Raw genomic sequence first — 144179 nt, 5'->3', positions numbered from 1 at the left:
CACAGAATCAGTGATCTCAGTCACAGGCACCAACTTTCCCCGGCGCCGGTGGGTGCTCACGCCCCCACTCCCGGCCCTACCCCGACTCCACCCTTTCCCCACCCCTGCCCCACTCCCATTCCAATCCCTTCCCCAAAGTCCCCAACTCCGCCCCCTCCCTGCCCCTATTGGACCCCTTCCCCAAATCCCCACCCCAACCCTGCCTCTTTCCCCGAGCGTGCCGCCTTCTTCCTTCTCCCCCCTCCCTCCCAGCCATGCAAAACAGCAGTTTCGTGGCGCGAGTGCTGGGAGGGAGGGGGGGAAAGTGCGCTCAGGGGAGGAGGCGGAGGCAGAGGTGAGCTGGGCAGGGGGGCAGGAAGCTGCCGGTGGGTGCTGAGCACCCACCAATTTTTCTCCTGGAGCACCCACGGAGTCAGCGCCTATGATCTCAGCAGTTGTTAAAGATTTAGTTAACTCTATATAACACTTCCATTTGTCTAAATATCTCCTAATTTATATTCTGGCCTTCAGTTATTTTGTCTTCACCAACATCCAGTTAGGAGGAGTGGGTCAAGAATTCAAATGGATGATAATAAAAATGATCAATGAATACTTACTATGTCTAGCACATGTGGGACAGATGTCTGGATTGTGACTATGTTTGAAATTGTAAGGAAGGGTCAGGTGGAGATTCTGTAATTTTGCTTAAGACATAAAAAAATCATATGTCAGCTGTGTTTAATTGTAAAATGGAGGGGTGCATCAGCTGGTTAAGCAACAACAAAAAACAGTGTTTTGGTCTTCAAGTTTTCTCCTCAAGGGTTTAATCCTTGATTTTATTAGATTACAATGATTGCAGCAAGCTAAACGATTACATGGAATCAGAAACCCTCCTGCCTTGTTTATTCCTCTGCCCTATAACAAATGAGTGTAACATGATCCTGCCTTCTCAGAGTTCACACACTCCCCTACCACAAGGAATTGTGCGGTTTTAATAGTTTCCAGAGTTCCTTGGGAGAGCCTGATGGCTTCTTCAGTCCCCAGCTCTCCCTTGCACCTAATGTACCAGTGTGATGTCTATGGCAATGAGTTCCATAGGGGTGAACCTCTGCGGAACTCATTGCTGGATTTGGGCTTCCTGGGGAAATTAACTCCCTGCTTGCTGGAAGGCTATTAAGATTCAGTATCATGTGTCCAAAACATTTCTTGTTCTGAATGCTATTTTAATGGCTAAATGGAAGGCCTGCAAGAAGTAGTTCCCTACCACTGAGTTTGAGTTGTTTCCAGAAAGCTCTGCATTAAGCTGTTTACAGCAAATTCCAAAGTTAAATCAAACTCAGTGTTCTGTTTGCAGTTGATACAACTTATTATTTGTTACAATTTGTCACGTGTTCCCATTTGGAGTAATTAACATTTTAACATCATTTTAAAGATAACACTAACTTTACTAATATTAATTTTTGAAATTAATATTTTATTATTAATAATGCTTAGCTCTTCATCCTTCAAAGTGTTTTACAACTAAATCTCATAGCACCCAGTGAGGAAATTAGGTATTTGATCTCCAGTTGAGAAATGGGGATCCAAGGCAGAGAAGTTAAGTGACTTGTCCAAGATCACACAGAGAATAAGTATCAGAGCCAAAATTACTACTCAAGGATTTCTATCTCCTTGTACTCAGATCATGCCTTCTCTTCTCTCTGTGCAAAAAGGCTAAGGTTTTCCAACATTAGCCTTTCATAGGTTTTTTATTTCCAGCCATAACATTAATTGCACTTATTGTGTTGCTGTTCTCCTGTAAAATGAACTCCTATGCTGGAGTAATTTACTAATGAAAGAACAGCAAGTACATCAGGAGCCATCTCAGTTTTTGACCTTTATTTCTATTAATTCCATAAAAATTATAGATAATATATACCTCTTTAAGTGGAGTAATGATAACTAATTTGACTCCAAAGCACTGCATGGATAGGTTTCAGAGTAGCAACCGTGTTAGTCTGTATCCGCAAAAAGAACAGGAGTACTTGTGGCACCTTAGAGACTAACAAATTTATTTGAGCATAAGCTTTCGTGGGCTCCAGCCCACTTCTTCAGATGCATAGAATGGAACACACAGAAAGAAGATATTTATACATACAGAGAACATGGATAGTTCAATACTACTGCATGGATAGTCATTTGGGACATAAGATATTACAATGGCAAAACCTTATCTTGTGTCATTTTGCTAGACTTTAGCCCTGGCACTAGGTGTCAGCAGAACCCAGCCAATTAAGTCTTGACGCTGATTATTTCAGATTCTAGAAACAACCTTGATACAGACTTCCTAATGTATGTCACAACAAATGTGTTGGACTAATGACAAGTTTGTATAAGAGCAAATCCAACAGTGTAACCAGAGAAAGAGAGAGAGTTTATCTGCTTGCGACCATTGCTGCTCCTTGGGAAAACTCTGGGAAACATCCATGGCTCTGCAGCTGTTTCCACTAGCCCTCACTGGTGTTCTCTCTAATCGTTTATATGGGTGTATTGTTGGTAGGTCAAGTCCTCTAGCTGAGGCTTTCAAAACCTGTACTAAAGTTTGATCCATTGATACCATGTGAAAAATCAAGTTCAGTTCTGCTGGAAATAATTTCCCTATTCCAACTGGCTGGGAGAGAGGGGAAATTTGACTCCCATCACTTTCTTCAACTACTAAACAAATTCAAAATTTCTTGTCCTTGCCTTCAAAAGCTTATATTACACAGCTCTTGCTAATGTTTCTGACTTAGTCTCCTTTCATGTTCCCTCCTATCCTACCACTGATTTGATTTCAGCCTCAGTACCCCCTTTTTTGACCATGCAAAGCAATGACTGAGACTCAACTCAATGACATTTCTGTCCGTCTGTAACATGATAACTTTTGAGTGCCACATCCAATCAATTCCAAAATTTCAGGTAATGTTCCAGGCAACAATAAGAACTCCACTGCTTATAGTGAAAATCAAAAAAAAAAAAAAAAAAGAAAGAAAGAAAGCGGAAAAAGGGGAGATTACAGAGCCCTGGACAGATGATGGGCAATGCTACCAGCTTCAACCATCTCTGTAATGGTCTATATATCAAAGAATTGGTGGATGACAGCCATTAATACCTTCCAGCATAACAACAACCCCATCTCAGCTCTGCCCATCATTCAATAGAGTTTAAAATGCTGACACCCTGAGAGACTCCCTCCCAAACAAAAAAGAAAAGAAAATGGAGGAGGCAGTGAAGTAGGAAGGCACACAGAGCCCCTGGCATATGGCAGAAGGGGAAATGGGGGGCATACAGAGTTCCTGGCATTGGGGGAAGAGGGGAATGGGAGTATGGGGAGGAATGAGGGGTCACACAGAATCATTGATGGGGGAAGAATGGAAAATCATGGTATGAGAGGGAAGAGAGGCTGGGGGCATGGCAGGCACAAAGCCCCTGGCATGTGGCAGACAGGTATAGGGAGGACATACAAAGCCTCTAGTATGAGGGCTGGAAGGGGGTTGCAGGGAGTCCCTGAAATAGAGCGGGATGGGATAGTGGCATACAGGTAGCTCGTGCAGGGGAATGGAGGGAAACGAGCCCCTGATGCATGCAATGCGCTTCTTCTTCTTAGCGTATACGCAACATGCCTCAGGTGGCACATGACCAGGATTCATCACCAAATTTGGTCCGCTAGTTGGATCATTAGCTTCCCCGGCCCAGGCCGGGTACTGATGGGGAGTGCAATGTGAACGCTGATCCATGCCCCCCCTGCAATGCACTTAGCCTACAGAAGCAACAAAGTGCACACCCCTCTAGTGCAGGGGTCGTCACAACACATTTTTTGGTGGTCTCAGAATGCAGCCACCAACTTTTGCTGGTGGCCGCACTGAAACTTTTTCCTAAAATACTTAATTAACTTTAGGAAAAATAAATAAATATGCACATATACCCATCCAAATAATTGTAATTAATTTTTGTAAGGGTTTTTTTTTTTGCGGACTCAATAATAAAAATAATGCTGTGAACAGTAATACACCTCTACCCCGATATAACGCGACCCGATATAACACGAATTCGGATATAACGTGGTAAAGCAGTGCTCTGGGGGGCGGGGCTGCGCACTCCGGTAGATCAAAGCAAGTTCGATATAACGTGGTTTCACCTATAACACGGTAAGATTTTTTGGCTCCCAAGGACAGCGTTATATTGAGGTAGAGATGTATTTGTATGTTTGTTAATAACACTTTTTGCAGCAAATTTAGTAGCTAGCTGGGCGGGTGTGAAAAGTGATAAATTATATTAACAAACATACAAGAATCATTTTTCACAGCCTCCTAGCTAGCTAATAAGTTTGCTGTGAAAAATAATATTTGCATGTTTATTAATATAATTTTTCTCAGCAAGCCTCAGGACAAACTAAGCCCTGGATGCGGGGTGGGTGGGAGGGAGGGAAGGAGCAGGGGCGATGGATGTGGGGCCAGGGGAGGCAGCGGGGACCAGGGATGATGGGGAAGGGGATATGAGCCCCACTGCTGTGCAGCCGGAGCCGGGGGTTGGAGCACACACCCGGGGCTAAGGGTCAGAGCCCGCTGCCACTGTGTGGCCAGGGCTGGGGGTGAGAGCCTACTGCCAGGGCCAGAGGTCTGAGCTCACTGCTGCTGCATGGCCAGGGCTAAGGGTGGGTGTCCAACCACCCCAGGGCTGAAGCCTGAGCCCCACCGTCCCTCCCTCCAAGGTGAGTGGAGAACTCACCTTGCTCCTGCTTGTGCCCCACCTGTCTCCAGAGGCAGTGCAGGGCAGCATATCCAGGAGCAACAGGGAAAGAGTGGGAGGGGTCAATGCTTTGCTCCCTCCCCCCATGTCAGCCCAGGAGGCTGTCATGGCTGCATGAAAAACCCCTGGTAGCTGTATTTGAGAAATGCTGCACTAGTGAATCCTCTTATATCTCCCTTGCCTACTTTCCATGCTTCCCTTACACTTGGAATGCCGTCCCCTTCACCACATTCAACTCCCTCCTTAAATCTCACTTCTGTCATCCTGTGTATGACAAATGAAAGGGTGCACAGTTAACAAAACAAGGAACCATCAAGATATGTATCTCACTATTGTCTTTCTTCACTTCTCTCTCGACTGTTTAGGTCCCTCCCTTGTTGAGTCATGGTAAGTTTTAGTTTCTATGCTCTTTGGGGCAGGACTCGTGTCAGTATTTGCTCTGCGAGGTTCCATGCATACTGTAGGAAACTCAAAAATAAGTAATATTATTGTGCTTACAGACAATGACTTTCTCTTTATATTCATGTACCACTAGCTATCAGCCAGCTATCTAAGGTTTAGAATTAATGTATGTTAACTTAGAGGCCTAGCTACACATGTACTAAATGATAAGATAATTTGATTATATCGCAACCTTAAATAACTATTCTTATCCAAAAAAAGGATCATGTCTCTCAAAATCTATTTATTGCAATACAGTGAAAATTCCCTGGATTTATCCAAACTTATTCAGTGTCTCTCATGATCTTCAGATAATTAAGGCTGCACTATAATTAAACGTTCTTCACAACTTCCAACCTTGTCTAAGACTACATGCTGCACTCACTGTTGTCTGTTGTATGATGAGCAGGAACAAAGATAGAGGCTCGGGTTTCAGAAAGAACCTACTTTGGTGTGACAGACTCCAGTAGGAGCTCAGGATGGAATGCAATCAAACTGTGGCCAGACTTCTATTGAACAAACAATGGCCTTTATGTATGTTGAATAAAGATCTCTTCCATACAACTCTGCCTGCCTGCAACATTGTTTATTGCTAATGAAACACAGTGGTACTTTTGAAAATGAAGGAGAGGTAAACCCACTTCCTGAAATAAAGATTTCAGTCTCTCTTCCCCACCCACTGATAACCAAAACAAGGCAAGTTTCAGGCAGGCACTTTCACTGCAGCTGCTTGAAGGGGAAGAGAGAAGGAAGATATGTCAGTGAAAGAAATCTATGTGCCAGAAGTTAGAATCCCAAATCTAAGTCTAGTTTAAGGAAGGGGGTGGAGTTCAGAGCCCAAACCACAACTTCAAAGTGTTGTCTATACAACGTTTTTTCAGAGCGCTAGCATGAGCCCCACTATCCTGAGTCTGTTGACCTGAGCTGGGAGGCTTGCTTCCGCTTACTCCAAAATGGTGTGTAGACATATCTTGATAGGGACTCAGCTTAGGGTGGCCAGGTGCCCGGTTTTCAACCGGAAAGTCTGGTTGAAAAGGGGATCTGACAGTGTCTGGTCAGATCTATTGACCGGACACCCAATGTCCGGTTACTCTGGGCTGGGGAGGCGCCAGGTGATCACACATGCCAGCCCCTACTCAGCGGGGGCTGCCTCCTACCTGTGAAGGCGGCTGCAGCTCCCAGCCCTGACTCCACAGGCAAGTCCTTCCTGACCGGGGTGGGAGGGGAAAAGCAGTGAGTGAGAGGGGGAGAGGGGAAAGAGGAATGGATTGGGCAGGGCCTTGTGGGGAAGAGGTGGGGCAAGGACTGGGATTTTGGGGGGAATAGGCAGAGCAGGGGTGGGGCCTCAGGGGAAAGAGGCGGGCCAGGAGAGGTTCCGGCACTCCTGCTGGAGTGTCCAGTTTTTAAATATTACCAAGTTGGCAACCCTAACTCAGCCTTCCAAAATTAGCTTTTCAGACTTAGCTTACTCACAAACTCTTCAATAGTTTCACTTTCTTTTTGTACCCTGAGGTAGAAACACCACTCCATACATCTGAAGAAGTCGATCATAGCTCACGAAAGCTTATGCTCTAATAAATTTATTAGTCTTTAAGGTGACACAAGACTCCTCGTTGTTTTTGCTGAAACAGACTAACATGGCTACCACTCTGAAACACCTCTCATATGTTTCATTTGTACCTGGAGTGCAGTACTTCTCAAATTTTTGTAACACAATTGTTTCATATTGGCCTCCTCTGCCTTAATTACCTGCAAACTGTCAAACGTATCAAGTGCATTAGAACCTGCTATTTTCAGAAATAAGGCTACCTTCTAATTGGCTTATTTTTCACTGGCAACAATTGCTAACAGGCACAGAATGAAGCATTGACTAAATCTCCTACAGTTGTCTCCCACATTTCCAGAGAGTTTCTGCTCTGCTGGAGCTTTTAGCTGCTCCATTCAAGTTATTTTCTTTAATTTCAATTTATTCCTGGTAACATGTAGTGTTCAGGAATTACTCTGGGTCCAAGGTGCTTGAAACAGACCTTATTCAATGACCAGCTCCAACTGTCTCTGCATAACAGAACATGGGCTTCTGCACAACCGCTCCTGGCTAGGAAGCTTACCAACTTAGTTCAGTTCCCAATACCACAGCCCTCAGCTGCTCAATATCTGAGGTTTTTTTCTTGCTTTCTTATCTCCTTTTAGAGGGCCTTAGTCCCACTTCCTACAACAAAACCTCCTTCAACCGATTCATTCTAGCTAATGGCCGCTTTTGTGGTTTTATTATAGGAAAAACCTTATTGGGGGAAAGCTAATACCTCACCCTTGCTGCTTCGTAACAGCTAACAGGACATCAGACTGAGTCCTTCTTGCCTCCCCCACTCTCCCCAAAATGGCTGCACAGTTGTATTGACAATGATAGGAAGAAAAAGCCCCTGTGGCACTGGATGAAAAGTACTCCCTAATGGAGATGTTTTCTCATTCTGGGTCCCTGATAAACTAATTCAACTCTTGAGCATTCTCAGAGATATCCACCAACGTGCCAGGTAAATTTAGGTTTTCCTTGCCTGTAGTATCTAGTCTTATTCCCTTCATATAGACATGGGGAGGGGGAGGGGGAGGTTAGGTCAACTAACTACAGCACTCAGGACACAAAACTTCCCTTGACTGAACTACATCGTTCATCTGATTTTTCAAGTGTAGACCAGGCCTCAGTCATCTCTAACTGCTCCCTTCACTTTTCTGACACTCGTCTTGGTGCCTTCTCTTGTGCTAACCCTCTGCTCAGAGCAACTTCCTACATCTTGTGTGCCAAGTGCCCTCTCCCACCTCTTTAAAACCTAATTATTTTGTGAAGTCTCAAAATGTTTATCTCCTCCCCAATGTATTTTCTTAGCTTGTGTGCGTGTGTGTGATTTGTTGTTCTCAGTATGGCTCTTTGAATTAGATAGCATGCTCCTCAAGGTAGGGACTTTGGAGAGAGAGAGTGTATGACGCTGTATGCTGAGATAACAAAAGAGGGAAATTGCAGAGTGTGCTGTAGTACAAATGATCAATAGAAAATATGAACTCCAAACAGCAACATTGCTTTGAGACAAAGTTATCATTCTGCCACCCCCCTGCCAAAAGAACACAAGATAAAGCAAAAATGGCCATCAAAGAACAAAATATAAAGCAATGCCTGGAAAACATAATCTTTCATGGATTTCCCACAGAGGGGGAAATATAGCCTTTCATGGGTCCCCACTGAGACCTACCTGCAGGCCAAATTTTTTCAAACTTGGGAGCTTCGAGCTAGACATCTAAGCAGTGGTCTGGTGTTTTGTTTTGTTTTTTTGAAGGGGGGACGGGGTTGGTTGTTTTTTCCAAAGGTGCTAAATACTTACAGCTCCCACTGAAAACAATAAGAGCAAGTATTCAGCACCCATGATGGGGAGGGGGGAAGTGGCAGAAATAAGTTACTTAGGGCTAGATTGATTCACATAGAAACTTAAGCCTGGCAACATTGAGCACCATCACCCTTAACTTCAGGTGTCTAGAAAATCACTGGGATTCACAAAGCCTGAGTTAGGCACCCTATACAATTAATGGGGACCTCAGAATGAGATTTTTCCAAAGCCAGAATGCTAGGTGGCTCCTTGCCTAAACTAACCAATGGAAGATGCGAGGGCAAGGGTGTTTGCTAAGTCCCGCCCTTCTCAGGGAGTTTGACAGCTGGCTGCAGGGAGGTGCCTCCCTCTGCTTGGGATTCTCAGCTGCAAACCCCCTCTTGGGGTTAGGCACATATGCTGTTTTTTAGAGGATGTAGTCTTCCCTCATAACTTGTAGCCTAGTGGGTAGGGTACTCAAGTGGGAGACCACTGGTTCAAATCCCTCCTGTGCCTGAGGAAGAGAAGGGATTTGAATAGGGATGTGCCACCTCTCAGGTGAGTGCCCTAGTCACTGTGCTATGGGATAGTCTGATGTGGGGAATCCCTCAATCTCTCCTGTTGAAACTGTTTCTTCCCCCTCCTCCCTCTGTGCTATTTTGTGTAAACTTGCCTATAGAGGCCTGATCTGGTAGGTAGGCTCTGAGCATGCTTGCTAGATTGGGCACCACAGGTGAGTTAGGCAGAGAAACACCTGTCTTCCCCTGGTTCGTGCATCAAACTGGGGCGTAGGTGTCCAAATGCCTGATGTGAGGCTGCAGTCCGCAGACACAAGTGAAACACTATGAGCATTCTGAATTATTTATTTGTATTGTGGTAGTGTCCCAGAAGCTCCAATTTAGACTGGAGCCCCACTGTACTAGGTGTAGTACAAACATACAGAACAGGTCCTGTCCTGAAGAGTTTACAATCTAGCTTGAAGACAGGAACTAAACAAGTGATTTTAATAAACAATAGAAAGGAGGAAGAAAAGGGTGACAGTGAACATAAGAGGTAACAAGACCAAAGGTCCATCTAGCCCAGTATCCTATCTTCCGACAGTGGCCAATGCCAGGTGCCCCAGAGGGAATGAACAGAACAGGTAATCATCAAGTGATCCATCCCCTGTTGCCCATTCCCAGCTTCTGGCAAACAGAGGCTAGGGACACCATCCCTGCCCATCCTGGCTAATAGTCATTGATGGAGCTATCCTCAATGAACTTATCTAGTTCTTTTTTGAACCCTGTTATAGTCTTGGCCTTCACAACATCCTCTGGCAAAGAGTTCCACAGACTGACAGCGCATTGTGTGGAAAAAATACTTCCTTTTGTTTGTTTTAAACCTGCTGCCTACTAATTTCATTTGGTGACTCCTAGTTCTTGTGTTATGAGAAGGAGTAAATAACACTTTCTTATTTACTTTCTCCACCCCAGTCACGATTTTATAGACTCAATCATATCCCCTCTTAGTTTTCTCTTTTCCAAGCTGAAAAGTCCCAGTCTTATTAATCTCTCTTCATGTGGAAGCCATTCCACATGTGGTTGCATAGGCTGGCAAGTGAACAACTGATGAGTCACATTCAGTTACATTTTACTTATTTTTAAATATATTGAAAAGAGATAGCCTAGGAGGAGTTCAGATATCAGGAGTTGAAGATACATGGTACTCAAATGGTAATTTCTAATAGATTTGCAAATGGGTCTCAGAATTTACTTATGCCCTTGATGTGTAATCGCTCCATACTGGCCAACATATAAAGGTTTGTCAGAATTGTATTAATTTACAAATAATCTCTCTATAGAAACTTCTTATTCACACTTCTTGGACTGTCTACTATACTAGTATTTATACACAAGCGGTATCTAGACCATTTACCCAGTACAATTAAGATAGCCTGATTTTTCTTTCCTGTTAAAGGATGGTAGTTCTAAAACTTTGTAGGAAGACACGCAAATGTAGTATATCTTATTAAGTGGCTGCAGCTTTCAGAGGATAAAAACCTTAATGTTCTTAAACATGGAAGTACAACAAGACATAGAACATACACTAATTTTAATATGCTTAAAAATGGCACACAACAAGTGGCTTCTCTCATCTTTTGTTTAATAAAAGCCTATTTCTCATCTGCTGCTGGATTGTTTCCCACCCTCAAACTTGTACAAAGCTGCAAATGTTTCATGTCAATACACGTTGTATTTTAATGACTTGATTTTTCTGTTATATATATTTTAAAACCCCAATACCCGAAGAGATTTATGTAGAGAACTAGATGTCAATGTGATCCACTTGTGCCTGCTTGTTTGACCCACGTGCTATGGGGTTGGAGCTCTCCCTGCACACACTCTCTGTTTTAAGTAGGAAGGACTTTTCATTTCAGTTGCGGTTTGCAGTATTCTTGGAACAGTGTTGGTCCCAGGATATTAAAAAGACCAGGTGGGTGAGGGAATGTCCTTTAATGGACCAGCTTCTAGTGAGAGAGAGAGAGAGAGAGAGACAAGCTTTCCGGCTAAGAAGAGATCTGTATGGCTGGAAAGCTTGTCTCTCTCTCAAAAGCTGGCCCAATAAAGGACATTCTCTTACCCAGCTGTCTTTCTAATTTAAAAGCAGCCTGCTCTTAAGAAAGCACCATCAGGACCGACCCCAAGTGAGTTAATCTGATTTTACCAAGGAGGCATAACTCACTGGAGGAGAGGAATGTTCTGCGAACCGCTTTCACTGGCTCTCGGAGGCATAGCAGCCTGCAGTTGCCTCCAGGCCCGCTAGAGGCCGCGGCGCCCCGCTATCTTGCTCGCTCCCTGTGTCACATGAAACTCACATTTATTTCAGCGTCCTCAAATGACCCTCCCCGGCGGGTGCCTGGGCCAAGCTGGTGACTGGCCGGTGGGTGAAGCCGCTTCAGGAGCCGGGGTTGGGTGTGGACTGAGGCAGGGCTCAGTGGTGGCTCAAGTGCCCGCCTTCGGCTCAGGGCGGCTGCGGGGAGACCAGTTCGGATCCCGCGGGCGGGGCCAGTAGCCTGCACCGGTGGGCGGGTGCTGCCTGTGAGCGCTCCCTGGGGCATGTAAGCACTCCGCGGCACGAGCCCCGGGCGGGGCCGGGAGGGCAGCCCTGGCCGGCTGCGCGCGTGTCTGGCCGGCGGGGGCCCCGGGAGGAGCTCAGCTGACACGTCAGGGAAGAAGCATTTAACCCCGGCAGCGGGCTCCAGGAAAAAGGAAGAGAAAGTGCAAAGTGGCGGAGGCTCGCTCAGCCCGGCGCAGGGCTCTGGGGTAGGTGCGGCCGCGGAGGAGCCGGGCTGGGGGTCGGGGCAGCCAGGCGGCTTGTGATCCAGCCGCACGTGGCCGCAGAACTGAAGCTGCTGAGGCTCTGCTCGGTGCGGCGCTAACATGGGGAAACGCGGGCCTTGCACCCTGCTCGTTTGTACTTAGAAATAAGTAGGCTTTAAAAAAATCCTGCCTCCCTCTTCCGCAGGAAGCCCGAGCTGCTCGGGTGCACATACCGCTCGCGTCGGGGGGCTAGGAACTTGCTCAGAGTTCCGGAAGGAAAAAGTGCTGTCTCGATTATTTAATCCTAGAAAGGGAATATTGCGAGGAAGTTGCCCGGTAGAAACGCCCTGTACAGGCGCGTGGTACGTATCCTGGTCTATCACCGGCATCAGAAAGCGTGCGGCGGTCCCTGTGCTCAGCTGCACATTTCTGGCTTTAGAGTAGCAGCCGTGTTAGTCTGTATCCGCAAAAATAACAGGAGTACTTGTGGCATATATGCATCCGAAGAAGTGGGTTGTAGCCCACGAAAGCTTATGCTCTAATAAATTTGTTAGTCTCTAAGGTGCCACAAGTACTCCTGTTATTTCTGGCTTTGAATTCTTTAGAGGAGTTGTAGTGACTGGTCAGATCAGAGGTTCCTCGCGCGTCTGCCCATGTTGATTATAAAAGAAATAACTTGATGGGTGAGAGGAGAGAATAACGAGGAGAAAATCTCAGGGCAAGATAATTTTCCTCCAGAGTGTAAGCATAAGGCTCTACCTTTCCGTTCTTACTCTTCAATGCCATGTTTCTTTGGAACAGTTAATCTGTTTGTGTCTTTTTAAAGGGGCACAGCTTTAGGAAAGGTAGACTTTGTTTTGTTACCTGCACTTCTGTTTATTATTTTGCAGTCTGTGCATGCACTTTTGTAACATTCTCGTGCAGTGTTTGCAATCTAAAGGCTGCAGCACTTTGCATGAGAGAAAGCTGATTAAAAGTGAAAGAGGAATGCAAAAAGTAAACTATACAGTGAAAAGTAAAAGTATGCTTCTAAAAATTCATTGTTTTAATAACTTTTTAGTAAACCTGACAGCCTGATCCTATAGCCAGTGAGTATTCTGCCATTGACTTAAATACAGTATAAGGTGATTGGTTCCCAGATGAAAGTCTGCTATCTGTGATGTGGGGTCTGTTGGACCTTCCTGTACTAGGTTGGAATGAAATATTTCTAAAAGTTTATCAGGCTCAGTTGTACCTAACCCTTGTGTCTTAGAATAGTGAATTGAATTGCAATCCCTAAAACGATTCACATAGTATGCTTAAAAAAGAGACTCATTTTAAAAGGACTGTCAACTTTAACAAAACTCACTAACAGGAAAATAAATCTATTTTCTTTTAAAGTTTGTCCTGAATTGTTAAATCCCTTAACAATCTCTAAATAGTAGGACGGTGGACAAGAAACGTAATGGGAGCAAGGGAGACTGTCAGCTTGCAACAGGGGCAGAGAGGGCCTACTCTCTCTGAAATGTACCTGCTATTTTTACAAAAACCACCTAAAATTACACTAACCAAAAGAAGTTAATGAGCAGAAAAATTCTCTATTTTCCTCTTTGCTTACTGTGTGCATTTGACAGCACTTTGGCCCCAATCTTGTAATCAGATCCATCTAGGCAGTCTTGCACTCACATGGATTCAATGGCAGGATCAAGGTTTGTGTATGGTAGTTTCAGTTCCTCCTTCTCCTCTGTGTGGTCTGTTAGCAAGGGAGAAACTGAAAATATCTTTATAAAAGGATCTGATTACAAGATTGGGGCCCAAGTGCTGTCAAATGCACAGAGTAAACAAGCAGAAAAAATGGAGAATTTTTCTGCTCATTAACTTCTTTCAGTTAGTGTAATTTTAGATGGTTTTTGTAATAATGATAGGTACATTTCAGGAGAGTAAACTTTCCTTCCCTCCCTCCAACCAAGCTGACAGTGTCCCTTGCTCCCTTTAAGTTGCTTGACCTACTATTTGTGTACCTCACTGGATCTTCTCCCATATATCCAATGTTTAGGTTGGCTGGTTGGGAGGTTTTTGGGGTGTGATTTGCAACTGTAGACAACCCCAGTGTTCTGATTCCACTACATGATCCTGAATAAATATTGGTGCCTGGTGAAAGCAACAGACATTTGGGAGGTAGGGCATGACTAAATTCAGGGCAATTGAGAGAGACTGAGTAAAGCTTTCCTCAAAGCTTAAGTGAATAGTGGCCCTTACCTTGCTTTCATTACCTTTCCTCTGAAAGACACTAAGCAAGTTAAAACAATATGGGGCGGTATTAGCTTTTTTTAGGTAACCACAGGGTTAGAGGGAGTAGAATTTGCATCCCTCTGACTCTCTACATCTCCTCCTTCTCCCCCATGGAGACCTCTTCTGCACCAGGTTGGGGAGGAGTGGAGACAAGACAGTATTACAGCGGTGGCTAAGCCTCCCTTCCGCACAGAAGGGGAAATCCACATGCAGGGGGTTCCTTTCTGTGCAGATGTGGTGGGGAACAATGTCCGCCTCTGAGATGAATATTGTTTAGGAGTCAGATGTGGGGAGTGGTGGTACTCTTCCAAGCTCCACCTACAAAACAAGCTTCACTCACTGCTCATAGCAGATATGGCAGCTATTCAAAATACGAGGAGCCCAGAATGCGCACAAGTTTCAGCTCCCCCTCAATGGGGTCCAAATACATTCATGGGCCCTGCTGAGCTTCTCACACTTGGCTTCTCTTTGATGGGCCTTGACTGGACTCTGCGAGACTGCTTGGGTTTGACTCCTTGATTTTGGGGTGTGTGTGTAAAAGTGGGGGGTACTCCCCCAAGCCCATTCACTTGTAGAACCAACATGACCTGTCGCTCAGTAGACTGTGCAGATCCTTGTAGTAAAATTTTCACTCTCCTTTCTTACATGCTTTGATGAGCAGTGGAATAGCTAATCCTTTCAATGTCAACACTGTTATCATTGGGCATCTGAGTTAGCCCCTAATTAGATGAACGGGGCCATTCACCCATTTTCAAATTTTGCGAACAAAGGCGGACATCACTGTATCGATTACGCTTAGTTCGTCTTTGAGGCTGTCTCAGCAACTATAACAGCTAGAGATTTACTTTTTAAAAATGAATCTTAGATTTTGGAGAATAAGAGAGCAACATGAAAGAGATGTACCAATGCATACTGGCTGAATCTGAGCCCTGATTTTTTCCCCTCAGAATATTGAAGAATCCCATCAGTAATCAAAAGAAGTCTATTCCATACCTTAGGTTTTTCCTAAACCATCTGTCATTGTGGTATGTAAATGATGTACAAAAATTAAAGGTAGAAACTAATGTTATCTTAATAGTAACAGTCTTGCTTCCTAACCCTTGTTCTCTGAAGATGCGGTTTTCAAAGGAGCCTAAAGAAGTTAGGTGCCCAAATACTATTGAACTGCTTTAGGTCCTGTGATAATCTGAGTCTTTGTATGTATTTGGGTAAACCAGTTAGACCGCCTACTGGCAAAATCTGCTGCAAGTTATTCACTAGCCTTATATTCTGCTTATACTCGTTTTTAACATAGACCAGGGGTTCTCAAACTGGGGGTTGCAAGGTTATTACATGTGAAGTCATGAGCTGTCAGCCTCCACCCCCTAATTCCACTTTGCTTCCAGAATTTATAATAGTATTACATATTAAAAAAAAAAAGGTGTTTTTAATTTATAAGGGGGGGTCTCACTCATAGGTTTGCAGTGTAAGAGGGATCACCAATACAAAAGTTTGAAAACCACTGACCTAGACCATGATCCTGCAACTGGTGCCCTCCTGCCTCACCACCCTCACCCTGATCTGCTGTCAGTGGATCCTTGGTCCTTAGTATCTCTGAAAATTAGGCACTGGTGTCAGGTAGGCAAACAAAACTAGTGAACGCTTCTGAAAAACTTGGCTATAAACAACCAGGGAGCTTCATAAGTAATGTTTATACCACATGACTTTGTAAAAATATTGCACTGAAATGTGCTTCTGGATTCAGAGGGGTGAACATACTAATGAATAACAGGTATTTAGGCCTAAGACCTCATCCTTTTGATCTCTCATGGCTTGTTTTCATTCTCTTCAAGCACAGGCACGTTGGACATCCATATCTGTCCTAATTCACTCTTAGTCTGCAATAGCCAGACAGAGCTACAGTTGTATTCAGAGACTGTTGTTACTGCTTCAAATGTAGTCTGTTTAGCTTCTTGGTATTACGCATGTAGGGATCTGGGATCATAATCAAGCCCTTAATTATTTTACTCTCTTTAGTAAATTAGGGACTGAACTTCCAGAAAATGAATGCTGTTACATAAACAGCTTCTGAAGCTTCCATTTTATGGTCTGTTTTGTCTTAGATTTTTTTCCTCTCAACATTAGCTGCTTAACATCTATATAACTTCTGTACTGTTTGCAGATGGGATTTAAAATTACATTGCTGTCTCAAGGCAAGATTAAAGCATAAAAGTTTGGATCACTACCAAAACTACTTTACAGGACAAAATGAGAATGGTTTAGAAGAAAAAGCTAAATGACAAAAAATATACCAGGGCAGCTGACTGCCTGAAGACCAGTAATTCAAACATGTAAGGGGCTTGTTTTTCTGCCACCTTGGTTGTAAACTAGGAAAGAACTGAAGTTAAAGGAAGGGGTAGCTAAAGAAAGAGAGGTAGTTGAGATAAATATTTATATATGAGGTGTTCAAATGGAAAAAACGTGAGTTTGTCTCTAAAGGTGAGTTTTCTATAATAAACAAATAACTGGATGGTCCCATTTTATGACAGGTGGGGTAAAGGTGTTTTAAGAAATAAGGCACAGTGAGGTTAAGTGACTTATGCAAGGCCGCATGGTGAGATACTGACAATGTAGAATCAAACTTGGGTCTCCTGACTCCCTTCCTTAATGCTAACTACTAAATAGTGCAGTCTTACTAAAATACCATCAATATTTTAAAATTGTTAATCTAATTTACTTTCACTGGTTAGGTTTTTGCATTTTACTCCCATGTGAGCAATTAAATTAGAACCACAAAGTGAAACTGACCAGACTAATTCAATAGTACCATGTGACTTGGGTTCTCAGGACACCAGGGAAATGTTTGAACATTTAATATTAAAAGTTTAAATTTAAATGTAGAAAAACAATTCATGAAAACACTTCTCAGCATATGGGGTTTTACAGAACCTAGACTTGGCCCTAAATGACTTCCTCCTGCATTTCTTCTGTGTTCAGAGTTCCCATTGAAAACTGATGGGAGTTCTGTGCACAAGGGACTGCAAAATCAGACCGGGATGGTGTCCCATTAAGGTGTGTTTTGCTACGATAATACTTGTAATAGCAATGAAGAAAATGGTAAATTACATAGACTCATAGGAATAATTAACATAACATTGGCTAATTAACTAATCAGTTTGCAAATGCCTTATATAAAGGCTTTATGTGTAGAAAGCAAACTGTATTCTAGCTATAATGATATCCTACATCTCACAAGTGTTTATACCAGATATATGCAGAAGAAAAATGAAGGTAGATTAAAATTTTCAGAGAAGTTGGTAGGGGTGGTGGTTGTTCTCATGTTAACTGGTATGCTGTGTGCTGGATGAATAGGATTCTTTATAGAATTATCTAAAGCCAGGCATTGATTTATTTGAAAACAAAGAGTTCTTTAGAGCAAAGTTTAGGCTGGCATTGCCATGAATCCTAGAATTATTCTACATTTAAATGAGAGAACAGTGATGTACTTGTACTTACATTTAGTACTGCAGAGAACTGTTCACTAGAGAGAGATTCAAACTCTGAGCAAGTCTTTCCAAATTCACTTGCAAAAATTTCCAAGTCTACTCTTCTCACAATAGGTAGGTAATGAAAAGCAAGCCTGAAAGATGCTAGAAATTGTGTCAAGCTGTTAGGGACATGTAATTTTGTGATTAAGCACAGAAGCCAAGTAAACACTTTCTCAGCTAAAACCATAACTACAATATTCAGAGTATGAGCTTATATTCAGTGTTACTTTGGGGTGTCTAAGGCGCTGTATGGAGGGGGTAAGCAATGTCTTAGATGTGTTTCTGAATGTTCTATTTCACATAGTGTGTGAGTATCTATTTTATATCTGTGGTAATTTAAAAGCCCCACAATAACTTTTATTTCTGACTAAAATCTGAGGCTAGACAAAAAAGGGGTGAACATGAGATCCCCTAAATCAACTCATGCATCCGACAAAGTGGGCATTCACCCATGAAAGCTTATGCTCCAATACATCTGTTAGTCTTAAAGGTGCCACAGGACTCTCTGTTCCTAAATCAACTAAAACTCACTCTCTATGCGACCACTGTTTGAATGCTAGGTTACATGTAAAACTTTACACACACACAACTACTGGCTGAATATAAACTATAAAAGCCAGATACAATCGCTATCCTTAAATTCAAGTGCACCCTTTGTTCTTGGCTATAGCCATTTAGATATTTCAGCTCATATTATGTAATATAGTTTGAGGCCTCCAGACAGGAGACCCCAAGAGCTACACTACATAAGTAGAGCTGAAGTTAGGAACTGCCTTATCTGAATTGTTGGTATGTGTCAGAATAGGGGTAATGTTTGTAGGGTGAGGGGTCCTTTTGTTGTTGTGGTGTTTTGTTTTGTTTTTTACTATGCACATACAGCTGTGTTAATCTGGAACTTTAAAAAGTCAGAAAGATTAACCAAAATATGTAACAATGTTTTAAAACAACTTTATTTAAAACAAATGTAGCTGTTGTATGATGGTTTTGTTGTGGAAGCATATATTAAGGACCTCTTTAAACTGATCTTCCAGATCAGTTCTGAGCCTAGAACAGTAGTGAGATTCACGTAGTAAGGGAGGGAGGACCTAGAGCAGGCTGGGTCAACTCCAGTGTTATTGGGAGAAACACTGCTAGCTTGTCAGTATACATGTGTTTCTCTCCATAATGTTGTAGGTGACTTCTTTAAAAACCTATACATTATCTAATAGGCCCAAGTAATGGCAACCTTTTGTGTAAACTAACTGGAATCAATATGTGGACTAATACGATCAATGTCTAGTGCACAATACATTTCAGAGGTTGGTTTTAGTTGCTAGTCCACATACCACTTTCCGACCATGCCACCACCTCTGTCCTCTCTTGCCTACTTTTTGTCTGCCACCACCATCTTCATTCTAAATGGAAAATAAAATTGCCATCAACTGTAACTCTACCTATAAATATTTAATTAAAAAAAAAGCCTTCTACACCTTTCAGGGGTGTGTGTCCAAATAAAGCTTCTCCGTGGGTTCCCCTCGTCCTATCTCTTTAATATACTACTTTGTCTTTTTGTCTAATTTTTGGATCATAAACTCATGTGGGCTCCGCTGTGAACTTTGTGAGGCACTGAGCATGTTTCTTGGCACCAGGCAAATTATAATACATCATTCCTCAAAATGCTGTGCTAGGCCCGATATGCCAACTTAGGCAGCTTGTCAGCACTTGCACTCCCACTGTTGTTAGTACTGGTGGATCTGCCCCAGTAGGAGAGTCATCCAAAAAAATGTGTAGACACCTACTTATTACTCTAGGAATATTCTCAGAAGTAATTGTGATACATCTTACTACAAGTTGATGTAATCTCTAACAACCATAGAAGAACATGAGTTACAACGTTTGGATTCAGCCTCCAGATTTCTCTAAAGCCAAGGTGTACTGAGCTCTGGGGTTTTGGTTCAGACCTATCTCCAATACTTGTGACTGTATAAAATGGCAAAAGATTTACAAAAGCACCTTATTAGAATAAACTGTTCTGTGATTTAGGTGACCTTAGCAATTAACTTAAGTACTTCACACGGCTCCTGTTCAAAAGAGAACACTGTGCTGCATTCCAATACCAAAAGCAAACTAACCTCTTGTAAGTTCAGCCTGAATGAAGGTGGTGACACTGAAACTTGTTGGAATCCAGAATAATTCAAGCACACAATATGAGGAATTTTTTTTTAATTCTCTCTGATTGGGAAGTCAGTGCTTGCTACATTCCCTTTTGAATTAAAGCTGTTACAAATGCCACCTTCCTAAAAGGGGGCTGGTTGTCTTGACTTGAATCCAACAAACTGGAATTGGAAAAAACATTCATAATGAAATGGTAAACTTCAAACATTTCTTCCACCAAAAACTTCCACTTTGAAGATCTTTCTAAATAGTTAGTCATAAAATGTTTTAAGACAATTCCCCATTTAAAACAAATGACAAAAAAATATTGAAGTAGTGCCATAATGTCCATGTTATGTCTATGGGGTAGAATCTAGGAACCCAGTCAAGGGGTGCACTAGCTACATTAGACAAAAATAACAAAGAAGATTGTCCCTGCCCCATGGAGCTTCTCTGTCTACTTGAAAAGCAGGATGCAGCACGTAGATAAAACAAACTGGATGGGGGGTGAGTTGGGAGGATGAGGTAACAATAAAAGTGTAGCAGAAGTCCATGTCTCTGGACTTCCTACTGTGTATAATTTTATTTGATCTTATTGTTTGGTGTGTGTGTGTGTGTGTGTGTGTGTGTGGAGATGAGAAAAATGTTTATTTAAGGTTTCAGGTAGTTCATGTTCATCTGACTTGTTTAAGATCATTAGAGATGGCAATGACCTCTCTGATCAAGACTCTCCCTGCCACAAGGGCATGATCCATTCGACTGATCAAGGAAGTATCCAGCACAAAACAATATGTTTAAGAGCAGTGAGCAGAATTCTGCCAGTTTTTGTTACTTTCTGTCAAAATGCCTCTGAGGTAGTCTGGAAAGCAAAACATAATGAGAAATCATTCATTTACATTTACACGGATTAACATGTCTCCTAATGAAACAAGACTTACTGTGGGTTTAACTTAAAATGTATTTTCAAATAAGTTGTACTAGGCTGATAAAATGTTTAATATGTAAATAGATGCACATTCACTGTTAACCAGCCATGCATAGGCAGTCTCTAAGCCTACGTCTACACTGCAAGCTAGGGGTGTGATTACCTTGCTCGTGTACATGTACTCATGCTAGAACAAATATAAATAGCAGGGTAGCCACAGTAGCACGGGTAGTGGCAGTGCAGGCACAACTTAGCTAGGCTGAGTACATACCCACTGGTTTCAGGCAGGTTTGCATGCTACCGCGACTACACTGCTGTTTTATACTTGTGCTAGCTCAAGTATGTGTATGCAAGCTAAAGAATCACAGGCATAGCTCATACTGTAGATGTGGAATAAAGATATTAGCATGCATACACTTTGTACAGTCTGACTGCTTCACAACCATTGCATGCCCCTGAGAGAATTAAACTGTAAGCCAGAAGCTTCACAGCTTTGGGGTGGAGTTCTGGGAGAGGAGTGTGTTTAAATACTGAGGAGCTTGAGGGGTCAGTGCTTCACCCAGAGGGACTAGGCAGCTGGACTGTGTGTTCCAACACTCAGAGAAAGGTCCCAGATAGGTGGTCTGTGTCCTGAGTGTGTGTCTAGGGACCTCAAGATTGGGGCAGTGCACAGGTGCCGACTTTCCAATGTGCTGGGAGGTGCTCGACCTCCAGCTCTGCCCCAGGCCCCGTCCCCATTCCACCCCTTCTTCCCCCCTTTATGCTCTTTTATCCTTAATCATGTACAGATCATACAAAACAACAAAATATGCTAAACACCATGTCCCTCACTCACTCACCCTTCCCTTAGGAGACCTTAGGGACCACCTGTGTTCCAGCAGGCAGGGTCCTCTGCCCCCTTGCCTATCCTGCCCCTGCAGCAGCCTGCCTCATCTTACAAATTGGCTTTCCCTTCAGTTTCCCCCTTCAGGGGTCCCTTTGTAGATTTCTGCTGGGGTCATCTGCTTCTTTTGTTTTCCTGGTAATTTTCCCTTACTCTCAAACCCTCCTTTCAGACAAGTGGAGGAAATGTCCTCCCAACCAGAGCAAACCAATTGTCCCAAAATGTGTTTATCTTGAATAAGAGAGACAAGATAGGTGAGGAAATATCTTTTATTGGACCAAATTCTGTTGGTGGAAGGTATACGCTTATTGTTGAGTGTTGATCACTCACGATTGTCTCTGACCCGGTAGAGATGTAACGCAACCCTGCTAACTTTTGATGGATCCACATCAGTTTTCCATGACACAGTAATTTCATGAATCAATTTAATAAAATCATCCACAGTTCAGAAGTGTTACAGACAAGACCCCCAAATCATCACACTGTCTTTCTATATGTGAGCACTATGCATCATTCCGAGCACCTCTTTATTTCTCAGTACTTAAGCGTTAGTTTGTCCCAAAGTTAAAGGAACCATTCTTGTATGAACCGAAAGGAAGTTTGTACTTTCTGACCCTAATTTTTTTTTTTTTTTTTAAGTTTCAAAGATGCCTGTAAACCAGCCCAGATTAAGAGGTGCTATGCATGGCATCTATCTTAACCTGGAGGAAGCTGGGTACTTCTCAAGTTGGCATTAATACACAAAAATTGGTTGTTTGGAAAAGTGGTGAGGGGGGAGAGAAAGGTATTGTGGGAGGATTCAGAAGGAGGGAATGAACTGGGTATGTCTACACTACAAGTGCTACAGCTATGCTGCTGTAGTGTAGACACTTTACTACAGTGATGGAAAGGGGTTTGATTCCCCTGCTCGCGTAGAGATGGTAGCTAAATTGACAGACACTAGGTCGATGGAAGAATTCTTCTATCTGGGGCTTATGTTGGCTTAACTACATCTCTTGGGGTGAATTTTTCACAGCCCTGAGTGATGTAGCTAGGTCAACCTTAATTTTAGGTGTAGGCCAAGCCTGGGGGTGGATGTGAGTGGACAGGACACTTCTGAGAAGGAGAGGAAATTTATAATGGTTGTGGGTTAACTTGGTCATGCTCATCCCATCCTAATTCTGAACTCCAGCTGTTGGATTATGAATCCTTTGGCTGTGTCCAATTTGACATCCACCCCAACTTTCCTATGGGAGTTAGCAAAGATGGGAACACTAGTGTGCAAAGAGACACCCTACATTATAATCACTATGTTGTGTAGACATGCAGTAGTGGGAAATTTTAAGAAAAAGTAGTCTAATGTAGGCTTAGGGAACCTTGCCTGTGTCTTTTTACTGGTGAAATTAAACAAGACTAACTTTGTTCTGACATGGCTATTTAATAGGGATCTTGTAGTGTTGTGTTTTTTTTTTTTTTTTTTTTTTTTTTTTTAATGCATGAAATGTCTTGGATTGCCAGTTAGTTGCTTTAGAAATCTGGTGGTAATTAAACCCATTGTTGGAGGAAAAAATAGATACTTGAATAGTGCTACTTTAATAGGATTTGAACCCCCAGCATTTTAAATGTGAAGCAGATATACTTTTCCAGTAGGTTACAGTGTCTTTGGTTAATGACCTGTATTTCTCTGGACATTCCACAGGTCACTGGAGAGCTCCTATATTGTCCAATTAATCCAATAAGGATATATTAATAAAATGCAAACAATGGCTAGTTCAGTTTTTCAGTTCATAAGATCTAAAATACAATATGCAAAATTAATGTAAATCAGACATACTATTTTGCTTTTTGAACAAAAATGTTTAAATATTTTCATAACTCTGAGAATATTTGTATTATAAATTTTGAGAAGTAAGTGATCAATTTGACACCGACTAAGATTGCTTTGAAGTTATGAAGCACTGAAATTTTGTTTGGGGGTGGGGGGTGAAAACCCACAAGAACAATTTCTCTATCACATACAAAAATTGCTTTTAATCTTAATCTATTTGTTGAAGAAAATTCTAGCTGAAATATAGAAAAATTCTTGTTCTCACTACTTATTGAAGGAAAACTGACTAGCTTGTCTGATTTGCATGCAGCAAGATCTTGAGATGAACCAGGGATTTGACAAATTGACTTGAATACTGACTGTAGGAAGGTATAATAACGTTAAATGAGTTTGCTTAAAAAAAAAAAATCCATTAATCTTAAGTCTCTCTTTAAAATGATTTGTATGCATTTACATCAAAACTAAAAGTAGATGAGAAGTTTTGTGATACAATATTTGGAAACAGGACAAGTGGTGTTGACTGGAGCAACCTGCAATATATTCCTATCCCTCAACAACAACAACAACAAAAAGTATATGAACACTATTTTGCTTCCTGGAATTGCATGTCAATTACGAAACACAAACATGTCTGTCAAAACAAGGACCATTAAAACACATCCACATGTACTGTGTTTCTTTGTGTCCCACTTGCTGAAAATTCCATAATAAAGCATTGAACAACAACAATTTTAGCTATTGAATTCATAGTGGTGTTTAACTATTGAGTTATCACTTTGTAGACTATGGAATACATACGGTATGAGCAATAATTAATGTCGGTGGAAACATTCTAATTTTTTATATTAAGAAATAAAAATATAGCTATGTGACAAAAGGAAAATAGCAATATGTTAAAACCAAGGTCAATTTTCTTGTTTATATGATCACCAAGGACCTTTGATAAGGCTGTATTTTAATCTTGGTATATGCTCTTAATACATTGGCGACTGCCTGTCATCTCCATATCAGATCACCTCATTTATTTCACTTATCCCCTCCTGGTCTCAAAGGTCCTGCATCATATCTGTCTCTTTTTTGGTTTAGGAGGACTGTATGGGGATATCTTTATAAGCCTGTCTCTGAAATTCCTTAAAATGTAATTATGATGGTCACCATGTCGGCCAGCACCAGTGATTGACCCAGGACGTTCCAGAGCTAAATGCATAAGACTCTACAACTTGAGTTAAAAAGCCAGGCTCTGACGCTGAGAGGTAGTACACTTACATCCTGCATGGACTGGACACAGAGGATAATATGCACTGATCCATAGATTATATCATTATGGTCGGTAAAGTGCTTAGAGTATAAAACCTAAAAATGGTGCCTTCTTACTCAAAAGATAAGCTCCCCACCACCCTATGTCATCAGACATATAGTTGCTTGCTTTAGTGGTGGATTTTTTTTTTTTATCATTACTGTTTACTCCCATTAGGTGCATGGACTCTGCTGAGCTATGGGAGAATGAGCTGGATTCTCTTCTGGCTTGGACAGTTCAGCTAAATTGCTAATGGAGTTACGATTACACATGTGTTTGGTGCTGGTGATACCAGAACACAGAGTGACTATCTCAGATTCCAGGCTGAATTTGCAGATGTGATAGCTTGGGGCGGGGGTGGAGCTTTTGTAATGGAGCGAATTTGATATTAAGATCATTGATACACTTGGGACTCCACAGTTCCTTTTTTGGTAGAGCTATGCTTTAGCTGGTGGCCACAAAACAATTCCTTCTCTCCAGAGGCTAAGCACGCTGCTACAACACTCCAAGACCCTAGTAGCCCAGAGAAGGAGAAACCTGGACTGATAAGCAAATCCATATCTCTCACCCTGTAGTGAGTGTACTATAGATACCAGTGCACCACAAGTTTGTTGATAGGTACAGTATCTATGCAAATGATGCACAATAAGATCTGTTCATTTACTTCAAAAATATACACAGTGGGTGGTTGTTGTTTTTTCTTCCAAGGGAAGGGAGAACCACACATTTCCTCTGCACTGAGGCCTGGTAGTCATTTTGGGTGGGCTTTCCTTGCATAACATAAAACAGCAACATGAAAAGGTGTGTGTTTATCCAGTCCAGATTTGCAGTTCTGTTAAAATGACAATACAGCTGAGATCTCAGGAGTAAAGTTCATAACATTCTGAACAGAAGTTTTAAGTATTTACTTTAACAGCAAAGTCTAATTGAACAAGCTCTTTCATACATATGTTCAACCTGAGAAGACCTAGCTGTGTTCAGATCGTCTTCATACTGAGTTAAAGTGTGTTTATAAACTGAATACCAAGAAGAGAGAATCTTTCAGTTAAGAGAATGAATTGTAGATCATATTCCAAAGTCAAGGTAATACATTGGCATAGCCGCACATTTCTGTTTATAATGGCTTTCAGCTTCAAATTTCATGGTAATAATTAATAATTAATTACTACAGTGTGTGTTTACTGACCTAGTATAAATGAGGGGCCACAGCTCCACTGAGATATCAACTCACTTGCATCAGTGGCTTTTTATGCCCATGTTGTCTAGATGTAAATTAGCACCGCCTTCTACCTGTGTAGTGAATCAGGCTCAGTGTATTGTACAAAATGTTTGTTTTGTATAGCTTATTCAAGCATTTTCCTTTATAGCTAAAATAAAATCTGATTTTGTTTTGCGATGTGTATACATACCACTTGCCCATCTATGTAGAGCCTATAAAAGGAGTTTTAACACTTATAAAATGTATTGGGCCTGATTATCTTCTGCCTGGAACCCTGTGTAGTATTTTATACTTGAGCAAAGAAGGTGTAAGATGCTACCAACAATGCTAGGGTGACCATAATTCCTAAAGCAAAAATGGGACAGCGCCAGGACTCGCCCCAGCCACCGCCCTCCCCCCCCCGCCCTCGGGACTCGGCAGAGCCGCCAACCCCCCTGGGACACACACACACACACGCGCGCTCCGTGCCACCCAGAGCTGGGGCTGACCCTCCCCAACTCCACGATGGCCGGGGCTGAGCCCAGTGCAGCCGGGGACTGAGGCTTACCCTCCCCCCCCCCCACCTCACTGCCTGGCACCTCGCATTGCCACCCCCCCCAATTTTCCTCAGTGCCCCCCCCCCCCGAGGGGGCAGACCTGACTATTTTTGGTAAATTGGGCATTTGTTGGTTTGTTCTTGCCAAAGAGCAAATGGGACAAATGCTCGTTTTTTGTCAGAAAAATCGGGAGGGCTGGGACAGAGCTTAAAAAAGGGACTGCCCTGGACAAAACGGGACGTATGGTCACCCTAAACAACTTTGACATTCAGATTACCTGGGTGTAAATGAATATGTAAGGTGCACGGCAGGGAAGAACTGGGATCATATATAACCAAATGCCCCTGTATCATTGCAATGATGATGAAAATAGGAGGATGCACTGAAAGACTGGCTATTGACCAGCAATGAGCTTTGTGAAACACTGCTTCTATTATCTTGTGTCAGCATCCACTGTAAACACCTTGTTTTAACAGGTCATATCAGAACCTAATCTTAACACTTTTTTTTTTTATTCATGGAAACTAGACTGCTGATCTGTCTCTCACACACACTATAAACTGTGTGTGTCTGTTTAAAAAAACCCCACTGACAATTACATTTAAACAGTATCATAAAAATGTTTGATTATTGCAATAAAACAGGTGTTTAAGTGAGAAAATACATTAAGGTACATATGTTTAAATGCAAAATATGACTAACCAATATCTCTCTGACAATCTGGGATATTTTTGTCTTGCAGTCACATCATACTTATGTGCAATTAGTGCCAAAAACTCATATCCATATCAAACTACTGGAAAGTTCCTCAGTTATAACATGTGAGGTATGAAAAAGCTATAACAGCTTCCCTAAATAAGTGTACAAAAATGTACCGAGGTTATGCATAAATAGTGCAAAATCAAGGAACTAGAACAATTACATAATAAGAAATGGAAGCCACATAAGCTATTGTTCTTGTTTAACTTTTTAATGTATGAAAATCAAGACCTAGTTAATGCTTTTGATAGAAAATTTTCTTCTCTGTCTAGTTTATTTTTCAAATGTTAATTTGAATAAAATAGTAAACTGGCTGTTTTATGCCATTTGTAAGAACTGTAACCTTTTAGGAAACTGTCTTAGCTTTCTCTAGTCCAATATTAAGCAAATAAGGTACGTCTGCTATATTTTGTGCATGTAATCACAATCTTACATTTTACTTTTTCAAGGAAGGAATAAGTTTTTTTTTCTAAAAAGCAACAGAGGGTCCTGTGGCACCTTTAAGACTAACAGAAGTATTGGGAGCATAAGCTTTCGTGGGTAAGAACCTCCAATACTTCTGTTAGTCTTAAAGGTGCCACAGGACCCTCTGTTGCTTTTTACAGATTCAGACTAACACGGCTACCCCTCTGATACTTTTTTTTTCTAGGGTTTTCCCATGCCTAGCCCATTGCTTTCAATGAGCCTGTCTCTCAGTATGCACCGATATATAAACAGATGGTTGCAGATTTTATAATCTCTTTTTCCTGAAAAGATTATTGCCTGTACCCATTATTGGGAAAAGTTGACTCTGTGAAAGGCCAGGTGGAAAGAAGTAGAGTATGAAGTACAATCACTTGGCCTTGTAAGAGAATGGTTTGGAATATAATGCTCCCTCCTTTTCATGATATGGAAGTTCTGTGGGGAGAAATAGGGTTTGGTGTGTGGAGGTGGTAGTAGTAAGAGGAAGACTGAGATCCCAGCCAGCTCCTCTATTTTCAGGTGGTGAGTGAGGGCTCTGGAGGATGGATTAGGGTGGGATTGGCTGACAAGGGGTAAATTTACCTATTATTGGGAAGGAGAGGATTAAAGATCTCCAAGAGACTGGAGCGAAAGGAGAGAGTGAGCCATGGGGTTATACAGGGTATATTGGAGTGGTCAGAGTGGTGTTGTCTTGGTTGTCATGCAAGGTGGCTTGGATCAAGTGTGGATGGGTCGGTGAGCAGCCTGTCCTGAACCCTCCTGTTAAGGTTTTGGGGTTCTCACACTGGGGGTCGGGACCCCTCAGGAGGTTGTGAGGTTCTCACATGGGGGGGGGGCGGGGGTTGCAAGCTGTCAGCTTCCACACCAAACCCCGCTTTGCATCCAGCATTTATTATGGTGTTAAATATATAAAAAAGTGTTTGTTTTTAATATATAAGGGGGGGCTGCACTCAGGCTTGTTATGTGAAAGGGGTCACCAGTATAAAAGTTTGAGCACCACTGTGTTAGGGTATTCACTTGTGCCATTTGTGACACTTAAATGGACATTTTCAGATAGCCGAGACTGTGGAACATTGCTGCTCTGAGCTGAGGAATGTGGTGATTCAAGGAAAGGGTTTTGGGAGACTGGGCCCCCTGGCCTCTGTGGTGGATATGAGAATGGAGGGGAGGAAAGGAGGATGACTAGAGAGGAGACATAAGCAAAGAGTGCAGCATTTTTATATGCAGTCCAGAGGCCATTTCTAGGAACTCATCTCAGGAGTTTGGGATGTTGGCAAATGATGACTCTACTCTTTGATTCACATTGTTACTTTACTAGCCTCTGACCTTGTATTTATCTACCATCTATTATTTGGTTTAGAATGAGACCCTTGACTTGCCATGTTTGACATAGACCTTTCTGGATGAAACTACTGGCCCAATATTGACTCAATGCTCCAGCCAAAATCAGATTTGCTACCATATTGATTTTATAGGTGAGTGTGGGAATGTGAAAAACGAGTACAGACCATTTAATTGCACTTTTAGAGTAGCTGCTTAAGATCATCGAGCAGTGGTATTGGGACAATCTAGATTAATGTTGGAGGTCTTAATTCCTACATGTATGACCCCTCCTGTGGGCCTGCTCAAGATCTTGTGACCATCATGACATCCATGGGACTGACAGGTGACTTTTATGTAGCTGGTCACATTTTGGACCTTGTTTTGGATGAGACTGGAGGTAACAGGAAGGAAAATTGTCTTTGTCATGGACTGACCATTACTTTCTCCACTTGCCCTTTTCCTGTAAGGGCAAACAACCTGTTCTGATTATCTGCTCTTGGAAGCTAGGGAAAACAAATGTTTGTTCGCTTGAGTCAGAGCACCAATGAAGTCCCAATCAGTGAGACGATTCCAAGTGGCTGATGGAATCTAGAATGTTTGTATCTGGTGACAGAGCCATTCTTGTATTGATGAATTTTTAAATTTTGTGAAGTGATACCATTTTCATTCACACTGAGTTCTATACTGAGTCACCTCTTAGGGGGATGAAAACCGAGCTTCTGTGCTTTGATTGCAGTATGTGGTACTTACCGAGGTGCTGGGGGGAGAGGGAGGGATATAAGGGCTACAATTCATGGGTTAATCTGTGTTCTTTCTAGCTAGTGAAAACCAGCAGGGAAGTTTTGGGGGGCATAATTGGTGCCTTCCTGAGGAATGTCAAGTTACCAACTTGTTCTGAAGAAGCAGTGGTTATAGACCATGGCTCAAACAACTTCTTGACTGAGACAGTCTCTCCAAATGGCTTGAAGCTACTTCTTTTAGTGTAGCATTTTGAGATGGCCGTTTCCAAACAAAGTCCTCAAGGCTCTTTGATTTCAGTGAACTTAAGCATAGATCTGTCTGGTACAGAAACTGCACTAGTGGTGGTGGTGGTGTGCTTCCTGTGGAAAATGGATGGAGAACAGGTGTTTATGTAGATTATTTTATACCTATCAACAGCTTCTGACTTGCAACTCCTTAGGATGATATTGCTGTACTTGAAGACCCTATGTGAGGGCCATGGGTCTTGAACCATGGTCCACAGGGCTCTTCAGAGCCAGTCTCTTCTGACCCACCACTAAGTGCCAGAACTAGAAACTCCAGTCCTGGGATCTGATTGGCAAAACTATGGGAATCCTGATTGATTCCCAGCTTCTATTTAAACCAAGCAGAGGAACAGGAAGTAGTCAATGCACCTGGGTTTTCCCCTGCTTAGGACTCTACTCTCTGTGCTGCCTATTCCTGCTGCCTGACTCTGACCTCATGGTAACCTGCTTCTGTCTGCCTCTTGACTCTGTCTGCCTTCTGACCTCTGGGTATCCAGACCCAGCCTGTTCCCTGGCTCCCAACTCCCACTCCGACCACTAGGCCAGACACCCACGTCCTGGTCCTAACACCTTACCAATATTATTCTGAGTGCCCTGATCTGTTATATTGGGGGAGTTCCCAAAGGGAGTAATATTGGGCAATTGATGATCTACTTTGAGATTTCTCTCAAGCAGAGTTCTAACTGCTTCACTGTGTACATACACAGTTTGGGATACAAAAGCTCTGTGTTTCACATGCTGAAGCTTTTCCCCATCTTTTCTGATCCTACTAGTATTTGGAGTGGCTTATGCATAGACTGGGCACAGATTTGGGCTAGCCAGTTGAAGCCCAACCCAGACAAGACTATGGGGACTTATAGGAGGCACTCAAGAAGAAATGTTGGTGACCTATTTGCGCCATTAGTTTGTGGGGTTTGTTTGTTTCTGTACTATCTGGGGGTTTGTTGGATTCCCCACTTGTTCTTAGATGTCCATGTATCAGTGGTTGCCAAGTGGTGGGGTTTTTTTATCTGTGATGTGAGAAAAGGGTTATGCTCTTTCTCTTCAGATGCAGACTTCACCTTGATTACCCATGCCTTTGTCACCAGGAGGATAGATTACGCAACATTTATGCTCTACCTGGGAATGTGCTTTCCAACAAGTCAGAAATTGCAGTTAGCATGGGATGCACAACCTTGTTTGTTTAGTCGTGTTACCAAGATGATCTAGCACAATGCTGAACCAACTATAATGGCTACCAGCTGCTTTCCAAGTAAAGTTTTTAAGATGTCAGCCCTAAATAAGAACATAAGAACGGCCGTACTGGGTCAGACCAAAGGTCCATCTAGCCCAGTATCCTGTCTACCGACAGTGGCCAACGCCAGGTGCCCCAGAGGGAGTGAACCTAACAGGTAATGATCAAGTGATCTCTCTCCTGCCATCCATCTCCACCCTCTGACAAACAGAGGCTAGGGACGCCATTCCTTACCCATCATTGCTAATAGCCATTAATGGACTTAACCTCCATGAATTTATCCAGTTCTCTTTTAAACACTGTTATAGTCCTAGCCTTCACAACCTCCTCAGGTAAGGAGTTCCACAAGTTGACTGTGTGCTGTGTGAAGAAGAACTTCCTTTTGTTTTAAACCTGCTGCCTATTAATTTCATTTGATGACCCCTAGTTCTTGTATTATGGGAATAAGTAAATAACTTTTCCTTATCTACTTTCTCCACATCATTCATAATTTTATATACCTCTATCATATCCCCCCCCTTAGTCTCCTCTTTTCCAAGCTGAAAAGTCCTAGCCTCTTTAATCTCTCCTCATATGGGACCCTTTCCAAACCCCTAATCATTTTAGTTGCCCTTCTCTGAACCTTTTCTAGTGCCAGTATATCTTTTTTGAGATGAGGAGACCACGTCTGTACGTAGTATTCAAGATGTGGGCGTACCATCGATTTATATAAGGGCAATAATATATTCTCAGTCTTATTCTCTATCCCCTTTTTGATGATCCTTAACATCCTGTTTGCTTTTTTGACCGCCTCTGCACACTGCGTGGACATCTTCAGAGAACTATCCATGATGACTCCAAGATCTTTTTCTTGATTCGTTGTAGCTAAATTAGCCCCCATCATATTGTATGTATAGTTGGGGTTATTTTTTCCAATGTGCATTACTTTACATTTATCCACATTAAATTTCATTTGCCATTTTGTTGGCTTACTCAGAAAGAAGCTGGTAAATAGGGTATTCCGAGAGGGCCAGAATACTCGCTTCTCATCTTGGTTAATCAGGGCCCCGATTGGTAAGACAAGACTCCCCTGTCTTTCTAGGTTTTTCCGGGGAAGAGCTGGGGTTGGAGACTGAGTTAGTGTGGGAAAGGATAGGATAATATGCTGTTTAAGGGGCTGGAGTGATCTTTGAAAGTCTGTTCTTTTAAGGTGTAACTTGATTTTTTGAGGGGTGGGGTAAATTAATAATTGTGAAACATACTTAGAACGTAGGATAGGTACATCTGCAAAATTCAAATAAACTTAGAAGCCCTTTGTATCCCATATGTGATGTATCTATAAAACATACTTACACTGAAGATGAGGGTTAACAGGAAAGCTATTGTGCCAAGCATTGAAAGTAACTAACAGATGGGATAATGATTTTGAGACTTCTGGTCATTCAGCCCAAAAAGCAGTGTGCATCCATATAAAGTAAAAATTTCAGTTTACACATGTGGGGTTTTTTTGGTTGTTCTTGTGGTGGTGGTGGTTTTTTGTCAATACCATAAAATATTAGAAAACATATAGGGAATAATTCTTCATTGAGATGGGGTGGATTATGTCCTAAATCCTCTGCATCCCAATTTTCTGTTTCTAGGATACTCTTAAAAATATATTGCTGTCTTTTAGTTCCTCACTGCTGCTCATTTTGATTTTAGCTCAGCCAATAGCAGCAGCCATTTGGGACATATTTAAGAACATTGTCAATAAACATTGTTTTTCCTTCACATTTACTTTGAACAATTACTTCTCACTCTTGCTGGGGTTGGAGACATATCCTGGAAGTATTTTCATTTTTTTTTTCTTGTGTACTGATTTTCATTCTAGCAAAGTGTAAAATAAGGCAAAAACTTGAAAATGGGGTTGTATCCCATAATAGTAAGAATATTTTTAATATATTGTAGAGGGTTGGGGAGGGGGGGGGCAGGGATAGCTCAGTGGTTTGAGCATTGGCCTGCTAAACCCAGGGTTGTGAGTTCAATCCTTGAAGGGGCCATTTAGGGAACTGGGGTAGAAATCTGTCTGGGGATTGGTCCTGCTTTGAGCAGGGGGTTGGACTAGATGACCTCCTGAGGTCCCTTCCAACCCTGATATTCTATGATAATATACTCCAGTCATTGTTGGTGTATATTAGAGTATCTATCTATCCAGCACACACAGACTTTGAGGGAGTCACTGTGGACAAAAGACAAATGTGAATGCTGAAATGTGTAATCCACATTTAAAAGGCAAGTTCAATTTTACATATGTCTTGATCTGTTACACAATCTACAATAAAATATCTTGAATAGACTAAAGTCATAGTGCTCCCTCTCAAAGCTTGTTGAATAATGTCCATAAGTTTAAAAATAAAAAATTAACTGTACAATTCCCAGGATTGTTGCTGCACAGCACCCTACAATAGATAGCTAAATATTCTACGTAATTCACTTTGGACCAATTTAAATGTAAAGACATGCAAAATGCCAACACTAAGCTGTCTAGCAAATAAGCAGTTTCAGCATAATGAGAAAGGGTCTACTTAAAATAATTGATCCTGCCCTATCTGAGTAGTGAGTAGTTGTGGTGTAAGCTGCGCTAATTCAGAGTGTGGTTCTCCATCCAATGTGAGCCTTCGGTCCAAAAGGGCCCCCACTTAGGGTAACAAGTGAAGACCAACAACGGACCCAGTGGATGAGGGCCACGTTCTCTAAACAGTAGTGAAGGTGGATGAACCACAACGGTGCATGCGTGTAATGAATAGGGCAGAAGAACAACTAGATCTTCATTATGGTCATCCATGCCTTCAGGAACCAACATCATCTGGCAGAAGAGCTCCTGGGAAAGGGGATGGTGTCTCCCAAAATAAGACCCCTCTACATCTCTTCCCTCCCCTCCCAGTTCCAAGGAGGCAGAGTAAAATGAAGGGGCAACCCACCATAATAGACCATGACAATAGCATCAGGGCTAATGCCCCTGCTATTAGGAGGAGGAGTGGCATGCTGAGCACTCATACAACAGGCACAACCCAAACTCCACTTAGGGAAGATGCAGCCTTGGTGACCCCAACTTTCTGGAAGTCCAAAACAGACCTTAGAGGCGTGTTCTGTGTCATCGCATGGAATGTGTTAACACTGAATGGCACTGGGTACAGGATAGCTTTTGTCAAAGAACTCACCCAAGATTGTCATCACCGGTGTCAGTAGGCCCATCTGCCACAAAGTGATCAAGTTACCATGGAAGGAGTAACCTTCCTCCATTCCAGTGGTCCACTGTGATACTGACAGATTGGTCAACTTGGATATGCAACACCGCTTTTGAATGTATGCTCTTCAGCCATGTTGCTAGGATGGGGGACACACTCCAGCACACTGTTCTCAAATTCTCCATTGATGTGTAAAGGGGTGCATGTGCCCTGATTCAATGTGGCACTTCCTATGGGGCTGCCCTGCAGATTTGTGGCTTTTCAGGATTAAGCCAGATGTGGGAACTTCACTACACAATGCCTGGTGTGACGCCATCAACCGTGGTCACTCAGGCTGGCACAACAGTCCTCTGTAGACTATGCATTTTTGATTATATATATCTTGAAAGAGACGTTAGAGCCCGTTTTTTCATCCCTGCAGTTGGGGGAGCAAGTAGTTTCCAATCCTGTTCAACCCAGTGTCTTTTCTGCCCCTCCCCAGACCAATTGTGTTGTAGTACCAGCCTTCCCTGAGATGAGGCCCCTGTGCTGCAGGTCAGTCCCATGACCCTGTTTTTTGCTACCCAGTAATAATAAACTCCAAAAACTACTGGCTAACTAGAAGAGCAGTGTTACTGAACTATTTTATGTCACAGAACTCTGTCTAACCCAACTGAATTGGTTGGCAATCTCAAAGGTGTAACAAGTTATTTTAACTGACTTAGGCTTGGTCTACACTTACCCCCCAATTCGAACTAAGGTACGCAACTTCAGCTACGTGAATACCGTAGCTGAAGTTCGAAGTACCTTAGTTCGAACTTACCTCGGTCCACACGCGGCAGGCAGGCTCCCCCGTCGACGCCGCGGTTCCCCCGTCGACGCCGCGGTACTCCTCTCGTCTAGCTGGAGTACCGCAGTCGACGGCGATCACTTCCTGGTTCGACTTATCGCGTCCAGACAAGACGCGATAAGTCGAACCCAGAACTTCGATTCCCAGCCGCCGAACTAGCGGCTGGGTGTAGACATACCCTAAAAGTCAGAAGTCCTTTCTGGCAAAGGGACTTCTGTTCTTTTTATGCTATCATTCTAATTCTGGAGTACTTGTGGCACCTTAGAGACTAACAAATTTTTAAATAAATTTTTGTTAGTCTCGAAGGTGCCACAAGTACTCCTGTTCTTTTTGCAGATACAGACTAACACGGCTGCTATTCTGAAACCAATGATAGCACAGTTTGCGTAGGTATTCTTTATGAACATGTGACATGGAACAAAAACCTTGCCAGTTCAGAATAAACGAAAAGCAAACTGTTTCTAAGGAATAGAGTCAGGATACACAGTAATATCCACTTTAAAATAAACACTGAGAAGAGGAAGAAAAAAAAAGTTGTTCCATAACTGTTTACTACACTATTTCTAACAAAGGGCAGAGAAACTGTGATCTAGTGAGTTGATTTGTAGCTTGTGTGCATGCATTTACTTCAGTGTTTTGATTAACATTTTGTATTTCAACAATGCCAGACTGTGTCTATGTTTTGGATGATTTTTTGGATGACTGTCAATGAATGACAGCTTAGTGAAATACTGTCAACAGCCAGATTCAAAAACAGGATCTCACAAATTGATGTATTTGCTATGTACTCAATAAGACTGTACTGACTCCAGTTAAAGAAATATCATGTCTAGTCAGGTTAAATAAAGTTGGGTTAAAAACAAGGGATTTAAAAAAACAAACCCAAAATAGGTCAATAGAAACATTTCTGAGCCTTTCTAAGTTCTGATGGAAACAGTTTTGACTGGCATTTAAATATTTCCCTGAAGTGTTTCTGGAACTCAGATATTGCATCATTCTGTCACAACACTAAACAGAAAGTGAAACCGACTAGATCATTTTCACATCCAAGCCAGGTATAATGTAAAGAGTATACTCTTTTTATAATTTATAAAGGTAACATCTAATTTATTTAACAATCTAGGGTTAGTTTCCTCATCAGTATCCCTTTAGACGGACAAGGCGGGTGAGAGAAATCTTTTATTGGATCAACTTTTTTTGGTGAGAGACACGTTAGAGCTACACAAAGCTTAGTTAGGTCTGGGTCCCTGGTGTCCCTTCAATCATTCATATTAATATTTACTGTTGGAAAGGGTATTTGCCTCTTAAGCTTTGACAATACAACTGTACCTACTTTAACTAAATTGGCGTAGAAACTATATTTAGACACCTGTAGACTCTCATTTCAGTTTGTGGCTTAAGTCAATAATCAATGTAGTTAAATTAGTAACAATTCCCTACAACTTTCTCATGGAGACAAGGCCTCATTCACTTACGTTGACTACATGCCTGGCTCAGTCCCTTCCTAGTTCTTATTCCCCTTATAGAAATTGTAATTTTTTTCCACTGGTTTGAGCCTGCTGTCTATTAACTTCATGCTCACCTGCATGTCTAGATCTAGCAAACAGAATAAATCCGAATAATAGCATTGCTAAAGTAAAGGTCTGCATTGAATCTGATTTCAAAGCAGACCTACCTTTTAGCCCAGATTCTGCATTCTAATATCCTTATTTATGAGTGACACCTTCAGTTCAGTGGGACAATTTATGAAGTAAAGTGCAACTAATTTTGAGTAGGGTATTGGAACCTGACCCTTAATTTGGGAGGTATGAAAATAGGGTCTGAGTACATTGTCTACAGCTACACAGCTGCTTGTTTGGCAAGGAAGATGTAAAGAACCAGAAGGACAGGAAACATCTTGTCCTAAACTGGTGCCAGATTTGCACAAAACTCTCTGATCTTCCTGCATTAGTTCTTTATTTCTACTGTTACAGAAGACTTTCATTTAAAGTAATTGATAGGATGGATGATTACCCTGCCTACTATCCTAGATGGTAAGTCACACACTTGTGTAGCTAAATGTGGGTTTGTATACAAAAGCCTGCAAAGGGTTAAACTGAAAAAAGTAGTTTTCCATCCCTATTTTTTACCTAGTTGTCTTGGCATTCTAAATCATTAATTTTTTGCCTAACATCTGCTTTGAGGATTATCACTTAGTAAAATGAGAGTGTCAGTTTAGTCTACAGGCCAGGGGTAGGAAAGCTATGGCACACGTGCCAAAGGCAGTATGTGAGCTGATTTTCAGTGGCCCTCACACTGCCTGGGTCCTAGCCACCGGTCCGGGGGGGCTCTGCATTTTAATTTAATTTTAAATGAAGCTTCTTAAACATTTAAAAAAACCTTATTTACTTTACATATAACAATAGCTTAATTATATATTATAGACTTACAGAAAGAGACCTTCTAAAAACGTTAAAATGTGAATAAATGAAGACTCGGCACACCACTTCTGCAAGGTTGCCGACCCCTGCTATAGACTCTTTCCCATCTCTTTCCCCATAGCTACAGGACATACGTTTATAGTTTCCCGCTTTTATGCGTGAATGTAACAGTGGCCTACACTAGTGTTCCTATTCAGCCAAGCTGTCCTAACGAGTACAGTGTCCTAGCAGAGCTCTTCTCCCTTTGCTCCACAAAGTTGTGGGAGGGCCTGCTCGTGCTGCTCCTAAGCCACCTGCGCTGGAGCTAGAACAACTTGTAGCATAGCGTTCAGAGAGCTGCGCTAGTCCTGGCCTGGCTGGTATAAGCAGGGAGCAGTGTGCGCTGCAAGGTAAAAGCGAGAAGACGCCTGCGGGGAGAGCCTTTCGCTACAGCTGGCACTATAAGGGAAAGTATTGCCCTAGGGGAAACGAGTCACGGGGATGGAGTAGGCCCGGGGCCCATGCCTCGAGGTGGAGGAAAAATGCTACACTGCCGGGCTGGCGGAGGGGGTGCCTGCTGGGGAAGCACACGGGAAGAGCTCCAAGGGGCTGGGCTGGGCAGGCTGTGGGTGGGGTAGGCTGCCCCACACACTGGGGAGCGGGCAGCTCCCGGCTGAGCCAGGCCTGTGCTCTGTGCCCTGCAGAGGGCGGCTGGGCGTTCCTTCTCTTCCCCCACAGCTCTGCCGGCGCCGCCCCGCCCTCCACCTGGCGCCACGGGCCCGGATTGGCGGGCTCGCGGCATGTGGGCCGGGAAAGCGGCGGGCTCCTGGGTGCCGCGCTGCCTCCCCGAGGGGGAGCCAGGTGCGTGGGGAAGCGCTGGCCTGGCCTCGATGCTATTGCGCCCGGCTGGCTGGGGCTGCGCCCGGTCGCCCATCCTGCCGCCGCCCAGGGGCGGAGAGGGCGTTAACTCCATCCCCGGCCAGCGCTGTAGTGTCCGACAGGCTGGCAGCAGCTTGCGCCTGTCCCAGCAGATGCAGCACAGGATGGGGTTCAGCCGGGAGTGGGGACAGCGGCGGGGATCTGTGGTGCCCAGTTTTTCTTCTTCCCGTTAAAACACCACTAATGCGCCTCCGTCTCCGGCCGAGGAGCGCCTTCCTCTCCGCTCCCTCCGCGGGCGGACAGGCTGGCGATGCATGGATCGCAATCCGAGTCCGTGTGTCTCGCAGGTGTGTTAGGTTCCGTAGTGCCGGCCGGGGCGCTCCTCCCGCGCTGGGTTTGCACTGGCTTCACACTCTCGTTTGCGGGTGTGGTGGTGCGCGTTGAGCGCCAGTCAGCTGTCTGGTTTGCCTGTGGTCACAGCCAGATCTGCTGTTGCGGAGGCTCTTAACTACGGTTTCTGATCTGTTGTCCCCAGTGGGCGGTGTCTTGTCTCGTTGGGGTTTGGTCCAAGGTCTGACTCTGGATAGGGGCTTTTTGCATCTTGAGGTTAGTATTGTTGAGTCTTGGGCCGGATTCTATGTAAGAGTGGGTGGTGCTTTTCATTGGGCTCTCGTTCTGGTCCTCTAGTGTCCTGTGATATAGGGAGTGTGAGTTGCTCTGGCTGAGAGAGCACTAACAGCTCAGGACTCTGTTGTGTGATGATCAGAAAGGGGACAGTTCCTCTCATTGCCCTGCAGTCGTTGTTGGAAGAGTTCCAGTGTGTGTACACAACTTGCTTACAGAGCTCTCCAGATGGGCATGCCTAGGGAGAGGAAGCTGAGCACTTTGTCTTGCAAGCTGTCAGGTGTCTGTGTCTTTGATACAGCTTTGGGTCCAGGGTGCAAGAGGGAAGGGTTTTGGAGCCATGTACTCTGTTTAGGTGCTGCTTTGGGGATCCCAGGGTTAAGGGGGATGGAGGTAGAAGAAGAGCTCCCTTCCTAAAGTGAAGGAGACATTATTCAGAAAATACTTCAGTTTATCTAGACTTTTTTCCTATTCAGCAGATCAATGTCATTTCTTCACCTTGTAACAAGATGCAATGAATTTCCCAACCCCTGCTGCAAGGTGTTGAGGGTGGGAATAGGACCTGGCATTGAGTAGGTACACTTTTCTCTTCTGTCAGAGTCCCTGGGATGGGGAAAAGGAGCAGCCACCTCCTGTGTAATGATATAAAACTCTATCTTCAGGAGATTTCTTTGTGTCTTGTACAAAATTGCTTATGGCTGTAAACTGCTCATTTTGTGGAAAAGTTGCAACTATGGGGGGGAAACTAACAGTTGTACTGGAGTTGATGTGTTAGAACTCCATTAAGGCTCCTTCTAAAACAACAAATACTTTGCATCCTCCCCCCCATCCCTTTATTGCATGATATGAATTTGGGTCTCCTGGGGGAATGTAATTTATGTCCATTAATATAAAATTGTAAGGTATTAGTATTTAAAGATTTGCTGCAGTGACACTAGAGTTTTTTTTTTAATTTATTTTCATACAAATGTTAGGGGAAGCTGGCCAATTCTCTTCCCTACACCATCAAAAAGACACCCTTCTGTTCTCTGATTCTGAACATGCCATAACTCAATATGGAATGTGGTTTGTCACTCACTTGTCTATTTTTGAGGTTTGTGTTATCGCTTGCTAAACTTATTACAACACACTATTTACCCTGTGTCTGCAGTTTCAAGACCTTTGTGCTTCTCCCAACAACCACCACACTCCTGGGAATTTCACCGATAAATCACTAGCTCCATTTTTCATGCAGTCAGGTGTTTCATAGCTTTCAGATTATACATGATTATACACTGAGATACCTAAATTTGGATTTAGAGGGGCTGTTGTGTTATGCTGACTTGATATGTTTCATGTTTAAACTGAAAAAGCCATTTATCGGATAGACTAGAAGAACTCCAATGAAACTGTTCTGGTCTGATGAGTACCTAAACATACATTTTTTGTGTGTTGTTTTGTTTTTTTAAATAGTGCTCACCAGAAGATTAATCTGATCTTTCAGGTGACTGCTATTTACTACTCTAAATGAGAGAATTTAATAAAATACATCTTAAAAGCTTGTAACAGGAGTTAATAAAAACAAGAAAATTCAAATTTAGAGGAGATCACATAATTCCCTGTAACTATTTTCTTGAAGATCCTTTTGGAACTAAAGAAGGAATACCATTAACTCTTTAACTGGAACTTTGTTTGTAGGCTTATTACAATCTTAATATTTTCAGTATTTTTATATTAACTTTTTGTGTCTGCAGTGTTTGTAGTGATTTTCAAAATTGGCTTTTGTATTACTTTAAAAAAAGAATGCAATATGGAAGACTTGTTAGATCAGGTTTTTTTTTTTTTTTTTTCAAGTTTAATTTGTATGCAGCAGTAAAGGATTGCTATTTTTATTTATTTGATACTCTCTTTAAAGCTGTATAAATTACCTCAGCTATATCCTGCTTGATGGTAGCCTTAATGTGTGGTGTCTAATTGATTCTTAGCTTCCATAAGCACCTTTCACTATAAATCACAACTGTGCCACATTAGAAATTGTGACACCAACTTGTATTGTAGGCATAAAATAGATGCTTTCTATATCCTTAGATTTTTTTTTTAAGACATCTATTGTGACCTTATTCTCTGAGAAAAGACTGTTGATTCACCATTTCCCTGTAGACATTTGGATCAGTGCAGAGTGGGTGTAAAACACTATCATTCTGAGTTTGGTAATACTTTGCACTGGTGTAAGTGACTACCCAAAGGGTTGGGTATGGGTGAATTGGGCCCACAGTATTGTGTTGCTGTAAGTTTCTTAATGCTCTTCTTGGTTTGCCTTTGAATCTGTTCTACTTAACTATGTTACATTCTTGGAATTTTGTTATAGCTGTATCGGTCCCAGGATATTAGAGTTACAAGGTGGGTGAGGTAATATCTTTTGGACCAACTTCTATTGGATAGAGAGACAAGCTTTCTCGAATATATTACCTCACCCCTTGTCACTGTTGGAATTTGGCAGTATGAACTGTTCCATTGACTTCTGCAGAATTAGGGATATCTAAATTTGAAGAGTATGCTTAGATTTGATGCTGCATATCCCATCAGCTTTTTGTTCTGGAGACGTTCCATTTTCTAGATCTCTTACCCTGTTGGTTATGAAATTTTGGTGTATACTTTTATAGAGCTCTTTACAAATATTGCAACACCCTCCTTAAATATATCAGTATTCTCAATGGTCTAGGAGGTATACCTGGTTCTGCCTCAGCACTAAACTAGATGACCTGACTTCTCTTCCAGCCCTACATTTCTATGATTTTAAAGATGGGAACTGGAGACAAAGTAGTAAAGTGACTTGTCCAAATACACACACAGCCAGTAACCCAGCCAGAATTGGAGTTTACGATGATCTGACTCCCAATCCCATATTCATTATTCTAGACTATCCTGCCTCTCCAAATTATGTGACTGGATGTATGTTAATGGAGTCAAAAAGGGGATAACAACCCTCTGGTCGATGTTTACAGAAGCCTGACTGCCTGCTGAAGCAGAATTGGACTCCCTACAAGTGGTTGAAGTAAAGGAAGTGGGATAGGCTTTATCGTAAGATCTGTCAGAAGCAGCTCAAGGCACTATGGCCAAAACTTTAAATCCATATTTATGAGCTTGTCCTTAGGCACCCAAATTTTGAAAATTTTTGCCTAAATTAATTGGAGCTGCTACACAGGAAGGTTGAGGAAGCAATCCAGAAAACATAAGTGTTGGCATATGACCAGTGCGAATGGACTTTACTGCCTGTAGTTCATCACTGAGACTAATTTAATGCATTTGCAGTTGTTGTATCCCTTCGTCCAGATTCTCTGGCTAGAGATTAATCATTAAGGACTAAATATGGGTAAATAAGTCTTCACTAACAATTCTAGAGGGCTGCTCTTAAGGCAGATCTATTAGTAATGATCCACACTACAGTCATTCAACAGTGGTGGAGCCTGCAGTTCTTCGCATTCTGTCTTGCAATAAACAAGAATCCTGACAGATCCAACCTGAGATACAAATGTTGAAATTTCACATGTAGCAGTTAGTGGTTGTCCCAGGACAGATAAAATAAGTGTTGCTGTCCTAGGGGAGGCATACTGTTCAGTGGGATTATAAGTAGAAAATGTCTCCCTTATTCTTTCTCCCCAGTGAAACTGAGGTAGGGGATGCAAAGTAGGCAATTATCCCCTATTCCTGTTCCTCTTCATTCTTCTTTAACCTTTCTCACTCACCTCTGTCCTCTTCCTTTCCCGTAGGGAGAATAACAAAAGAGTTAAATTTCACCTTGACCAGATTATTGCAGAGTGACCGGTGGTGGTGGGGGGGGTGGTTTTGTTTTTACAGCAGCAGCTTACAGGTTAAGGGGTGGAGGAGGAACACAATTCACACTCTTCTTTTTTCCAGTTTGACAGCAGTTTGTCTTCATTCAGTTTTATCATTTTGCAGAAGGCCAATGTTGCACTTCCTGTCTTATGAACTAGCATTGCTTTCATCATCTCTTATCTGAAGGAGCTCCAAGTGCAAGCTGTTCCCTAGGGTATTTACCACTAATGGGAGCAGAACTGAAATGGCAACCAGCAGGAATGCGTGAAGAGCTGAGGGGGGTGGGCCCGGGCATGTAGGGAAGTGCTCTGCACTCTCCTTTGCTAGACAGATTTTTGTAAACATCAGCAGGAGAGTTGAAAACCCTCTTTAAAACTTACAAAAAGGTCCATAAAATGAAAATGCACATGGAATTAAAGGGTGGTCTGTTTGAAACCTGAATTATTTTGAAGTTAGTCATTCAACAAATCCAAGTGGACTTGGGTCCCTTTTGAAATTCAGGTAGCTTTGTTAGGGTTTAGGCTAGCGATGGACAAATTTAATATACTTTTTAAGTCTCATGATCCTCTGACAGTCCCTGGCTCTCTTCTTCCTGTGATTATCCTATCTTGATGTACTGAAACTGATACTATGGCCTAATTTAAAGAGAACATGAAACCTGTTTTTAACTTTTAACCATGACAAATAATTGAAATATCTCCTATTTATCCAGCGTTATTTCTTGCAGGTCCCTCCTGCACCAGAATCCGTCTCAGCTGGAGCTTGCCAGATCTTGATTTCACTTGTGACCCAGCCCTGGATTTGGACCTAGCTTTCCAGAGGTGAAAGGTTAGTGTAGCCACCAAATGTCTTTCTCCTTGTGGTCATTTGTTTATATTGCCTCTTAAAAGGTACATGCCAGATTCTTTTCCTGCTGACTCTTTTCCAAACACATTTGGAGAAGTCCTCTTATTTTCACCTGCCCTACCACTCCTCTTGCCCGCTCCACCTCCCTGTCTGCTTCCTCCTATTGCTCAAAGTGCTGAAAGGAAGATGGTACCCTTCCTTTACAGTGTGGGAACACCAGCAGCATTGTTGTCAGTGGAGCTTTTGGCATGCTGTTTGGTTATTAATTTCAGTGCTACAGCCAGCATGGGAAGTACACATAAACTGTCTAGTCTAGTTTTAGCTTTTGAGGGACAGGGACTTTTTTTCTTGCAGTGTGTCTGTACAGCATCCTGCACAATGGGACTGGGATCCTGATTGGGTCCTCTGGGTGCTGTCGTAAAATAACTAGTTAAAATAGTTAGACTAAAATGTTTCTCTTTTATTAGATACAAAACTTGAGAGGCCTTTCATAGTACAGTTTGGGCCAAGTTTCCAATCACCACGGAAAAGTATTAGAATAGGAGGGGGCTGGCTTTCACCCACCTTTCATTTACAGGGCTTTTTGGGGGTGCTTAAAATATCACCCAGCTACTCTTCAGAGGGGTGTTGTCCATGGTGAAGGATTAAAGTCAGCAGGAGGGTCATTGGGAAGGGGGCATTGGTGAAACTTTTTTAATTCCTCTCTCCAAAAGTGCAAGCAGCTAGCCATGGTTGACAAGTGGTTAGGACCTTGCTTATGGAACCATATTTGGAAATTAAAACTTCACTACTTACTATCCTCTCTCAAATCTTCCAGTTTTAAGGAAGTTTATCAAGAAGGTCGAGATGAGCCAACTTCAGCGGTAGATTGAAAAGACTTCTTGGATTCCTGTCGGTCAGGATTCAGATCCAAATATGGAATTGAAATTGTGTGGATGTAGATAGTGATCCATCTTGCTCAGTTTTTATAATAGGTCACTTGAGGAGATTTTCAAATATATTATACTGCAATGTTGTTGTATATGTATGGGGGTAGTCAGATGTGTGTCTGCTTTTTGTAACATCCATGTTCTATTCTCCTGGCATTCACAGTTCCTGAGAGAGACAGGGATCTGGATAAAATTGAAATGGCTATATAGTTAACCCAGAAAAGAATGAAAGGCATGCTTTTTGGTAAAAGACAACGGTAGTGGACAAACGGGTGTCTCACTATCTAACAAGTGTGCATTCTTGGGTTTTGTCAGAATGATTCATGGATCTGTTGCTGCTCTTGTGACAGATCTAGGTATTTGCTTTTGATGATTTTTCATCTAAAACTGCCAAGGAGACTGTGCCCCATTCTTTTCTAATGCAAACCTCACAACAGAGAGCTGTGCAAATAACTGACTATTTTCATTTCACTGGCAGTTCCTAAAAAAAATTTTTTTTTTTCTTTCTTTAAGTTCAGGTTGTTCAATCAAACTTTTTGGGGATTTTCAGCAGGGAAAAAACAGGGTAATTTTCATTCAAGTCAAACTAAACTTTATTTCAGTTTTGGGCATTTAACCTTGTTTTGTTTTAGCAAAGAAAATGAAGGGCTAGATTCACAAAACGGGGAGGGGGGGGGGGGAGTGCCATCACCTATAACCTTTAGCCTGGAGCACTTACCTGAGATATTGAAGGCCTGGGTTTGAATCCTTGCTCTGACCATCAGGCTATAGGGCATTTATCCATGGATTGTTCTCAGTCTCTCCTTTTGAAGCTGTTCCTCTATGTATAAATTAATTAAATTGTCACTGGAGCAGGGACTGGAACCTAGATGTTCCCCCTCCCAAAGGGGAGCCCTAAACAGAGGGCTGTAAGTCATATTCTCGCTCTCTGGTCCAATGACTATTTCATTATTTTATACAAAGTGAAACAGCTTCAACAGAAGAAACTCTGAGATTTCCTCCACGTTGGAATACACTGTAGCCCGGTGGTTAGGGCAATCGCCTACAAAGTGAGAACCTGGTTTCAAGTCCCTGCACCAGAAGGGATTTAAACCTGGGTCTCCCAGTCCCTTAACCACTGGGCTAAAGTTTTATAAGGGGGAACTGCCACCTCTTCTAAACTTTTTTCTTTTTTCATTTAAACCAAAACAGTTTGCTGAAATCAACACTAGTTCACAAAACATTCAGTCAACTCAAATCTGTATTTTTCGGTGAAAAAAGTTCTTTGGAAAAGCTTTGCCCATCTGTGTGCAAATGTCTTCTGCACCTTTCCCCCTTCCAGCCTGTGGGAGCTTCAGTTGATGCTGAATGTCTCTCGACTGCTGTGAGTTGCCAGGTGTGGAGACATATCTGCAGTGGATTCCTATGTACACTTGGGTGCAATTCAAGGTATATGGTCTGGTTGTCAGACTTTCATCTTTTCCCTCTACCTGTCATGGGAGTTGAGGCCAGCAGGAAGGCACTTGTTTCTAATAGGGGAGCACTCTATTAACAGTGGTAGAGCTTTCTCAGCTCCTGTTTAAAATTCACTCCTCTTGGGTGGCCTGCCAAGGTCTATAAAAGCCTTAAAGGCACACTGCAATGCTTGCTTTGTCTGGTGTGATTGTGTTTGTCTTTTTTAATGAGTGATACATCTAACCTGTGATCCTTATTGAATTACCCACTTGCCATGGTGCTAGGCACTGTTGAAATTAGCAAATAAACCTGCTGATCTGCAGTGTTGTAGGGGTGGAGGAATCAAGAAAAATTGAAAAACCTTTTGAAATGAAGTTCTTATGTATGTTACAGTTAAGGAGTTACCATGATAGTTGAGTGCTGCTGGTGAATAGAAACTGCATGAAGGCTTTCACCTTCTGGAATTTCATAGGCAAGCTGCAATTGCTCTTTCCAATTTTACCACCTAATTTTAACTTTGTTTTGCAACGCTATTGTAAGTGTAGTCTCCTCAGGGAAACAAATGCAAACTGCATCATGTAAAGCTTCAAGCAACTTGCAATATAAATATTTTTATTGTTCTTTGAAGTCTTCAGTAGCTGCTCGTTCTTTTCCACCAGATCAAGATGAGTAAATTCATCCTGTATCAAACTTGGTGACTCTTCTCTTGGACTTTCTACATTTGAGAATGAGCTATATATCAAATCTGTGCAGTACTGCTCTCTGGACTATGACTTCTTATAATCCATGCCTTTTCTTCAGTAGTTCTGCAACTCTTAGTGTCCTGTCATTCTGCTATGGCTTTGAAATCTAAAGAATGTGAGAGGGATGGCCTGTATCTTTACCTTACGTGCCCTAAGTGGAATTGACATGAGGGTGAATGCAAAAATTCCAGGAACATTGTAGGATTAGACACAGTGGCCATTTGTGAGAGGTTGACAGTGCTCAGAGGATGGTGTTAATGAGGGAAGGAAAGACAGAAAAACCTTGCTGTTCTAATGTGCGACGTGATGGCCAGGAAAATAAGTAAGTAAACAATATGAGAAAAATGCAGTATATGTGTAACTACTAGCTCCATAAATGGGCATAAATGTTTTGTAAATCATATACCTAGTATAAAACATGACTGAAAATATTATATCACTTTGATTGACTTTAGGGGCCTTCTGTACCAAATAATACATATTTGGGGTAATGGGGAAGGACTGCAGTATAATATTTAACTGCAACATTTTTAGTTTATTTTTTAAACTAGGTGTGGGGAGTAAGGGAGCACACTTCTTTCAGGTTACGCACCCAAATATAATTTTATAAAAGAGTAATTATGGTTTACAGTATAACACGGCTTTTTAACAGTGGCTCATCAAAGGTACATGTTCCTGGCTGATTTGGTGTGTAGAAGATAATGTAATTCGAATATGTAACTTATTAACATATCTGAATTAAACTTGGAAACTATTACTCTGATGTGAGTTACCAGTAAGAATGGGAAAGTCAAACATTAAGGCAAATGGGAGTCAAATTTTTAAAACAAAATTTGACTGAATATATGGCTGCTTAGTGAATGATCTTGATTTCACTGTGATTATAGCTGTTTCTGCATTTTTAATAATTTCACCATATTAATATTTATCTTTTATTTAATTGTAAATTATAATTAATGATCAAGTTCCTCAAATCTGAGGAGAAACTAGAGGAGATTTGGAAGAGATCAAGGTGATTGGATTTTGAGCATAAGAAGAAAACCAGAACCATCTAAGATTTATTAGCTGAATATTAAAAAAACAAATCTCTTCAATTGGATACCAGGGGCTTTGTCACTTCTGCCAACACAAACATGGGTGTCTCTGTAACAGCAGAATTGCATCAAATTAGTTGGTGGGTTGTGGGGTTTTTTTTGTTTTTTTTGTTTTAAATTCTTGCCCTGAAATATGCAGTTCATATTCAACTTCCCTATTTTGAGAAAATGGCAGTTAAATTTTGAGCTTTTCACTCCCGAAAGCTTTCTCCCTGTAGAGTTAGATATGAAACAAGCTAGATATTTAATATTTTAGTGTTACCTTTTTTTAGGGTTGAACTGTATTTGGTTTAAAAACAAAACAAAAAAACTGAAATATCCATACATTCCTGAACAGGAGTTCTTTTGTTAAATTTGAGCATCTAGTTATGGTCCTCTTGTGTGTTACTTAAAAGTTCATATTTGTATTGTGGCAACATTTAGAGGCCTCAGTTGGGGATTAGTTTCCTTTGTGCTAGACACACACACAACAACAAAAATTGTCCCTGCCCCAGAGATGGTGAGTGAAAGAGGACACCATTAACTTGAAATCTAAACTTCAGAAAACCAGTTAAATACTAACCTGGCCCCGGCCTATTTTGGTAGGTATACTTTTTCATTTTCTTGTCTTTTAAAATGTCCCCCTTCCCTATGGCTGTGTTGAAAGGCCTAAATGAAGAGAGGTTGAATAACAGTCTGTACAGGGGAAATGATGTAACTCTCTAGACAATGTGCTGTCAAAAGCACAAAGTAAGCAAAACTGGGGGAAGTCTCCCTAATCTGTGAGTTACTGTCATATGCTTCACTTGTAACAAAAGACAGAAGTGACTTTTTAAAATTAACTCTGTCCCTTTAAACTTGATTTGAAAGATTTTCCTCATATGATCTTTCCTTAAATATACTCTGTGTGTTCTGACAGGTATGCAGTGCCCTGAGGTACAGACTTGAACATCTGAAGATATTTAGAAATAATCTTGAATAAATTATTTCTACCTCAATACAACTCTTATGGCTGAGTAAAACTAACTTGACTCTGATGTTAATTATCTGCCTGTCGCCTTGTTGTCCCAAATTGTGCATTACATGCTGTGGCCCTGATCCTGCAAGCTAGTTTTTGCAGCGGGGCCTTGAACACTTGCAGAGCCCCCTTTGAAGTCAGTGGGGCTCTGTAAAGGGGCAAAAGCCCACCAGCATGGAACATCTTGTAGGATCAGGGTTTGAGTGTATGTTGCAGAGATGAGCAGTGTCTGTTGTCCCCACTGGCCAAAGGCCCCAATCAGGATCAGGCACTTTTGCACTATGTACTGTATACCTGCATAGGAAGTTATAATTCCTGCCCAGAGAAAGAGCTCACAGACTAATTCTAACCATGCAAATGAGCAATGTTTCTGTATTAATCTTACCTTTTAATTACATTTTAAGGTTGCATGATGGAATTTAAATTTTCCCAAGAAAAGCTTCACATTTTGGATCAGTATCGCTGAGATTGTCTTCTGTTTGCTATACATTGAGTGGAGTCTCTTGACACAAACTTGGCCAAAGAGTACATAAAAATGGATCTCAAAGAAAGCTGCCCAAGTGTTAGCATTCCCAGCTCTGATGAACATAGAGAGAAGAAAAAGAGGTTTACTGTAAGTATGTTAGCATTTCTCTAGACAGACTACTTGTTACTTATGTGCTTTCTTTTGTACATTAGCACACATCTTAAATATTTGACTATTATTGTGCTCTCCACATACTGATGACAGAAATTAGTGTTTGCTCAAATGCAAATGATATGTACTGGATATAATGAACAAAATGCTTTACACAATGAATCTTCAAGCAGAATAGGATTTTTATTCTAGAGTTTGTCACTTTTTGTAGATATAGTTCTGGTTTACAAATTCTTGATACCCCTTTAAACAAAACTGCAGATTTTTTTTTTCATATTTGGCATTTAGTGTATAAATGTGGGGGGGAAATTTTTTTTGCCCTAGCATATCTGATCCAAATGTTGCCATATCTTTTCTGTGAAAAACATAAAATCCCAAAGAGTGAGGTGTACTTTAATAAAAAAAAAAAAGAAAAGAAAAAGGTGAGCTCCTGAGTATACACACTTCACATTTATTTTACATCTTTACAGTTTTTCTTAATGTTTTTTATACATTTTTAAAGGAAACTCATCACTTATTATTTTCTCTCTCTCTCTCTCTCTCTCTCTCTCATATATATATATATATTTTCTCTGACTCTTATGCTCTTGGAAGTTTCCCTCCCCTCCTTTTGTTTCCTTTTGGCCTCCTGATAGACATATTTTGTACATCATGCAGGCTTTTTTTTTTTTTTAAATCTGGTGGCAGGCAGTACTTATTTGTTTTGTTTAATGGTGCAAAGAATCTTACTTAATATAGGAAGTAAAGTGGTTTTGAGTGGTTTTGTCTTTGCTTCTATGTCTGTTAGGGTATAAAGAATGCATCCTAATGCTTTCTTTCAAAAATGTGATCTGATTCATTGCCCTGTTGTGCAATTTCCTCCTGAAACTGAGAGCTGCTGACTAGCTTGTTCTGTTTTTCTAGAGAATTAGTAAATCCAAGGGTGTTTCACTGATGAAAACTAGTGCAAGGTTTATGTCTGTTTTCAGGCTACAGCAGAGTTATTCTTTTTATCTTCAGAAGGGAAAGAATATTACTTTATGTAGTCAATGTAAATATTCAAGTATATCATGAAGTAACTATTTTGGGGGGAGTGGGGAAAAGAAAAAGGGTGTTTGGTTAACTTGCAGTTTGGGGGGGTCGGTATGTGTTGAAAGTGTATTTCATACGATTTTGTAGTTTGAAAGAAGTAGCTCTCTCAAAAGTCTGATCTTCCTACAACAAAATTAACACATTGTACTGCCTAAATGTTAATTCTTTACAGACTTGTCAGTGGTTGGACATTTGTCCTGAAATTTCTTGCTGTGGTAAGTTCACTAGTGACAGCACTAGAGTGCACAAGACAATGACAGTCCCCAGAGTTTTAAGCACCAGGTCATGTAGAACTTTTTAGGCAGAAAATCAGCTGTAGCCTAGAGACCTGTCTCCCTGGGCACTCCCACTTGTGGAGCTGCACCAACATTAGCAACAGTGGGGAAATTTTAGAGAGAAGAGGTCACAGTCTAGCCAGGTGAATGTTCCCTATGGAAGCATATTGCTCAGTTTTGCCCTCTTCCACTTTATATCAAGGAATAATTAGCAGCCTGACAAATTATACTTTTTCACAGCAAAGCTTGTGGGTTTGTCATGTATATTTTAGGATTTAATAACACTATCAGCCAAGAAGCGATGGGTGCAGTAAATTTCAATAGTAGACCTGCATCCTCCAGAGCATTTTTATGGCTATTATACTGCATTTATTTTCTCTCCTCTCGCAAACCCATATTGCAGTGACTCTCTGGAGCCCCTGGGCATTGCTCCTTGAGCCTGCAGGAGGGGATTACTAAAAGGAGAGACAGACACACATGAGGAAAGCATTATTGTAAAAACCATAAGGAAGATGTGGAAGATTCTTGCACTTAGATGTGTCGCTTTTCTTGAACTGCTTGAACATCCAGCAGGTGAGAGGATAATGTCTCAAAGGCCTAAGCTTTAGGGATGCCACTCCATTCTATTCCCATTCACCCCACAGGAGTCGAACAGTGTAGTTGCCAGTAGTGTGGACAAAAGTGCATGTCTGCATAATATGGTGGGGGTGTCCTCCTCAGGTAAAAAGGTGGTACCAGTTGGTAATGCTTAACACTAGGCTAAACTACCACATATTTGTAGTTTGAGTGTTTTGGCTTTTGTGGTAAGATACAGGAGTTGTTTCCTTAGTAGGGAAGGCAGGAGATGTCTTTTTAGAAGAAAAAGAAACAGCCTGCACTTGACTGGCTGATTTTGTGACTGCCAGAGGCCTCCACTGCAGGTCTGATGTCAGGGAGTAATCTAAAACAGGGTCCTTTATAGGTGAGGGTGTTTCTTCTACCATGATTAATTATTCTTGCTAAGAGGTTTGACTTTTCATTTTAAAAGGGATGAAGTCAGAAGCTGACTTGAACATTACAATGGGAACAGAGATCTGCATGTGCTCCATTTAAAAAATTAGGATTCATGGGAAGAGATCTGGACAATCCATTTGCCCAGCCATTATTTTTGTGCTTAGCCATAGGAGGGTGGCCCTGTCTAGTGGCAGACACCAGCAAACAAAGGAAAAAGAATACTGTCCCTTTAAAACACCAGCCTCCCTGCTTTGGCCCCTTTATAGATGTGTAAATTAAGACTTGTCTCATCTTGGTTCCCCAGGTGGCTGAGCCTGATCAGGCTCACTTCAGCTGCAGGTAATCAAAGGAAAAGAGTAGTTCTAGCTGACATGGTTAAATCTGTCTGTTTCCCAGGTTAAATCTGCCCCCACCCTAGCTTAATGCAGAAATTGCTGGCTCTGCTCTCTCGGCCCCTAATCTGGGGGAGGTAGGGAATAATCCTTCACGTAAATTTCATTGGATCTCCTGGTTACATCTTGGTCTGAGAGTCTCCTGACTTGATTCCCTTCCTGGGGTTGGCTAGGGTTACCATATCTAACAAATAAAAAAAGAGGACCCTCCACGGGGCCCTGGCCCCGCCCATTTCCCACCCCCAGCCCCGCCCCAACTCCGCCCCTTCCCCGCCCCAACCCCGCCCTAACTCCGCCCCTCCTCCCTCCCACTCCCAGCCACGCAAAAAGGGCTGCCCGAGCGCTACCGGCTTCACGGTTTGCTGGGCAGCCCCTAGACCCTGCGCCCCCGGCCGGCGCTTCCCCAGCGCAGCGGAGCCCGGGAGGGGAAGCGCCCAGCCGGGGGCGCAGGGTCTGGAGGCTGCCCGGCAAACCGTGAAGCCGGTAGCGCTCGGGCTTCGGGCAGCCCCCATGCCTCCGGACCCTGCGCCCTCGGCCGGGCACTTCCCCTCCCGGGCTCCGGCGGCGCAGGGTCCGGAGGCATGGGGGCTGCCCGAAGCCCGTAGCGCTCGGCTCTTAAACAGAGCCGAAGAGTCAGGGGAGGAGCAGAGCCGCCGCGGCCGGAGGCTCTGCTCCTCCCGACTCTTCGGCTCTGTTTAAGAGCCGAGCTGCCCGAGCGCTACCGGCTTCGGGCAGCCCCCATGCCTCCGGACCCTGCGCCGCCGGAGCCCGGGAGGGGAAGTGCCCGGCCGGCGGCTGGGGTCCGGAGGCAAGGGGGCTGCCTGAAGCCCATAGCGCTCGGCTCTTAAACAGAGCCGAAGAGTCAGGGGAGGAGCAGAGCAGCCGCGGGAGGGGAAGTGCCCGGCCGGCATTTTTCCCGGACATGTGCGGCTTTTTGGCAATTCCCCCCGGACGGGGGTTTGATTGCCGAAAAGCCGGACATGTCCGGGAAAAACCGGACGTATGGTAACCCTAGGGTTGGCAGGAGCAACGAGCAGTCCTGGATTTGGGTAAAGCAGCCACTTTCTAGAATCTTTCAGGCTACAACAGCAGCAGCACCACATCTGGGAGGAGTGAGACTGGGTGCGTCTTCCTTCTCTCTCAGAACTGTCTTGCAATTTTTCCTTCCTGTTTTTTCTGTGCCTTGGTGAGCCTAGATGGGGATCCTCCCTTTTCCAGCTGGCAGGCCAGCCAATTTCTCTGGGCTGGAGAAGGTGCTTTGCCTGGCTCCCTTGGAAAATAACTAACTCCTCCCTGCCTGACTTCCAAGGGAGTGTTTATAGCCTATTACACTAACTCATATGCTTTCATTAGTCATGGCAGTGTAAGCGTGAATCCATAGATAATACTTCAGAAGAATAATCACTAACTATAAATAGTAACTGTGGGTGCATCATCTCTCTTCTCCTCTTTGGGAGGTGTCTAATTCTGCTGTTGCGGTTTGAGCATGGTTGAAGCAGAATGTAAACAGGTTTAGAATTTATGCCTTTCTGGAAACATGAGTGGCAAACACTACTCTTTTTAAATAAATTCTTTGCTAGACTTGATTGTCAACTTTGTCCAATAATGATGCATCCTAAAAACACTTTTAGGCAGTCTAACTCCACAGATACTATCTGCAGAGGAGTTGCTCTTACAGATAAGTGATTGCTTATATGTTGAATGTACAGCTTTCTTCCACTTGCCTATTTTCGTCAAGACATGCTACTCAACAAAAGCTTGGGTCAGGATGATCTTCAGTGACAACCATGTGCTTTTTTTGGGCTAACAGTACTATGAAGGCTTGCTTCCTTAGTATTTGCTTTTAAAACAAATGTATAGATTTAGCTTGTTTATATATTCTTAATTTATAAAGACCTGACTAAATTTCTGTAGAATGAGGCCACTTTCATTCTTGCATCATTACATTGGACTTGAGGCTTTCCTCATTCTCCCCCCTCCCCCCTGTATCAGTGTTTTAGTATCTAGTAGCAAGATGCTTCTGCTGAATGTGTATTAATCTTATGGAGTTTATATAGTAGTTTTACTGATGTTTAAGGCTCCAGTTTAAAACAAAATGAGCATTTTGCAGCTTACAGAAAACAGGATTTGTTAATCTTGGATTAACGCTTATATGAAGTTGTAATAAACAAGTAGCTTAGTGAGAAATATGTTTGTGTGTGTACATACATGCACATATAAGCCCCCGAAAACAAAACAGGTGGCTTTTCTGAAATAGATTTTTGGCATTTACTCTGCCTTTGTGTTCCCACAGGTTTACAAAGTATTGGTCTCTGTTGGTAGAAATGAGTGGTTTGTCTTCAGACGATATGCTGAATTTGATAAACTGTACAACACAGTGAGTAAAATGCATTCTAAAGAGTCACACTAAAATCGCACAAAGGAATGCTTGTTTGCTGTATTGTGGTTTGAATTCATTCCTTCATGGTGTGTAGTCGTAGAATATATCATAGAATATCAGGATTGGAAGGGACCTCAAGAGGTCATCTAGTCCAACCCCCTGCTCAAAGCAGGACCAATCCCCAGACAGATTTTTGCCTCAGATCCCTAAATGGCCCCCTCAAGGATTGAACTCTCAACCCTGGGTTTAGCAGGCCAATGCTCAAACCACTGAGATATCGTGTTCCACATTAAACCATCAGAGACCGTTTTTCACTAGTTTCAACTTTAATAGGATTTAGAGGTGTGGGACTTTGGGGTTTTTTGGGTATGTGGATATTATTGAATAAGTATGTGTGTGGTATTTGTTATCTGTCTTTGTTTAAAGAAAAAAAAAAGTAATCGCTTTAGAATTGTTTTTGCAAAGAAAGAAAGGAAACAAGTGTATAGATAATTGTACTTCTTTGACAAACTTGTTTCTTAAAATACACTGCTACCTTGTGTGGCAAACCCAGGACAAACAGCTACAAAGGGGGGGGGGGGTAGTAATCAGTCCCAGGGGGTTAAAAAGGCCTCTCCCAAGCCACTGAAGAGAGAGAACCATGGGGAAATAAGGTTCAGCTGGGCAAGGAGTTACTAGGGAATTAATTAGGTTCAGCTGGCTCCAACTGCTTAGGACCTTTTTAAACCCTCCCTGGTGTGGAAGGGGGGGGAGAGAGAGTGAGAGAACCAGGGAAGCTGCCAGTAAGTTAGGAGCAGCAAGGCTCTGAACCCTTCCAGCAAGGAAGGCTGCACTCTGTCCCCAGAAGGGAAGACAAACAAGCACAAGGGACTGACTGAGGGAAGGAATAGCCAGCCCCTGTGCTACCTACAGGGTTTTGCTTTGCCCAAGCCTGGGTCTCCAAGGCTGAAAAGGACTGAGCCTGCTGAGGAGAAGGAGGTACTTTGCCACACTCGATATAACGCGACCCGATATAACACGAATTTGGATATAATGCGGTAAAGCAATGCTCCGGGGGGCGGGGCTGCGCACTCCGGTGAATCAAAGCAAGTTCAATATAACACGGTTTCACCTATAACGCAGTAAGATTTTTTTTGGCTCCCGAGGACAGCGTTATATCAAGATAGAGGTGTACTTGGAAGTCAGTTAGGAGTTGTCATGATTTCCTGGAGGGGAAGACTTGATCCAGCTAAAATAAGCCTTTGCAGCTGCAGACTCGTGGAAATTCAGTGGATCTCTTGGGTTTGTTGCTGGCAGAGGCTGTTACTACTGTACACACTTAGAGGAGAGCAAGCTGGGCCAGTCCTAGGCATGTGCCAATTTTGTTGTTATCCAGGGCCATGCACTTATGGGGACCCTACTGTCTGCACTCTGTCCTAGTATGTACTCGCCTAAAGTCACTGCCTCCAGATCTTACAAGAGGAACTAACCCCCCACGGCCCCTCAGATACATGTGTTAGGAGGCTTGGCTCACAACACATCAGCTGCTGAAACCACCCTCCTTGGCACCCTCAGTGACATGCACTCTGCTCTGCTCTGTCCACACACCTTGTTTTACCTAGGTGACTGAAGTCTGCCTGGGATGCCACATGTTGTACTTGGCACACCTCTTAGACTACGCATGGGGTCAAGGGAGAAAGAAAGTATCCCCTCTTCAGTGGCTGAAGAATGCTAATATAGCCCACCCATCTGGATTGTCAGATAATGTCACTACTGTCATGAAGCGTAGGTGGCCCCAGCCTTTCTAATGCAAGTGTAGGTTCTTAGAGAAATTAGCCAAGGTGAAAAGGGACATCTGCCCCAATTTCTCCTGAAAAGAAGGGAGGGAGCTGGACATTCCAAAGGACTCTGCAAACTACATAGCATGTCAGGGAGGAACTTGAAATGCCAAATGGAGTTGATATTGAAACTTGCCTAAGGGGTAACTGGAGAAAGGGACCACCAGCTCTTAAATCAGAGGAGAAGAAATAGTCTCCAAAACAGAGAGAGATGCATCTGCTGCTCCTTTCACAATTTTTAGATGGTGGCTTTTAAACACACGGGCTTTGTGGAGATCAAGGAGAATGAATTGGAAGGTATTAGTGTCTTTATCTCTACTAAGATTTCTACCATATTATAAACTCCTTAGTTTTCCTTCCTATTCCCTCTATTGTTTGGCCTCCTACATAGTATGAATAAATTATTTATCTGCAATCCTCTCTGGATGCACTTTTTTCAAATGAGTTCATGCAGTGCCTCTCACAGGCATGTTACCATTATGCATCCTTTATTGGTGGATTAGTTTGCTCCTCAATAGCTAGGGCAAAGTGTCTGAATTTCAGCCATCATGCCTAGGGGCTCCTTGCTCCTAGAGATTGCTTTGCTGTGGTGTAAACCTGGATCCTGACTTTCAGGCTATACATATACAAGGAGGAGTGACTAAGAAAAGTCTGAGTGTGAACATGGATTTTTCTTCTACCAGGTTATTCTGCAATGCCGACTGCGTGGAATTTTTGTTTTGTTTTTAAGTTATTGTAGTTGTATTTGGATTTGGGCAAAGATTCACTCTCACAAGCCAGTCTCTTCTTTGAATAGGTCTGTCTGCTGCAGTGACAGCATCCAATCCCTGGAAGGTTGTAGGTGTTTGGAAATGCATTGGGCTCCAAGGGCTTCTATCATCAGAGACTTATCCACTGAGTTTGTCAATACCTGTCTTCCTAGCCAGAAGACAGCTACTTTGTGGGGGAGGGGAGGGAAAAAAAGCAAACTGGGCCAGAGGAGGCAGTGTAATAAAGAACATTTCTAATAACAATAGATGCTAAAAGCCCTGCTTGCAACAAGGTTGAACTTGTCTTCTAACCAGGTTACAAATAGTAACACACTGGTAAATGGGGCCTAGACAATTTGTTTATATGCAGATCAGCCTTCTGTCTCCACACTCCCCTTTGTACTAATCACAACAAAGACAATATTGAGGGCAGAAAAAGTGATGCTAGTAGTCTGAAGTCCAAACTTTCTGCAAATTGAGTGTAAAATATGCCTACATCAAGCAATTATTTATAGGATTTGCCTTGGAGTCCAAATATCTAAGTATGCATATGGTGTTTGTTTTTTAGCTGAAGAAACAATTTCCCACTATGAACCTGAAGATTCCAGCTAAAAGAATATTTGGAGACAATTTTGATCCAGGTAGACTATGACTTGGTTATTATTCCTTTATTTTGTTCTTTATTTGGGATTTAATCTATCTTGCTTGCACAGAATTAAGCTTAAATCGATATAACAAGGACTAAAAAAAAAAAAAGGACCTGTAGTAGGGCCTTTCCTTACTACTGAACCAAAGTAAACCTTTGTTTAGTTTCAGGTTAGGTTAGCTCTTTTGTACAAGACAAACTACATCAAAAGTGGAGAGAGAAATAAAGATTTTAAAATATCTTTGGTAATGGTTACATGTTGATGCCTGCTTATAGAGTAGCTCTGTAGCTGTTGGATTTTGTCACTGACTTCAGTGCTAGCAGGATCAGGGCCAGTGTGCTCTCCAATACAAAATCTAGGCCATTGTGACTGCACACTCTGAATTCTTGTCGCATGCAAGATCTGTTGGGCTGAGTAAATTTTTGCTTTTTAAAATGTATAATAAAATGAGTTATATAGAGACTGGAGCTCCTATTCTTTCCCATTTCATATTTTTTCTATACAAAATCCTCATGTGTAAGCCCAATTATATTCAGACGCTTTTTTTTCTGTTAACTAACTTCCATTAAAGTAATGTAAAAAATTGCAAAATTAAAAACTTGTTTTGCCATGAATTCATTGAATGATTCTTTCTAATTACACTTTTCCCCTCTTCCCCAGATTTTATTAAACAGAGACGAGCAGGACTGAATGAATTCATTCAAAATTTAGTTAGACAGCCAGAGCTATGCAACCAGTAAGTAGTTTCTCTTCTGTTTTGTTATGGCTATTTAAATGACACGTGATACATTCCAAAAATATATGATTGATTGACTTTAAATACTCTTTAGTTGGATACAAAATGTGTTATCTATGGTAAATGTAAATGTTATAATAGAGACAAGGTGAGGTAATAGCTTTTAATGAACTACCTTCTGTTGGGGGAAAAGACAAGCTTTCGAGCTGCACAGAGGTGTTCTTCAGGTGACCTCTGTGCAGCTCGAAAGCTCTCTTCCCCCAACAAAGTGGTCCATTAAAAGTTATTACTTCACCCACGTTGTTTCTCATTTCCTGAGACCAACACAACTACAACAGCACAGCAAACAACTACTATAATACTGAGTTATCTCTAAGAGAGATCCAAAATGATGCAATTGTCATGTAAACACTTGGCTTGCTTTCTTAACCCTTTTCTGCATACAAACTTGCCACCCCTTTAATTAAACACTAATTTAGCTAAACCAGTACAAATCCCATGAGAACACTTACCTGAAATGCCACTCTTAAACCAAAGTTAGTTTAAACCTACTCCTAATCAATTTAAGTTAAACCAAAATAAATGTGTCCCCCCAGTCTTCAGCGTTGCTTTAATTAAGTCTGTGTAAAATCATACCTCTAGTTTAAATGATGCAAATCTGAATATAAACAAACCCTTAGTATTTAGTATATTTAGATTTCTGCTTTCATTCACTTACTCTACTTAATTTGCCAATCTGCAATACCAGTGGAATGTTCTGCTTTTAGATAGGAAACAACCATTCTTAAACGGGGAACATTGCCACAATTTGCAGCATGCATCAGATACTCTTTTTCTGCTTCATGAACTGCTTTGAGGCCTCATAAACCTGAAACATGTACTTCTTTTTATCAAAAGCATTCTGCATACTCTTCCTAGTGACAAGTTGAAAAAGCTTATAGACACAACAGAAAATCTTTGTCATGGAACAATTTTCTAGTAAAGGAAAAAGTGTTGGATCGTAGTTGATCATACCACTGTCCTCAGCTGTGAAACAATGAAGAGCAATTCTCAAATAACAGATTATGTTCCAACAATTATTCTTTCTAATGTATTAAACAGGAAAACTTCTTTACATTATTTTTAGTAGTCCACAGACTTTTTTCCTACTCCTGGTTCTTTAAGCATTCAGCTGTGAAACATTTCAATTAACAGCTTTTTATATGTACTTTTTTCCAAAGCTGGACACTGGACTGTTTTAACATGAGGATCATAAACTTTTCTTTGAGCATAGGAACAGACGCTTTTTCCTTGAATCTGATCTGAAAAGCTCAAGAAGATTTAACAGTACATAAATTAGATTTTAATCTATTTTAAGTACTTCAATCTAGCTCTAACTATTCCAGTCCAGTGAAGACTAGTATAAACCAATATTAGAAATTGAAGATTTTAAGGTTTGCTATTCCTCCCCTCCCCCAATAGCTCGTTGTCTAATTAGAAATGTATTTAATGAACAAACAGAGAATAAAGGCTTAGTCCTGTGCTCATTAAAGTAAACAACTACTTCTGTGGGAGAAGGCTCAAGCTGTTGTCTTTGTAGTGTAGTACAGAATGGGATTGAAATGCATTTATTCCAGGTGGTTTGTTGTTTTTTTTCTTGCAGTGCAGGGATTATTAAAATATTAGATTTAAAATATTTCACTATATCGCTATTTGCTGTTGTTTTTAAAATACATTTTAAGCCACTTTTTTTGTGAATGACCACAATGAATCATACTGATTTATATAAAAGTCCACAGCCTTAGTTTTGTCTACCAGTCAATATTAGTAACAGACAAAAATCAAGCCTTTAGTGAAGTTCTTGTAAAATCCATTCCCATTGGAAACTAACTATTAAAGGGGGGAAATGACCACTGTGTCCTTACAAATGGCCTCCTAAACAAACTTATTTTCTAGACACTGTTTCCTTAACCTGCTACGTGTATACTCAACTAAGTAAATTAGTAACATGAAATGAATTAGTATGGGATGGGGGATATATAGAAAAAATGTTGAGTACTGTGTGTGCACTCCAATAAACTTTCTGTAGCTCTTATCTGCTACACCACATGATGCATTAAGACAAGTGCTAGGTGGTTGTACTACCAGTCCTGCTTTGGCAAACCATACTGGTGTTGCTGGGAAATATGGAGAATTTTTTCTGTTTCAGTGGGTCCTTATCTTAGGTCTGCAATTTGTCCTTTGACTCTTGTACCAAAAGCAAATCTTCATGCTTCAGCATATGAGCCAACCAATTACTGTAAAGCAGGTTAGAAAGATACTTGCAAGAAATTCCGTAGTGGTCAATTGTGGATCTTCCTGTGAAGTGTCAGGTACTAGCCACCATTGTCAAAAATGGGATTCCGAGCTAGATGGACCATTGGTTTGAGCTAGTATGATAGTTCCTATGTGGATTAGCTTTAGACTCCAAATTTTTACTGTTTGCTTCATTTTAGAGAGAATTTTCTCTCCTCCACAGACTATAGGTACCTTGCAGAAAAGCTTCAGAAAAGATGGAGAGTATGAACTAACATTTCTGTCTTGCTGATTCCTAATCTAGAATAGGAGGCTAGGAATTCTCTTGTTAATACAGTTGAGCTCTAATCCATTGAGCAGCTCTTTAAGTCGGGCTGTCCTCCCCCTCAGCTCTAGGCCTTTACTGAAAAGATAATACGTGCAATTGTCTATCAGAACACCCTTTTAAGAAGCAGCTTAAAACCAAGTGCATAAAATAGAATGCATTAAAGGCTTAGCATAGTTTAAAAATAATTCTAGTAGCTCCTTAAGGAAAACTAGAACATAGCATAACTCTGCTAGGTGACTTTTATGATGGCAGTGTCCTCTATATTAAATAAACTGCCAGTTTCTGCAGTGAGAGACATGAACAATAGTTATTCTAGAAAAGAAATTGGGTCCTCATGGTTCCAACATCAACTAAGAAAAACAAATATAACACCACTAGATTACAGGATCCCAGTCTTTAGGTTTTTCCTGCTTTCACATAGTTGTGGTCTGTCGTCATCTTCACCACCACTAAGCCTTACTGCTTCAGGCCTGTGTTTTCTAAAACACCACAAATTGGTGTACCACTCTTTCACTGTGCATTGTATTCAAATAGGGTTTATTTCAAGCTGTGGGGTATCACCATTGGCAGTAAAAGTAATATTTTTTTCTGCAAAACACTTTTTCATAAGTATTGGGCTTGACATGTAGGTAGCAGAAGGCCAGTCTATTACTGAACGCAGGGATTTCTTTACATTGAGATTTGACAGCACAAAACAAGTGCCGTTAAAATACACGATTCTACCAATATGCATGGGGGAAAAGAAATTATATAATACCACTTATCACCCAAGATGTGCTTTAGAATACAAATAATGTCAGTTCATTCTATATACGGTAATAAGTTCTCATTAATTTTAGAAAACTGAAAATGACACACTGATACTGAAGGTGTTAGAAAGGAAATTGGTTTTCCTGTGGTATTTCACAAGACAACAACCAATTACAAACATTGGTGGAGGAAGTGGAAAGCTTAATTCTGATTAGCATAGTTGAAATAGTCTCACTGAACACCTCCTGCAATCTTTTCATGTTCATCTATTTTTTAATAATGCAAGTCACTGCAAGTGGAAAAATTGTATATACTGCATATGTTGGTGTACATGCTCAGTTAAACAGAGGCTACATCTACACTGTGAGCTAGGAGTGTGTTTCCCTGTTTGCATGGAGAAAGTAAATAAGAAAGTGTTGTTTACTCCTCATACTACAAGAACTAGGGGGCCACCAAATGAAATTAATAGGCAGCAGGTTTAAAACAAACAAAAGGAAGTATTTCTTCATACAACACAGAGTCAACCTGTGGAACTCTTTGCCAGAGGATGTTGTGAAGGCCAAGACTATAACAGGGTGTGACGGGTTGAACTCCCTCTGGGATGCAACCTGTTGTACTGGGGTTTCACTGAGCCCCTCCTGCTCCACCAGCCTGGATTCCCTCTCCCTGTTTTGCTGAATTAGGCTCTCCAGCCTCTTGTAGCGCACACACACTGTATTGCGGACTTGTAAATTGGGGACTTGTAATGTAGGTAGTTCACTCTCTACGTCTACACTACAAGTTACGGGTACAATTTCCAGTTCATATTTGTGCTAGCTCCCATCTGCGCTAGCACGCTAAAAATAGCATAGCTGGGGGTAGCCTGGGCAGTGGCAGCATGGGTTAGCTGTGCTGAATACATACCCAGAGGATTCAGGTGGGTTTGTACTCTGCACAGGTAGCCCCGTGCTACTGCTACCCATTCCACTATTGCTATGCTACTATTTTTAGGGCACTAGCTCAGATGAGAGGTAGCACAGGTATGTCTAAGAACAAAAGAACAGTCATACTGGGTCAGATCATTGGTCCATCTAGCCCAGTATCTACTCTTCTGATAGTGACCAATGCCAGGTGCTTCAGAGGGAATGAACAGAACAGGTAACCATCAAGTGATCCATCCCATGTCCCCCATTCCCAGCTTCTGAAGTGTCCCCAGCCTCTGTTTGCCAGAGCATAGTTTTGCATCCCTGCCTATCCTGGCTAATAGGTCCATCAATGGCTATCTTCCATGAAGTTATCTAGTTCTTTTTTTAACCCTGTGTGACGTTATACCCTATATTCTTCATAGAAATTGGTTATGATATGAATATGGCATAACTAAGACATGTGTTATGCAAGTTGGATCATGTAAGATATCATTGGAAAGGTTATGATTTACTGAATGTGATTATCCAATTTGTATGGATGTATTATTTTTGTATCTAAAGTTAGGGATATGGACTATGTAACAATTACAACTGTATGTGTATTTGGGAGACACCCACCAGACACTAGGCCATCACAGCCTTGATGGGCCATTAGTATCTTCCCAGTCTCATTGTTTCTTCCTAATCTTTCTCCTTCCTGAGAGGTGTTCTGGGACGTAGCTGTGACACTACAAAGTCAGGTGATAATATCACCTGATGCAAAATACCACCTTGGACACTGCTGGTACTTTTTCTCTCTAGGGGGATGGGGATCAAACAAAGGTTTCCTGCCTTAGATAAATCCTTTTTAAGGCTGGGGAGGGGGTTGATCTGGACTCTGCTTTGTTCTGTTTGCTATCACTTAAAATCTGCCTTTTATAGTTAATAAATTTGTTCTGTTTATTATTAAACCCAGTTTGTGCAATTTCTAACTCGGGGGGTGGGGGAGGAAGAAGTTGTGCATCTCTCTTCACATTGAGGGAGAGGGTGAATTTTGGTGAGCTTGCACTGTGCAGATCTTTCTATACAGTGCAAGACAGTATTATTTTGGGTTTATTCCCCAAAAGGGGTGTGCATGTGAGTGCTGGGAGAATTCTCTCACACACAGCTGAATTCAGTCTGTGTCTGCAGCTGGGTGTGGCCCTACCTCTGTGTGTCTGTGTGTGCGCACGCGCGCTACAAGAGGCTGGAGTCAACCAATTTGTTGAAAGGGTTTTTGTTATTTACCAGATGCATAATATGATGGTGAATGTGAAAAAAATTCTTCTTCTGTAGTAATGAGTTGCAAATTCATTTAGGTTACTAATGTCCTAATAGGTTTAATTATATTTCTAGCCCGGATGTCAGAGCATTTCTTCAGATGGACAATCCAAAGCATCAGTCAGATCCATCTGAAGATGAGGATGAAAGGAGCAATCAAAAGGTAACAAAGTCAGCTAGAATGGAGTAGAAGAACAGTAATCATGCACTTTTGAACAAACTGTAACTACATGAGGGCAATTTCATATGTATTGTAACTTTCAACAAAATAAGTTGTTCCCCAACAGGTTCCTCCCTGTTCCTTTCCAATAAGGTTACTCAGTTTTTCCCTAAAATATAAACTGCAAAGACAAGTGTTAACAATCTCAGTTTTCCCCATTTGTTAGGGGCTGGAAGAGCTGTGGCTCAGGTTACAGTTCATGTGACATCACTGCTTAGGTCCTCCAAAGACCTTTCCAGAGACATCTAGAAAAGAGAAGGCTAGGAGGATCAGATATTTAAATGCTTAATAACTAAAAAAGGAGACTCTAACTTGAAAAATATTTGAAGCCATTTTTATAGTAGCGCAAAGAAAAAATAACTTTGGTTCACAGTTCACCTTTTACACTGCGAGGTTTCAAACCTCAATCTCTTACTAAAGCCACTATATTGGGTTTAGAATTGTACTAAGTCTCTCAGTCTATTTAGGAGCCTCTGTCTTAAGAACTTCTAGTTATAATGTCCTACTATAAAAATTGGTAGAAAAAAATTGTCTTGCTAGGTAGAATAACAGAATAATTTAAATTATTTTAATCCGTTCTGTGTGTCTCATGTCCCAATAGTCAAGGATTCTTCGCATGCAAAAGTCATTTAACACTCTTGTGGCCTGCTCCAACGCCCACAAAAGTCATTTTTTTCCAATACACTTCTCTGGGCACTGAACCTTCTACTGTGCATTAATTAATAAGCTTTCCTGGGTCCTAATTAATATAGGCAATTTATTCCAGCGTTTTACCACCTAACAAGAAGCTTTTCCTAACGTCCAATCTAAACTGCCCTGGCTTCAGTTTAAGCCCATTGCTTCTTGAGGTATCCACAGAGGTTAAAGAGGGAAGAGATTGGAAATTGGAAGAGCTTCTCCCTCTCCCTGTAATTTATATGCTGTGGGGGAGGGGGGTGTACGAGCATTGGCAACATCCCCTGCAGTTACTGGAATTGGAATAATTAACCTTGTGTGTCGGATTATCAAAGGTTGACAACAGCCTTTACACACAATGTCTTTAACTGGTCCTGCATAAGCAGTGTTTACTTTGATAATATATTGGCAAGAGTGTAGTGGATTTAAAAATTTAAATAAATATCTAGAGAATATTCCTGGAATAAAACAATTTCAAAATGGGTTAAATTTTGGACATTAAGTTACTTGTTAAAAGGGCTGAGACTTAAAATTCTGTTCATAACCTTGCCATCTGTATTGGAACATAAGATTGTATTACCTTTATACTTTGACACTGTCTGTATAACCCTTCCTGTTAACTCTTCTGATATTTTAACTTTATAAATATATTTAAAAATACTATATAGAAAATAATGAGAAATATAAATGTAGAGATGGTTTGAGCTAATTGAATATTTTGCAATGAATATTAGCTGAAGGATAAGAGATGGGATTTCCTTTTAATGGGTAAACAAATTTAAACTGATCTGAAGCTTGCTTTTTTTTCCCTTCCTACAGCTAAACTCTACCTCACAGAATATCAACCTGGGACCATCTGGAAATCCTCAGTAGGTTTTAGTTAAATATAAACCAAAAGTTAGACACACTTTAATTGCTAACTATATGAAATGTCCTCCAGATACGTGCCTTTATTTGCTACTTTGTGCAACTTGAGAGGAAGCAAAGGTTCTAACTCGGCATTAAGTAAATATTATCATGCACATTAGTTGTATGCTGTGTGATTTTAGCATAATCAGCAGATTCTTTACCAGTAGTGTACCCCAAACAAATCTGAGATGTGTAGTGATGTCTATAGAAATAGTTTCCCCCATTTAAACCATAGAAGGAATATATAAATGTTCTAGGCTGGGAGAGAGTATCTTTGAAATATGCAAACGACCTGCCTCCCCTTTCCACCTCAGAGCGCTACTAGCAGGGTTGCTGCAATCCTGCAGACACAGAGACCCCCTTACAGATTTTTCTTCCTATTCTTCTCCCGCCCCCCTTCTCTTATCTAACAGGTTTTGTAACCTACTAAGTTTCAAACACGAGTGGGACAGATGATGATATTATGCAGGCAAGATAACTGCTCCTCTTTGGAAAGCCATGGCAGCAGTTTTAAAATATACCCAAACGAACAGTTCAAACCCCAAAGCTTGTACAGAATTGCAGTTTGTTCTATCCCCCTATTATATGACTGAGGGAAGAGTTGTGGGGACAGAATTTGCCCATAGCAACCCTCACACAGCCCTGAGGAGCCCCATTGTCTCCCTTTCCATTTTTTTAGGCCCTGGTTTGCAATTGTTATTTTTCCCGTTCTTCCTTCACTAGAAGAATTTGGTTTGGAGTCTATCTATGGCTTGTCTTAATTGCCCAAAAGACTCCTGAGGGGGGAAAAAATACCCACTCAGCAGTTTCCAGCCTCTCTTAGCCTAGAGAGCAAAAGGGTTGTTTCTTCATTACTCAAGAAGAACAGATTTTGGTCTGAAGATGCATGTAGAACCACTATATAGATCAAAACAAGTCAACTTGTGTTAATGTCAAACTTCTACAGTATAGTATAAGGAACTATATTATGTTGATATGAAAAACTGGCTCATGCAATCAGTATGTCTTTCCTCTCCTTCTATGTGGACCCATTCTATGTGGCTCCTGTTCTCTTCGCTGTGTCTCCCAACTCCCTCATCCTTTTTGCCTTTCCTCTAATTTCCTGCTTAGGGCATCTGCTCCCCATGTTTGCTACTTTCCTCATTGATTGTACTGCACCACTGGGAGAGAGTGTGGGGCTTTATATATTGTGCCCCAAATCCTCTTTGGTAGTGCAATCAATAAAAGGGCAACAAATAGAGAGTGGATGGTGGTCCTTGTAAGGTAATTGTCAAATTGGAGGGCAAGAGCCATGTGAAGAAGGAAGGTTGGAAGGCCAAGAGATAGTGGCACTTGAATGCCGAATGCATCTGAATACATGTGCCTTCCAGAGAGAAGGAAGGGAGAGATAGGGAGTCATAGGAAGAAAGTAGGGTGGGCAGTGAGGGGAAGAATTGCAGAAGCCAGAGAATAGGACGACTAATCTGAGGGATAGAAAACAGCAAGGAAAGATAGATGGACAGTGAGGCAGACTATATAACAAGACAAAGGAAGAGGAAGAGATGCCAAAAAATGGGATGCAAAGAACAGAATGCGGGAGGGGTGGGAGAAAGGGGAGACAAAGACTTGAGAATGGGGGAAGGACAAAGAACAAACTATTTTAAGAGTCATAGGCCTTTTTCACGCAGGGGGTGCCCCACGAGGAAAGAGGGAGGTATGAGGGGAAAACCTAGACTTAAAAAAAGAAAAAGGGACTAGAATGAACATGAGAGATGTGGGGGGGAGGAGAAAAGAACAAAGAGCAGAGAAGTGTGGCGCTGAGTCTGTTTTGTCAATTTTATTTTTATTTAAATTCTAACACTAACACTTATATTGTATTTCCCTGGCAGAAAATAGGAAGTGAAAACAGGGAAGGGTTTGATTGCGGGCCATAAAAGAGGAGCTGGTATGGAGAACCTCCAAGCTACTAGCAGGCCTTAAGTGAGACATGGTGTGCAGGGAAATAGTGGCTCAGATCAGCACTTTGTTTGCAGTTCAAGCACTTGTTTAAATATAATTCTGAGCATTGTGTAAAATTGTGAAGTTGATATTTTCTACCCCAAGTAACCTTCCTCCTTTCTGAATCACTTTCAGCGCTAAGCCAACAGACTTTGACTTCTTGAAAGTCATTGGGAAAGGCAGCTTTGGCAAGGTGAGCTTTCTTACCGTTTCTCATCCTGACAGAACTGCACACTGGCACTAGATTTGGTGAACACTGGGAAGTGGTACTCACAAGTTCAGGGGTGTATTAAGGCAACCTGGGGCCTATGGCACACAAGGCCCCTTGTGGCTCCACCATTACAGCCCCACTTTCATACCATGGCACCATTCCTTCCACCTGGAGTAGCAGTGACATGGGACCCCCTCAACTCCTGACCAAGAGCAGCAGTAAGGTTTTCCCTATCATTGGAGCAGTTAGGGTCCCTTCTTCCCCACAGAGAGGCAAGGGTGGCAGCAGGGAGGCACCTCAGTACTTGCACTCCTGCTGCTGCATTATCTGCTGGGTGGGCGTGCTGGGCTTACACAACTACAGCCACACACCCAGTTCTCTGTTTGGGGTGGTGTTGGCTGGGCTCCCCCAGAGCAGTGGGTCTTTGTGGCAACACCCTATTAAGATAGATGGAGCAGTTCATCCATCTTGGCGCTAGTGTTTGAGGCTCCTTAGTCATATTTCTGAGCATTTCACCACAACCATGGAGACTAGAAATGTATATTTTAAAAAGAGCCACGATTCCGCCCTCCACCACTCCAGGAGCTGGGGCTCTAGGCATGAACCTGTAGTGCCTATGCCATAATTTGGTCTTGCATGAGCTCTCCATTGTGACATTACAGTTCAGCAGAAACTGTGCAAGATCTTAGATTCCATATTCTGGTAACATTCTCTTTTTGCTGGTGACACTGGTAATAATTGTGAATTATTTTAAGGGCCAAGAAATTGTACAGTGAAGTAATTGTATTAATCATGTTTCTTCAGATACTCTTTAATATCAGAATGAGTACGCTAACCATGTCTCCTCTCTCATCATAAATTTCACAGGTTCTTCTTGCAAAACGAAAACTGGATGGGAAATTTTATGCTGTCAAAGTACTGCAGAAAAAAGTTGTTCTCAACAGGAAAGAGGTGCGGGGGAAATACATTTTTCTTTTCCCCTTCAATTACAAAATTGTTCCTATTTACTTATTGACCTTTCACTTCCTTGCAGCAAAAACATATTATGGCTGAACGTAATGTACTGTTGAAAAATGTGAAACATCCATTTTTGGTTGGATTACATTACTCATTCCAAACAACAGAAAAGCTTTACTTTGTTCTGGATTTTGTTAATGGAGGGGAGGTAAGTAGTTTTCATATTTGTTCAGGTTTTTGTCTCCTCTTAGGCTAATTTACAGGAAAAAAAATCATCCACTGTAAAATGTGCTCATTTTACTATTTCTGTAAGTAAATTAAAATCCTATTGATTTTACCTACTAGTTAGTTTTTTAAGATGTTGCTGTAGACTTGCATTCAAAAACTTATTTGCAACTATTGAAGCGTTTCTTCTTTCTCATACAACTCATTTTTATTAAACTCTCAATATAAACCTTAATACACAATTTTAATGCAGAAATTCTCACCAGCCTTATATACACTATTTTACTGGATATGGCTGTAAATAAAACATACCTTCAATATGAATTCACTGTATACTGATATTTCCTTCAGCACTTAAAGCAATTCCTCCCTTTTCTGTGACATAAACAAGAGCCTAGATGCCAAGTTCTAGAACAGGGGTCGGCAACTTTTCAGAAGTGGTGTGCCGAGTCTTCATTTATTCACTCTAATTTAAGGGTTCACGTGCCAGTAATATATTTTAACATTTTTAGAAGGTCTCTTTCTAGAAGTCTGTAATATATAAGTAAACTGTTGTTGTATGTAAAGTAAATAAGGTTTTTAAAATCTTTTAAGAAGCTTCATTTAAAATTAAATTTAAAAGGCAGAGCCCACCGGACCGGTGGCCAGGACCCGGACAGTGAGAGTGACACTGAAAATCCGCTCGTGTGCTGCCTTTGGCATGGGTGCCATAGGTTGCCTACCCCTGTTCTAGAAGCAGCAGGAAGAGGGTGTGTTTTTTGGCAGACTTAAGCAATTGAATTGACTTCTTCAGGGTTACTGTGCTTCTGGTTGTACACCATAGCCTCAAATGCCATAGTTACCTCTTGCTAAAATAGCCTTGTTATCTGCAGCATTGTTTACTCTGAGCACCAACATTGAAGCTGAGGAGACCATATGTAATTTGAGGAAGAACTTGTGAAAGAGATGGATGAAATCTGTAAAATTTTGATCAGACATGCTGGAGTAAATTGATTGTTTAACAAGCAGTAAGTCACTAGGCCCAGATAACATACACCCAAGAGTTCTGGAGGAGCTCAAGTATAAATAGGCTGAGCTGATAATAAAAGTACACAATATCTCCCTATCAGCCACTGCTCCAGAGGATTGGAGGGTAGCAAATATTACATCTATTTTAAAATGGCTCTAGGAGTAATATGAGGAATTATAGACCATTAAGCGACATATCTTTACCTGGAAATTTGGTTGAAATTACTATTTTAAAACAGAATTACAAAACACCTGGAAAATCATGATAGCATAGCGTCTGACCAGTGCAGTTCCTGCAAAGAAAAATCATGTCTCACTAATCTCTTAGAATACTTTGAACATATCAATAAAGTACTAGATAAAAGAGAACCAGTTGACATAATTTAAATTTCCAAAAGGCCTTTGACAAAGTTCTGCATAAGAAGCTACTAAAGAAGATAAGTAGTCATGGGGTCAGAGGCAAAATATTATGGATTAAAAAACTGGCTTGGGGTGGGAGGAGAGAGGATTAGGAGAAGTCAAGTATAAATGGTTGGTTTTTCATCATGGCAAAAAGCTAGCAGTGGGGTGCCTCAAGGTTCTGTTCTAGGTCCTGTATAGGTCAACATATTAATAATTTGGAAAGTGGAGGGGAGTGAGGTTGCCAAACTTGCAAATGAGACAAAGTTATTTAGGTTAGTCATGACCAGAGAGACCCAGACAAACTCAGTGAATGGGCAGCATGATGGCAAACTGAATTTCATGTTGACTAATGCCCATTTGAGGGGGGGAAAATTTAAGCTACTCATGTGCCTTACATACAGTAGAACCTCAGACTTACGAACACCTCAGGAATGGAGGTTGTTCGTAATTCTGAAATATTCATAACTCTGAACAAAACATTGATCTTTCAAAAGTTTATAATTGATCTGACTTAATACAGCTTTGAAACTTTACTATGCAGAAGAAAAATGCTGATTTTTAGCCATCTCAATTTAAATGAAAGAAGCACAGAAACAGTTTCCTTACCGTGTCAATTTTTTTAAAAACTTTCCCTCTACTGTTTTAGTAGTTACTGAACTGTGTTAAACATTATTGGCTTTTTTTGTCTCTCTCTCTCTGCTGCTGCCTGATTGTGTACTCCCCATTCCAAATGAGGTGTATGGTTGACCGGTCAGTTCGCAACTCTGGTGTTCGTAACTCTGAGGTTCTGTTGTAGTTCTCAATTGACTGTCAACTCAAGAAAGGGACCTGGGTATCGCTGTAAACAGCTCAATGAACACCTCTGCTCAATGTGCAGCTGCAGTCAGTAAAGCAAACAAGATGTTACATTTAAAAAATAATGTGATGGCGAATAAAATGGAAATATAACAATACATTTTATATAGATCAGTGGTGCAGCCTCATCTGAAATACTATGTACAATACTTGTTACCCCATCTCTAAAAGGATACTGCAGAAATAAAGAGGGCCCAGAGGACGACAATGAGAATGACCAAAGGCATGAAATCTCTCATTTGAAGAGCGGCGGAAAGGACTGGGATTGTTTCCAGTAGAAAGGAAATTAATAAGGGGGGACATGATACAAGTATATATATAAAATAATGAATGGTATAGAGTAGGTAGATGAGGAACTTTTGTTCTGCCTGTCTCATAACACACAAACAAGGGGATGTTTAGTTAAATTAAAAGGTGGGAAATTGACAAAAGGAAATACTGTTTCACAGAACATGTAAACTCTGGAACTTAGTGCTGTAGGAAGTCATTGAGGCCAAAAACTAAAATAAATAAGGACTGGACATTTTATACATATAGCAGTATCCAGAGTTGTTGTAATTAATGAGAACAAAAAATGAATGGGATGTACATTTAGCCCAAAAGCATAAAGTTTAGCCAGTCTCTAACTGTTAGAGGTCAGGATGAGACCCAATGTTGGGGGAAGATTATCCTGCATCTGCCTATTCCTGGGTTCTTACACCTTCCTCTGAAGCACCTGGTGCTGGCCATGGTTGGAGGTGGGATATTGGACTAGATAGATCTCTGTCTGGTCCAGGATGGTAATTCCCATGTCCCATGTTCTTCTATTTTTGTTTAGTGTTTGTCTCCTTCCCATACAGTGTGCCCAGTGGAGCTTTTTGGGGGGGGGGAGGGAGGTGAGTCTTTGTCTGGCTAACTGGAAGAAAAGGGGTGCTGCCTTTTCTTATAAGAAATAGAAGAGGCTAGAGATCTTTAAGGGCTCTGTTATAACGGGTGGGAAGAGTGGGGGGAAAGCTGAGAGGGATGGACAGGAAAGGCAGGAAGCAGTTGGAGCCAGGTCAGGAGAAGGTCACTGCACTGCCCTTCCTGCTTGACTGGAGCAGTGGGGGAGGGATTTATACCCCATGCATCCCTAGAGAGGCTCTCTTTTACCAGGACTGGGCTAGCAGCACCCACCCACCCATGAACTGGGCAAAAGAACTGGGTTCCCCTTGACTTGCAGTGGACATTATACTAGTTGTCTTTTCCCTTGGGGGGCTTGGGAGGAATTTTTCCCTCACCACCAGATTGGCCAAGGTAGGGTGAATGTTTTTCACATTTCCCCACAGTGGTCCTGGGACTAGGTGGATTGGGGAGGGTTAGGTTATAATGTCATAACTTAATATGTAAAACTTGTGGCAGGTGTCCAATTCAGCTACTCAGTGGGGAAGGGGTGTAGTTATCAGATCAAATGGATTGGAAGAGGATTTAAAGGAAATAATCCCTTAATGGAACTGAGTAAGGGGGGGCTTTGGACTCCCACATCTTGTACAGTGACCCCTCTCCTTTTATAGCCTCCTTTGCCCTCATGTGAGGGGAGGGGGGCAGGGTCCCAGCAGCAGGATAGGTGGGACCTAGTTGGAGAATTATTGGGAAATGATTAAGGAAAGAATGATGACCTGCACTGTACAATTTGTTGCTGGGTACTCCCAGATATTTTAACTGAATAAAGTTGTGGCCTAATTAAACTACATCCCTTGCCTCCTATTCCCCCTCTCTACCCTGACCCCCCCCCAGCATGGCCAGACAATGCTGTTTTTCTGAACTCTGTACAACAACTTACACACATTAAGAAGTATGCAAATCTAACACCAACAGTGATAGAAATAAATACAATACAAAAGTTTTCCTTCTTGCAGTCAAGTTGGAATGCTTGGAACCTTGCTTATTTATTTCCAGTAGTGGTGTGACTGGGGTCCTAGTGGGGAGCCAGCTGTGGTCACTCAATTAGGGTGAACTGCAAAGAATGGGGCAGACAATCCCCCAAAAGCTGGTCGATATTCCAATACTTACATTTGCCAAGACAGCATAAAACAGCTTCAAGTCCAAACAACACAGTTCCCTTAAAATGATCCAGCCTCAGGCCTCCATCCAGGTACCCACATCAAATATGATGAACATTTCTGTAATCTTATTTCATCATATAAAAGAAAAGGTTCTACTAATCCCAAAGGATTGGACACATTCCCTCCCAGGTTAATGACTGTTTCAGATCTTACCCAAATACACACTAGAGCCAATTGTTATTAACTAAACTAAAATTTATTAAAAAAACAAGAGAGAGTATGGATAAAAGATCAATATACATACAGACATGACTTCAATTCATTGAGGTTCAGATTCATAGCAGAGACGGTGAGTTTTGTAGTTGCAAAGAGTTCTTTCAGAAATAGTTCATAGTCCAATGTCCAAATCTCATAGTCAGGGCGAACCAGCATTACTGGGACCTCAGTCTTGCGACTCAAACTTCCCCTGATGAAGCCTAAACAGATCTGAGATGACCGAATCAGGACCCAAGGATCTTTTATACTATTTCATGTCATCTTTGACAAGTTGGGAGTTCCTCAGGGAACAAAAGGTAATTGGGATGACTTTGAAGGAGGTCCATAACCAGTACTTAGCTGTATGAATTAACATAAGGCCATTTGCTTGTTCCTCCACCATTCTCTGTACATTTCAAAGAGAGATGAATACAGAGATATCCCGTGTTTACAATTCATTTAAATGATCGGATATTTTTTTGACCTCTGAATTATCAGAATAAAGCATAGACAGGGACTGTTGATTACATTGTGGATCCTACTCATACATATGGAAATACACAAAAACACAAACATTATCTCCCCACTTATCTTTTGAGGGTTATTTATTTTGCAGGATGTTTAACCCTTTCTAGCTATGCATCACAAGATGACTTTAGAAAGAAAATATTCTTTGAGTGCTTGCTCATGTCCATTCCATATTAGGTGTGGGTGCTCGCCACATGCACTGGTGCCGGAAGTTTTTCACTCAGCAGTTTCCGTAGGGGACCGGCTCTGGTGCCCTCTGGAGTGGTGCCCGCATGGCGCGGTATAAGGGGTGCTGCCGGCTCCCCCCACCCTCACTTCCTTCTTGCCGCCAGTGACGCTGCTGGAATGTCTGCTGCTTCAGCTAGAATTGATTCTTTCTCTGTTCTTGCAAACTCTAAAATCCTATAAAATAGTTATACGTAGTTAGTGGGAAGCCCTCAACTAGACTGACTTCCCTGGCCAAGTGGATGAGGTTTTCCCGCTGGGCGTCCGAACATGGCATCTCTCCCTCATGTTCTTCCATACAGGCTGTCCTGGACTACCTGCTCCATTAAGGAACCAGGGCCTGGCGCACACTTCCATTAGAGTTCATCTAGTGGCCATCTCTGCTTTTCACCTGTGGAAAGACGGTGTTTTCCCATGACATGATGGTCAGATTCTTCAGAGGGCTCAAGAGTCTCTTCCCGCAGGTACGGACTCCTGTCCCGCAGTGGGATCTTAACTTGGTCTTCTCTAGGCTCACCGGCCTGCCCTTTGAGCCGCTGGGTTCCTACTTCCTTTCCCACCTGTCATGGAAAGTTGTGTTCCTGGTGGCGGTGACGTTGGCAAGACGGATCTCTGAAATTAAAGCCTTGACCTCAGAACCTCCGTACACGGTCTTCTACAAAGATAAGGTAAAGTTGCGTCCGCACCCAGCCTTCCTGCCAAAGGTGGTCTCCACCTTCCATATGAACTAGGACATCTTCCTCACAGTCTTCTGTCCCAAAACACACACAACCAGTGAGGAGAGGTGTCTTCACGTCCTGGATATCTGGAGGGCCTTGGCTTTCTACTTAGAACATGCCAAGCCTTTCTGAAAATTGACTCAACTCTTCATCGCTACAGTGGATAGGATGAAGGGTCACCTGGTGTCCTTGCAGAGGATTTCTAATTGGATTACCTTGTGCCTAGGACCTGTTACGACCTGGTGGGGGTTCCGCCGCTGCCGATTGTCAGAGCCCACTCGACGAGAGCGCAGGCATCTTTGGCGGCTGCCTTGGCACACATCCCTATCCAGGACATCTGTAGAGCTGCAACGTGCTCCTCTGTTCGCACGTTTACTGCTCATTATGCCATCACTCAGCAGGCCAGAGATGATGCTGGTTCGGCAGAGCTGTGTTGCAATCTACACATCCGTGAACTCCTACCCACCTCCAGCGGTACTGCTTTGGAATCACCTGATATGGAATGGACATGAGCAAGCACTCAAAGAAGAAAAGACAGTTACCATTTCCATAACTGTTATTATTCGAGATGTGTTGCTCGTGTCCATTCCACAACCCGTCCTCCTTCCCCACTGTCTGAGTTTCCAGCAAGAAGGAACTGAGGGTGGGGGGAGCCGGCGGCGCCCCTTATACCGTGCCATGTGGGTGCCACTCCAGAGGGCACCAGAGCTGGTCCCCTATGGAAACTGCTGAGGGAAAAACTCCTGGCACCGATGCATGGGGCGAGCACACACACCTAATATGGAATGGACATGAGAAACACCTTTTCTGTAACTGGTGTTCTTCGAGATGTAACTGTCTTTTTCTATAGCAAACTTTTCAGTTCTGTGCATAGCAAGGTAGTCTCCAACCCTACAAGTAACTCCATGTCAGTAGACTCCTGCACCCATGTAGACATCAACTGAAGCCTGTGAGCCCGGGGGGTCCACCTGCACCAAATAACTTGTAGGATTGAAGAATGTATCCTCATAATATAAAACTCCTCCAAGTGGTCTCAGAATAGAGTGTAATATCATTAGACTGTTATGCAAGTACTTGTATTGAAGTGCTCCGCACATAGGCAGTTGTCAAGTTAGTTAGTATTATGCTATTTGTTATCTTCTAAAATAGAAAAGGCTAGAGATCTGACTATAAGATACTCCCCAGCTTGCCTTTGTCATCAGTGTAATAATTTGTACTGCTGGGGGAATGCTGCGCCACTGTGCAGGCACAGCATTTATGTTCCCCGCAGATTTCTTTGCTTCCCTGCAGAAAAATGACTTTTTGATGGGGAAGCACAGGGAACCCATGAGTGGTCATGCATCCCTCCCCAGCAGTAAGTTTTTTTTGGGTGCCTAGGACAGCCAGCAGAGAGGTAAATCATTGTGGAGAAGTGGGGGGACTGGGGAAGACCCAGCTGCTGGCTCCTACCCTGTGCCAGCTTCAGCTGCTAGTCCTGGCTGGGCTGGGGACGACAGGACTTCCTCTTCCTCTGCACAGCATCTGAGGCTGTGTCAGACCCACCCCAAGATTTCTCCCCCGGCTGTAGGAAGTTCTGCAAACTCCCTCCATCCCTATTTCCTGCACCCATCACTCCTCAGCTGCAGGGGGAGGGATGATCACTATACAGGGAGCTGCTCCCCCATCCACCCAACCCCCATGCATCCAGACCCCCTCATACCCAGACTGTCATGCCGAGGCTCACTCCTCCTGCACCCAGAAGCCCCCTGACAAGCCCCGCTTCCCCAGCGCCTGGACCACCCCAACAAACCACCTGCATTCGGATCCCCACCCTACCGAGCCCCAACCAGCTGCACCTGGATCCCTGCCCCACTCCCCCAGCCTTCCTGGACCCCCCCACTGAGCTCCCCACACCCAGAGCCCCCTGACAAGCTCTATCCCCCCCCCACATACACCCCTTCTGAGCCCCAACCACTTTCACCTGGACCCCCCTGCAGAGTCCCATTACCATTGCACCCAGAACCCCCCAACGAGCCCCTGTGCATCCAGATCCCCCACCACACCTGGATCCCCCCACTGAGATGCCCACACCCAGATTGTCCCACACAGAACCCTCTCAGCCCACACCTGGATTCCCCCACACTAAGCCCCTCCACACTTGGATCCTGCCTTGTTGAGCCTGCCTGCCCCCACCTGGTGCACCTGGCCTGGTCCTTGCGCTGTGTCAGGGTTGGGTGCAGCCTCACCGCTGAGTCCGTGTCCTGGGGGAAAGGGAGGAGGGAGCTGCACAGTAAGCTTCCATCTCTGTACAGCCAGTGGCCTGTGCTCCCCAATGCCATGCTGGAGCCTCCACATTTATTTGACAAATAAAATTTGCAGAATTTTAAAATACTGTGTGCAGAATGCCCTCAGGAGTAAATTTGTATTGGCTGGACTTGACTTTCTGGGAAACATCCTGTACTCCTGTCTATTAACTCATTGCACTCTAAGTACCACTGGGGTTACACAAGTGAGAAAATAAAGACGTGGCTAAAGGAAGGATATAAATGGTTATGTAAAAGGAAAAAAATTAATTTGTTTCACAGTTCTGCTAGCTTGTCATAAAAAAGCTAACTGAAAGTGACTTGCTTGTTATTGCAAAGGATTGCATCTTGTAATTTTGATATTTTTATGCCAGTTTGTCTTATCATTTGCATCTTTGTATATTTACAGCTGTTCTTTCATTTACAAAGAGAACGCTCCTTTCCTGAACACAGAGCCAGATTTTATGCTGCTGAAATAGCCAGTGCATTGGGCTACTTGCACTCCATAAATATTGTATACAGGTAACCCTTTCCTAAAACTTATTTTTGTTCTGCATTAAGATAAATGTAGCAAATCAAGAAAAGCTGCGTTTGCTGTTTTTATTCAACCTATTTACACGTGGACTTATGACTTTAAGCTTACCACTTATTTATTTTTTTAAATAGAGGTCTGACCCAATTTTTTAAAAATTTGTGTAAAAAATAAGTGACTACTTATTAGTATAAAACTCTCTCTCTTCATTTTTTGATTACACTCATAGGAGGATTAATATAAGACTTTGTTTTTAATAGGGATTTGAAACCAGAAAACATTCTCTTAGACTCACTGGTAAGCATATCCTATCAGATGTCCATAATTGTCTCTTTACATGAACACTTACCTTTGTGTAAATGCAAAATATTATGATACAGTCATAAATTGATTTTATTTTCAGTAAGATCTGTTTTGTTTTTGTTTTTTCTCTACAGGGACATGTTGTCTTAACAGATTTCGGACTCTGTAAAGAAGGGATTGCTATCTCGGACACCACCGCAACCTTTTGTGGGACACCAGAAGTAAGCTAACTTCCTTGAGTTTTAGCCAGCACAAGCAAATTGTCACAACAAACTGGGGGAGAGGGTTTCATTTTTTGGGGTGGTGGGTGGGGGAGTGTTGGTAGTTTTCAAAGTTGATGGACAGATAGATAATCTTGCATGAATTAGAAGTTTTGTAGTTGACAAGGATTGTACAAATGGTGAAGTGTCTGTCAGTGAAAACTCTTGTGGCAGCAATTTATGTGAGTTGTAATCTATCTACGAGTCCATAAAATAAAGCATATAGTAATCAAACCTGAAGAGAAACAATGTGTCTATTGAACTTTGTTGGAAAATTTGAATGCCAAAATATAGAGCACTTGTGGTTAAATATTTGTTATGACCAATTGTGAAATGGATTGCAAAGAAAAAACTTTGACTTGTACTAAGAGCAAGTTTTTTAACACATTTGGTGTAATTCATATTGGACATACACAAGAGGACTGAAACACTATGGCCCGAGGCCCCAGTTTATAAAAACCTTTTACTGAGTTTGAGCGTTGTGGGTTGTGTACCAGTCTGTCTACTCTGGGACTTGGATTCAGATCATTCATGAGCTGCTAAAAGTTTAATGATGTAGCTTAATATTTAAACTCCACTCGTTACAATGGTACCTGAGTGTCTAGTATGATCTCTCTCTGGTCCCTATATTTGTCCATATCACGTAACTGACTATAAAGTAGAATCAGCAATCTCTGCTCAAGAGGGAGGAGAGGCAAGGACTGAAGGAGCAAAAGCATTGCAGGTCAGGACTGTGAGAACAAGAATGATCCAGCCATATCGTCAGAATTCTAAATAACTGTGTATCTGTACAGAATAGCCTGGTGGGCCTAGGATATTCTGTACCAGATGTATCTACTCAGCTATTATGGTGCTGGGAACCATATAAGTGCCTAAATCCTGAATAAACTTTTTTGTGAGGCACCTAGAAACGTGATAGTGTCTTGTTGCCAACCAGTAATTGATGTAAAAGGATGGCAAACCATGGTATGGAATGTGTCCTTCAAATCTGTGTCCCCTGACTAATTTGTGACAAAAAAAAAATCTCTGGATAATTTCACAATTGATGATTTATTATTTGTCTGAAGCCTCATTGAAACTTAAAATATAGATCATGTGATTATGCAGTAACAGTAGGGAGGAGTAAGAAACATTTTCTTGGTTTGAAGCAGAATGAGATGCTTCCACTTATTTCCCACTTTTTAAATCCCTCATTCAGTATTCAAGAGGGGGCAACAGGATTGGTTAATGAACAACTTGTCCTTGAGAAAAAGAGATGCCATTGGCAGAGGGAAACTGTTTCTTTGCAGATTCCCACACTGTGGTTTCAGCTGCTGCTTAGTTGTCTGTGAAGCTACAGTGCAGTGACCTTTCCCTGAAACTTGAAAGAATTGTCAGATTAGAGATGGCACAGTAATTTGGCAAATTGTCAATGGGTATAAAGGATAACTTGAGCTGGGAAACAACATCTGTCCATTTAAACAATCGGCTGGATGTCAGAGAGATTTACCAAGTTTGTTAAAGGACAAGAGAAATCTTTAGTAATCTATACAGTAACTTTCCTAAAGATGTATTGTAAAATAGTTGCTTGGATAAAAGCTAGATTTGAATATAACCAGCCTAACTTTTTTTTTCTTTAGTACCTTGCCCCAGAAGTGATCAGAAAACAGCCCTATGACAACACAGTAGACTGGTGGTGCCTTGGTGCGGTTCTATATGAAATGCTTTATGGGTTGGTAAGTATTTTATCTTTTTCCTTTCAAACTCTTTACTTGAATACTGTAGTTAATAATATATAACTTTTCAAAACGGTTAAAACACACTTTAACTGATGAATAACTTGTTTTGTAACTTTCTAACTTACTATCTAGTTTTCTCTTGAATTTTGTTTTGATGTCTCAAATTCTGCTCTCCAAACTGATGTGACATTAATAATTCTTATCCAGTGGAGTCAAGCAGATTTAACCCAGAATAAATGCAAGAGTCTATTGAAGCAGCAGTGGTGCTGCCCTATAAAAGTAAAGTACTACCAGCCAAAAGTGGTACCAAAGACGTTAGCAAAGTATTTTTAACCCTAACATTTCCAATTTCCCCCAGATTACTTCTTAATACAGCAGTAAAAAACAACTCTTCCCATGCTTCAGCTAGGGTTTATTTCTTGTAACCTCCCTAAAAACAGCTTGTTTTGTGTTTCACAAACGACATTCCCTCCTCACATGCAAATGAGTTTCCTTACTTCACCTGGGAAAACATGCAAAAGTTTGTTCAACCACTCATGCTCTTTTGCTCACATTCAGTAAGATTTTTAAATGTGGATAACTTCTACAGCTACCAATGAATGTGAGCGCACCTGGGCAGAGAACAGGAGATGCAGGAAAGCGCTAACAGAGGAATGCAATCCTGGTGTCACTGCCTGTGTTATGTGAGGATAAAGGAATTGGTCCATTCATGAAGAAGTGTGAAGTTGGGAGTTTTTTTGCGGGGAGGGAGGAATTCTGGTTTAAAAAATGAAATTTCTATCTGAAATCAGACTGCCACTGGGTGAAGCTATTTTTCACTGCTGATCATTGGCATTTCTGATGGAAGTTTACTCTCACATTTGAAAAAAGTTTTTATTGAACAGTACCGTTTCAAAGCCACATTTCAATTCTTCATTTTGTTTTTGTTCAGCCTCCGTTTTACTGCCGTGATGTTGCTGAGATGTATGAAAATATTCTTCACAAACCTCTATATGTGCGCCCAGGAGTCAGTCTTACAGCCTGGTCTATTCTGGAAGAACTCTTGGAGAAAGACCGGCAAAAGAGACTTGGAGCAAGAGAAGACTTTGTATGTAATTTCCTGGCAATGAATTAATCGGGCACTAATTTATTAAAGGGACATTGTCAAATTTAAGGCCACAATTCAACATTATTTGTAAGAAACAGGTAGAGAATGTCCTTTTGAATGCTGAATATCAACTTTCAAACAAAATACCCTAGTTGTCACCAAAAACCTGAAGGGCAGGGGAAGACACATTTATTATGTAGAACTTACAATGGTTTGAGCTTGACTGCTGCAATACCTGCCAGCAAAGGAAACACATTTCCTAACATCATATTCCCTGAGCTGTGCTGATATAATTGATGATGCTAGTACTCAAACAAGGAAGTTACCAAACCAAAACGAGCTACTCTTTTTGGTAAATTCAGCTTCAACGGTGAGAAAAATGCTATTTGCCAATAAGAAAAAGGCAAGGAAACAACTATTTTTTCAGGCTTCCAAAATGGCTTTACAAATAATGGCTAGTGTTTTGCAAACTTCTATCAAATAATATTTTGACAGTGTTCCTTAAGTTTGTGTAAAGATGCATAGAGAAGTTGTCACAGAATTGTGCAGGCAGGATATCAAATGATCTTGCAGTTTTACCCCCGATTGATGTATTTAGGCTTAGAGTCTTATTAATGTTCTGTAATGTGTTGATCTAGTCATACACAAACTTAAAAGTTCTGTTAGATTGCTACAGTACAATTACGTTTTTTGCAGCACACAGTAAATGAAAGGCAGTTATGTTTGGGAGGACATAACTGTTTACTATAGACATGAACAGAAAACATACTGCTGATTTTCTGGAGGCGTTCCATCTGGAACAGTGCTCATATTAGTAAGTTTTGTTAGCTTGGAGCAGGAACATGAACATAAATACTACTTGAAAAACCTTCTTGAAACCAGGTTTTGGTTAAGACATCGATTTAAGTAGAAAATAAAATGTATTGGCCAGCCTTTTCAGAAATGTTTCCCCATCAAATTTTAGCCACTCCAGCCATACCTTTTAATACAAATTGTAAAACAAATAATGGGCTTGAACTTTATTATTACAAGGGGTGAAAGTAAAATTGAACTCTTACTGGTACGGAGGCTGGCTCTGGGCTCCCCCATTCCCCTGGAAGGGGCAGGGCCACGGGCGGAAGAGGCGGGGCTGGGGGTCAGTGTCCCCCAGCCAGCCTATCCGCGCTGCCTGGCCCGCACTGCCTGGGGCTCCAGCGGCGATGTAAAGGGCCTGGGGCTGCCGCTGTGGCAGCGGCAGCCGGAGCCCCAGGCCCTTTTAAATCACCAGCCCCGGGCAGCTGCTCCTTTCCCCCCCCCTCCCCCCCCCCCCTGCAGCAGCAACCCGGGGGGAGGGAGGGGGGCGCAGGGGCGGGAAAAGGGGCAATGACATTAAAGCGCTGCCACAGCAGGGCTTTAAAGTCAACTGTACGGGCTGGTACCAGCGGCCGCTTTTTACCGGTATGCTGTACTGGCCCATACCGCCTTACTTTCACCCCTGCTTGTTCCTGCACCAAATCCAAGAAACTCTTTTACTCTAGCATGCTGGAAGGATCTCTGAAACAACATTGTATTCAAGTGCTGTAGGGTATATCATGGAAATAACCAAGTTTATCTTTGCTCACTGTTGCAGCTTGAAATTCAAAGGCATCCTTTCTTTGAATCTCTCAGCTGGGCTGACCTTCTCCAAAAGAAGATTCCACCACCATTTAATCCTAATGTGGTAGGTGCAATCTGTATATTTAGATTATATGTCCCAAATCTCTTCATGTAGTGGGGCAGAATCTATGGGGTGAGAACATCTATCTAAATGTTGAAGAGAATGGCAACCCCAGTACCTCTCAAACAGTGTTGGTGACCATTTCTGAACTGTTTAGAGCAATGGTTCTTAAATTAGAAGAGCTAGAGAGCCATTTTTGTTATTGAATGAGATCAACAGCATGCCATCCTGACATTGCATTGTGCTTTTGTCATAGTGTTGGATCAGAATGTGATAAAGTTGTGCTTTCGTGACTTGCATGTCATGGCACAGGGTCAGAATACTGCACTGTGACTTGTTTTACAGCTCTCTGAGACCTTTCTCCACCTTCTGTTCTCCCATTTTCCACCCTGACTACTGGGAAGGGGAGATCTTTCTTTCCCCCTACATCTCCAACTGGTTGGGTGATGGGCAGCTCCTACCCATTAGGTCTGATGCATTATGTGTGCTTAGGTAGTGAGGGAACACTCCTCTAAGTTGCGTTTTTTAAATTTGAGGCCCCACTAAGAGGTGCAAGAGGTACCATTTTTGTGTAGTTATTGTCATACTGCAGTTGTTGTCACTAGTGGAATCCGTGTTTGTCAGTCACTAAACTGATTCCAGGAGAGCTGCCATTTGACATACAGATAGTTGAGCTCAAATTCTCTTAGAAAAATACTAATACAGTACAAACCTGTGTAAAGAAAAGGGGCAGAAAGAGAAAATGGGGAGAAAAACAGGAAAATGAAGAGTGACTGGAGGATGGGGAGTGATTTTTAAAAAAAGGAAGGAGAATGCATGACTAGGAAGGAGGGTGAATAGAAGAAAAAGGAGGTGTTGGTTTCTTGTTTTTGTATCTCTTTTCACCATCTCTTAAGAAGCAGCACTTCTTTGTCTTTTTCCTTCTGGAAATACTGCACAGGATATGTGGATTTGGCAAATTTACTGACACTTTGATCTTTTGGCCTGAATTACACCCCATAAAAAAACGCTTCAAAAGCTGTTTTCAGGCAGAGTGATGGGATTTACTTAACTGCTCTCTTTATGAAAGGGGAGAACTTCATAACATAGACAACTTTGAATCTTACTAAAATGAAAAATATTTAACAGACAAAAGCATTTAAAAATACAAATGCCATATTAATATGATTAATGCTGGTTTGTGTGTCTCATTCTTAGGTTGGCCCAGATGATATAAGGAATTTTGATGCAGCTTTTACGGAAGAAATGGTTCCTTATTCAGTTTGCATTTCCTCTGGTTATAACATTGTAAATGCCAGTGTGCTGGAGGCAGATGATGCATTTGTTGGATTTTCTTATGCACCACCTTCTGAAGACTTGTTTCCCTAGGAGGTTAGGAGCCAACAAATGCTGCACAAGTACAAGTCTGAAGATGGACTGAAACATGAGTGTGAACATAGTCCAGAATATGTGTAACTAGTGCCTCATTTTATATGTAGGGTTGAAACCAATGAACAAACATTTTCTGCTGTATATGAGGAAATTGGGCATTTCAGATGGCTTTCTTTGGGATTTAAACTGTTATACCTGCTGCATAAAAATATTTTTAAAATGAAGATCTCTAAAAGCTGTTCCTTTACAATATCTGTTTTTAAGCAAACACACTGACTGGTTTTTTCTCCAGGTTTACATTAATACCTATCCAGGATTTGGTTATCTTTCAGCAGCAGCAAACTTAGCACATTTATAAATGCCTTTGTAACTATTTACAGTGACTTTGTGCTTGAATTGTAACTATGCAATTGTCTTTTGTATATCATTGTTTAAAAAAAGATAAATGTTTCCCCTGTTATATCACCTTTTGAAATATAAGTTCATTACTTTACAGCACTTACTCTAAAATTTAATTCCTCATTGAAGAATAAGTACATACTTTAAGGATCTGCAAACTGAAAAGTTGCTCATTTAGGATCAAATTGCCATCCTTACTCCTCTTCGTAAATACCTTCTGAAGTATTCCTTTCAATTTCCACTGGATTATTTGAGAAATAAAGCACTACTCAAAGCGAGTAAGGGTAGCACAAACTAGCCCAAAATATTTGGTAACACTACTAAATACATTGTCTATAATGTTCTCTTCTGATGAAGAAATATCTGAATCTCAACTGCACTAAAATTATTTTGCATTAAAATTCCATTTTTCCAAAGAGTTGGAGGACAATAATCATGACTACTTTTAAAGGCAGTCTTGCTATGACCCTATAGAGAGGAGATGGTGCCAAAAGTTAGGATTATTTCGTGTGTATCTGGAATACTAATATATTCTAAATGAACTGTATCAGAATTCATAGTTTCTTGTCTTTCTATATTCTAATGTATCAGCTCTTAAATCTTCACTTGATAGTTTAATAGTTATTTTTCCTAACTATCTTTTGATTACTTTTAAGAATGTGAAGAGAGATTGTACACAGTGTGTGCCTCTTGTGATATGCACATATAACCAAAATGCTAACATTGATCAACTTGTTTGGGTTTTTTTAAACACAATACATCCTGAAAGTTGGCTCCAGTTTTAATGTGACTTACTTATAGCAGTAATAATATTTGTGATTCACTTTGCTTGTAAATAACAGGTTTGTCTGTCACTTGGTAAGTGTGGGTGCACACTTTTCACAATGCATTTCAGTGCCTTTAACTGGATCACCATGAGAACTTAACTCCTTGAAAGAAATTAAAAAAAAATAAAAAATTAAGCATTGAAGTTTCTCTGATCATAAAAATGCAACTTGTGTGTCATAGCTAACAAAACCCAAGTAATTAAGATAAACATTAATCTACAGATCTTGTTGCAGTGGAATAGAATCCCTTGTGAAGATCCGGGAAAGTAGCATTTCTAATAGGACACCTGTAAGTAAAAAGTAATAATAATATGCCTAGAATGCTATGTCAGTTGAAAATTCTCAGAAGGTTAAACCAAAGTGAATTTCTCACTTGAAGCAATAATCCTTTGTATGTCACCTGCACAATGATTAACACTGATGAAACACTGAGGAATTGACACAAAGTGTCTGTCTGCTCATGTACCTCTGTTAGCTAACTGAAGTAGTAGTAAAAGGAGAGAGGGAATGAAAGGGATATAATTCTGCTAATTTCAGCCTCCATTGTCCTCTTTTCAATAAAATGTTTTCCATGAGGTGTTGGCTTTGTAAAGATTATCTCCTTGGCTATTTGTATCCTAAACTTTCTAATTTTAAATAGGGTGTGATATCACTGCTTTACCAAGAAGAGGAATGTGCCAGTTTAAGGATTTTTTCCAAGCGGTGAAATGTCAAACTATATAGCCCCTCAGTTCAGTCTCAAAGAGAAAATCTGTAACTGCAGAACAGGAGTCTTCTGAGTATCCATCATGTATGGCTGAACCTAATAGTAAATCAATTTTTCCTGCTTTGCACTTCTCTACCTAAGACAGAAGGTTACTCCGCCTACACCGGGATTTCATTATAGGTTTTAAAACTAATTCATAGACTGAATTCAAAGTGTAATGCACTATATAAAGTGCAAAGTCTTATGAAATAGCAAGCTTTAGCAGAACACACAAACCATTGTGCACTCCTTACAGAAGCCTGAGTGCTGCCCTCTAACTCGCAAGAAGTTTTCATTGATTGAAAATCTGAATTTCAAATACTCGAGACCAATTTGGAGACTGGCCCTAGAAAAGGGAATTGCATCTTTGAGTATGGTGTTTTGGTTGTTTTGTAAGAATATACAGGGGGGTGTGGGGGGGAATTTGATCCAGTTGGTTGCTGTAGCTTGCTTCTTAACATTTTCCTAGATAAAGGACAAATGTATACAAGAAAAATACTTAGAATGACATTGTTAGCAGTAATACTAGGAGTTACTGCTCCTAAAGAAGGCTACTGCTGGCCTGCCTACCCTTTTTGTAAAGTTTTCATAACAGAATCTCTCGGTGTAAATAAGGGACATGGGGTGGTGATGGTGGTAGTAGTGACATTGCAGCCAACCATGCATTGTTCTGTGCTCCAGTTGGCTCTTTTGTAGAGGTTGGTCCAGGAAAAAAAAATTGTTAAAAGGAAAGATAACAAATCAGCATAAAATTTGGAAGGAGGAGCACAGGTTCAGGTGGGAAGAGTTTGGAGGAAGTACCAGGTCAGTCTGCACAGGGCTGGAATGCAGGCTCCAGCTGTAGCATCTCTGTAACTAGTTTTCTTAATAAAGAGCCAGTTCAGTTTGTAGAAACATGGAGTCCTCCAATGTTGTTACACAGCATGTGGCACATGAAACATAGGACTGGGTGTCTAAGGACAGGGTGGGAATACGTGTGGGCAGGGCTTAAATTCAGCGGGAGCTGGCCCGAGTGGAGCGCTGATAAATATTTTCAAGGCCCCCCCCCTATAGTTTTCATAGCATGTGGGGGAGGAGGAGACATAGGGGGCTCAGGAAATGCTCTATGAGAATTTAAGCCCTGTCTGTGGGTAATGGGGGGGCCTCTATGTTGGGGGACAGAACAGCCGGGGGGGGGGAGGGTCACAGCTGATGTGGCTCTGTAGATGCATCAATCTTGGGCCTGAGTGGGAGTGCCTTGGATGGGCGGGGGGCATCCTGCACTGGGAGGAATTAAGATTTTAGGCTGGCGCACGTTGGGCTACGTCAGTACGTATTCCGCTGTAGGGGGGAGGGGAGGAAGGAGCATCAGTGTGGGGGCAACTCCCCATCATGGTGTGTGTGGGGGACTTATCAGAGCAGGCGCCTTTCTGCGTGGGGCGGGAGGGCACATCAGCATAGGTGCTCTGCGGCAGGCCGGCCGGCCCCACGCTGAGGGGGGCTGTCTTGGGCTGGATCCGGGGTGGGGGTGGCTCATTGCCGGGACCCAGCAGGTGCCCGGGTGTGGTGAGGGGCGCGAGCAAGGAGGCAGGCTGGGCTCCGGCCCTCTCCCCCGACACCCGCCGGCCAGGAACTTTTCATGTGCAACGACGCCCGTCGGCCGCTTGGGGCCGCTGTTGCGCCCGGACTCCGACCAGCTCCTCCCAGCCTCGCGGAGCCCAGCTCAGGGAGGCGGCAGGCGCCTCAGGCCCACGCCTGTCTGTGGGTGAGCGGCCGGGGGGAGGGGTGCAGGGCTCCTCCCCGGTCCGCCTGAGGCTGCGCCCGAAGAAGCCCCCTTCCAGCCACTCGCCTGCCCCCGCCTCCCCGGTGGGAGCTCTCGCCCCTCCCCCTGACCTGCTTGCTGTGCAAGTACCATGGCAGTGCTGTAGCAGGGGTGCACAAGCCCGGCGGAGTGGGAGGGGTGCCAGTGTGTGGGGCGGGGGTGTAGCGGTGCCAGCGGGTAAGGTGCGGCTGTGTGTCAGTGTAGGGGAAGGGGGGTCGTGGTGCCAGCAGGTATGGGGGGGAGTGGGTCAGTGGGAGGGAGTGTAGAGGTGCCAGCTAGCGAGGGAGGGTAGTGGGTCTGTGGGGAGGGGGGTAATGGTGCCAGCAGGCAAGGGGGGTAGTGAGTCAGTGGTGGTGGTGTAGAAGTGCTAGCAGGTAAGATGGAGTAGTGCGTCAATGCGGGGGTGTAGTGATGCTAGCGGTGATGTGTAGCGGTACCAGCAGGTGGGGAGGGTGTAGAGGTGCCAGCAGGGAGGATAATTGGGGGGGTGTCGCTGGCTGAGCAGTTCAGCATGCCAGGGTATCCAGCTAGTGTTCAAACAAAGTGTGTCTAGGAACAACATGAACAGTATTTTAAACTGCAGTACCATATTTTCTTCTCTCTGCAGCAGTGTAGTGTCAGTGGGGTGGGGGGAAAGAAACTCCGGGTAGCTGGATTTGTCTGTGCATGGTTACTGTCCGGCTGTGCGGGTGTGGTTAAATTGGATGTGCATGGCTTGAATTTAATGGAATGTGTTCAGTTTTCCTTGAGGTTTTAAGGAACAGAGCAGCATTTATCAAAGTAGCTGCAGGTCATGTGGGAGCAATTCCCAGGAGTTAGAGAACACTCTAATGGAATCATTCCTTATGTTGCGGTTACAGTTTTTCATATTAACACTTCAGGCCCTTACTTCATATTCCCCTGCACGGGCCCACAAGACACACACAATATATAGTTTTGCCTTATCCCAGCTTACAGTCAGCTCTCCATAAACATCCAGTTATCTCAATGTGAAGGGAAAATGCAGTTAGGCCCACAAATACTACAGATCTTCCTTGAGTAAGCTCTGCCCCCCTGAAAAGCCCACCAGTTCTGCTTCCTCAATTGCAGTGGATGGCCAGAGCTATTTTTGAAGACTTAAGTGGTGTCTTGTGTTGGCCATCTGCACAGGGTGAATGTGATATATCCAGGTGCTACCCAGACTTGTTGGGCGGCTTTGTCATCCCTGCCCTGTAACCTGGAGTGCCTTGCAATGCCTCCTCCAACCTGGCCTGCTCAGAAACAGCCACCAGCAGGAAGGTCGCTCCTAGATGTATTTGTGTAACTGGGTCACACCCTGGTTCTCACCAGTCTTGGTTATGCTGCAGGGTGATCCCAACAAACTCCCAACTCCTGAATTTCCCCCCAGAAATGTATGTCTTGTACTGCCAAGCTCTCTCCTGGACAGTCCAAATATATTAAATCTCTTATTCCTTTAAGGGAATACAACGGTTTACTACCTTAAATAGAGTTACCCAGAAATTTTCATATAAACTCACTGGATTAGATAAACCAAGTTTAACAACTACAAAGAGATATATTTTAAGTGAGTACCAGTAATGAGGCATAAAAATCAGAAATTATTACAAGAAAAATAAAGATAAAACACTTTCTAATGCCTAATTTAACAAACTATATTAGATTCAAGCATAGTTTCTCAACACATGCTTTCAGCATCATTACTGACCAAACTCTTCAGGTCAGAGCACTGCCCCTAACATCCAACAGTTGTTGCCGTTGCCTTCTAAGGTGCAGAGAATACAGTGGGCAGGGGAAGAGAGGGGTGTCTTGGGGTGTTTGCCCTGCCTTTTTATAGTGTTTTAGTCCCTCTTTGAAAAGCATTTCCAGCTGAGAACCAGGAGACAGGCAGTCTACTGGAGGAAGGCTGTTCCCTGCTGGGCTTTTTCACCTGCGTGAGCTCCCTTTGTTTTCTCCTTTCCCCTTTTCTGGTTGATGACTCTGTTTACTGTGTTAATGCCAATTAAGACAAGCATACACTTTGTTCAAAACAGGTCTGTTTGACCAGTTTGGTGATATGTGAGTCTGCGCATGTATTTTTAACATCAAACAGAGGAAATTTATAACTTAATGCATAAAGCTGCCACACACATTTTACCATGATATCACTGATCATCAAATTACGAGTTTTCTAATGAGACCTCACAAGGCATTCCTTGTACAAAGATTATTACAATAGTGTGTGAGGTTTGAACACAGGGGTGAATTCCATCACAACGAATTTCTGTGGAGATGAGATCTAGAAGGAAGCAAACTAGACAGACGTACAAACTGGACTAACAATCTTCAATCTAAACCACATTTAGCTGGAAGGTGTACATGTGTAAGGTCTTAGTAAAAATATATTTTTTTAAATTAAAAAAATTGTAAATATTTATGAGTGTTTAGACTAAGTAACTTTTCCTGATTGTGCTGCATCCTGTGAAAATCACACTGTGGGATCTGTGGATCTGGATGCAGAGGAGAATAGGAAATAGGCACTTCTGGTGCAGAGCTTAACTCCAGGTCCATGATGACTGACTGGTCTGGTTCCGCCTCCTTAAGTTTGCAGGGGACATGAAGATCCAATGAAGAATCTGTGGACGTGGATACTTGGAGAAAGGAGAATTTAAAGTAAGAGACAACATATATGATTTTTGATTACTTATTAATGTGTTTGTATAACAACATTGATGTGCCCAATGTACAATATAGACCAAACAAATAAAAGTGCAATCAGCCTACCCCAAAGAGCTTACAAAATATGATCCCAGTCCTGAAAACACTTATGCATATACTTAACTTTATGCATATGAGTACTTCCATTGGATTTACTCAAATTAAAACTAGCATAAGCGTCTGCACGGATCAGGGCCTAAATTAGAAAACATAAAGGAAATGACAACATTAATCTAAATGTTAATCTATGTAATGCAATTTCACTCTGTGTAAAAACTTGTGACTGACTGGTTGTACTGCCCTTCCCCATAAGGCATTGTCTAGTTAATGCACAGAAATATTGTGTGATTTTTTTTTTCTATGGTGGGTATAACTCTATACTACACAAAAACCTTAGAATTTTTGTTAAAGAAAGGCACACTTTTCTGGGTCTCCAAGTTCTAAAAGTCACAAAATAGTTCATTGTCTCAAAATACTGGAACATTATTATTAGAAAAATTACAGTAACAACATAATGCTGTATTTCTTTGTGAGCAAGGGATTTTCCATTTTGAAGGGGAAGTCAGACAAAAATATTTCTGAAAGTTACATTGTTTGTAATGTTATAGAAGAAGGCAATATTTGTCTTTGCTTAGTTTCTTGGCACCTGGTTTCACTTTTGACAGGTATGATGTCTTTATTATATATGTTTTATCCTTACTTATTTTATTATTACAGCATTCTTGAGCTCTAACTCTAATTCCACCACCTATGATTTATATTAATATATTCTAACATTTTGATAAAAGAGAGCATAGAGCTTCATTGGAAGATGAGACCAGATCTTCTGAAAATGAAAGAAGTTGCCCTTATTTACCTTGATAGGAGTGGTGGCCTTCAGAAATTTGTGGACGATTGCAAACGATATAATGGTACTGTTTGTTCAGTAAACCTTCTATTAATATTGACAGACCAAACAAAGTTAGTTTAAAGAAAAATATACCTTATTTCTATATTTTGTGCTCTGAGACACTTGCATATTGACTCTCTGCTCTTACAGACTCAAAGCAAAGTTATGCTGTCTATCGATTCATTATTTCGATAAATCCTTCTGATATTGCTGAGTTGGATGCAGCTCTTGGCAATCAGATTCTGCACAAACCCATGAAAGCTGCACAGATTTTTCAGTCGGTAAGTGAATTTGTATGTTTACAGAGGCAGAAATGTATTCAACGTTTTAAACCAAATTTTTCTTCGCAAAATCATTTTATTTTTTAATTACAGGTCTGTTTCATAGCTATTAAAACTCTGTCATTAATTGAACAATTACAGACAGAGGCCCAAGTGAGTTTAAACTTTTTACCAGCTTAGATAAAAATAAAGTAATTTTCAAACAATATTAAGTTGTATTTAGAGATCTTTTTGGTGTTAATTTTTCAGTTTTAATTTTCACTTTCATTCAACAGTCCTATCAATCTAAAAAAAAAATAGTTGGAACTTCTTACCCATGCATACTCTGGGTATGAGAAGGTGGATATATGTGACTATGAGCTATTTTCACCTTATTTGGCACGTCCCTGGAATATGTTTTTGTAACTGTGGACCACATTGGGTTTTGTACATGAGTATTTGTCATTTATACTAAACATTTCAAATAAAAAAGATTTTTGTTTTAATGCAACCCTTTTTCTCTCATGAGATTAATATAGTGTTGAAACCAACACACTTGCCTCCTCTGCCAAGTTATGTTCTCAGCCTTTGTGAGTTTCCACTTGATTACATGTCTCAGAGATTTTATATGTCAGAGGGAATAGTGATTGCAATGGGAACTGTAACGAAATACACACAAGGAGCAAGATTCCTTTGTTCTGAGGAAACCTGTCCATTTTCTGAAGGTAAGAAAAAAAATGTAAAATGAGAAAAGTTCTAGACTCAAAAGGTTCTCTGACTGATTAGCCCATTAACTCGAACTCATTATTTACATTAAAATCTAGACAAACTTGGCATTTTCCTGTATAGATTTTTATGTAATTTACTCAAAGGAACTGCATATCCAGGATGCATTTTGATGTAGTGAGAACATCACAACTTTCTGATGTGGTCAAATCTGGTCAGTGGCCAGATTTACACTACAAAGGGTTGCCTGTATACCGGCAAACTCCCCCCCACACACACACACATCCCCTAAGTAGAGACAACTTATACTGGCAAGTTCTTTTGCCAATATAGCTTATAACAGTTCCCTGAACAAAATAAGCTGTACTGATTAAAGGACATTTTTGCCGGTTAACTATGTACACTAGGGGGTTTTGCCTGTATAAAAATGTTGTAAAGACTCATACCCTAACCAATGTTCTTATACCAGCAAAAGTTTCTAGTGAAGACCTGGCCAGTGTCAGACTCCTGCCTATACAGCAGGACTAGATTAGGATTGATTCCTTCACAGCAGTCTAGGACTTGTTAACTTTAATAACTTCTTTGATTTCTATGAGACTATTCTCCCCTGCGTAAAATTACTCTGGTGCTAAAGCTTTTGCAGGATTAACCCCTAAAATTGTTTTTCACAATCATAGTGACTGTGAAGGTATAAAAGAGAAGCTAATTCCCAATGTTAGAATATTCATTTTAGAACACATTGTAATTATGTTTTTAATCAAGAAGACATATATTTATAATAATAAACACAGAGACCTCATGTAGTTTTGAATGGAGCACATAGGGACATATCATCTCTCTGACTGCTTCTCACAAAACCAGGCTAACATGATGAGGTTAAGAATCTGTAATAAGCAATTCTGCCATCCAGTGGTAAAACTACAACCCAGGGGTGGCCAAACTGTGGCTCACGAGCCACATGCGGCTCTTTTACCATTAAATGTGGCTCGCAAACCCCCCTCTCCATTCTCTGCCTACCAGACTGGGAGGGGGCTGCTCAGGACCTCTGCCGTGCAGTGGGGTGGGGGTGGGGGGCTTCTATCCAGCGGGGAGAGGGGTCTCAGGGCATCAGCCCTGCAGGACACACCTGCCGGGGCTTGGGGCTTCAACAGGAGTGGGGTTGAAGCTCTGAGTCCCAGCTCCCAGCAGGTGTGCCCCAGCTCTCAAACTTCTGATGATTGTTGTATGTGGCTCGGAGGGCCAGTACACCATAATTGTTGATTTTTATTTGGTGGCAGGGGGAGAGATTCCCAAGTCATGAGAGAAACATAGAACATTCAATAAAGCTGTTCATCTTAAGAACAGAAAAATTCGACACTTGAGAACTCCTGATTCTCAATTCAATGCTTTACTCACTCTACCACTCTGGTTGGGGGATTAAAATGAAGGCTGTGTGCCATTTTTAAAGAGCCAGGAAGTTTTCAGAGCTTATACTTGTTACCATATAGTAAACTGAAATAAACTGCATTTAAAACCAATTATATATTTTAAGTAAAGTCCATTACAAATTATTATGACTAAATGTGAAGAAATATTTGGCTATATAGTCTATGTAATGCTTTCTATTAGGGTTTAATTATATAAGAGTGCATATCCCTGGAGCTACAGAGTCTGCAACAGTGAGGAATGATTTTGTATGCAGTTTATGTGCTTCACCACTGCGAGAAGACATGAAATTTAGAGTACTTGGTGGTAAGAATTATGTAGTTTTATTTTTAGTTCTAAATTATCTTTCTACTTTTGATACATTTTTATTTACTTAGTTTATTCTTTAAAGAGTAAAGTACCACTCTTAAGAAATATAACATTCTACACTCGTTTATTTTGTAAGATAAACAGCTAGTTGAAATGATAGATGCAAAAACTCTGAGTGCTTTCCAAGGATATTCCAACAACAAACCACATTTCAGGATTCAGTCTTTTACAGTTTTCCTAAGAGGTGAGTAGGCTGTGTATTCATCTATCCTAATATAATTATAAAACTGAATGAGATCTATCTATTTAAACAGAAATGTTTTAGAAATGAATGGTATTCTGTAAAACGGCTTTTTAGTTGGAACAAATCCTTACAGTTTCCTGATATATTCATTTCTCTGGACAAAATGGTGAAAATAATGATAGTTTATATTTAGTTGATTATGTCATTTTTATTTGAAAAGGAATCCCATGTTGTAAGCCAGGCAGTTAAAGACAACACATGTCAAAACATTGGTTCATTCATATTTATTTTGATGTGTTATTTATAGGGCCCTTCCTAATTTATGGCCATGAAAAACACATCACGGATCATGAGATCTGGTCTTCCCCCGTGAAATCTCGTCTTTTGTGTGCTTTTATCCTATACTATGCTGATTTTACAGGGGAGACCAGAGTTTCTCAAATTGGGGGTCCTGACCGGGGGGGGTCACAAGGTTATTTTAGGGGAGATTGTGGAATTGCCACCCTTACTTCTGTGCTGCCTTCAGAGCTTGGCGGGTGGAGAGTGGTGGCTGTTGGCCGGGTGCCAAGCTCTGAAGGCAGTGCTCCACCAGTAGCAGCGCAGAAGTAAGGGTAGCAAATGCCATACCATGTCATCCTTACTTCTGTGCTGCTGCTGGTGGCAGCTCTTCCTTCAGAGCTGGACAGATGGAGAGCGGCGGCTGCTGGCTGGGAGCCCAGCTCTGAAGGTTGCACCACTGTCTGCAGCAGCGCAGAAGTAAGGGTAGCAGTATCACAACCCCCCCCCCCCATACAATAACCTTGCGACCCCCCACAACTCCTTTTTGGGTCAGGACCCCTACAATTACAACACCATGAAATTTCAGATTTAAATAGCTGAAATCATGAAGTTTGCTATCCTTGGACCGTGAAATTGACCAAAATGGACTGCGAATTTGGTAGGGCCCTAGTTACTTAATTAAAATCTCTTGGCCAGTTCAGCATTATCTCACTTTCTGTGTAATTTGTTTCTTCCTCCTTCCTCTGGTTATATTGTTTTGCAGTGGATTAACATTTTTTGTAACATCCTTCCTCAATCTAGCCATTTTCCTTATTTTTTCATGATCTCTGGCTTCTGAGGTTTCTAACTTCCATTGCAAACAATACAGTATTCGGAATGTGAAAATTCAACTACAGGCTCCAAAAAACTAACCTCGTTTTATGACAAAATATTTTTGCAGTATTGTAACCCTTTTCCATTTTTTAAAAATCATTAGTTCTGCTTTGGTGCTTGCTATTTAATGTTTATAAAATTCATCTATTTATATTTATTGAAAATTGTGTATTAATCCATTTACTCCAAAATAACAAGCAACACAACTAAATAGTGATGTTGTATGTGTATTATTACAAAGTAAAGCCTTTGGGCTGAATCCTGTGAGGTAATGTGTGCCCTCAATTTCCATCGGCTTCAGTGGGCACTGACAGGACATAGCATCTCACAGCTCAGGCCCGTACTAGGTTGCACGTAACTTACATTACAAACCTTACCAAAAAACAGTACAGGTTTTGAATGGCATGAACAGAAATTTGAAGGTTTCCAAATATGTTTTTGCATTTTCTTTTAATCTATTTATTCTAGGTCCTTGCTTCTGAAGAAGCATTCTATGTAAGCTTGAAAGCTTGTCTCTCTCACCAACATAAGTTGATCCAATAAAAGATATTACCTCACCAACCTTGTCTTTCTAATCTTCTTTACTAAGGCATGTTGCCATCACATTTACTTGACAATAAATGATCATGAGAACACTGCAAATCTCAGAGCAGAGATCTGAGAATACAAACATTCTCCTTTGTGTTTCAATTCAAAACTAACTGCATTATCCATTTTCTCAACAGAAAATCATCCAGTGGCTCGTCCCACTCACTTCCCTCACCTGCTGCCCTAAAATGTTATAAATTGTCTACATGCATAGTTCTATTCCCATTCTTTAAGGCTGCATTGAATCAAACTGTTGCGTGTGCTGCTTCCCCTAAATTATATTTTCTAATCTGAACCACTAGTTTAACATATAAAAATACTTTATAATCTTAAAGTTTTGGATTTTCTAATAAATCCCTATATTTCCAATGTATATTTATTTTTTCTAGACGAATTGTCGAACAAAATGAAAATAGGAAACAGGTATAGGTTTATAGGAATTCCGGCCTGCATACAAAACTGCTCACAAGTTACAGTCTGTATAGAAGTCAACAGTATACAGCTCTGTAGTCCAGAAGGTAAGACAGCTGTATAGCAAATTAAAATTACTAAAAATAGATATTTTTATTAGATCAAAGGCTTGGCAGTTAGTGCAGTCTGCTAGTACATGGGGATCCAGGTTTGGAAGCCACTTTGGTACTTTCACTCCAGTAATCTTGAGTATGGGCTTGTCCCAATTGGTTTTTTGCCATGATATTGCTGTCACCCAAGAAACACACACAATACTATTGTCCACTTCTCTATTTAGGAAAGTGCAGAACATTATTTATTGATGTGCTTTTCCACTATCATCTTATTTCTAAGCTCTGCTTTTCATTAGAGGGTATTATTTCAGTTCACACCAATGGCAACTGCAACTGGATTTTGCCTCAGGCTTCCAGTCTCCAGCTGTGGCTTTTCTTGGTTGGAGGATTTTGCCTCAGGCTTCCAGTCTCCAGCTGTGGCTTTTCTTGGTTGGAGACCTTTGTCTCACTACCTTCTAATGGGTATTTCCAGGCTGCACAGTCCTCTGCCTTCACTGTGTTATTCCCATCAGAGACAGGCTGCCCAAGCACATCTGCTTACTTTCTCTTCAGAGATGGTTAACAGTGTGACTGCCCACAGTTGTAAGTTACCACACAGTTCTTTCTAAGTAAGTCTATTTTATTAAGATAAAAAGCATTACAGAGAAAACATATTAAAAACAATAAAAGAACCTATATGCATTCTAATAAGCTTACTAGAGGTCACTTCATCCCTAACATGCTCTCTGGCAGAGGCAGTCCTTCAGTACCTCACCAAAGGGGTTTCCTTGTGGTTTCAAGTTCATCACAGCTTTAGCTCAGAACAAGCACACAGTCTTACGGGGCCTCAGTAGGCTGCGTCCTTCCAATCCTCCCCTAAGGATTGGGGCCTGTCTGTTTGCTGGATCTGGAAGAAGGCACTGAGCCTGTTTAAAACCAGGCTATTTAACCAAAAATCTTTTCTTTTTCTGTTGGTCCCTGGAGAATCCAGTTTGAACTACTATATGAGGAACTTACCAGAGGGTAGCTTCACAGGGCCTAATAACTGAAGGAATTACATTACCTCTCCCTCCTCCTAGAGGAGTTACATACAATTCCACAATAACACATACAGAATTGCATTTTTAATACAATGGCCCCCAAAGGTATCAATCCTAACTCAGTAAGATTTAACTTAATTCAATAAAGTTTACCTTAATTCCATAAAGTTTGTCTAGGATGATGCAAATATTGTCAGTCTGTCACAGGTATATTTAGATTGTACCTTAGATGGCCATACAATTTCAATTCATGTACTCGCACTCTTACTCAATATGTATTAGTGGACACAGTGTCCTTTACCTGTTTAATAATAGTAAAACTAACATTTTAAGCTGTTCACAGTCTGAATTTTTGTTACCCTAAAATAAATTCCAAACATACCTTGTTTTTAATTATTTTTTCTGATAATAGGATCTACCTAATGCTGATTTGTTTTAATGATATGAATTGCTCTGTTTAAAAGTGTTGATTAAGATATCCTTTGTTTATATTAGATACTTCTGGTATCAGTGAGAATTTTAAGTATCTGCTCTCCTGGACTTCAAGTTCATGTTGGAGGTTTACAGCCATACTTGCCAACATCTTTGCTTCTCAAGTTGTCCCACCAGGCACTTACAATACTCTTAAACTGTCCATACTGTTGAGTCTAGTCCAGACATGTGACAGAGAGAGAGAGACAGCAGATTACCTGGATCTTTTGATTGTGACCAGTGACACCCTAATAGCAGATAGGTAAATTGACACCTGTATTTTATTTACAAGTACATTTGATTTTAAATAAAAGATTTGCCAAGTTTTTATATAGAGCGGTTTGATATTTTCTCAAAAGGAAAACAGAGTTCACACTTCAAAGTGTATCCTGGGGTTTTACTCAGCAAAATAACTTTTTTTTTTAATAAAGGTTTTACATTTTTGATTTCTGAACTCTCCTTTCCTTTGTCATTTGTGTGCAAGGTCTTCATTATTATACTGCTGAGAGGGAAGCAAACTATGTGATGGTCATGTGGGGCATGTGCAATCTAGTGGCATTAACTGACTGCTGCTTATGTCTATGGTGAAATTTAAGGCTTTGCTTTTAACGAGTAAAGCATTTAATGATCAATCTTCTAATTAACTTGCCGAATTTCTAACACCTACCTGTTTAGCAGAGGCCTAACTATAGTCCTTCTGAAGTTGCTATTGAAAGGACTACAATCTGTGGCTATAAAAGCAAAGATTTGCCCCTCTCAAGCCTTAAGTCACTCTGATATAGCACTTTAGTTTTTTCTAAACTAGCTATTTTCTCAAAAATGTCACACTGTTGTGACCTCCAGTTCAGCTCCATCAGTGATTAACAAGGTCCAAATGGCTGCTGGTATTTTTATCACTGTGTTGTTTGGACTAGGGTTGCCAGGTGTCCAGTTTTTGACCAGAACAGCCGGTCGAAAAGGGACCCTGGCGGCTCCAATCAGCAGCGCTGACCTGGTTGGCGGGGCTAAGGCAAGCTCCCTGCCTGCCCTGGCTCCACGTGGCTCCTGGAAGCGACGGGCATATCCCTGCAGCCCCTGGGAGCAGATGTGATCAGGGAAGCTCCGCATGCTGCCCCCACCCCGAGCGCCGCCTCCGCAGCTCTCATTGGCAGGGAACTGTGGCCAATAGGAGCTGTGGGGGCAGCACCTTCAGGTGTGGGCAGTGCGCACCGTGCAGAGCTGGCTGGCCATGCCGCCACCTAGGGTCCAGACATGGTGCCTGCTCCCAGGAGCTGTGCAGAGCAGAGCTGTGCCTTAGCACCGCTGCGCCACTGGCCAGGAGCTGCCTGAGGTAAACGCTGTCTGGCCAGAGCCCACACCTCAATCTCCCCCTCAGGCCTTTACTAATTACAGTAACTTATACAATATATATATATATAATAACAAAGTACCTTACAAATCTCATCTCAGATACTTATATGGTCCCTTTTACTGTAATATCTAAGCATCGCCCAATATTTAAATGCCTTTAATCCTCACAACACTCCTGTGAGGTAAAGAAGTACTATTATCCCCATTTTGCAGTTGGAGAATTGAGGCACAGAGAGACTAAGAACTAGATTGCTAAACTTATTTAGGTGCCTAAATACCTTTAAAAATCAGGGTGTTAAGTGACTTGTCCAAAGTCACACAGGAAATTTTTGGCAGAGCACGAATTTGAACTTTGGTCTCCAACCAATACTCTAACCACTGGACCATCCTTCTTAGCCTCTCCTGTCTCTCATGCTTTATTATGCTGAGTTTTGCCTGGCATGGATGCCACACCATGTCATTTATTAATACTGGGACAAAGCCCACCTCCACCATTTGCAAGCATGAGCAATAGAATCAATGTGGTTCCACTGCATGTGGGAGGCAATGTTTGGGCTGACCACTCTGCATGCCCTAGAACATAGCTCAGTAGGGGAGGGCCCTGCACCCATGCCTCAGAGTCTTTAGGTCCACTACTGTGTAAATCCACACACCTGTCCCCGGTCACCATACATGAGGCAAAATGGTTAGTAGAGGCTTGATCCTGCACTCTTTAAAGTCAATGGTAAAACTTCTATTGCCTTCAATGGGGCAGAATCAGGCACTAGCAATGTGGGAAGATAATTCAATCTCTCCTCTGACCCAATTCAGAATTTTGCCTTGTATGCTAGACCAATTTAAGAATATTAAATTAGAATACAGCTGGAAGTTATGCTTCTTCATGTAGTTAGTGCTACTAGAAGGAAACTATTAAAGATAAATAGGAGCAACTATTTCAAATACTGCCCCTTTTGTGGTTGTGTATAAGAAACCCTGGGTTTTATCTTAGTATTCAGAAATATTTTATACTCCTATAAAATGATTTTATTTTTTATTTTTTTTAAGTGCTCTACCTTATTCAAATGAAATTCCAATGTGTGTGCTTTTAATACCGATTTTATAAATACAATTAGTTTTTGTAAAAGGAAAATAATTTAACTATATTTTTTGCAGGTGTTGCAAATTGCTGACAATTATTTTTATCCTAGGCTTTTGAATTACAGTGTTTGTCTTGTAGCCCGTGGCATACGGCACCCAGCATCTAATGACATTTTTCCTACTGTGTCCAAAGATAAGCATGGAACTGGAACTGCTAGCATTCAGGCGTGCAGTGCTCTGCTGGCCAAAGGTGGTATCTGCTTCATAGGAGATTTGTTGTCACATAAAAAGGATAAACTTGAACTTCTGCAGTCAGGTAACCAGTACAAAGCCACTTTGCATACACTGAGCAATCAGAAGAGGGGAGAAATCAGTGCTAGAGGAGAGACAAGTAGAGCCAGGCCTCAACACTCGGAGAGATGGGACCACCAGGCCTCGAGGAAGCTAGTTTCTACAATTTGTCCAGGGGCCTTTAAATCCTAACTGCAACCCTACTCTCATGCACTCTTGACAGGGATGTTATAATTTCTCACTAACTGCTGAGAAAATGACCTTCTCGGTCATCAGAAAACCTCATATATGCCATAGATAGGGAGAAAAGTGAGTGGATATTAACAGTACTGGGGAAGAGTAGTGAGATTTTTACATGAATGGATCTTAAAGCAAGGCATGATAGGATCACAGACTTACTAGGGCAGAAGAGGTACCTTCTACATTAACTACTTAAATTATAGAAAACTAGCTTATGCAGGATACAAGTCCTGGCAATAGAGAGCCCTCAAATTATATTTAGGAGTTCATGCAAGCACATTTTAGCATGGCGTGGCAAGTTTTAGAGAGAAAGCCTGTTTTTGAAGATGGAGCACTCCTTTGTCTGTATCACAGCTATAGTAGTTTAAACAAAGCAAAACAACATAACCCTCTCTGTGTTTTAATTTACGTACAGACCAAGGGTGGCACCTTAGCGTTAGTTAGTTTACCAATAGCCTGCAGCGTTACACAGTCTTGTATACACCTAGCTAACTGAATTGGTTTTATGTAAGTGAAAGTTTTTGCAAAGAGGACTAGATGGCATACTCTTTCCACAGGGATATGAAAATCTTTAGCTGGAGAGTACAAAGGTTCTTGCATGCATAAGCATTTTCTCCACCCCCCTACACTAAATGCATTATGATTACTTTTACATTTTTGCATCAGTTACTTTGAAGAGATCCTGACTTTTCCATAAAAACTAAGTGCAGTATGTAATTGGAATTATCTTCAGACCCTATAACTAGGATTGGACATTTAATGTTACATTACAGTAGTTTAATTTAAGTAACATGTATTGTTTGACCTGATAGTGCTGGAGAGCAGAACCACTACAGTATTTATTCCTGGAAAGAAGTATGGAGAAGATGTTGACCAGCACGTTATCCTTCCAGTTCAGACCAGTTTCTGGACTTTTGTAGATGAGGATGTGTCGTCCAAAAAATATGTACAAAAGGATAATACTCTAATTGGCAAGTTGGTAAGACATATACTTTGTTATGGCAAAGTTATGTAACAAGTCTGGAGATGTAGACAATTCTACATGTAAAACAATGGAGACCAACACAAAGAGGTGACATCTCTGCACAAGCCACAGTGAAGTCACTTTAAAGCTCATATCCTCTAAAAATAGACCAGCTTTTCTAAACATGAAGCCTTTGTTTATTCAAGGGTTTTATGTTGCTCCTACAGCCTCTGAACAAACAGGATTGTAGAGTGAGACATTGGACTACCCTATTTTCCCCCCACAATAGTAATTTCACTCAAAATACCTTTGCACTTGCACAGCTATCAGAGAGGGCTAGAGCCTGTCATTTTCTCTACAGTATACTCAGAAGTAAATTGATTTTTTTCTGTTTGAAAAATAAGCGGTTGAGCTTTTCAGTCATATTGCTTTGGGTTTTATTCTGTTTAGGACTTGAGATCAATAGCAGCTAACCTTATAGATGCTTTTGGGCTTTTGATACACTGCAATGAATTATCTTGCCAACTAGCTCTTCCTCTTTTGGATCACATCATGAAAAAAGCCATTGATCCAGAAGAAGTACCTTATACCATCTCCCAGCAGTTCAGAACACAAGATTATGAAGAGGTAACTAGCTATAGTTCAGAACAAAATTGTATTTGATAATTTAACACTATTACTTAGCATGATGTGGTTTTCCTGAGATGACTTGTATACTTCCAGCCATGCAGATATTCACTTACTATTCCATGCCCCCTTGTGGTCTCACTGAAGTCAATATGAGTTTTGCCATTATTTTCACTGATAAAATCAATTTCCCATCTATAAATTAGTGGGTGTTTTCTGAAAATTTATCTAGCGGGGATAGCACCCTCTTTGTATCCGTTCCACAAAGCACCACCTCAGGACTTAATACTACAACAAAAGATTTAATCATGTTATTTCCAGAAGAACCACTTTCTGAGGGCACGGGGATGTGTGTACCTCTTCCAGGAAGGAGAATGCAGGTATATATTAGTGGAGTATAAGCAAAACACTAGTGACCATTTAATACTTTTTTAAAAATGGAAAACAAAAAAGGCTGACTTATTAAAATTCACAGCAGCCTAATTGTGCAGGATGGACAATATACTTATGGTCCAACTCCATAGTGACCTGATGCACATTTGATACCCTAATACAATATTCATGTTCCTCCACCACTCAAGGCACTTCAAAACGTAAAACTTTAATTGCAATTAATCTGATTTCACCCTAAATCACAGTAAGAAAATGTCTATTAGCGGGAAAAATAGCATCTTTCAAAAAGTAATGGATATGCTGACAAGCAACTTCATTTTGTATCTTCTATGTACCAGGTTGCTTTTTGGGAGTTCTACACTAATTTTTAAACACTACTGACATATCACTGGCTACCACTGGCATCAGGAGGTACACAGCTCCTTTGTTGTTCAGTCAGAGATTCTCGTGATAGCAGTACAAGTTCCAGCGATAGCAGATGCTCAGTAAATAAGTTCAACCTGCCACTGTCTGGCTGACAGCTAGTACTTAAAATTTAAACTAGAGGTAATCTGACTGTCCAGTGCAACGAAATCAGCAACAGGTATCCCAAGATAGTGACCAACAATATGGGGAACTATTTTTAAATCAATTTTTGGTTAACTATTATTTGCATTCAAGGGGATAGAAATTGGGTTTTAGAAGTTTAACCCTGAAACATCATCCAAATTCAGATCTGGTACAAGCAAGTTCATTTCCAGTGACCTCACCCCCTGCCACCACAACTGAATTTGGCCCAGAGTTTCATAATTATAGGCTAACAAACAAAACATGCACAACTAATGTCCTAAAATACATGTATAGATTAAAAATAAGGATAGCATGCAAATTTGAGCATTGACAGTAACAAAACTCTTATGTTCAGAGTTCTAAACCCTTCTCATACTAAAATTAATGTGTTTTGTACACATTTGAAGTCATTTATATACTCCTTTTAAGAGCCAAATTATTAAACTCCATTTGTTCGCTTAGTTTTTGAAACAATAGTGTTGGTAAATGTAATTTTTAAAAAAGTAGATCCAGTATGCAGTGTGGACAAGATTAGAAGCTATTAGTATAGTGCATGTTTATTTCAGTACACTAGAGAATATTTATTTAAAATGATTGAGAGAGTTTCTAGCATATTTGTTTAAATTTACTAGATTAGTGAACAAATTACTTGTTTCTACACCTGAGACATAGCCATATTGCTGTGTAAATGGTCATAATCCTTTCTAAAAATTGTGTTAATATGGAAAATATTGTCTAGATATATTAATACTATGCAACTGATGTTATGAGTAGCAAAATGAGCTTTGGGTGTAAGTTTTCAACAGTATTCCTTAAATATTTAAAATTTATGCTGTTTTTAGCTTATTGTATTTGCTAAGAATTTGCAAGTAGAACTCAGTTCAGAAGCAGAAAGACTCATTCATGGCTACTACCTAGCAAGTCGCAGAGTCAGAACAGATTCTATTCATGGATCAAAACTATCAACATCTGCACTGAAAATCCTGTACGTTTTAATTTTCCTAATTAAATTGCTTAACTTCTTCATGCCTCAAATTCTTCATCTGTAAAAATGGTACTAGTGCTTGCCTACTTGAGAGTTGAGGCTTTTTTTTATTATTAAATAAAAACGGAGATCTTTGGATACAAGATCCTTCAAGTTTTCAGTATAGGGCAGGGGGCCACATCTGAGTATAGAAATTGTATGGCAGGCCATGAATGCTCACAAAATTGGGGGTTGGGATGTGGAAGGGGGTGAGGGCTCTGGGGTGGGGCCAGAAATGAGAAGTTCAGGGTATGGGAGGGGGCTCTGGACTGGGGCAGGGGGTTGGGTGAGGGCTCCAGCTGGGGGTGTGGGCTCTGGGGTGGGGCTGGGTAATGAGGGGTTGGGGGTGGAGGAGAGTGCTCTGGGCTGGGACCGAGGGGCTCAGAGGGCAGAAGGGGGATCAGGGCTAGGGCAGGGGTGCAGGAGGGGCTCACAGATGCGGGCTCCAGGTGGCGTTTACCTCAAGCAAATTGCAGAAGCAGCAACGTGTCCCCCCTCCAGCTCCTACGCGGAGGCGCAGCCAGGCAGCTCCACACACTGCCCCATCCGCAGGTGCTGCACCTGCAGCTCCCATTGGCCAGGAACCCCAGCCAATGGGAGTTGCACAGGTGGCGCTTGGGGCAGGAGCAGCGTGCAGAGCCCCCTAGCTGCCCCAAGTGTAGGAGCCAGAGGTGGGATATGTCGCTGCTTCCTGGAGACGTGCGGAACCGGGTAAGCCCCGGACCCTGCTCCCCAGCAAGAGCCAGATTAAAACATCTGAAGGGCCGGTTGTAGCCCCCAGGCTGTAGTTTGCCCCTCCCAGGTCTAGGTCCTGTACAGTAGTTTACATAGTATTTATAGTTGTAGGATGTTCAGAGTTCCTGAATTTATCTTGGAATATCTTCAGAAATCTCTATTTGAATAAACTTATTTGCTCATTTGCCAAGCATGAAAAATAAGGGCTATTTAAAAGCCAAACCTCGCCCTTAAAGTAATTAGCACTGAAACAAATCTACAACAACAATAAAGAAATTGAGTTGATTGTTGCACTATCCTTAATTCCTTAGTGCTTGAGCAATGCAATAATTATGGTCCCCTACTAGTTTCATACAACATGAGAGAGTTGTATAACATTCATTCTCAGACTATTGTGGGACAAGTGATGCACAAAATAGTTGTGTACATATTTGGCTGTGATAGAACAAACAGTATGTAACTTTGCTCACTTGAAATCATTTGAGTATGCCCCTAGTGTATTTAAACCTATAAAACTTGGGTATGGTATGGAAAATAAACTATAGTGGTGCTACTGATTACATAAAAAGCTGACTATAGTGGCAGTCAGTGCATACACATGTATTTTGTGTAATATACTTTTCTGAGACCCTGGCGTTTTTGTCTTTTAGGGTTTCATTGTCTAAAGCACACACTAAGCTGAGTTTAAGGAAGAAAGTACTTGAGGAAGATGTATTGATTGCTGTCTTGTTATTTGAATCATCTCTCACTTTAAAACATGGTAAAAATAATTATGTTTTAACTGACTGGTCGTTTGTTAGTTGAGTATTAGGTCTAAATGTGTAGATATTTTATATTTAATGTTAAAAGTGACCCAATATAAACACAATTAAACTAGATCAAAGATGCAATCAAGTTTGAATTAAGGCATCTCAAATTTGGATATAAATATCTGTGTTTTCTTAGTTAAAGCACCATTTCCATGCTAAGAGTAAAGTAGCAAAGTTGACGTGATAGGGACAGAATGCTAAAGAGCAAAACACCACTCTGAGAAGCAAGAATTATTTTGGCTGTACCTGGCTTCTCAGACAACATTTACAGCTTTCCTCATACTCATTTCCTTATTAGAAGACTGGATCTACCAAAGACAATCTAGATACCATTAATATGTCAGGAGCTTAATATTGATTAATTCAAGTTTATGGCATAGCATTACATTTCAAAGGCAATAAGCACCAACCATTTTAGACTTAAATCAATTTTTCTTCTCTATATTAATAAGTAAGTTATAACAGTAGAGGGTAATAATCCCAAGATTTTTTTTCCAAACAAGATCTGATATATTATACGGTTAGGAAAAATTCCTTCTCACCTAGGAATTTCCTGTCATGAGTCCTGATCCTGCAATGATTTCCCTGCGGATCCCTCTGGCAGTAGAAGTCACTAAAGGATCTGAGTGTCAGAACCTATATGTGCAAGAGCTTAATGGAGTATCTTACACGCCTCTTGGAATTTCAAGACAGATTGGTATTGAGCTGAACCAAATTCAAACCAGAAGTGTAAATCTCACATCTGATACCAAACCCCCAGGAAAATAAATTTATTTATATATATATATATATATATTTTAAATAGAGACAGAAAATTTGAGAACGAGGTAGAAATATTATTTTATAAGATGTGGTTAGTGTTCATTTCATAAGTCATCCTTTCAAATGTCACTAAAATGAAGCAGAACAGTTGGCCAAGAGGATTTTCCAGGAATGTATGGAATCTATTAACAACATTTTCAATTCAATTCTTCTTTGTGTAGGTGCCTCTGTATTTTGTGTGGCTCCAAATGCAGTGTTTCCATTTGACCTCATTGATGAAAACTCTCTGCAGCAAAGAGATGTTTATCTGATGCAGTGCCACCAGCAACTGTTACAGTTTATTGCCACATATGGCCCTGGAACACATGTTACCACTAGTGAAGAATAAAGAACCCATTCTGAAAGCAGAGCTTGTTCCTATTTCATCATAAAGTTGGGATTTTTTTTGGAAAATGTAAAAACAAATTTAATAAGTTTTAGAGTATTGCTACTGCAAAATGTATATGAAAGTTGATGTTTTATGAAATTGCTACTCCTACGGATAAAAGTTTGTAGCCAACTCGAAATTAAACGATATTGCACATTAAGTTTCTCAGACTTAGCATATCACTAGACTGGTGGCTTCTCAAAGCTGTGACCTCTAAAGATAAGATGACCCAGGGAAGAAAAGCAAAGCACCATACTCATGCTGCTGTAAATACTAAGTAGGTGACAATGCTCACACTCCCACAACTATTAAAATGTACCCAGTGAATGGTAATGAGAAACTTATATTGGGAATAAGAGGAAAACAAAAGTTTAAATAAAAATGGTTTAAAAAATAACCAATGCTGTCAAATGGCTTATAAACTAAAAGGTAGTTTGTAGAACAATTTATTCAGAGTCTAGTGATTAAACTTTACCAACTTTGTCTGCATTCTGTGGGCTTTTTTGCTGCTGCAATTCAACGACATACAATGTCACAAGTACTTCATAAAAACTGTACATGTGTATGTTTAAAAACATTTAGTATGTACAACTATATTTTTCATTCAGACACAATTAGAGGTATGATAGCTATTTTATTATTTGTATGCCAGTAGCACATAGAGGCCTTAAAGTGAAATTAGGGCCCCATTGTTTGTATGGCACCTAATATGGACAGTCCCTGCATTGAAGAGCTCATACTCTAGTCTAAACAGACAGGGCTGGCTCCAGCTTTTTTGCCACCTCAAGTGGCAAAGGGGAAAAAAAAAGGTTGACGGACCCGCCGCCAAAGTGCCGCCGAAGACTGAAAAGGAGCAATTGAGCTGCCGCCGAAGGAACCATCGCCGAATTGCCACCGCTGACCTGGATGTGCCACCCCAACAACAGACGGACTGCTGACCCTTTCTATTGGCCATCCAGGCACCTGCTTTCTTTGCTGGTGCCGGCCCTGTAACAGAAGAGACAAAGGATAGGAGGGGGAACAGAGGTGTGAAGTAACTTGCCTACTGTCATACAGGTCAGGAATAAAACCCAGGTCTCCTGACTCCCTGTCCAGTGCCCCTAGCCAGTGCTGCCTCTTATAATTAGAATGACAAATTATTAGTCTACTAGTGAAAAGTCATCAAGACGAAAAACTCACTACCACATTTGACCACAAGAAGTTAATTAAATTTATGCTTTTTCAGGTCAGGCCATACCTGTATGTACTGTACATGCCTATACTCCCACAGATTCTTTGGTGCAGAAAGACAGAACACACATCTTTTCCCTGGTTCACAGGGCTGCCTCCCACAACATGCCTGAGAAGATGTGGTGAAGGGAATCAGTTTCAAACTCAGAAGGAATGAGAACTGAATTGTATAGATATAATGAAACAAAAACAAACAAATTATGCACCGAAGAGAAGTGAAATGTAGGTATGAGGATATTACGTGAAACAGACTTTTTGCAGAAATAGTTACAGCAAGCAGTGGAGATGGATTTTCATTGCTGAAGCCCAAGTGGCCAGAAACATTGCAAGATTGAAGAAAATGATATAAAGATGGACACAATGTTGAGGAAACTGGAAACAGATGTAATGTTGAGGAACTGGCTCAGATTAGTGAGCTTTTGATTTGATGTAAAAAAGGTCATTCATACAGAAGTGTGGAGTTGTTGCCAGCATGTTAATGCAAGGTTTTTTGTTTGTTTTTTTAATAAGTCTAAGTTGGGTCTTTTGGGGATTACATAGCAGGCTATCCTCACTATGAAGGGAGGTAGCTATAACCAAGTAAACATTGTGCCTTTGGAAAGAAAAATGTCCTGTGATTGGAAGATTTTCTTAATAACAGATTAGTAATAGTACCTTGAATTTGCTTTTGAATTTTCCCTTTGCCTTTCTAACAAGACTAAGTCAGCATCACACAATTTGTTAGTTTCAGGATCGTTTCTTGCAGACAGGGCTGCACTACAAAACCACCATCATATCCTACATGCTTGTTGTCAGGCAAAGCAAAGGACAAGATCTGAATGGGCGTGAACACAATTACCCTCTTCACCCCTAGTGGTCCTCCGGTCAACTCAGGCTGGGATTAGGAAAGCTCATATTGCTACTGCCCACATTATGCCTGGCCTCTGGATAAAAAACCTCAAGCACTAGAGCAGTCAATCTAGCATCTTTTATGAGAAAAACATTTACCTTTAAAAGACTGATTTAATACATTTGGGACAGTAGATTAAAAGTAACTGTTTTAAATCAGAAATTGACAGTGTTACCATGTATTTTAGAGTTACGTTGAAGGCGGATATTAAGAATTCTCTCTCTCCCTCTCCTCAGCAATGTTGTTTAATTACAATAAAGAACCTGCTATAGAGAAGGTTCTGATCAGTTTTCATTATATCAATTCAGATTGATAATCGCTTTAGGATCCAGTTAAAATATGAAAATATCAAAACAAAACAGAGATATGACAGAAAAATTAGCTCCTGAAACATTCAAAATACCTTGAAAACTGTATGACTTCTTGGTAGCTGCAAGTTAACTGCACATTAGACAACATATATTTAACACCATGGTTGATGTAAATTCTTGTTCTGAAAAGAAAAGGCATAAGAAATACACTTAAATTGGAGTCACAGTTTATGTAATCTAGCGAACTCAAAATTAAGATGGCACATCAGACTCAGATGTTCTCTCCAGAAAGAATCAGCTGGGTAAACGGCAAAAGATAATCATCATTAGGCCATCAAAGCAACAGTCTGCCACCCAAGACTAGAACTAAGCTTATTAGTCGTCTCATGAACAATTATGAATATGGGGAAGAGGCTATCCTAATACAATTTAAGAGGTTCAGTTCCACAAAATTAGATCCTTTGTCCTTATTTAAACCTCTCTTTTCTCAAAGAAATATTAACCTGATCACATGTAACCCAAATATTTGGAACTCAAAATGGTCTGGCTGACTTTGAAATCAACTATACTTTCCTTTTATATTCACATGAAAGTTTCTGAAATTAGTTTTAAGTTGGGCTGAATCATCTGAAAGATTGTTAAGCTTTTCAAAATGTTGAGTCCTCACCCAGAATGGTCAGAGGGCTATTTCCTCACAACTTTTTAAAGGACTGCTCTCCATGACTCATTTGTTGTGTTGGTTCACATATTTTAACCTAGACTTCTACCTACCTTAGCTGTGCTAGGTTTCATTCTTTTCAGCATAGAGATATATACAAAGGCATCACAAAAACAATACTCCCCCCGCCACTTACCTTAAGAGAATTCAAACAACATCTTGCTGGCTGCAAAGAGCAGAACAAAGTCAGGAAAATGGCATTTCTGAATGTGTCTGAGCTCAGCAAATCACATAACGAAGGTATTTCCCACTGAAAAAATTGCAGAAATAAAAATGTATAAAACCGACCATGCTGACAAACTAAGTTACTGAACTTATCCAAACCTTTACTGGCATCTCAGATTTGAACATATACATCACCATACATTCAGATGGGTAAACGGCAAAAGGAAATCATCATTATGCCAGTAACATCATGTTGTCTAAGGTGCTGATTTAATGAAAGGTAGTTAATTTCAAGATGAGAACTTGTCTTCCTGCAATATGTGTGGCATGATAATCTGGACAAGAACTATATTTCTGCAGTATGTCATTTTGCCACTGTGTAATGCATATATTTTAAGGACTTGAATTTCAATTTTCTGCAATATAAAAGCACAAAACTAGTACAATTTTTTGCCCCCCATTCCAGTTTCCAACTTATCTTTTAGATTGCTATAACAGAAATAAAAAAGATCACTACAATGACAGGGGCTAGATAAAAATAGAAAGAGCTTCCCAGCTGCTGGCCTAATGAAACCCCTGACCACCAAGCCAGATCCTCAGTTGGTGTAAGCCAACATAGTTTCAGGGACATCATGGAAAAGCACCATGGACCAATTCTGTGCAGATTTTCACTAGATGAAGATTTGACTCTCTTATTGGATTCTGATTTCTGGTATTGATATCAAAGAAAAGCAACAGACTCACTTTTATTACTTTACCAGTTGATAGGACATTTTGCTGGCTATACACAAAGTACATGGGACTTGTAAAAACATTTGAAATAAACATCACAACGGACTCAATTCTCACTATTTTAAATAAAATGTTCATATCAGAACGTTAATGAATTTGATCCACAGGCACTTTTTGGTTTATTCGGTGTTTGGCTGGCATTTCAGATACATTATCAAAACAATCAGTTGGGTAAATGGCAAAAAGAAATCATTATGCCAACAAAGCAACTTCCTGTCTATGATGAGCATTTAATGCTATGAGACTAAAACTAAGTGTTTGATCACAAAGAAAATATTAATATAGTGACATCTCTTTAGAAGTATAAAATAAGCATCCTAGTACTACAAGTTAAACCTGGCCTTCAAACGGCAGTTTAATTTTGCATCCACAAAATTAATCATGCTTTTTTCAGCAATTCATTTTAAGTGCAAAAGCAAGCCACAGTCTGAAGATCAGGTCCCACGTTATTACATAAATCTCTTTACTAGAATTAAAGGTTCAGACTGCCTGTTAGCTTCAGAACCATTTAAGAAATGAGTTACCTCCACATTTTTAGTCACAAGTGTGGTAATTATACTTACTTGTCACTGTGTGGACTCCACCAGTGTAGGATGGGGATGAATGGCCAGGTGAAGTGTAGCTATCTTTGCTCTCTGGTTTCTAAAGAGAACAGCTTGTATCCGAGTATTCTGGGATTTATTCTTTTTGTTCAGGAGAACCAGAGTGAATTCTGCTATCTGATTAATTTATTACTTGTTGAGAAGCTTATTGCATAGACAAATACTCTAGTATCTTAGTACTGAGATGCAAAAGATAAGCATTTAAATTACCTCAGCAGTTCAGGTGAGAGCTGGCAGGCTTCAGGTAAGCAGCATTTGAAAGCCCATCTCACAATATAGGGATTTATGGACAGAGCAACAAAATCTCTGAGGCCAATGCTCATCTGTGGTGTTTAGGGGGAAAAATAAATTAGAAATCCACACGGACCACTGGATTCTACAAACTCCTCGTTATTTGGTTTACTTAACAGTTGTGCTGGCATCTCAGATTCAGAAATATACATCAACGAAATGACATTCAGTTGGGTAAACGGCAAAAAGGAAATCATCATTATGCCAGTGAAACAACTTCTTATCTTTGATATAGTTATTACTGCATGGAAGAAGGCTAACTTCAAGCTATGAAAACACATGCCCCTGGGCACTTTGCCCAGCATCTCAGCCACTCAGGACAGTTTGCCAACATGTAGGTGTATATTTTAAAGTAATTTGCATTTGTTAATACAGAACACTCAGTCACATGAAAAATAGAACTAACGAGTAAGGGTTTTCCTCACTGCCATCTTGCTTCTTTTGCCCCCTTCAAAATCAAAATGTTCAAAACCACAGTGACTTGGGTCTGGATTTAACAGAAAACAGCTTCCTGGTTGCTAGCTTGCAGAAGCTCTCCAAGCACTGTGTATTTACAGTAAGAAAAAAATCCCAACAATATACTCACAGCCTTATTTCTTTAACAGTTCACGTGACATCTTGCTGGTTACAAAGGAGTAGCATAGCAGAGTCCAGACAGGAAACATGCAATACCATCAGAAACAATTACTAACTGCTGACTCTGTCCTCATTACCTAAAAGAAAAAAGTTCCAGACATTTTGAACAGTTGACAGGAATGGAATTCTCATCATTCACTTGGAAAATGGGCCAAAAGGATTATTATATCAGTGAAGCAACATTGATCTCAGTGACTATTTAATATTAAACCATTTTCATGAAGCGAGTTCTGGGATAAGTTCAGTAAAATGTCACAATTTTTTAAGAGACAAAAAGCGGTTAAACAGAAGGCATTAATATTTTGCCCATTAAAAGAATGTGTTGTGGGTAAGTCTATATATTTAAGCATGTTCCACTATGCAGAGTTATTGATTTTACAAGAGTATGATATTCCTAAGGAGTAGCCATTGCTTTTGTGTCGTCCCGTTGGGTTTGACAAGTATGAAAGATGAACTAAGGTTAAAGGTTACATTTAACTCGCTTTGGGAGCACAGGTTTCTGTGTAAGCACAATGGCACATTCCCTGAAGGTTCAATTCAAGGTCAGAACTCTTACCAAGATTATGCTGCCTCTGAGACTACCAAACCAAGATCCCACTACAATGGAGTCCCAAGACAACTAATGCTCTTAAGTATGTCACTATACTATGGAAAGGGCATGGTCAGGACCACCGGACAACTCTCTAACTAAACTCCCCAGTGACAAAGGGGCAATTTATCATTAGAATTTGGACACCCAGCTGCTGATGAAAATGATTTATGAAGACATATCAACAGCAGTAAGGTTATTTAGCTGTCCAATTTATCATTATCTGGAACACTTGAAAGACTGAAAATAACTCAAAATAATCAATAAAAATGATTTGCCAATAGTAAATGTCTTCTATTGCCTAATGAAATCCAGCTCAATTTCACAGAACATATGCAAACTGTAGTAAAATAAACTAGGTGTCTTAAAGCAAGTCTCAAATAAGAAATCAACTATTTAATTTGCAATCAAACAAAGCAGTTTGTTCAAAATAAAGTGTTAGCGCAACTATAATCACATTTGATTAGTCTCAGAAATGGTGGGAGATGTCATTATGAGGAGGACATAATAGGAAATGACCTCTGTTCATTTTCACTAGAAACTCTATCCTTTCAAATCAGAGTGTATATAAAACATGTTAGCAGGTCATCTGCCCCATTTTTTATTTTTAAAGTGCAAATTACATTCACTCCATTTTTAAAGTTGTGTCAAGATTAGAATTTAAGTTTAGTTAAAATTACATACTTCCTGGTTTCTCTGCCTGAGATTTTGTACAAGGTCCCAGAGGTCTGAAAGAAATAGCTGATTTCTAAACTCTCATTTTCATTGTAATTGTCAATACTTGTGGAATTAGACATTCAAAGAGAAAGCAAGAAACCTGCAGCTCATCTCTCAGGACTTTAACATTATATTTTAAAAAGTACTTTTCCAATTTATAAAACAATCACATCAACTTTCTTCTCTTTTAGAACCCCACAGGTAGCAGAATTTCTGAAATTATATTTGCATACCATAAAATGAAAACTGAAGTTGGTTATCTCTATAACATTTGTTAGAATTGAGGGTTCCTTTCTCTCCCAGTGCTAGCAAGGTCCCCAGCAAACAAGGCAAATATGGCTATTTGGGGTGTATGCCCCCAGGTCTTATTCAGAATTGTACTGCTGTCAACTTTTTGTGCCTACCTCACTGTGGTCTTTAGGTGCTACTGCAATTTAAATACTTATTAATAATAAACTTAATGTGATGAGGGAGTATGGTACCTTTTTTAAATAAACCCATGTGATCTTCTATAATCCTTTTGTTTAAGAATTTGAAGATCTTCTCACTCAATATTTGTTCTCTCATTATAGGAAAGTATACTGGGTGCTTATGTGAAATATTGAGGGCAGTTTACTAGTTAGTTTCAAAGCCAATTTCCAACAAATTAGGTTGGGATTAATTCATTTTCCCCATGGCTTGTAGATATTTTTGCTATACAATTTATCCTTAAAGCAATAGTACTGTACACTATTTAGTCTCCTTTGTAGTCAGGGGATTTAACAAGTTGGTTTTGATTTTCTGCCCAAATCAGATTTCTTTGAATTATTCAAAGTAATAGAACATAGGATTGTTCTTGAAATACTTACTCTAATTGCTTGGTACTCCTGATCTGAGACAGATGTTTGCAAACATTTAACTTTGTTTCCTATTCTACTTTTCCCTATTCATATTTTAAATACCACTAAGCGGTAGCATTACAAAAATGATGTGGGTCACTGAAAAATATTGCACAGCTACACCAAAACTGGTTTGCTAAACAGTAATCTATCCCACCCAAGTTAAACTTGCTTAACTGATACTATAACCATCAGGGCCTGGAGTTTGTGATTTTTTCTTTAACTTCAAAGTAACCCCTGAGGGGAAAAAACCCCCATTTTAAGTGATCAGAAGATTGGCATACAACAAACAGTCATAAAACAAACAACCATCCAAATTAATACATTGAGCTACAGTCCTCATCTACATACAACTTGCACCAGTTAACTAAGATATGTCCACACTAGAAATGCTGCAGCAGCATTGCTGTAGTGTAGACATGTACTACAGTTTCAGATGGGGTTCGTCTGTCGCTGTAGTAAATCCACTGCTCAAGGGACGCTAGCTCAATGGAAGAATTCATCTATCAACCTAGTGGTGTTTACCACGGGGCTTAGGTCAGCTTAACTACATCACACAGGGTGTGAAATTTTTCACAGCCCCCTGAGCAATATAGTTAAACCAGCCTAACTCTGTAGTGTCGACCAGCTCTGAATCAGTTAAAAATAACATGTTCAGTTAAACCAGGGAAAGTCATGTGTAGACAAAGCTGCAATGACACTAGACAAACAGTGGGTAGATATTTCCAGTATGAAGAGCTCTGAACAGCTGCATATTAATACAAAGTTAAAAGCACATCAAGATGGACTACAGGAGAGAGATGTACACCTCTCCTGGCATTGTTTTTCCTATGGGTATGTCTACACTACAGAGACTATGCCAACATAGCCCCATAGTGTAGATGCAACCTACAGTGACTTTTTTTCTGTTGATATAAGAACACTGCCTCCCTAAATATTAGCTATATTGACAGAAGTACTCATCCATCAACATAGCTGCATCTATACTGAGGAGTAGATCAGCAAAGGTACATCAGTGACGGATGTGACCAAGCCTATGAGAGCTATAGTAGAAATTTTCTTAATGCAAGCTTGAATATTATAGAAAACAGCAAGATCTACAAGGAGTTTCTATATTGACAAACTCCCCTAGTGTAGAACTAGCTTATACTGACAATAATTCTTTTGCAGGTTATCTTATACCAGTTCCCAAAACAAAATAAACTATACTGGCAAAATAACTTTCTGCCAGTAGAACTGTCTACACCAGAATGTTGCCAGCACAGCTATGTTGGCTACGTGTGTAAAAAAGTCTCACACATCCAACTGACATTTCTATGCCAGCAAAGCTTAAGTATAGACCAAGCCTAGAATCTACAAATTCTCTGTGGTGACTAAATAGTCGGTCAGCTGTTACTGTACCAATACTTCCTAGCAGCAGTTCTCTCTTATTTGTCTTTTAGTTTCTGAGATATTAGGATGCACTTGCATCATGTTTTTAAGCTTGTCTCTGCAACCAAGAGGGCTAGAAACTAAGGCTTCTCTATATGGGAAAAGTTATACCGGTATGATACAGGGTGTGAATTTAGACTGCTATACTCCCTGTGTGGACACACTTATTCCAGTTAGGTTACTTTATGGACATTCTTATTCCAGTATGAATGCATTTATGTATTTTAGCTTACTGTAGGTTACTTTGAGAGCAATTAAGCAAAGGCAAAAAAGCCACCATTATTGAGGGCTAAGTGCCCACACAGGGAGTTACATTGGTGTAATTATAGAAGTTTAACCACACTATCACATTATAGTGATATAATTGGCAATGTCTTCTCTGTAGAGAGTCTCATGAAACTTCTTGCCACCAGCAACCACGTATGAAAGAAAAACATCAAATAGTGTGAGACTTGTAATGGAATTGCCAGAGTGACAATTAACAATGAGTCCAGTTAAGTTTTTGTTTGGAATCCAGTAGGAGGCTCTCAGAGCTAACAGAGCTTTCCACATCCAAGAGCTCAGAGGCATATCCAGGGCATCTATGCTTCACCCAGGGCTGGAAACTACTCCCTGGGCTCTGCAACACTCAGGTTCTAGGGAGACAGTCTCAGTGGCTTCAAAGCACATTAGCAGCCTGCCAGAGACATACAGGGGCTGGCAAGTTGGCCACAGGGCTGTTGCTGTGACACACACCAACTGCCTCACCAAGGCACTCGCACCCAACCGCCTTAATGAGTGCTTACACAGCAAGCACAGACAGATCCCCCAATCCCTCCTCCCACACTAGAGTCATAGAATATCAGGGTCGGAAGGGACCTCAGGAAGTCATCTAGTCCAACCCCCGAAATGTCCTGATTTTATAGGGAGTCCTGATTTGTGGGGCTTTTTCTATATAGGCCCCTATTACCCCCCCACCCCCATCCCAATTTTTCACATTTGCTGTCTGGTCAACCTATCCCACACACACCCATCCCCCCCCACACTCAGACCACCCATCTCTGCATTCACCCCCCCAGCCTCCTCTTAGCTCCTCCTCCCACACACCCAGACCGCCCATCCCTGCTTTCGCCCCCCCCAGCCTCCCCTAAACTCCTCCTTCCACACATACCCACCCCACACGCACACCCATGCAACCCACCAGAGAACTCCCTCCCCCCAGCACAGACCTCGCCTCTCCAATCCGCCCCGCACAGACCTCCCCGACCCACAGGATCCCCTCAGCCCAGACCACCAGTCCGTCCCTGCTCCCCCAGCCCCGCACCTCGTGGGCCGCTGACCGCTCTCCGGCTGCCTCTCGCGCACCCACGAAAGGAACGGAAGGAGGAACTGCATTCTCCCCAGTTAAAACGAGCCCAGAAAGGGCCACGTGACAAACGCCGCTTCCGTTCGCCCCACGTGACCGGAAGTATGACAGAACGCCAGCCTCGCCCAAGCTCTGTGTTGCTCCGCAGTATCCTGAACCGGTCCCACTAAAGTAATGGGAACTGGATGTCAGAGATGCGCCTGCGCAGTGCCGGGCTCCGCCCCTCCCCTAGCTATAGACTCTGCGCATGCGCAGCCGCCACGGTGCCATACCACCCACACACATATGTTGACTAGGCATAGGTAGAGGCAAGACCGGTCAGGTGGGCGGGGTCAGCCCGTGACCATTAAACGTGTGGCGGGCCCTGAATCCCCGCGTGGCTCCTCGGAGCTTGCGGCCCGCGCGGGGATTTGGGGAGCTCTGTGTTGTCATTAAGCCTTGGGCCGGCTGTGCGGGCGTCTCGCCGAGTAGCGCGGGCCGCGAGAGTCCCACCCAGGAGCGACTCGGGCAGGCTACCGTCGAGCCAGCTGCCAGCGCGGGGGACGGTCCTTCCAGCCTGTTGCTGCCGTCCCGCTGCCCTCAGGCGCCCTAGGCCGGCGTGGGCGTGTGATAGAGTTTGAACGGAATCCTGTCACCCGTTTGTTTGAAACGGAGCCACCAGGAGCGCGCACACAGCGGCTACCTAGGCTGCGGAGAGGACCAGCCCCTTGGGGAAGCTGTAGGCAAGTTACGTACAACTAAAGTGAGCGGGGATTAAAAATTCACCCTGACACGTGTACTGCAGCCACTGCCTCATCCGTCAAATTACTGGGGCGGTTACAGTTGTAGGCCTCTCCGTTATCCCAGTGCGTTGTGCCATACCTTTGGCTGAATTACTGAAGGAATCACCCCTCTGCAGAGATGTACTACTAATTCTGTCTCATGCTAGCTCTGTTTATTGACAATCTAGAGAAGAAACTAGCAGTCGTGACTATGCTACATTGCTGTAGGGTAGGTTCAGTTATATGAACTACATGCACTAACTTTAAAGGTTTTACCATCCACATTACTAAAGAAAAAGCATGCAGAATGAAACACTTTTTCTAAATCCACCCTGTTAGAAAGTGTTTCAATTTTATTTAAATCCACTAGTCAGGAAGACTCGATTCAATCATGGATTTCTACATAAAAGTGCATTCTTGTTGGTTGTTACAACCTTAATACATATTCTTCACAACTCTCAGAGATAGATGTAGGTTTCATTTTTAGAAGGTATAGACTATATAATTTTAAGTGATTTATTTTAAAAACTTTTCAGATTTATTTTACAGCTATATCAGAAAAATGAATGATTGTTTGGTTATTTCATTTACCAAAGGTAATTGAAGCAGATAGTTCACCTCCCAATGACTTCATAAATATCTCTAGTTCAACAAGTTAATCGTTAATATTTGGAGGATTTTCTTGCCCTGCTGTTTTAGGAGAAGAAGATCACCAGACAGACATTTAAGTTGTTTTATTTAACTAAAACAACAATGTTATATCTTCTGGGTTTTTTTCCCCCTCAACAGCAAACCTATAATACTTTAACAAAACAAGCATATGAATTTTTGAATTTAGTTAAACATTCAAGTTTTTTTAAAGATCAGGTTTGTTTTTGCTTCAATTGTTTAAAAGAGTTAAATATTAAAAAAAAAAAAATCAAATAGACTGTGTCAGCCAGGTCAACATGAGAAACTTAAAATATTGGCTTTTGCAGCTAACTCAGTTGGCTTCACCTTCATTTTCATGTTTGTTTTTCTTTTCCAGATTATAAACAATCTTTCCTGCTTTTTTAGGTCCCAAATGATCTCAATTTGGAATGAATTAGTCCAAAGGATGAAAATATTCTCTTTACACCGGCAGAAGAAGCTACTGCTGTTAAAAGTGAGATTCACTTCAACAGTCTCTGAATCCAAGTGCTTAAGTGACTTCTACCAGTTCACTGGTGTGACTTTCTTTAAAACATCATCAGCAAACATATACTTCTTGAATGGTTCACTCTTAGCACTGAAGTTTTTTATAGATGGCATTATGGAGGGATGATTGCTGGATGTCCATGTCATAGCCAACTCCTCTTCTTCAGCAGTTAAGGTTTGACCCTGGTACTGAGTATGGAAAATATTTGCAAGAAAAAGAGCTCGAGATAGGGCGTGTTCCATTCGTTTTTTTAATGCTTGTAATTTAACTCTGTCATTGCATTTCTCTCTTTTTAAGGTCTCTCAGTTCCTTCAAAATTTCAACGGTGTCAGCAATAAAATAGCTATTTCGCTGCATTTTGTTCAAGGCTACAGAAATAGGCTTCAGGGTACTCAGCATGTGCTCAACATTTCTCTTAAGCCCAATGTTAAGAACTTTGGCTGTGACAGTGCCATCTAGTTTTTCATGATTTTGTTCACAAACTCATCAGATTAGGCCAGTTCTTGATATAGTGCTCAAAACAGTCCACTACAGAGTTCCATCGCACGTCTTGTGGGAGAGTTAGCTTGGTTCCTCCCACTTTTTTCAGAGCAGCTGCTGTAAAGTGGTTGTTACGAAAGTATTTTGCAATTTCAACAACATTAGCCTTTATTTCTGGAACACTGAAGTCTTTGGCTAGGAGGTGCATCAAATGAGCACTGCAACCGTATGTTATTAGCTTGGGGCTCTCTTGTAAATAATTTCTTCTCATCTTGGATACATTTGCAGCATTGTCTGTGACCAAGCGGCATTCTAGACATTTGAACTTTTTTTCCCCACAGTTTGTTATAGCTTTTACTGCTACTTCTTGTAAGTATTCTGCTGTGTGTGCATTGCCTGATGTATCAATTGTTTCTGTAAGAAAGACATTCCCTTCTTCTGTTGTCACACAAGCACATACAACAGGATCATTGTGGACATTGCTCCACCCATCAAGACTCGGGTTAACAATTTCACTCTCTAGACCTTTTGCACACTACTCAATTTCTCTTTCATATGCTTTATCCAGCAATTTGCCTGCGACATCTGCTCTGTTGGGTGGACTCTATCCTGGTCTTAATGACTGAACCATGTTAATGAAGTGTGGGTTCTCAATCATACGGAAAGGAAAGTTTGTTGCATAAACAAACCGGGCAATTTTTTCATCAATTACCTCTTTTTGTAATCTGCTGGTTATCGCAAATTTCTCTATGGTTGTTTCTGGGTGATGGAGATTTTTCTTCTTTTTGCTACAGGTGATATACTGTGGGCTATGTGACGTACATGATGTGACTGAAACACTGTCATTGGCAGATAACTCTGAAACTATAGAAAATGATCGTGATTTTGAAGGTGGATGGTCTTCAGAATCCTGTATGTTGAGGATGGATTCCCCTAAACAAAATAAGTCAATGCAGTTATTTAATTATTATTACCATACTGCTCATTTAGTATTACTCATTGCGTTCACTGACAGTACTACTTTAAAGGTGAAATTGTAAAAGGAAGATCTGCCTATTTCAGCTATTTATTTTTGATCACAACTGCATCTAAAATGTTAGTACCATAGAGTAACAACTATTTTTTGCTCAAACATGAGAATTCAAGAATAGTCCAGAAGGAAGACAGGCAGTCCTTAAGAAAGTATGAAATATAAAAGTTTACAAACCTGAAAATCCTGTATGTTCAGACATGTTCCTTTCATCATCTTCAGCGCAGCTTCCTCCTTAGAAGGAACACTTCTCATGATGTTGCTCCATTCGGGCAACTAGATCTTGCATTTCTTTGTGGCACTGTTTGCATTTCACACGCATGCCTGTTTTACCCACAGGTAGAGGAACTTCATTAAAATATTCCCAAACTGGGTCTTTTTTACAGCCTGCTGCTAGTGAGAAAATGGTATAGTAGATCTCAAATCAATGAAGGCTACACTCAGAAATACCTCAAGACTTCTGTAATATACTGCTCAAACAGTTTCACTTTTGTTTCTGCTGCCTGTCCCTCCCTTCTCACATTTATTTCCAGACTTCTTCTCCTTGTCCAGATCTATTCTGCCCCCAACAATTTTTTTTTTTGGAAACTTTGCACTTTTAGAGAGAGGTAAGGGATTGACTCTGTGTATACAAATTTGAAGAGGGACAATAGGGTTGAGGTCTGTTATTTCTCACTTCTGTATATTTATTTATTTAAAAACTGTTGCTGTTATCTCTGGAGACACAAATCCACAGTTTGAGAACTGCAAAACTAAGCATCTCTGATGGTATCTTCTAGACTGAGCACTGAGTCCCATTGGGTAGATAGAAAGATTAACCTAATTAATCTGTACAGAAGCCCCTGGAACCCCATAAGATTGGGTCCCTAATCCATGAACTATTGACATTAGAGGGCTGCATTAATGTTGTATGTGCAATCTTAATTGTGGCATTTCGTAGCTTTCGAGTGTTTGACTTTGCAACCTTAACATGTTTTGTATATAATACACAATGTTTATTTTTCTTCTGAGCTGTCAAGATATAGGAGCGGTACTTACACATTTAAATTTCATTAGTAAAGTAATACGTCCCCCAGTTCAAGAATGGTGAATAGTTCTGATCCTCTGAAAATCTTCTAGGTCCCCAAGGAGCCTATACTAGAAAGTTAGGTTGTAACAGGAAGGAAGTTGCCCATGATGACTGTGCCTTTGTAGTAGAATTTTCCCTTACTCATATCAAAATGGAGTTAATGCCTGACCAGTGGAAATGACCCAAAGCATAAGTGCATTGTCATTGTGTATGACATTTGTATATGGATTCTTTTTACTTCAGATGGGATGGTTATTTATTTTAATACACATTTAAACAATAATAGCATTTATACTTGTGCTCAAGATCAAAGTTCCAAATCTGTGAAAAGTCCATGGTGTGTATGCCAGAAACTTTGGCTCTGATCAGATGGAAAATTAATCCCCCAAAACTAGGAACACATGAACTGTACTGAAATAATTTCTGTGCAAATTATCCAAATTACTGATGATTCCTGACTGGCATTTTATTACTGACTGGATCAATGAGTGGGGGTTTAAAAAAATTTCTAAATGGTTCATTTCGGCCATTCAAATGGAAATATTTTAACTTTTCATTTTGAAATGTTTCATTTTGACCATTACAAAGGGTTATTTTGACCATTTCAAAAGATTGTTTGAACTTTGTTTCAAAACAGCATTTAATTTATAAAAAATAAAAAATAAAACAAACTTTTTAATGTAGTTTTGGGTTGAACAAAACATTAACACAAATTTTTACTATTTAATTTTTTTTGCAAGGAAAAAAAATCAGTTTCAGTTTAAACTAACCCAATCTTTTATTTATTTATTTTTCAGTTTGCCCCCCCCCCAAAAAAACCCCAATTTGCTCACCACTAAATAATTTAGTGATGTCTCAGCATATAGGTGTAAGAGGAATAGCTATGAAGCTGCTCTGTACTCCGTGTAATATCCAATTCAAGACTGTTTTTATATCAAACAACACAGACCAATTTTCAGTGAGTTATAATTCTTGTCTTATATAAGTAAACACCATAGCAAATTCATCTTTGTTTTAATTTTGCCATTCTTCAATTTGCATCAATAGAATGAATGTTTTGTTCCTCTTTGTGATCTCGAAGAAATGGCGATTGGAAGGGCATATATTAACAGGGGAAAACATTTAACTGGAGGGCATAGTGTTGTAATTACAGCTGTATGTATGGGGTAAAAGGACTATGTATTATGTTTTGAATATCCAGGTTATTTGTGTGCATATGTTTAGAGAGAGAGAGAGAGAGTTTAAATTTAATATCGTACTGAATGAGAAACGGATGATGGCAGTAAAGGTTTTTTAAAATATTTAAATTACTCCACACATGCAGAGTTAATTAAAAATCAAATCTTTTGAGGTTTAACGCAAGACTCAATGCAAACAAAAGAGCTAGTTAGCTGTAAAGCCATTTTAAAAAATGCAATGTGTTAAATATATATATAAAATCACCAAATCATCCTTTAATTTTGACTTTCTTTGCATATTTACCAAAACTGTTCTGATCCAAACATTAAGTTTCATTTAGGGGCATTGGAACATAGGAATTGCCATACTGGAACAGACCCAAGGTCAATCTATCTGGTCTCTGACAATGGCCAGCCCCAGTTGCTTCATAGAAAGGTGCATAAAACCTTGCAATAAGTAGTTATGGAATAACCGTCTGCAAGAAAAGGTTTTCTTCTAACCCTAATATATGCACACATGGACTTATCCCCTGAATCCTATTAATTTTTTTAATATTTACTATTATAACACTGGATATTCTTATTACCCATAAAAATATCCAATCTTTTTTTAAATCCTGCTAAGTTCTTGGCCTCAATTATATGTTTTGGCAAGGAGTTCCTCTGGCTAATTGAGCCTTGTATGAAAAAAATATTTCCTTTTATCAGTTTTGATTTATCCATCTTCTAATTTCACTGAATGTCCCCTTGTTTTTATATTCTAAGAGACTGGGAATTTCTATTCAGCCTACTTCCCTACATCATTTTTTTTTGTATACTTTTTTCCATGTGCCCTCTTGTTCATCTGCTTTCTAAAATAAACAGTCCAAACCTTTCAATTGCTTTTTACATGAGAGTTTTTCTGTGCCCCTAATCATTCTTGTTGCTTATAGCAGGGATGACAACTCACTGGCACGGCGCCACCTGCTGGTCGTCCAGGGAATTAGCTCGCCAGCCTCCAGAGCGCCCTCTGCTGGCCGGTGTCTCTCCTTGCCACTGGCCCCCCATGTCCCTCCCAGACCCCAGTGCCCCTTCTCTCAGGGTTCTGCCCCCTGCAGTACCCCACAGTCTCTCAGGGTCTCCCCTCCCCAGGGAATCCCCAGCCCCCTATCCCCACCTCACCTCAGTGGCTACTGCCAGTCACCATCTAGCCCCATCTCACTGAGGAAGACTGCAGTCTATACCACTCATTGGCAAGGGGGGGTTGGACCTGCTGCCTCTGCAACCCGAGTACTGTTTCCAGCCTTTAGCAAGGCCTGCAGCCTGGGGGTTTTCCAGGCCAGAGCTCCCCAGCTACTCTGGCCTTCTCCCAGCCCTGTTCCAGTCTAGGTACCCTGCTCAGCAGCCAAGTCTCTCTCACTCTCTCTCTTGCCTTTTGAGAGGGAATCTCCCCTTAGCTTCTGGCCCCAGCCCTCTTATAAGGGCCAGCTGGGCCCTGATTAAGCTGGCCACAGCTGTGGTCAGGTCAGTGACTCTCTCAGCTTCTCACAGCTGTTTTCTCTTACCCTGCTGCAGCCCTCTCCAGGGCTGCTTTTACTCTTCCAGGGCCGGAGCGGGGTGATTACTCCACTACATTGCCTTTATCTGAATTCCCTCTCTTTCTGCTATTTGCTCTTTCAGATGGGGGACCATTACTGCACACAATATACTAGGTAAGGACATACCATGATTTATATAATATTTTCATATTATTCTCCATCCCACTCCTTATGCATCCTCATGTTTGTTTACTTTTTTAATCTCTGCTGCACATTGAGCAGAGATCTTCATTGAACTCTTCACAGTGATGCCCAGGGATGAAATCCTGGCTCCACTGAAATCAATGTGAATTTTGCCATTGATTTCAGTGGGGCCAAGATTTCACCGTAGGTCTTTTTTCCTGAACTGATGGCATTAATTTAGAACCCCATAAGGTGTGTGAGAATTTCCAATCATTCCCTTCAGTGGATACTCTTTTGCATTTTTTGAATATAGAATTTCATCTGTCATTTTGTTATCCATTCAACTGGTTTGGTTAGGTACTTCTGAAGTTCCTCACAGTCGTCTACAGCAGTGGTTTTCAAACTTCTTTCCTGGGGACCCAGTGGAAGAAAATTGTTGATGCCCATGACCCAACGGAGCTGGGGATGAGGGGCTTGGGGTGTTGGAGGGGCTCAGGGCTGAGGCAGAGAGTTGGGGTGAGGGGTGGGGGGTGGGGCCAGGAATGAGGGGTTCAGGGTGTGGGAGGGGGCTCTGGGCTGGGGGAGGGGTTAGGGTCAGGAGGGGTCAGGGCTCTGGGCTGGGGCTGAGTGGTTTGGGGGGCTCAGGGCTGGGGCAGGGGATTGGGGAGCGGACTTACCTCCAGCGGCTTCTGGTCAGCAGCGCAGCCAGGGTGCAGAGGCAGGCTTCCTGCCTGTTCTGGCACCACAGACCACGCTGCGCCCCGGAAGTGGCCAGCAGCAGGTCTCCTAGGTGGAGGAACGCAAGCGGCTCCACGTGGCTCTCTCCTGCAGGCACTGCCCCCCCCCCAGCTCCCATTGGCTGGGAGTGTGACGCTGGTACTTGGGGCGGGGGCAGCCCGTGGAGCCCAGTGGCCGCGCTGCCTAGAAGCCGGACCTGCTGCTGGCTGCTTCCAGGGTGCATCACGGTGTCGGAGCAGGTAGGCGCTAGCCTGCGTTAGCCGGGCAGCACTGCCAACGGGACTTTTAATGTCCTGGTCGGCGGTGCTGACCAGTGCCAATGGGTCGCTGAGCAAGGCTTTACATGCTTATAGGCCTTACAAGCCGCAATCCAGTACTGGGTCATGACCCGAACTTGGAAAAACACTGTTCTGCAGACTTGACCAACCTAACTAATTTTGTGTCATCTGCAAATTTTATCATTTTAATTCTCAACCCCTCTTCCAGATCATTAATATATTAAAAACCACCAGTCCTGGTACAGAAGCTGTGGTACTTCACTTTTTTAGCCTTTTGCCATGATGAAAATTGATAAAAATATAATAAACTTTTACTGTATGAATATATATGTATGTAAAACTACCATTTTGCATGTATTTCATCACAAAGCATGTTGGAAATGAACTTTCTGTAAAAACAGTAACGTACTCTGGAAGGGCAATTTACTATAGAGGAGTGAATATAGGACTAGGAGCCAAGAGCTCCTCCACTTCTCAACTCTGTCACTGATTCGTTATGTGGCCCTGGAGTCACTTCATTCTTTTTGTGTCTGTTCACATCCAGGCTGTATCTAAATCTTTCTGAGTCTTTCTGCATAACAACTCTAATATACACTGTTTCCTATCCATCACAGCTAAAACTCTAGTCCAGGCTCCCATTGTCTCATGTTTCAATTACTGCAGCATCTTTTTCTTTAGCCTTGACAAAGTCAAACATGTCCCACTCATTTCCCTTCAGAATGCTGCTGCAAACATCATTTCCCTAGTCCTTTGCTTTTACCACATCACTCCTCTCTTTGCATCCTTCCGCTGGCTCCCCCTTCTCTACTGCATCAAAGGGTATGTCTACACTACAGGATTAATTCGAATTTATATAATTCGAATTTAGGAAACCGATTTTATAAATTCGAATGTATTCGGCCACACTAGGCACCATTAATTCGGTGGTGTGCGTCCAAGCTACCATAGTAGCATCGATTTCCAGAGCGTTGCATTGTGGGTAGCTTTTACATAGCTATCCCATAGTTCCCGCAGTCTCCACCCCCCTTGGAATTCTGGGTTGAGACCCCAGTGCATGATGGGGCAAAAAACATTGTCGCAGGTAGTTCTGGGTACAGCCTCCCCCTCCCTCCCTGAAAGCAACGGCAGACAACCATTTCGCGCCTTTTTTCCTGAGTGAACTCTGCAGACTCCATTCTGCATCAAGCATGGATCCCGTTGTGCTCCAGAACGCAGTCTTGAACATTATAAACACCTCGCGCTTTCTCGTGGAGTTTATGCTTACACAGGACCAGAAAAAAGAGGCGAGGAGGAGGAGGAGGAGGCGGCGATTGCAGCGCAGCGACCAGCGTGATGAGGACATGGACACGGACACAGAATTCTCTGAGACCGCGGGCCCCGGTGCTTTGGAGATTATGATGTTAATGGGCCAGGTTATAGGCTTTGAACGCCGATTCTGGGCCCGGGAAACAAGCACAGACTGGTGGGACCGCATAGTGTTGCAGGTGTGGGACGATTCCCAGTGGCTGAGAAACTTTCGCATGCGTAAGGGCACTTTCATGGAACTTTGTGACTTGCTTTCCCCTGCCCTGAAGCGCCAGAATACCAAGATGAGAGCAGCCCTCACAGTTGAGAAGCGAGTGGCGATAGCCCTGTGGAAGCTTGCAACGCCAGACAGCTACCGGTCAGTCGGGAATCAATTTGGAGTGGGCAAATCTACTGTGGGGGCTGCTGTGATGCAAGTAGCCAAAGCAATCACGGAGGTGCTGCTACGAAAGGTAGTGACTCTGGGAAATGTGCAGGTCATAGTGGATGGCTTTGCTGCAATGGGATTCCCTAACTGTGGTGGGGCAATAGATGGAACCCATATTCCTATCTTGGCACCGGAGCACCAGGGTACCCAGTACATAAACCGCAAGGGGTACTTCTCAATGGTGCTGCAAGCACTTGTGGATCACAAGGGACGTTTCACCAACATCCATGTGGGCTGGCCGGGAAGGGTTCATGACGCTCGCGTCTTCAGGAACACCAATCTGTTTAAACGGCTGCAGCAAGGGACTTACTTTCCGGACCAGAAAATAACCGTGGGGGATGTTGAAATGCCAATTGTTATTCTTGGGGACCCAGCCTACCCCTTAATGCCATGGCTCATGAAGCCATACACAGGCAGCCTGGACAGGAGTCAGGAGTTGTTCAACTACAGGCTGAGCAAGTGCAGAATGGTGGTAGAATGTGCATTTGGCCGTTTAAAAGGTCGCTGGCGATCCTTATTGACTCGCTCAGACCTCAGCCAAACCAATATCCCCATTGTTATTACTGCTTGCTGTGTGCTTCACAATCTCTGTGAGAGCAAGGGGGAGACCTTTATGGCAGGGTGGGAGGCTGAGGCAAATCGCCTGGCTGCTGATTACTCGCAGCCAGACACCAGGGCGATTAGAAGAGCACACGATGAAGCGCTGCGCATTAGGGAAGCTTTGAAAACCAGTTTCATGACTGGCCAGGCTACAGTGTGAAATTTATGTTTGTTTATCCTTCCTGAAAACCCGCCCCCTTTATTGACTCATTCTCTGTAAGGAACCCACCCTCCCCCTTCCCCCAGCTTGCTTTCAAAGGAAATAAAGTCACCATTGTTTAAAAATCATTTATTCTTTATGAATTGATTATAAAAAGAGGGAGAGAACCTGAGTGGGGTTTGGGAGGAGGATCAGCGGGAAGGAAAAGCCCAGTAAAAAAAGGTTAAGAAAATGGCAGCCTTTTGCTTGGGCTGTCCACTGGGGTGGAATGGGAGGGTGTACGGAGCCTCCCCCCCCGTGTTCTTACACATCTGGGTGGGGAGGCTATGGAAAATGGTGAGGAGGTAGGGGGGTTATACAGGGGCTGTAGCGGCACAGAACCTGAGTGGGGTTTGGGAGGAGGATCAGCGGGAAGGAAAAGCCCAGTAAAAAAAGGTTAAAAAAATGGCAGCCTTTTGCTTGGGCTGTCCACTGGGGTGGAATGGGAGGGTGTACGGAGCCTCCCCCCCCGTGTTCTTACACGTCTGGGTGTGGAGGCTATGGAACATGGTGAGGAGGTAGGGGGGTTATACAGGGGCTGTAGCGGCACTCGGTTCTCCAGCAGCCGTTCCTGAAGCTCCACCAGACGCCGGAGCATGTCTGTTTGCTCACGCAGCAGCCCCAGCGTTGCTTCCCGACTCCTCTGATCTTCCTGCCGCCACCTCTCATCTCGAGCGTCTCTCCTCTCCTCACGTTGGTCCCTTCTGTCCTCACGTTGGTCCCTCATGTCCTCACGTTGGTCCCTCCTGTCCTCACGGTCACTGGCTTCTTTCCTATACTTGCAAACCGTCTCCTTCCACTCATTCAGATGAGCTCTTTCATTCCTGGTGGATTGCATGATTTCGGAAAACATCTCTTCTCTCGTTTTTTTTTTACGACGCCTTATCTGGGATAGCCTTCGGGAAGGAGGAGGGAGGCTTGAAACATTTGCACCTGCTGGAGGGAGTGAAAAAAGGAGAGAATTTTTTTAAAAGATACATTTTTCAGAACAATGCTTATACTCTTTCACGGTGTATACTATTCACATTACATAGCACATGTGATTTCTGTGCAAGGTCGCATTTTGCCTCTTAATATTGAGTGCCTGTGGCTTTGCTGCTAGAGATCACAGACGCAGGTCGGGGCAACAGAATTCACCTTGCATGCTGCCATGGTAAGCCACTGTCTTTAGGCTTCTGCGCCCTGCTTTCCCACATACCAAGCAAAGCCCGTTGTGCTGCAGTTTTCCTGTTAGCTTGTTTTCTGCTGCTGAAGGTTAACACCCCCCCCCATCCAATTCTCTGGGATGAGTGCTTTATCCCTCCCCCCACCGCCTGGCTGGTATCAGGGAAGATCCCTGCAGGAACCAAACTAACACCCCCCCCCCACCCGCCATGAATTCTCTGGGATGAGTGCTTTCTCCCTCCCCCCACCGCGTGGCTGGTATCAGGGAAGATCCCTGCAGGAACCAAACTAACACCCCCCCCCCACCCGCCATGAATTCTCTGGGATGAGTGCTTTCTCCCTCCCCCCACCGCGTGGCTGGTATCAGGGAAGATCCCTGCAGGAACCAAACTAACACCCCCCCCCCCACCCGCCATGAATTCTCTGGGATGAGTGCTTTATCCCTCCCCCCACCGCCTGGCTGGTATCAGGGAAGATCCCTGCTAGCAAAACGCGAAAAGCTCTGGGCCAATCCTCCCCCCCCCCCCCTTGCACTTGGCTAAATGCAGGGAAGGATTTCTTTTCAGCCACAGGCAAACAGCCCAGTAGGAACGGCCACCTCAGTCCCCTTAATTAAATTCCCTTATTTCAACCAGGTTACCCTAAGCGATATCACTCTCCTGAGGATTACACAGCAAGATAAAGAACGGATGTTGCTTGAATGCCAGCAAACACCGGGACCATACGCTGCCAGGCTCTGTCAGGCAATGATACCAGATTACTTGCTACTAGCATGGCGTGGTCAAGTGTCCTACCATGGAGGACGGAATAAGGCTGCACTGCCCAGAAACCTTGTGGCAAGGCTTTTGGAGTACCTCCAGGAGAGCTTCATGGAGATGTCCCTGGAGGATTTCCGCTCCATCCCCAGACATGTTAACAGACTTTTCCAGTAGCTGTACTGGCTGCGAATGCATCCCAAGTGCTCAGGGCAAATTAATCATTAAAAATGCTTGCTTTTAAACCATGTTTTATATTTTAAAAGGTAAACTCACCTGAGGTCCCTTCCATGGGGTCATGGTCTTGGGTGCTGGCTTGGGAGGCTTGGGAGGGTACTTCAGTCAGGGTGAGAAACAGTTCCTGGCTGTTGGGGAGAACGGAGAGCTGGGTGCTCTCTGCCAGCTCGTCCTCCTCCTCCTCCTCTTCCCCTTCCGCGGAATCATCAGGTGTCCCTGATGAGATTATCCCCAGCTCGGAATCCACAGTCAGAGGTGGGGTAGTGGTGGCGGCCCCCCCTAGAAATGCATTTAGCTCAGCGTAGAAGCGGCATGTCCGCGGCTCTGACCCGGAGCGACCGTTTGCCTCCTTTGCTTTTTGATAGGCTTGTCTGAGCTCCTTGACTTTCACGCGGCACTGATCTGTGTCCCTATTGTGGCCTCTCTCCATCATGCCCTTGGAAATTTTTTCATAAGTTTTGGCATTTCGTCTTTTCGAACGCAGTTCAGCTAGCACTGAATCCTCTCCCCATATAGAGATCAAATCCAGTACCTCCTGTACGGTCCATGCTGGTGCTCTTTTTCGATTATCAGCCTGCATGGTTACCTGTGCTGATGAGCTCTCTGTGGTCACCTGTGCTCTCCACGCTGTGCAAACAGGAAATGAAATTCAAATGTTCCCGGGGCTTTTCCTGTCCACCTGGCCAGTGCATGCGAGTTCAGATTGCTGGCCAGAGCGGTCACAATGGTGCACTGTGGGATAGCTCCTGGAGGCCAATAACATCGAATTGCGGCCACACTAACGCTAATTCGAATTGACAAATTCGATTTTGGCGCTACTCCGCTCGTCGGGGTGGAGTACAGAAATCGAATTAAAGGGCCCTTTAATTCGAATTAAATGGCTTCGTTGTGTGGACGGTTCCAGAGTTAATTCGAATTAAAGCCACTAAATCCGAATTAAAGGTGTAGTGTAGACCAGGCCAAACATAAGCTACTTCCCTCACTTTCAACAGTCTTGATGGATGACCTAGCCCCACCCTACCTCTCATCTCATTCGCTATCAAAAGGTCGACTTCTGCCTCTGATTGGCCCACGATGCCAACCTCCGTTGCCCACTTGTTAAAGTTTCAAACAAGAACCTTTGTGCTTTCTCCCATGCTACCCTTCATGCTTGGGAGGTGCTCCCCAAAAACAAAGCTCCCTCATTATCCTCCTTCAAATCCCTCCTCAAAACTCTTCTTTTCAGTAAGGCCTGTAAAAAATTTGACAGCAGTTAAGCCACTGGTATGCTGAAACCATTGCCTTTCATGCTGACCACTATTGTCTCATTGTTTCCTTGAACTCCCCCGTTGGCCTTTCTGCATCCATTTGTTGTTGCTTGTGTTTTACTTAGACTTTGTCTACACTACAGGTTACTTCGGTATAACTTGTATCGCTCAGGGTGTGGATGAACCATACCTTTGCACAAGTCACGTAAGTGATACTGACCTAAGCGCTGGGGTAGACAGCGCTATGTCAGCGAGAGAGCTTCTCCCACCGACATAGCTACTGCCTCTCTCGGTGGCAGGAATTATGAAGCAGAAGTGAGAGCTCTTTCCCATCGGCTTAGAGTGGCTCCACCACAAGTACTACAGTGCAGCTGCAGCCATGAAGCTGCGCCACTGTAAGTGCTGTGGTGTAAATGTAGCCTTAGACTGTAAGCTTTCTGGGGGACCATCTTTTCTGCTTGTTCAGTGCCTAGCACAGTGTGGTCTTGGTTCATGTCTAGGGTTCCTAGGCACTCTGGTAATACAAATAAATAATAATAATGCTTTCCTATCTGATGGGAGTGTTGTGAGGGTTAATGCTTGTAAAGGGCTCTATCATTAGTAAGTATTGTTATGCATCTTGGGGAGAAATTTCACTATTTTTTTTCTTATCAGTGTGAGAAGAATTACAGGTCTCAGAGAGAACTTGAATCTGAGAGGCCATTTTTCAGGAGTTGTGTTGTTAGAAGAACGTTCCATCTGTCAGAGAAATTCTCACCTTTGTTATATTATCAATGAAGTTCAGTAGTTATTAATTTTCTTAATACGCCATCTTTAAATTATACACATTTGAAAAATAGTTTTGTAACAAAATATTTTAAAGGAAAAGGGTGAACTATTGAATGATATCTCACTGTATTTAATTTCAGATACAGTTGCCTATTTACAGCAAATGTTTGAACTGAACAGGGTGTCGTGAATCAGCCTAACATAAAGGCTCAGTTTTCTTGAATACATCACATTCCTTAAAGACAAAGTAAATAATTCCTGCTATGTAAGCAAACAAGTTATACCTTTGAATTAATCCCCAAACACATTTTGTACATTTCAAACCATGTAACGTGTGACACCATAATACAGACCAGTACACGCAATGTTTAATTTATATTGTAAACATATATTACTGCTACACTTAATCTACAAAGCAGTTTGCATTTGTTTATGTGTGTCGGGGGGTGTGGATTACAGGACACCTTTCACGTGACAATGAACATACATTCACATTTTCAGAGAAAATTCAGAAATTTAAGATCTTAGATTATTGGGGTGAAATCCTGACCCTATGGAAGTCAGTGGGAGTTCTGCCATTGATTTCAGTGGAGCCAGGATTTCATCCACAGTGTAGAAAGTGTATATCTCTTTGGACTTGTTTGTATTTCTTTAGACATCCTTGTGTTTGCTTTTTAGTTGAAACTTGCATTGCACTGTATATAGTTTTATATTGCATTTGTTCCTACATAACATTCTGTGAATCCTTCGTTCTGGGTATGGTACAGTACCTACTCTGTATTGATTCATTAAGAGTATCACTGCATTGCCCGCTGCTTTAAGTTAGTTCTGAGTGCAATTGTCTGTCAGTTTTGCCCACCCATTTTGGACATCACCAATCTCCACCACTGCTAGGGACAAATTAAATTTCACTTTTACTTGATGTGGTTTTACATACATTTAAGAATCAATTCTCTCTCTCATCCATTAACAATATATCAGAAATTATAGTTTGTCTGAAAATGTGTTTTAACTTAAATATATCTGGTGTAATAAATATCATAATTTTCAAAAAGGACAAGGTAGATTAGCTTTGTGAATTTGTTGATGTTTCTCCTTGGTTTGCATTTTCTGCTTGCACTGAGTGATTCAAAAACTGTCCTGTAGCTCCAATATATAACCTGGATCGCATTGGCCATTTCTGAAAGACAGGATACAAACAACGTGTCCAAAAAGTGAGTCTCTCTAAAACATGTGATATGATTTCTGAAATATAAATGAATGCAAAACTTCAAATAGTAATGAAGTCACAATAAAATAGATACAAAAGTCTATGGTTATCTCCAAAAATGTTTGGTTTTCATGTCAGTGCTCAAATAATAATGAACAAAATTATTAAATTGTATAATGTAGAGTTGCTGAAAATCCCCATGAACCAACAGAAAAAAAATGGTAAATTGTATTCATGTGCAGAATGTAAACAAATGTTGTAGCTGTATATTAGGTAAAAACAGAACATTCCTGTATATGGCAACAGGAATTCTATTTTGAGCTTGTGGTGACAAATCACTTAGGCCGTCATCCTAGTGTTTGGGCGGATTGCTGCATCTATGAAGAACCCAGTTGACTTCAGTTTTTCCACATGCTATCAATTGCTGTATCGGAGCCTGAAAACTGACTACATAACAATGGCACTTAACTCAATATATCTGCTCCCTATCAAAATCATATCTGATCACTCACGATTTTTTATTCCTGTTGGCTCTTGCAGATCCAACACAGTTCTAGGAGAGAAAGCTGGAATATATTTCTTCTTGTTCATTATCAGAACAGTTTACTTATTTCCAATTACAAGGCAAATAATTTACACTGTACACATTTACTGACAGCACTGTGGTTGTACAGTTGGCATTGAGGGCATAACTTCAGGTATTGGAATTACATAGATACAAATGAGGACGATATTTAGGATGCATGAGAAGGAAAGAACTCGGATTCTGGGTTGATTCTGTAGGGCTGGGCATTAGAAAAGCCAACCTTTTCTAGACATTTGATATAGAAATAGCTGAGACACAATAAATAAGGCACCGCACGATGCTATTTGTACAATGACACTTTTCAGAGTAGAGCTGCACCTTCAGTGTCATTCTCATGAGGTTGACTTCAGTAGGGCCAGGATATCACCCATGGTTTATAATGGCATCAGAACCCATCAAGAAAACTCAGATTTAATATCACTAAAATAAGAGTGACAAATAAACAAACATGGATATATAGGCATAATTTCATTGAGGAGTTCTGGTGTAAGAGTAGCACTCTCATGTCTTAAATCAGAGGGTACGTCTTCACTTACATCCGGGTCCGGATGTAAGCAATCGGTTTTCTGAGTTCGATTTATCGCGTCTGGTTAAGACGCGATAAATCGATCCCGGATCGATCCCGGAAGTGCCCCGGATCGATCCCGGAAGTGCTCGCCTTCGACGCTGGTACTCCAGCTCGGCGAGCGGAGTACGCAGCATCGACGGGGGAGCCTTCCTGCCGCGTCTGGACCGCGGTAACTTCGGACTAAGGTACTTCGAATTCAGCTACGTTATTAACGTAGCTGAATTTGCGTACCTTAGTCCGAAGTGGGGGGGTTAGTGTAGACCAGGCCCAACACTGAATTTCTACTGTCACATATATGGTACCACTATATCCTGGTTTTGTAATATTAGACATACTGATTGAGATTTCAAAGTAGTGCAGGGCATTTAACCATTAATCTTCCAATTTCAAAATTATTGTGTATTTTCATCTTCAAAATTGAGTTTCCATTGTCACATATACGGAACCTATTTTTCTATTTCATATTTTTAAATAAAAGTTAGTGGTTGAGATTTCAAAGCAGTTCAGGGGATTTAGATACACATTGTTGGGGGGGGGTATTTATTTATTTATAGCCACTTTATGGCTTAATGTTTTTAACATTGCTACTTTTGTGGCAACCCCCTTCCCTGTCTCCCCGCTGTTATTGTAGAGGTGCATTGTTGTTTTTAATTTATATTTCTGCAGCTTTTGTAGTTTGTTTTATTATAAAAGGATTTAGAGGTTGGTTTGTTTTTTCTAATTTTGGTTTTTGCTATATATTATGTTTTTTAGTTTTTATGTAAAAAGATGTTGAATTTTATAAAAACATTGAGGTAATAAAGCCAGATAAAACTAACTACTTGTGTTTGGCTTGAGAGGGGAAAAAATAATAATTCAGCAAAGATTGCTGGGAAACATTGGCAGCTGCTTAAAAAGTGTGTTGGTTAGTTTTTTGCAACTTTGAATGAAAGATTTAAATGGATTTTTGGTGGAATTTTTAAAAAGCTAATTAATTTTAAGCATACCAAATGGTGTTTTATAATCCAGGAGTGTTTGTTTAGGTTTTAAAACCTTGCATAATTACAAAAATGTATTTTAAATATTTTGCTTAACACCTTTGGTGTTGCTCAAATTATTTTTTAGATAATTATACCCAGATTACATTTTTTACTTGTACATTTGAAGGCAGTTAAGTTTAAATTGAACCTCCCCCTTTTTTCTTAGTGATTTTGACTAAATTGTTTATAATTATATCATTAGAAGTATTGGGTTTTTTGTTGTTGTTGTTGTTGTTGTTTTGGCCTACAGCAATTATTTACAGACCATTTTGGGGGGGAAATGGTTTTTTTTGTTTTTTTTTTTTAGAATGGCTGTACAGGTTTTTGGAGACAAAAGCATTGTGGTGGTAGTTGTTACCACCTGACCTTTCATTGCATACATTGTTTGACTAAGAGGGTTTAACCAGGCGAGAATGCACTGAGTTGTACTGTGGTAACCATGTTTTATTATTAAAATTAAGCAATCTTTAAATTTACTTTTATGTTTAATACTTCTATTGTACTAACTTGCTTGATATTTTTAGCACATTGTAAAGTTTTTAACTTCTGCATAAATACAATTTTTTTGAAAGTAAAACGTTAAAGCAAAGTGACATTTTTAGCCAATGTTTTGGGTGGCTTTGAGCTTATTTTTGTGCTTTTTTGCACATATTTTTAGCTGCAATTACTTTTTTTTTTTATGATTGCCCCGGGTTTTGCTCTACCAAGCATTCTTTTCCATAGGTATTAAAAGTACATTTTAATTTTTTTATGTTACTGAATTTTTAGGAGAGAATTTTATACTATATTTTAGTAACATGGATTTTTTCTTGCATTTCTTGTCTAATACTATTTTCTGGAGTTCATTCTCCACCCAGTTCCAGTCTTCCCCCTATCCCTTTCCTGTTGAGTCCATAGGAACCTCCTTTAAATCTAACCCACTCCTCCAGTGCCCTGGAAACCTCCTCAAATTGAAATTCTTTCAGTGCCATTACTAAACTGCTGAGTTGCAATCCTTGAGAGTAAAACTACATGTATAATAAACTAAATTACCTGCTCCAGATGAATGGAATTTGGAATCTTAGTCACGGAACCACTATGTTAGGATTTTTTTTAAGACCATTTTTTACTTGACTTTTTAAGAACGTACTTTGACTTTAGATTTTGTTACTTAGGTATTTTTTTATTTGGCATACAGCAAAACTATGCTAAGTTGATTAGGGTGTACCACACATCCAGAGTTATACAGAAAACCTTATAGATAGATATATACATACATACACACACACAACATTGCATTTACTATACATTGCATTACATGTTTTGGGATTGGCTTAGTTATTTCGTAGGAACCAATTTTTTTACAGCATGCTTTGTTCACGCACTGTTCATATATGACTTACTCTTTACCTTTTTATGTTTTAGGCTTATTTTGTTTATTGTAAATTTTTAGGGTGTTTCCCCTTGTTGTAATTAGTTCAAACATTTTGGTTTTTTAGCTTATTGACTCATTTACCTATTTTAGTTACCACAGACATTTTGTTTTTAACCTGATAATTTATTTCCCTTCCTAATGCTAACTTCCAAAAAACGAGGATTTACCCGTAAGAATGGCCCTACTGGGTCAGACCAAACGTCCATCTAGCCCAGTATCCTGTCTTCCCACAGTGGTCAGTGCCAGGTGCCCAGAGGGAATGAACAGAACAGGTAATCATGAAGTGATTTATCCCCTGTCGCTCATTTCCAGCTTCTGGCAAACAGAGGCTAGGGACACCATTCCTGCTCATCCTGGCTAATAGCCATTGATGGACCTATCCTCCATGAATTTATCTAGTTCTTTTTTGAACCCTGTTATAGTCTTGGCCTTCACAACATCCTCTGGCAAGGAGTTCCACAGTTTGACTGTGCGTCGTGTGAAGAAATACTTCCTTTTATTTGTTTTAAACCTACTGCCTATTAATTTCATTTGGTGACCCTTAGTTCTTGTGTTATGAGAAGTAGTAAACAACGCTTCCTTATCTACTTTCTCTACACCAGTCATGATTTTATAGACCTCAATCATAACTCCCCTTAGCTGTCTCTTTTCCAAGCTGAAAAGTCCCAGACTTATTAATCTCTCCTCATACGGAAGCCGTTCCACACCGCTAATAATTTTTGTTGCCCTTTTCTGAACCTTTTCCAATTCCAATATATCTTTTTTGAGATGGGGCGACCACATCTGCACACAGTACACCTCTACCTCGATATAACGCTGTCCTCGGGAGCCAAAAAAAACTTACCGCATTATAGGTGAAACCGCGTTATATCGAACTTGCTTTGATCCACTGGAGTGCGCAGCCCCCCCCCGCCGCCGCCGCCGCCCAGCACTGCTTTACCCCGTTATATCCGAATTCGTGTTATATCAAGTCACATTATATCGGGGTAGAGGTGTATTCAAGATGTGGGCGTACCATGGATTTATATAGAGGCAACATGGTATTTTCTGACCTATTATCTATCCCTTTCTTAATTATTCCCAGCATTCTGTTCGCTTTGACTGCCGCTGCACATTGAGTTGATGTTTTCAGAGAACTATCCACAATGACTCCAAGATCTCTTACTCGAGTGGTGACCCCATCATTTTATATGTATAGTTGGGATTATGCTTTCCAATGTGCATTACTTTGCATTTATCAACATTAAATTTCATCTGCCATTTTGTTGCCCAGTCACCCAGTTTTGTGAGATCCTTTTGTAGTTCTTTGCAATCTGCCTGGGTCTTAACTATCTTTTGTAATTTTGTATCATCTGCAAATTTTGCCACCTCACTGTTTACTCCTTTTTCCAGATCATTTATGAATATGTTGAATAAGACTGGTCCCAGAATAGACCCCGGGGGGACACCACTGTTTACCTCTCTCCATTCTGAAAACGGACCATTTATACCTATCCTTTGTTTCTTATCTTTTAACCAGTTACCAATCCATGAGAGCACATTCCCTCTTATCCCGTGGCAGTTTACTTTGCGTAAGAGCCTTTGGTGAGGGACCTTGTCAAAGGCTTTCTGAAAATCTAAGTACACTATATCCACTGGATCTCCTTGGTCCACATGCTCGTTGACCCCCTGAAAGAATTCTAGTTTAATTACTTATGTTAAGCCAGGCCTACAACTGTCTATTAATTTTAAAATTATAAAATAAAAACAAGGATATTTGGCTCACTTTGAAAGGCAATAAAATATCTTTCTCAACATTTTTATTGCAACAAATCTGATATGAGATATGAAATGGATCACTATATATTAAAGTATCTGAAAATTATCTACGTTAGTATCTTTAAATGTAATCATGTTTCTTATTCAGCATATATAAATTGTACTTGCATTTTTATTTTAACTTTCATACATTTGTGTATGGTAAATATTTGTTATGCTTGTGTGTTGTAACTATCGATTTTTATAATCTCAAATGTTCACAGCTAGAGCCTTATTAAAAGTGAATACTGTGATTTGACCACAACATACCTTTTTGTATTACCAACCCCAATTTAAAAACAAAATTACTATTGAGAGGATTAGAAAATGAGCCAACTATTCAGTTTATTATAGTAGCCAAAGAATTGTGCATCTGTATAGTTTGACTACCCATATTAGTTAAATGCTTCCCCGGCGTCTGTCTTTTTTTAATGGTTTCCAAATATTACAAGAGCCAATCCTGCTCACTGCGCTCAGTCAGCTAGTTCCATTGAAGTCAGTGGGGTGAGTCATGTCAGTAAGGGGCAGAATCTGTCCCGAAATACATAACAAATATTGACTATTCCATGAAATATAGCCAACTTCAAGTTAAAACTTGATTTAATAGATTAAATATTAGATGTTTTGTTTTCTTAAGCAGTCTCTACTTTTTCTAACTGATTTAAGTAACTCTCTTGTGCTTATAATGCCATGTGAACCAGTAACCTACATCTCTGAAAATGTACATTTATTTTTAAAGTATGAACAATTACAGTTTCAGGACTATGAAAATGAACTCTCCTTGATTGTCTTGGGAACTAATATTCAAGGAACTTGTGGGAAATCAGAGAACATTTCAAGATTAGTCCTAATTGAATCATCCTGAATTCACCAGAATCTTACATGTAAAAAAACCAAAGTATTTTTAACACACACACAAAAACAAAAAAACCCCATGATATTAGAATTGAAGGAAAATAATTGAAGATACATAAATTCATCTGTCCAATGCATTTGAGAACTTTTTTTTATCCCAAACTACTCCTTCATAATAATGCTTTTCCCCCCTCTGCTGCCTCACAAGTTTTTCTGAAGGAGAGCTAACACTATGGTTAAAAACTAGAGTGAATGCTTAACAAAGAGACCTTAAAGTGCCCTTATATATTGAATGCATATGCAGCCAAGAAGAATTAGTGCCCCACCTAACATCTTGACCTAAACCTGCGACTGGATCAGTGAGAGAAAGCGAACAACCCTACTTATAGCACCAAGCACTGTACTGTTTGGAATCCTCTTATACCCAGGTATAGTCACTAGAATTGGTACTAAAAGATTTTGTGACCCATACTCTGGGCTTCCATTACTACCTTAACAGTGAGCCTTTGCACTAGGCCCCAGTGTCCTACTGCTGCCCATTTCATTCAGTTGTGCCAGCTTTAACTATGCTAAAGAGCTTGGGCTTTTCTATTTTAAACCCTGATCCAAAGCCCATTGAAATTAGTGGAAGGACTCTCATTAACGCCAATGTGTTTTGGATCAGGATCATTGAAATCGGTGGGAGTTTGGTGCCTAAATACCTTTGAGGATCTGGTCCTTGGTGCCTAAAGATTGTGGTGATTGGAACTACTCATATTAGACATTATTTTTGATTTAGCAGGGTAAATATGAAGATTCTGGCTGTCCCTCAGCTGCTTACCTTGACCGGGTGCAGGTAGCCATCCCCTCTCAGGGTGCCCAAGCCCTCCCCAGGCAACTCTTCCTCATCCTGTAGGCTACGGGTGAGGTGTGCAATATACGTGGTGGCCAGGAGCAGCACATCCAACTTGGAGAGCTTGGTGTCAGGTGGCACAGAGGGCAGGGTCCTCTGCAGCTCCAGAAAGGCATGGCGCAGGGTCTGCACTCGGCTACGCTCCCGGGCAGCATTTGCAGCTGCTGGTCTCCCAGCAGTTGCCCCAACTCGTTGTCCGGCTGAGGAGGAGGAGCAAGAATCACTGCCAGATGCTGGGGGCAGCAGTGAGTCAGGCTCCAAACAAGAGCTGGAGATCTCCTTGCTGTTCTCAGATACATTTCTACAGTCCATTTGTGACTTCCCAGGTGGACAGGGACCTGTAATCAACAAGAGCAGCTCTGAAACCATCCAACCCCTGCAGCAGTAGCAGTGCTGCAAACCCATGGTGAAGCTCAAAAACTTCAGCAAGAGAGCAAATAGACCTTCACTTGCAGTGCAAAACCTTTCTGTCCCAAACCCACATGCATGTACTCAAGTGTAACATAAGCCATCTAATACGCTGGGACAGGAACTGTGGATGACAACTTCATTCCTCTGACACAATGGACCTGTCTACAGCAAGAATGTGTACAAGAGAGCTTTCTTAGGAATCAGTCCAAGACTGTGGAAACAACTTCCACAGGATCTAGGAACTACCAAAAACCTCAACACCTTCCATTCAACTGGACGGTTCACTTCTTCAACCTTGTCTTTGCTAATATAAACACATCATATATTATATAAATTCTCACACTATTTTCTCCCTGAGAAAGGGAAGACATAAAGAAGGAAAGACCATGTTTGACTGATGCCAGTAATGTCACTTGCACTATTGGTTGTTGTATAAGGAATAGATTAGAAACCCCAAAAGTTGTCAACTAGAGCAAACCGCAGGATTCCTACCTGCAGAACTGTGGATCACTGCTTTAGTATGCAGTGTTATTTTATCTGTGTTGGTCCCAGGATATTAGAGAGACAAGGAGGGTGAAGTAATATCTTTTTATTGGACCAACTTCTGTTGGTGAGAGAGACAAGTTTAATATCCTGACATGGCTACAACAACACTGCATACTAGTTTGTTTATAATTTCTGTTTTGTTATTTGATATTTAAAAAACATGTCTCATGAAAGATCCCATTTCTAATCTATTTTTTAATCTCATAGGGCCATACTTCAGTGAAGTGGTGGAGAGCCGACAGAAAGCAACGAATTAATGAGGGCAGAATTTGACCAATTATTATGTAAGACCAGAAACAGGCCATGAATCCTTTCATGTCTGAAATTGTTTAAGGATCATTATGCTAGCTCTGTCCTCTACATTTAAATTTTTTTTAAAATGTAAACTTTATTCCAGTTTGGGTTTTTTTGTCTTTGTGCCAGATGACATAAAACTGTCCCTTGAAAACAACGACAAAAATCATTTGGAGAGAAGCTCAGAACAATCAGTGAAAAATTCCTTCCTGTCTTTCAGAAAGGACTGTCAGATAATCCCAATCACAAAACTGACTAATATTCCTTTAATTTATTCAGTCCCATATAGTAACCCAAGTTTTGCTTTAACTACATTACTACTATACTTGACTCCACCATCTCAGCTGGCAGTCCTTTTCACCAATTCACCACTCTCTGTAAAATAATACCTCCTGAAGGACCTGATTCTGCAGCCTTTGCTCAGGCAAAACTACTGAATGTATGCCAGATATTTCATATATGACAGGGACTGGTTCTCCCAAGTTGGAGATCGGCTGTCATTAGTGCTCTCCTGTGTAAACAAAAACAAACAAAAAGTTAATAAACCTTCTATTAATTAAATCCAAAGACGTTGTAAATCTGATTCTGCAAAGCATTTAAGCATATGCTTAAGTCCCATTGAAGTCATCATATAGGATGGAGATGAGAGTAGTGAACAAAGTCAAAAGGGCTATGGGGAGGAAGAGACAGAGAGGAACAGGCAGAAAAGAAAAAAAGAAGTGGAAATAGAAGAATGAGGCTTATAGGTCAGCTCTTTTACATTGTCCTCTCTAATTTGATGATGGTGTATGTGGGTGCATGCATGAATGTTATTTTGTTTATTTTGCTGTG

The 144179-nt window shown here is 41.4% G+C and overlaps 3 protein-coding genes, 1 long non-coding RNA gene and 3 other non-coding genes across 10 annotated transcripts; 2 read left to right on the top strand and 5 right to left on the bottom strand.

The window, feature by feature from the left end:
- Positions 1 to 43786: 43786 nt before the first annotated feature.
- SGK3 (serum/glucocorticoid regulated kinase family member 3) lies at positions 43787 to 85381 on the top strand. Its single transcript, XM_065397726.1, has 17 exons — positions 43787 to 43821; positions 49441 to 49649; positions 54698 to 54781; positions 57919 to 57991; positions 58658 to 58733; positions 64365 to 64452; positions 66004 to 66053; positions 68206 to 68263; positions 69149 to 69232; positions 69315 to 69446; positions 78171 to 78283; positions 78554 to 78590; positions 78731 to 78817; positions 80476 to 80571; positions 81506 to 81661; positions 83271 to 83360; positions 84555 to 85381. Exons 2-17 carry the CDS (start codon positions 49572 to 49574, stop codon positions 84723 to 84725), a joined length of 1473 nt encoding a protein of 490 aa, XP_065253798.1. The 5' UTR covers positions 43787 to 43821; positions 49441 to 49571; the 3' UTR covers positions 84726 to 85381.
- Positions 85382 to 90029: 4648 nt separating this feature from the next.
- LOC135873363 (uncharacterized) lies at positions 90030 to 118712 on the bottom strand. 4 transcript variants are annotated; one of them, XR_010561119.1, is made up of 7 exons: positions 118602 to 118712; positions 113634 to 113760; positions 112967 to 113079; positions 111334 to 111447; positions 110572 to 110661; positions 109287 to 109439; positions 108664 to 109036 (listed from the first exon to the last, which is right to left on the bottom strand). It is a non-coding gene; the product is annotated as an uncharacterized LOC135873363 (long non-coding RNA). The 4 variants fall into 4 exon arrangements; XR_010561120.1 differs by having other exon boundaries at positions 109287 to 109388; XR_010561118.1 differs by lacking the exons at positions 108664 to 109036; positions 109287 to 109439 and adding an exon at positions 90030 to 91127.
- MCMDC2 (minichromosome maintenance domain containing 2) lies at positions 92006 to 108572 on the top strand. The gene is made up of 14 exons (XM_065397801.1): positions 92006 to 92105; positions 92234 to 92364; positions 92458 to 92517; positions 92873 to 93068; positions 94678 to 94800; positions 94940 to 95047; positions 97177 to 97305; positions 98826 to 99063; positions 101339 to 101544; positions 102572 to 102738; positions 103174 to 103350; positions 105135 to 105277; positions 106702 to 106811; positions 107844 to 108572. The coding sequence occupies exons 1-14, from the start codon at positions 92006 to 92008 to the stop codon at positions 108008 to 108010; spliced, it is 2055 nt and encodes a 684-aa protein (XP_065253873.1). The 3' UTR covers positions 108011 to 108572.
- On the bottom strand, positions 110736 to 110815 carry LOC135875354 (small nucleolar RNA SNORD87). The gene has a single exon (XR_010561227.1). It is a non-coding gene; the product is annotated as a small nucleolar RNA SNORD87 (small nucleolar RNA).
- LOC135875353 (small nucleolar RNA SNORD87) lies at positions 111526 to 111606 on the bottom strand. The gene has a single exon (XR_010561226.1). It is a non-coding gene; the product is annotated as a small nucleolar RNA SNORD87 (small nucleolar RNA).
- On the bottom strand, positions 113171 to 113256 carry LOC135875352 (small nucleolar RNA SNORD87). The gene has a single exon (XR_010561225.1). It is a non-coding gene; the product is annotated as a small nucleolar RNA SNORD87 (small nucleolar RNA).
- Positions 118713 to 134822: 16110 nt separating the features above from the next.
- TCF24 (transcription factor 24) lies at positions 134823 to 142502 on the bottom strand. The gene is made up of 2 exons (XM_065397616.1): positions 142026 to 142502; positions 134823 to 134936 (listed from the first exon to the last, which is right to left on the bottom strand). Exons 1-2 carry the CDS (start codon positions 142500 to 142502, stop codon positions 134823 to 134825), a joined length of 591 nt encoding a protein of 196 aa, XP_065253688.1.
- Positions 142503 to 144179: the final 1677 nt, after the last annotated feature.

Source organism: Emys orbicularis, chromosome 2, assembly GCF_028017835.1.
Source record: "Emys orbicularis isolate rEmyOrb1 chromosome 2, rEmyOrb1.hap1, whole genome shotgun sequence".
Classification (NCBI taxonomy): domain Eukaryota; kingdom Metazoa; phylum Chordata; order Testudines; family Emydidae; genus Emys; species Emys orbicularis.
Note: the sequence above shows the minus strand (reverse complement) of the source record. Positions and strands in the feature narration are given on the sequence as shown.

Bases quoted from the DNA above. Each gene is read 5' to 3' on its own strand.
- SGK3 (XM_065397726.1), top strand. From the start codon at position 49,572: ATGGATCTCAAAGAAAGCTGCCCAAGTGTTAGCATTCCCAGCTCTGAT. The intron at 64,453-66,003 runs GTAACAAAGTCA...CCCTTCCTACAG, and splicing joins ATGAAAGGAGCAATCAAAAG to CTAAACTCTACCTCACAGAA. The intron at 78,818-80,475 runs GTAAGCTAACTT...TTTTTTCTTTAG, and splicing joins CCTTTTGTGGGACACCAGAA to TACCTTGCCCCAGAAGTGAT.
- MCMDC2 (XM_065397801.1), top strand. From the start codon at position 92,006: ATGAGACCAGATCTTCTGAAAATGAAAGAAGTTGCCCTTATTTACCTT. The intron at 95,048-97,176 runs GTGAGTAGGCTG...TATTTTTTCTAG, and splicing joins TTTTACAGTTTTCCTAAGAG to ACGAATTGTCGAACAAAATG. The intron at 105,278-106,701 runs GTACGTTTTAAT...TTTGTCTTTTAG, and splicing joins ACATCTGCACTGAAAATCCT to GGTTTCATTGTCTAAAGCAC.
- TCF24 (XM_065397616.1), bottom strand. From the start codon at position 142,502: ATGGGTTTGCAGCACTGCTACTGCTGCAGGGGTTGGATGGTTTCAGAG. The intron at 134,937-142,025 runs GTAAGCAGCTGA...CCTGTCTTTCAG, and splicing joins GCTACCTGCACCCGGTCAAG to AAATGGCCAATGCGATCCAG.